This window comes from Drosophila grimshawi, unplaced genomic scaffold (genome assembly GCF_018153295.1).
Source record: "Drosophila grimshawi isolate 15287-2541.00 unplaced genomic scaffold, ASM1815329v1 contig_78, whole genome shotgun sequence".
Taxonomy (NCBI): domain Eukaryota; kingdom Metazoa; phylum Arthropoda; class Insecta; order Diptera; family Drosophilidae; genus Drosophila; species Drosophila grimshawi.
Window position 1 is genome coordinate 154795 of NW_025063616.1, and position 144179 is coordinate 298973.

At 33.5% G+C, this 144179-nt stretch overlaps 12 protein-coding genes and 2 long non-coding RNA genes across 24 annotated transcripts; 6 read left to right on the top strand and 8 right to left on the bottom strand.

Moving 5' to 3' along the window:
- Positions 1-2679: 2679 nt before the first annotated feature.
- LOC6558081 (neurocalcin homolog) lies at positions 2680-20612 on the bottom strand. 3 transcript variants are annotated; one of them, XM_032735511.2, is made up of 6 exons: positions 20585-20612; positions 18897-18927; positions 8257-8356; positions 6087-6205; positions 3396-3584; positions 2680-2923 (listed from the first exon to the last, which is right to left on the bottom strand). In XM_032735511.2, the coding sequence occupies exons 3-6, from the start codon at positions 8324-8326 to the stop codon at positions 2729-2731; spliced, it is 573 nt and encodes a 190-aa protein (XP_032591402.1). In that variant the 5' UTR covers positions 8327-8356; positions 18897-18927; positions 20585-20612; the 3' UTR covers positions 2680-2728. The 3 variants fall into 3 exon arrangements, with proteins under 3 accessions (XP_032591402.1, XP_001985646.1, XP_043071728.1); XM_001985610.3 differs by having other exon boundaries at positions 18893-18927; positions 20585-20608; XM_043215793.1 differs by lacking the exons at positions 18897-18927; positions 20585-20612 and adding an exon at positions 15547-15610.
- LOC6558904 (neuronal calcium sensor 2) lies at positions 10253-20614 on the bottom strand. 4 transcript variants are annotated; one of them, XM_032735528.1, is made up of 6 exons: positions 20585-20614; positions 18893-18927; positions 13674-13802; positions 13457-13600; positions 12431-12559; positions 10253-10474 (listed from the first exon to the last, which is right to left on the bottom strand). In XM_032735528.1, the coding sequence occupies exons 3-6, from the start codon at positions 13782-13784 to the stop codon at positions 10298-10300; spliced, it is 561 nt and encodes a 186-aa protein (XP_032591419.1). In that variant the 5' UTR covers positions 13785-13802; positions 18893-18927; positions 20585-20614; the 3' UTR covers positions 10253-10297. The 4 variants fall into 4 exon arrangements, with proteins under 4 accessions (XP_032591419.1, XP_032591420.1, XP_001985647.1 ...); XM_032735529.1 differs by having other exon boundaries at positions 18897-18927; positions 20585-20611; XM_001985611.2 differs by lacking the exons at positions 18893-18927; positions 20585-20614 and adding an exon at positions 15547-15611.
- Positions 20615-23478: 2864 nt separating this feature from the next.
- Positions 23479-27157, top strand: LOC6558046 (4-aminobutyrate aminotransferase, mitochondrial). Its single transcript, XM_001985612.3, has 5 exons — positions 23479-23637; positions 23736-23854; positions 24630-24801; positions 25520-25682; positions 26144-27157. Exons 1-5 carry the CDS (start codon positions 23568-23570, stop codon positions 27108-27110), a joined length of 1491 nt encoding a protein of 496 aa, XP_001985648.2. The 5' UTR covers positions 23479-23567; the 3' UTR covers positions 27111-27157.
- A 3339-nt stretch (positions 27158-30496) lies between these two features.
- Positions 30497-32830, bottom strand: LOC6558573 (mitochondrial import receptor subunit TOM20 homolog). Its single transcript, XM_001985613.2, has 3 exons — positions 32631-32830; positions 32469-32544; positions 30497-30918 (listed from the first exon to the last, which is right to left on the bottom strand). Exons 1-3 carry the CDS (start codon positions 32758-32760, stop codon positions 30618-30620), a joined length of 507 nt encoding a protein of 168 aa, XP_001985649.1. The 5' UTR covers positions 32761-32830; the 3' UTR covers positions 30497-30617.
- LOC116805131 lies at positions 30914-31664 on the top strand. Its single transcript, XR_004365050.1, has 2 exons — positions 30914-31289; positions 31515-31664. It is a non-coding gene; the product is annotated as an uncharacterized LOC116805131 (long non-coding RNA).
- Positions 32831-32864: 34 nt separating the features above from the next.
- On the bottom strand, positions 32865-35990 carry LOC116805135. The gene is made up of 3 exons (XR_004365052.1): positions 35772-35990; positions 34728-34852; positions 32865-32913 (listed from the first exon to the last, which is right to left on the bottom strand). It is a non-coding gene; the product is annotated as an uncharacterized LOC116805135 (long non-coding RNA).
- Positions 35878-68692, top strand: LOC6558099 (fat-like cadherin-related tumor suppressor homolog). 2 transcript variants are annotated; one of them, XM_032735558.2, is made up of 22 exons: positions 35878-35950; positions 46623-47502; positions 48525-51209; positions 51285-51492; positions 51559-51620; positions 52332-52487; positions 52779-53151; positions 54528-55536; positions 55597-55779; positions 55851-56025; positions 56169-56431; positions 57275-57992; positions 58060-58243; positions 58309-58749; positions 59303-59703; positions 59772-60080; positions 60789-66087; positions 66142-66423; positions 67500-67679; positions 67752-67781; positions 68261-68392; positions 68455-68692. In XM_032735558.2, the coding sequence occupies exons 2-22, from the start codon at positions 46657-46659 to the stop codon at positions 68595-68597; spliced, it is 14079 nt and encodes a 4692-aa protein (XP_032591449.1). In that variant the 5' UTR covers positions 35878-35950; positions 46623-46656; the 3' UTR covers positions 68598-68692. The 2 variants fall into 2 exon arrangements, with proteins under 2 accessions (XP_032591449.1, XP_032591457.1); XM_032735566.2 differs by lacking the exon at positions 67752-67781.
- Positions 68693-69873: 1181 nt separating this feature from the next.
- Positions 69874-75422, bottom strand: LOC6558333 (membrane-bound transcription factor site-1 protease). Its single transcript, XM_001985615.3, has 6 exons — positions 75166-75422; positions 74552-75097; positions 73637-74489; positions 70751-71490; positions 70143-70692; positions 69874-70085 (listed from the first exon to the last, which is right to left on the bottom strand). Exons 1-6 carry the CDS (start codon positions 75373-75375, stop codon positions 69889-69891), a joined length of 3096 nt encoding a protein of 1031 aa, XP_001985651.1. The 5' UTR covers positions 75376-75422; the 3' UTR covers positions 69874-69888.
- A 2003-nt stretch (positions 75423-77425) lies between these two features.
- Positions 77426-84198, top strand: LOC6558035 (opioid-binding protein/cell adhesion molecule). The gene is made up of 8 exons (XM_032743187.2): positions 77426-77481; positions 80078-80153; positions 81590-81928; positions 82008-82277; positions 82676-82773; positions 82843-83145; positions 83205-83375; positions 83891-84198. Exons 1-8 carry the CDS (start codon positions 77479-77481, stop codon positions 84053-84055), a joined length of 1425 nt encoding a protein of 474 aa, XP_032599078.1. The 5' UTR covers positions 77426-77478; the 3' UTR covers positions 84056-84198.
- A 4959-nt stretch (positions 84199-89157) lies between these two features.
- LOC6557720 (IQ and AAA domain-containing protein 1-like) lies at positions 89158-95808 on the bottom strand. Of its 2 annotated transcripts, XM_001985617.2 has the most exons (8): positions 94968-95808; positions 93957-94287; positions 93574-93863; positions 93273-93429; positions 90507-90770; positions 90159-90316; positions 89516-90099; positions 89158-89287 (listed from the first exon to the last, which is right to left on the bottom strand). In XM_001985617.2, the coding sequence occupies exons 1-8, from the start codon at positions 95701-95703 to the stop codon at positions 89195-89197; spliced, it is 2613 nt and encodes an 870-aa protein (XP_001985653.1). In that variant the 5' UTR covers positions 95704-95808; the 3' UTR covers positions 89158-89194. The 2 variants fall into 2 exon arrangements, with proteins under 2 accessions (XP_001985653.1, XP_032599038.1); XM_032743147.1 differs by lacking the exon at positions 89158-89287 and having other exon boundaries at positions 90044-90099; positions 90155-90316.
- Positions 95809-96762: 954 nt separating this feature from the next.
- On the bottom strand, positions 96763-103031 carry LOC6557622. 2 transcript variants are annotated; one of them, XM_001985618.2, is made up of 5 exons: positions 102905-103031; positions 102682-102845; positions 102487-102620; positions 98607-98674; positions 96763-96946 (listed from the first exon to the last, which is right to left on the bottom strand). In XM_001985618.2, the coding sequence occupies exons 1-5, from the start codon at positions 102983-102985 to the stop codon at positions 96830-96832; spliced, it is 564 nt and encodes a 187-aa protein (XP_001985654.1). In that variant the 5' UTR covers positions 102986-103031; the 3' UTR covers positions 96763-96829. The 2 variants fall into 2 exon arrangements, with proteins under 2 accessions (XP_001985654.1, XP_032592980.1); XM_032737089.1 differs by lacking the exon at positions 96763-96946 and adding an exon at positions 97722-97784 and having other exon boundaries at positions 102905-103000.
- Positions 103032-103168: 137 nt separating this feature from the next.
- Positions 103169-106007, top strand: LOC6558549 (GDP-Man:Man(3)GlcNAc(2)-PP-Dol alpha-1,2-mannosyltransferase). Of its 2 annotated transcripts, XM_043215798.1 has the most exons (7): positions 103169-103232; positions 103305-103374; positions 103432-103630; positions 103695-104153; positions 104720-105396; positions 105458-105551; positions 105617-106007. In XM_043215798.1, the coding sequence occupies exons 1-6, from the start codon at positions 103184-103186 to the stop codon at positions 105531-105533; spliced, it is 1530 nt and encodes a 509-aa protein (XP_043071733.1). In that variant the 5' UTR covers positions 103169-103183; the 3' UTR covers positions 105534-105551; positions 105617-106007. The 2 variants fall into 2 exon arrangements, with proteins under 2 accessions (XP_043071733.1, XP_043071732.1); XM_043215797.1 differs by having other exon boundaries at positions 105458-106007.
- Positions 106008-107479: 1472 nt separating this feature from the next.
- Positions 107480-111787, top strand: LOC6557994 (fatty acyl-CoA reductase wat). The gene is made up of 12 exons (XM_032735240.2): positions 107480-107570; positions 107640-107755; positions 107831-107898; positions 107965-108291; positions 109098-109207; positions 109288-109373; positions 109428-109537; positions 109633-109698; positions 109756-110007; positions 111278-111535; positions 111602-111690; positions 111759-111787. The coding sequence occupies exons 1-12, from the start codon at positions 107480-107482 to the stop codon at positions 111764-111766; spliced, it is 1581 nt and encodes a 526-aa protein (XP_032591131.2). The 3' UTR covers positions 111767-111787.
- Positions 111788-116889: 5102 nt separating this feature from the next.
- Positions 116890-138079, bottom strand: LOC6558222 (transcription factor AP-2-epsilon). 2 transcript variants are annotated; one of them, XM_032743204.1, is made up of 8 exons: positions 137593-138079; positions 121891-122121; positions 121648-121812; positions 120198-120405; positions 118919-119108; positions 118357-118621; positions 117631-117798; positions 116890-117054 (listed from the first exon to the last, which is right to left on the bottom strand). In XM_032743204.1, the coding sequence occupies exons 1-8, from the start codon at positions 137647-137649 to the stop codon at positions 116944-116946; spliced, it is 1395 nt and encodes a 464-aa protein (XP_032599095.1). In that variant the 5' UTR covers positions 137650-138079; the 3' UTR covers positions 116890-116943. The 2 variants fall into 2 exon arrangements, with proteins under 2 accessions (XP_032599095.1, XP_043071737.1); XM_043215802.1 differs by lacking the exon at positions 137593-138079 and adding an exon at positions 122909-122953.
- Between the last annotated feature and the right edge of the window lie 6100 nt (positions 138080-144179).

Consider the following 144179-nt stretch of genomic DNA (forward strand, 5'->3'; position numbering starts at 1 on the left):
GTAGACCTATAGCGCCACTGTTGTAATCACGATGTTCGGCGAGTTCGGCGTCTTGTGCTTTAGAGACCGACTGGGGTCGGCATCGAATCATCCTGCACAAGGTATGGGATGGAATTTTCCCATTTTAAAATAATCCACGGTTTCGTAACAAAAATAGTTTATAATTACAAAATAGTGTAATTATTAATTTTGTATGAAAGTTTTGTATTTGAGAATTTGAATTACATTCTAAATAAACAAAAATGACAATTTTAGTGCTCTCTATCTGCTTACTTAATTTTAATTATTTTTTCTCTTAATTTAAATACAACCAAAAATTATTCAATCATCAAATTAAAACTTTGTTTTATGTTATTTGTTATATTTTTAATCGACATTTAAAAGTCGACATTAAATAAATAATACAAAAAAAAACTTTAAATAAATGACGATCAAAAAGTCCCTGAAAAATTTGCATTTCATAAAAATTGAAGCAGGAATACTATCTGGTTAGTATTTATAAGCAAATAACAGCTGCTACTGATACTGATACTGATGTTGTCTGCGTGAACAGCGTTTCATATGATTGACAACACCCCATTATTCCGCTTGAGACTGTTCTGTGTGATTAGTCAATATACGTCAAAGGAAGTTTCAAAAACATTCATATTTAAAAATATAGTCATTCAAATTTTGAAATGATTTGTGATATTTTGTGTTTGTTAATTGTCTAAATGTGAAAAAAGAAATTCGAACTGAATTTCAGGTCGATAAGGGAATTGTGTGCTTTGTGCAGCAAATCAACACAAGCAATATTCATGCTGCTGAGTTGTGTTAGGTTGTTAGGAAAATTTCATTTAAAGCTGATGACAGACAGAATTCCGAAATGACAGAATCTTGTCGACCTTTAGCTCCACTTCGGATTGGTCTAACTAGTACAGGCCAAAAATGGTGCCTGAGGTACCTGCTCCGCCGTACTCCGAAGGAAGCCAGAAGAAAACTGATGCAACACATTAGCACTATTGGGACAGTTCTCAGATCTGATCGAAAGAGGTCTAAGACCAGTGTTGTGCGATGGTAGATGGGATAGAATCATCTCACACTGAGGTAACAGTAGGGAAGAGAACCTTAACGCTTTTCAGCACAACGGCATGCAGGTGAGCTACCGTTTTGAGGAGCCCACCTTTTTTCTGCATAAAAAGAGGAGCGCAGAAGCCGCCGATGCACAGGCTTGTGTCATATTGGACCTTGACGAGCTATACGTGCTAAACGGCAAAGATCGGAATGGCATAGAGACGTTCGATGATAAGTGGGACATTTTCAAATTAAAAATAAATGACGTAGATTTTACCAGCCTTATGCCTTTGAAATCAAGAGCCATTGTCTTGTATGGCATATCGGCAAACAGATGAGCTTCTGATCTTTTCTTTTTACACTAGATGGGGTTTTTGCTCCCCGACGAAGCATAGAGTATTGAGATTACTAATTTGACTTTAACTCAGATACTTTTGCAAATGCCTTGCATTTTTTTCTTGTTTGTTTTTTTTTTATTTTGTATTTGTCTCAAACCAAAAGTCAAATTTGTTCAGGCAGTCTGTCGGAAAGCTTGGAAACACGCACTAAATAATCGTTCACGTTAAAGAGAAATGCTGGATTCATACAGATGGCATATAAGGCTGGTAGGCCTACAGTTTACCAATAAATCAATACATCTCCCATGAGGGATATTCCAATATCAAGTGGCACATAACACATGCTCACAAATAAGACTCTTACTAGGAAGCCATACTTGTCCCCAGACTAGTGGTGTCGTTGCAAAAGATCCCTAGTGAGCACCACTTCTCCAGGTATCTAAAATTTATGGAAATTAAATGATTTTTTCATAAATTATTATTGGCACCGTCTCTCGGATATCTTTATTTATGTTCGCTCAGACAGCAGATCCTGAATGTGCACAAGCACCAGCTGCAACTTAGAAGTCAATTTGCCGATAACAATCGGAGCTGTAGTCCCATGATGCAAGTTGTTCTTCAGTTCTTCAGATCTTGCACATTTGGCACAGCGGGACTCGGCAATGATCTTACACCGATGAATTCGCCTTGGCCGCGATTGATACAGCTACCGACTTACGGCTGCCTCGTCCTCTACTGATGCCACTAGACACACTGTAAAGCCCATTTATATATGTTTCCTTCGACCGCAGTCCGTCAAGCAGGTGCCCTGCTATACCTATAAATTTCAAATTCCGTCAGGGTCTGGTATTTGTGTAAACGTTATTCTGTATACAGGCAATAAAAATGTTGGCGGCTTTGGTTGCATCGCCTTATCACTTTCTGCTTCCAACGATGTGGTTATATATGCTGTACATTGTTCCTGACATATTACAGTAAGAAATAATTGATGCAACTAACATCACAAAATTATGCCTGACACAATTTCAATAATTGAGGCTCTTGGAAGCGATAGACGTCCCTCCACTAATGAGAAATCTGTATCTTATCGTTGAAAGTGTTAAATGAATACTTCATTACCATTTTGTATACACACATTAACCCTAGAATCCTTAATCCATTATTAATTGACTTTTATTGAGATTGAGTTTATTTGTACACATTCGTATACAGAATAAAATAGAAAATCTTAGTCTGTTTTATGTTTTATATTTGCTTAGAGTACATTATTTATGCAAAACAATAATAAATGAATTCACGTTTAAATGTTTATTGCTTGTGTTATATTATTATTTAAACTAATGTGCCTGCGGGTCACACTGTAAAAGCCGCACTATTGAAGGATCACTTTTTGCACCTTCTATAAATTCATCCAGGCTTAACTTTCCGTCCTTGTTTCTATCCATTTGACGAAAAATTTTATCCGTCCTTTTCTCAGGAGTGCTCTCATCTTCTGGCATTTTCATGACCGATCCAACCATTTTATATATTGCCTGAAAATATTTTTCAATGAAATTAATATATACATAAATTATCATCAAATGTATGATTTCCTAAACTAAAAAGTTTAAAAATCGCCGCAACTGATTTCATTTGAACCGTTTTTCATTCTACATTCCATTAATATATCTTTGTATTTACTATACAGAATTTACTGATCATTAGACATTCAACTGACAAAAATTCTAGTCGTGCATACTTTGAGCGTTGCTCTGAACACCTTCTTAAAAAATAATAGAGTAGAAGCGTAGGGTGAGCTTGCGCTGGCATATTTTTTCACATTTTTGACAATTTGCAGGGTGCTGGTAGGCGCGGCAAAATAAAAAATTTCCATTGATCTTTAAATAGCCTACTTTAAAGATCGATAAAGGTTGAAATTTTGTGATATAGATAATACTGATCATGGTATGTTTCAGTGTGCTAATAGTTATGTAATGTATATATGTATATATGAAAGTTATTTACCGTTACGATTTCAAGCATTTCCTGCCTCGATATGTATCCGTTTCCATCTAAGTCGTACATTGAAAACGCCCATTTCAGTTTTTGCTCCAGTTTTCCCCGAGATGTTACACTCAATGCGCATAAAAATTCTCTAAAATCGATCGTTCCATCGCCGTTTGCATCGAATGTTCTAAACACGTGCTCTGCAAACTAAAAAGATATATTATTGCCACTAAATTGAAACATTCTGCATTCGGAATAATATAAAATTTTAGCACAAAATGGGTAATACACTTATAAAGACATCCAAATCCTTTAAAGTGTAAATCTTATTTTTAATCGATGAGCTCTGTCGAAGCTATATGAGCAAGACAAATTTTTTAATGCAGCTCAATAATATTTATTGGATTTATCATAATCTGGTATTGACTTTTATATATATAATTGCAAAGTAGAAAAGAACTTTCTTGATTTTTTAATCCGATTTTATCGCTGGTATACTGCAATACCTTAAAAAAGACACATCGTCAAGTACCATCTCAAACCGGCTTCCATCTGTTCATATTTATATTTTTATCCCTAATTGATAACATGTGATAATCATATATCAGTGTCAAAATGATGTCAAAATATATCAGTCAAAATTTCAATGGGATTACAAGTTAGAAGTAAAATATTGCCATATCCAAATAGTAAGCAGTGTAAACAAACGCAAATAATGTTTACAAAAGTGTTTCAATTTCCAGTTACCCTGTGGCACTTCGGCAAACTAGTGCGCAATCAATCGAAGCCTCAGCGATGGCTGTATGAGATGTCAACGAGTGTCTGCAGGAGCACCGAAAGCACAGTCAGGCAGGCACCAGATTCATCTGTACGGACGAAAACTGCGTGGATTGTCTGGTGGAAAGACTCATCCAGGAACTGGGTCGAACCATGTATAGCATCGGCTTGGTCATGAATGCTCTCAACTCGGTTAACGTGGTGCGGGCCCTGCTGGCCGCCCGTAGGAGCGACGTCAGTGTGCGCATCATCCTCAACAAGCATCCGTCGTACAGTATGGGTGCGGCCATCAGCAGTCTAGTTACGTTGGGGGTCCTGGTGCGAACCGTAACGTCCCGCTCCATTATGCATTACAAATTCTGTGTGAGCGATGACGGCGTGCATGTTGAAGGAATTTGACGAAGTTGGCGCAGCAGTTGTGGCCACCACAGTTCACATTCGGCGGTATGCTGATGAACGGTACCCTCAACTGTACTGCCAACTGGGAGATTATGTTCATCAGCTGGAATCCGAAATTGGTCAACACATTTGAGGCGGAATTCAATCACATGTGGAACACTTTCGATCCCAAGAAATTTCCCAAACCTACTCAAACTTAACTTCTGGTAGCAGCGCACAATTCTTGACTTTTATTCCATTTATTCGATTGATTTTTTTTGATAGTTTAGGTGTTCTAATTCCTAATGTAGTAGCTGCAATTGAAAGTGTAAGTGCAATACTTTCCCTTGTCTCATTTATAAAGGTGACTTTAAATTAATTAATTAATTGAAACACATAAATTATATTGAATTCCACATGCCAGGCAAAAATTAATAAATTTCCATATTCACTTACAAAAATGTTTAAAAAAAATGTGCATCTAGTTTTCATAGGAACTATATGCTATAGTAGGCCGATGTTGAACCTCCAATATGTTACTCGTCACTAGAATCTTACAAGCGATAGTTTATACTGCTGTTCGGATCAGTACAACATCGAGTGCCTGATAGCTTTATGATAACTTGAGATGAATTTGTTTAGTATCACATAGATAGGTGGGCAGACTATACTATAACGAATGACTATATCGACTCGACTGATAAAAAATACATTTATTTATACAACATGTTTAGCTGGTGACTCTGGGTAAAATATCTCAGAAAACCAAAAAATGATAATAATACCATAAAATTGCTCAAAAAATAAAAAAGCCGAACTCAGGAATCCAATGAAAGATTAGTTTGAAAAAAACAGACTTGATTTAATACATATGCTTTGTGAGGTCGGAGAAGTCACCCTCAACGCGTTACAAACTTCACAACAAAACTAAAATATTCTTTACAAATTTTGTTAAAAGATCGCGACGCTAAGCCAGCAAATTATGAAAATCGAATATCTGGTGGCTGTATTTGCATTTTGTGCTTCCATCAGAAAGTATATTATTCCAAATGCTACTGCGAAGCTCTTGTTCGCTGCTGTTTCTCTATGCGAATGTGTGTCATTTAATTTTTTTTAATATATCATAAGCACATAATAATGTGTGCATGTATTTTTCTTTCTTCCGTTTTTTTCGTCGCATTCATTGAAGAATGTGACTTCATGCGGTTTGCCAGATGGAGATATTATAACATCAATACATAGACTGCATTCGATTGTTTCGGGCTCATCTTCGACCTTGTTTCGTTCTATATCAAAGGACGGCCACGGTGGAAAACGTTAACGGAAGGACTCATCGTCAACAGTCGATGGAAGTGGTTTGCTTTCAAGTCTTGAAAATCCATGCTGTAATTGCATTAAATTATCGCTAAAAAAGTTTCATGAACACATGCCGAGAATTGCGTTTTATGTCCCTGTAAACATCAAAACAAATGTACACATACACACGCTCTTCTTTAACGACTTACTTTAATACTGTTTTATTTTCCATTATAAAATATAAAATATGATATTTACCTTACTTGCATCTCCATATGGGAAAAAGTTTCCATAAATCTTTTTAAACTCTTCTACCGACAAGTGACCACTCGGGCAATCTTTTAGAAAGCCTTTATACCATTCTTGAATCTCAGCATCTGCAAAAAAAAGTGAAAAAGAATATACAAATGTAAATAATTAATTTCAAAATAAATATATTGAAAACAAAAAGCATTGATTAAAGTCATTTACGTACATGCATACACGTATTTTCGGATGTTGCATTCGAGTTCAAATTAATAGCCTAATTTGTGGACGAATTTACAATTTTAAACCGAATCGAACATACCGAAATCAACGCAATGCAAAGGATAAAATGTTGTGAAACAAAAATGTTCATTTCTCATAATTCTCTTATCTTTATTATATCATTATATCTATCATATCTTCTTTGCTATATTATATATCAATATAATAAATAATAATATAATTAACAAAGCTATTTGAAAAAAATTAAGACTATGTCTACCTCGGCTAATTTTCTAGAGTTTACCTTATCCATTCAAAATACTGTCTGGCCAGGAAATCCATATCGACACATACATGTACACCAACAACAGCAAGCAAGCAGTCATTTCTGAACAGGATGAATCCCTGGCCAGCAAACTCTATGTATTTCAGCAGTCAATAGCAGCTCTAATCTTAACAGTTGCAGGAATACTATTCAGTATTTAAGATCTGTGGGCTGTACAGATTCGTCAACGACAGAGACTGGCAAAAGAGACCAGATAATGAAGTAACTACGGGTTGGATCATGGAAAGCTTGTAGCATAATACAAAATGGAAGGCTATGCAATCCAGGAAATCTTCTCAGAGGAGGTGTGTTTCTTCTGATCAAGCAGGATCTTTTGCACCATCACCTGCATTATAACTCCAAGTACCGGCTCTGTGGGTGTTACGCATCCGAGGACAGAGGCACGAAATGGTCTGCGCAAAGTTTGGACACTTGCAGACCGTCTTTCTACCCGCACACTCACCGCCGTGCTTGGGCTTTTTTGTTTAGAAAGGTATAGCCAATACTTTTCAGTGCAGAGAACCCTTTATAGGGCTAGGTTCGTCGCCCTTATTTGGGATATAGGCATATTTATAAGGTTGCTTAATATTTGTTTAAACCGATCTTCAGCTCACAGCGAATGTGGACAGCCTCCATACTCTCCCCTCTGAGGAGAGAATTTCTGCACCAATGATCTTAGGGTTGATCGCATCTTTTGCAAGATCTCTAACTCTACACATTCAGAAGAGAAGCCTGGTTGTTGGAGAAAACTATGGATCAATATTCAAACTTCACTTAACACATAAAACTAGCAAAGTGACTCCTCAAAGTCACTGCCCGCAAAAGAGATGCTTCCTGGACCAGGTATCTCTAAGAAACGCTGCCAGCCGTTTGCTCTACGCCCGTTAGAAGAAAAGCAATTGTCGCCGAAAGACACGAAGGCCCTGCTATTCCAAATAGTGTGAAAAGCTGTCAGCTACCCTGAAGAACCGCCGGTTAAGTCTACTGCCAATCTTCGGTAAGATAACACTTCGGAACACTGTGTGCACAGGAAAATCCTTGATTTTCCTTTAGTAAGAAGCTCAATTCACTGGTTTCATTAGCTTTAGACCGCAGGAGCAAGTTTGCTCTTGATGGAGTACTTTGTGGCTATTTACTTGGATATCCAGTAGGTACACGAGCATGGACTTCTCTGCAAGATCAACGGCATGGTCATCGCTCAATTGTTTCATATCTTTAGGAGTTTTCTCGTCGACATGACCTTTCAGTGGAGTGGTTTGTGCCCCTACTTATACAAAATATTCACCCACGACATACCTTTTGTTAATGATAATGTGATCTGCCGCATCACTATTGTATGTAAATTTTGTCAAAATTATGTTAAGCCGATTAAAACACAATCAACTGTGCATATATGTATTTATCACTACATTTCTTGTGACTACAGATTTAATCTGTAAAAATAAAAACACCGATACAATATAATTTGTTTCAATCTATATACAAACATTGGGTTTTTTTTTAACAGCTTCTGAGTTTCATAACAAATCCTGATGAAATTACTATCAACTTATATCCATTAAAACTTAGTTGGAAGTCTTAACGGAAACTTTTCCCAAGCTTCGGAAGTCGTATTTTTAATTATAACATATTTACCTGTAAATTCTGTATTTTGCTTAAGATCTTCCAAAACTTCTGGCTTGAGTTTACTATTTTGCTTGCCCATTTTTTGAAGCTGATTTCATTATAGTGATTTCTGTAAATATTAAATTTATATATTAGCAAAATGGCAAATTCATCTGTTTTATTTAAAATTGTATACATGGTGGATGTCCAAAATTTATAAAAAAATATATATATATATGTGTCAATTATGTCCCTTAGCTATTAGCGGTATCTTAGAGTAGTGCAAATAAATGCAACAAGTTAAAAGGACATATTTGATAGAATTTACAAACAAATCTTAATCTGGTCATATTATTATTATTTGAGAATGTTTCAGTCGACCGCAGACTAGCTCTAAGACAGTGAGAGCTTCCAAGTTTCGCAGATTATTCTAATCTATTTTTCAAATTTTGATTGTAGCGAAGAAAGAACTTGCTTTTTAATAGTTGTAGCCCCGAAATAGTATTCCAAAAGTTTTCTCTCCTTTTTCGTTTTACAGCAGCACTCAGAAGAACTGACCCAGTTTTCTAAAGATAATTGTTTAAGACATTTCTAAGTATCCACGACCAATTTAGAGATTAATATGGACTGCAATAGTTCTTGAAATGTTTCCACTATTCCAGTCCCTTCGGTCAGGAGGATGTTGCATTTGCCACTTCTCCTTATGGTTATGGTAGCAAATAGAAAGTAGTCAGGGAAAACACGGCAGCCCCTGAAATTTACTTAATGTCAGAAATAGACATAACAAACTGATCTCTAAGCTTGACACACTTGTTTCAAGGTTACACTGATGACTTCACCATACACAACACGCAACAAGACTAAAAATGGACAAGAGAAAGGGTTGTCAATCAACTTAGGGGTTTTACATGAGGTTACCAAGAAAACAAAATTACACCAAACCAGACTTCTATTCAGCAATATCAGTCCATTTTACAAGACGTAACTCAGTATCTACAAAATGAGTACTCAGAATACCAAAGAGGACCTTCTGGAACATCCTTGGCGGCAGTATTGAAACCAATCCCGACCTATGTGCATACCAACCTGCAAGTAACATTTCCTCTAGAAAACGCTCCTTCGAACCGTATAAGTAACCTGCAAGACAAGATCTTTCCGACTGAGCTCGAAATCAGCCTCTATAATAGCTTGACTGTGCGTAATTTTTACAGACTGCTTTACTACGAACCATTAGTTATTAACATGGAGAGAAAATAAGCTTGTTTTCATACCAGCTCCTGTATTCAAGAAGCACAATAAGTCACTATTGGACCTGAACCTCTGCAGATTCAATTTTTGACGTAACGATGACTTCGCGTATCTATCTGTTATCGCTGTAAATTTCTTTCTAGTGTAAATCTGGGCTATCTTCAAAGGTACTAACATCGATGCTCTCATTGTAAACTACGCAGTAGCTAGATGGGCACTTTGACTTAACCGTACTTTTACAGATCTAAATTTAGCAAATGGTCAAAAATACTCAATATAGAGTGCAAACAAGACGCACTGAGTCAAAAGGTACAACCTTCAATTTTAAAGATATGAGGTTTTGTATGTATTGAAAATCATTGCATTCCTGCAAATGATTGGACTAGATATAGCTCGATTATTAGGGAGAAACACTCTAGACCAAAGTGGTCAAAGTGCAAATACTTTCACAAATTAATTTGTCTCCGTCAGTGAGTGTTTATCTAGCCGAGTTCAAAATATAAATTTACTACCTCTTATACCCTACACAGTTGAATTACCGAAGGGTGCAGCGCTTTTGTGAATAATTTATTCGTTTAAAATTGAGAATTCGTTTGTGTGCATGTCCTTTTAGTTTGTAATGCTTCTGCACTTAATTCGACAGCATATTTATGTCGACTGTATAAAATAAATAATAAAAAAAATTACAAACAACCAGTGAATGAAACAATTTAAATGATGTTCAATATTTTTATATAATTTTAGTATAAGAAATATAAATTAAATATTTATACATTTCATTACTGATTTCATCAAATACACACATATTATGGGATATAAATATTTAAGGGGCCAGCATTTTAGACAACTCTTCATCCTGCAAACATCCTTTCAAAAATTCATCTTGAGTTAATTGACCATCATTATTTTCATCCATCTTAGCAAATATATTTTTTGCACGCTCCTCTGCAGAGTCAGCAGGACGATTTGATGAGCATGCTCCTAGCATGTCGTAGATTGCCTAAAACGATAGCCATTGTTAGTATAAAATTCAAATTCTACTAAATTTAAATTTCAATTTGCTTAATTTTTTCCCCATTCAGACTTATGTCAACCATTTTGTAAGTATTCATTCTACAATATTTTATTTTCATTACTATAACTCTTTGATACTGAAGACCGATCAATATAAGTGGGTTGGCATCGCTCCCACTGTTTACATTTCATTGCAGATGTTCCGCTATTCGGTAAACTTTGCAAATTGTCAGAGAAATAGTCATTGGGCAAAAAACCATACTAATACATTTCTCTCTTTATTTAAATTTCTTTCCTAGCTGCTAATGTCTCTTCAATTGACTACAACCAGAGAGATTCAATCCGGTATGCAAAAAATATCTAAAAATGTACATTCTTTTGTACAATACTCTGATCCACAAACAATTTTTATGCGAGCACCTACTTTTAGTTAGAGATCGATCGTCGATATACCTCGAAAAGTAAATTTTAAAAAAATGTAACATATATTTCCACAACTTAAAAGTTAGAAGCTAGGCTTGGAAGGTAGGTTATAGCACTACATTATAGGTAACCTTCTTCAAAGATCGGAATTTTGGTCACTAGTCCGGAATTTCTATATGTATAATGGGAACCAATATACTCATTTTTGCTGCCATCTTGGAATCTTACGAAATTTATGACTTAAGCCAGAAAATACTTTATCATGCCACCTAGTCATTTGGTGGCAGCAATTTGCCGATAGGTTTTAAGATGGACATCGCATTGTGTAAGTTAAATGCGGATATCTAAAGGTTTTGCTTGCTGCAGCATGAAAAGGAGTAGGTACTCCACAACTCACTTGAATGTCGAGGAATCAGGTTTAGCAATACACAAAGATCAGGCTCCTGTACATTTGTTGACCCTGATCTTTGTAAAATGCTAAAATCTACTTTGCTTGGTTTTTAGATGTAAAGGTTCTTTAGTAAGCACAATAGGTATCTTCCTAATCTGCGATTTTGCATGTAAGAAAGGTATCTCAAGGGCTGATCATATCGTTGTCAAAAAACATATAAATGGTAGGTATGTATATTGGATTTTAAGGTTTCAATCCAAGAACGGTACATAAATAATTATAGCTCTTATAGTTTTAACTCTTGTGTTGATTGCTATCGAAAATCTTTAATCGCTTGCCAGTTTAATTTCTTTCTATATTTAGATTTAGCATTTCCATCTGCCTACATAGGCAAATTCATGATACTTTGTTTTAATGGGTCCAGGATATAAAGGTAATATTGAAGCAAAGTTTTGATTATGCTAAGGCCAATATTCAGTTTCGTTCTCCCAATAAAGTGGAGAAAAGCAAAATTTAATGTAGAGAGGGAGAGAGAGAGAGTGAGAATCATATTTGATTCAAAGCCGAATGTGCGAACAACTGATCTGTTTTCTTTTGTATTCTAAAATAAATATTTAATAATAAGTTTAGCCCTTTTGTTTATATAATTATAATTTGACATAAATATACCTTGGGGTACATAGGCACTCCATCTATAGGCACCCCATCTGTGTACCCCAAGGATATAAATCGATGGACTTCATTGTTTAGAACACCGAGTGTAAAAAAAATCTTAAAGCCGTACGCCAAAAACAAATAATAGTATTTTGCAAATTCCCGTTCTTCTAAGCATTTCCTCATCAGCCAACAGTCTTTGAAGAGATTCGATCCGCATACCACCTCTGGGTAGCCGTTTTTCTTCTTTCTGGTGTGGATGCAGTGCCTAACGATATTTTACTTGATCGTCTTCTACAACTTACAAAAGTATTATTATTAGGGTAATGGTCTTTAACATAGAACCGCTGGTTGCGAAAGACAAAGAATAAGTGCATGGATAGCAGTATGGGTACTGAAAACTTTCAGCAGGGTTACAAAAATTAAATCCAGCAATATGGCAATTTTTAAATTAACTTTAGATATGGTATATACCTGAACAATTTTAGTCATTTCTTGAATGTCAATAACGCCATTACCATCGACATCATACATTCTAAATGCCCATTTTAGTTTTTCTTCTGGTGTGCCGCTAGAAGTAACATCTATTGCGAGTAAAAATTCCTGCAAAGAATATATATATATATATATAATACAATATACAAGTCAATATATTAAATTGTAATGAATATTTTTGTGTACTCTCATTTGTAACTGATAGAATATGAAATCTCTGATCCCATTTACTTTATAATATATACGAATCAATTATTTAAAGCCGAGCAAATTTAGCCATGTCAGTTCGTCTGCTTATTTATTTTGTTTGCAAGAAAATATCTCATTGATCAATCTATATTCTTGAAAAATAAAGCACATATGTCTATTTGCTATAGACAGTACACAAGTATGTGCATATGTTGGAGTCAGTTCGATCGGACAAATTTATCACGTAAATCCAAAGGAACAATCATTTAAAATTGTAATTAATTTAAAAAAAAATCCTGTTGTTATACACTACGATTATGCACAATTTTGAAAAAATTAACATTCAATTTTGAAACCTATATATATATATATATATATATATTTATATATTTACGCATGACAAAATGTTGTGGTACACAATATTAAAATTTTAAATTATCTTCAAGGACTATCATCGAAAACAGTCAGTGTTGTTTTATTTCTTCTAATGATTTTTTTTTTCAACAAAACAGATGTTTTTATTATTTGTATTGTGATACAAATAATTTAATTGAATAACGAGTTTAAAAGGTAATAAAATGACTTGAAAACAATTTATTTTAGCAAATGATTTATGTATAAGCGTAATAATTAAAATAAAATAAAAATATTAAAACAAAATAAATAATTAGTATAATTAACACTATTATTATTTAACTTTTAATATATAAAATCACAAAATTAATGAATATGAATATGTGTAGTAATAATGAAATCCAAAAATCCAATCCACTGAAATTTTTTGACATATGCAAACGATATTATTAAAGCAATTACCTTAAAGTCAATATAGCCATTTTTGTCCATATCGAATGTACGAAAAACATGGTCACAAAACTCTTCTGCATTTCCAGATGGAAAAAACATTTTATACATGTCAACGAATTTTGCAGGAGTCAAACGTCCATTGGGGCAGTCTTGCTACATAAAATACATACAAACACATATTGTTACAATTGAAATCGTTTTATTTAATAAACTGCGCGAAACTCACCTTAAATCCTTTATACCATTCTTTTATAGTAGCTTCATCATAACGGGTGTGGGTTTTCAAAAACTCCATATCTTCTTTTGTTAGGCGATCTTTACTACTTAAGCACCCCATTGAATATGTAGATTTTCACTTTTAACAATTGATATAAATTTATATTTTATTTATCAATATAAAGAGACTTGTGATTAAACTCGCTATTTATTACGCGTTTTCTCAAGAGTTATTATATGTGATTAAAAGTTCATTCAATATTAATATTTGTTAAAAATATTGCGTTACGATTACGATATGTATTAATTTGTTTTACAGTATTTACATTGCATTTTTATTTCGAGTGCTTTAGAAAGTTTTTTATTAAACTATTACCCCGTAAGTTGTTAACGCTAAGTGAACCAAAGGACTAAAACAGATTGACTGATGCGCATGCGCTAAAATTATCTGTATACAGGCTGATTATTGAGTTACCAATTTTTTTCTGTACACAGTAATAACTTGTTATTTACGACAACAGGGTTGCCAACATGGTATTTTAATTTAAACAGTTTGCGTCTATTTATTATTGTGATTTGTTAAATTTAAACATATTTATATTATTTTTCATTAGTTATTATTCTTGAAAAATTTATAATACAAGTAGAGTAAATAATACTGACGTTAATAAGTTCATCGATGTCTATCGGCAAAATAAAGTACAAAACATATTTAACAAAATTTAACTAATAATCTTAAAAAATTGACTTGTACCAATATTAGTTTTTTATCAAAAATGTTTTCCGACAACTAAGTCGATATTTAATATTCATTTATTTAATTTTATCAAAATCTTTGACACAGCTAAAGCCACATTTTTTAATTTTTCGGCGATGCTAAGAAATATAGTTTTTATATAAGACTCCATTTTTGATAATTTGATAAATAATTGTCAAGTGTTGTACAGCTGATTTGACGGGATTTTGAGATGAGAGCTTCAAAAAAAGTTTACATAGAAGCAGACAGGCCAACTAACGAACTGATATAGATACGGACAGGCTATTGATATTTCACTTCTTTTGCCAAAATTATAACACTGCAGTGAAACAAGACGGTGACAGGGACAGGAGAGTTTATCGATAAAATTAAATTAACTTAATATTAGATTTGCACACAGATTGTTTTAATGAAAGCGATAGGATTGATTATTTACTAGCTTAAGCTCAAATGATAAAAATACTAAAATACTTGATAAGTTTCGTTAAAGTGTGTAAAAAGATTTTAATTTTAGACCAATCGTGCCTGAAATGTTTCAAATAAGTTTGCTTCATTCAAAAATACTCCATCTGGTATTTCCAGGACAAAATTCAGTTTCCACTTATTTTCGCGAGCTTAAATAGTAAGCTCAAGGCCAATCGAATAGTAACAAAAACGATTAAGTCATTCATTTTCTAATTGTTTGTTGGCAAAATATTTATATCATGAAAAATTAATTTATAAAAATAATTAATATCATTTTGGATTGCATTTTCAAACTACACCTAAGTAATGCACGTAATATCAGTAAGCACTGGCAGTAACAATATATTTCCATGCCAAACTAAGTGATATGTAAGGAGCGCATAGTCTCAGATGCAGATTGACGGATGGAAATGGCTATTCAGTTTAAGTGTTCCTTATGGGGTCGGATACCTCCGTTTGCTGTTGCATACATTTGCAGAATCTAATATTATCATTTTGAATGGGTATAGTAAAGACAATGGTCATTATCGGAGATAACATTAGTAAAACCGTCTATTTTGTAATACATATATCAAAGTAAATTTAACAGTATTGTAAGTTCTACTTCACTAAAACAAAAAAAAACACAACATTCTGATTTAGCACCAGAAAATTTACTTACAGGTCAATTCCGGCATAGACATTATTTTAGCAATTTGGCTAACGCAATATATCAGTGAATATTTCATACCAGCAGTCCATCTAGCGACATTTTCCTACCAAAAAAATTATGAAAAATTAAAAGGATTAAATAAATCATTAATAAACCCTGTTTATATGAAAACATAAATAATTTTGCACCCACTGAAAACATATATTTGTACTTTAGCGATTCAATATTAAATACAATTTAATATTAGTACTCGATAGAGACCAGAACATCTTTAAAATAAAACCCTTATGCTCTTATCGATCTTCTTGAGATGCCAAAATTAATAAAGATTAAAGAGCTTTGTTTAATTACATCGGATTTCTATATCATATAAAAATACTTTCAGCTTTAAAGCTATTTTTATGGGATTTTGACTTTAGATAACCAACATTCACAAATGATTACGCCTTGACTTTTTCGTGTCCTTTGTAAACCTTATGATGTCTCGTTTAACGATCCACCTACGATACTTTTCTCTATGTCTTCGACTAAGTTTAAGATTTATTTCTTTCTTTTCTATTTATGAAGTTTTACAAAAATTTGTACAGGCACTTTCATTATAAATATTATATTTTAGCATCAAAGACTGAATCGATATAGATGGACATTAGTTCATCTGTCTGTAAGTATTGTTCACTTCGAAGATTATGAGTTTCACTTTCAAGATAGACTCCTAATTTAGAACTATTCGGAATCTAGGTTTTCATCATCAATACGCATTTATCTTTAAAGTAATAGAGCCAGATGTATAATTTTGTTCACCATTTTTTGCTCTGAACACGTTTAAAATACGTAAAAATGGAGACGTATAAAGCTATAGCAGAAGGAAGCACGACAAACCACATACGGTACATATATTCTTAGTAATCTAGCCAAGTTCGTCTATCCGTCCGTCTGCATGAGCATGCGGATCACAAAGATTTCAATTTGGAATATGAGTTCTTGTATAATGGGCGCAGACCAAGTTTGTTATATTCTATCGATAACTTCTCCCGTTTAGCAACAATCAAAAAGTACAGATTCCCGATAGTAATTACGCCACAGTTTTAAATGTACACTCTTCCAATACAAAGATATGATATTTGATAAGGGCATCTCCAAACCAAAATCTCTCGACTATATCATTTTTACTTACATATTTAAGTTAACCATCTTAAAAAATATTTTTCGCAAATCTTTTAAAAATTAATAAGACAGATTTTTATAAATGTGTGCAAATCTTTATAAAAAGCGGAAGGAAGTATCTTCGACCCTATTAAGTATACATATATATTCCTGATCGGCATTAACAGACGGTCGGTTTAGAAATTTACGTCTGTATGAATGTCGCAATCTGAAAAGGGTAAAAGCTAGCTTTCAAGTTATTGTATACCATATGTGCAATTCAGTTATTTTATTCTATCGATAACTTCTCCAGTTTCCCAAATATTAATTAAGACCCATTACCGTTAGTAATGAAAACTGTACATTTTAAGAATAGGAACACATAAGCATACTATTGCAAACTTCTGACCTTATATAGATTACGATTGATACAGAAGTTGTTGATAAAAATATATTTACTTATTGAAATAGCAAGCACAAAAATCTAGGAGAGCGTGTATTTATTAAAACTTTCTGAAAAATATGTAATTTTTAAGCCCTGATACCGAAGATATAAAAGTATATTGGTGTTGTAAAACTTTTTTTTCGACAACTTTAAAGATAGAGACTTGAAAATTGGATGTTCGAGGAGATAAAATTAGAGTTATATATCTATTAGGATAATAGGTAATCGATAATCGCAAATCGATAACACCACAAATCTACCACAATTTTCAAGTTAGTAACCAAATTTAATTAGTAGATTATTGGCGCTGTTCTTCAAAGACTAGATTCTAAAGATCTAAAATGCTTATATTTTCCACAGTTTCCGAGCTAATCGCTAAATTTGGAAGGTATATTAGTAACCGGTAACACCCTTAATGGATCGAAAAAACCAAAATATATGTAAATCGATCAAACCGTATATCTCACACATTTTGAAGGCAGGAATCACCTTTTTTAAAAGGTATATTAGGCGTAACACAATTAAAAAACCGGACACAATTCAGACCACGTCCAGACATGCTTCCATAATTCGAAAAGGTTGACATATCCCCCAATTCAAGAGATAAAGTTACCAAAAATGGAAGGTTGGTTACTAGGAATCTTCTCTGAAGATAAAGTTAACAAAAATGGAAGGTTGGTTACTAGGAATCTTCTCTGAAGATTAGCCTAGCCCAACCCGCCTCCTTAAAGGCGACGAAAAATGTACAGTTTGATGACTAGTAACACTATATAAGTTATATAGATTTACACTTCGAGATACATATATGATATCGATCGGAAAGACAGACTGACAAAAATTATTATTATCTGATCATGATATCAGAGTATTAAAATCTACAACGGTTGCGATGTATTGTACAAAATCATAAAACAAAACCTAAAACGATCCGTATCACTGTGAAGCCTTTTGATAGCCCTACATTCTCTTTATTAAGCTCAGTGATACCACTAAGATCCGAGTATGAGGATTCTATTTGAACAACGTAATGCTAGTAAAACTATTTGTTTGTGTTAGCCGCTGTGTTATATATTTTTGTTTTTATTATTTATCGCGACACTGTTTTCTCTTCAGACCAATCCGTATTATTTGTCTGTTGTAGTTTGCCACCCCGAATCCGAACAAAGTTCTTTTCGCGAAGAGTGCTCGTTATGTACCTTAACATTACATACGTTTTTACTTACATACAAACTGTATGGCTTTCTCAGCAGTAGCCCTCCTGACCATACCTAAATTTAAATTTATAATTTGATTGTTCATTTTAAAAACCAAATTATTGATTGATTATTAATAATAATAATTAATAATAATAATTTTTTTGTCAGTACATAAAGAATTCAAATATCATATCTTTAAGAACAAACAAGTTTTAAGCCGGAAGAATTGACGACACTACCGAATTCGCTCAGAAAGATTAATTTACTCCGCTGTCATAGTCAAGATAAGAGGTAGAGAGTACAATAGTACTACACTTTTATAAAAGGATCATGACTAATGTAATTTAATGCCTGCATTAAATAGATAAATACAAATATAAATATTTTGGATGTATCAAAGATTACTTTTAAACATACAAAAAAAAATTATTGTATTTTATGGTTTTGGCCGCCAAGCTATATTATGAGGTAATTCAAATTTTATTATTATTTGTTATATATAGTGTTATCTGCGAATTTTATACACACTGGTATGTAAACATTTGAATGTCAAAATGATAGTAGTACTTACTTACACTATATGAGTCTGTTGTGATTTTCAAGCCGCTAGAAGAAACAAACAATATTTAAGTCTTCAACATAATAAAAATATCGGATATATATATATAAAACATCCTTAAGTACAATAACAGTGCAAGTAGGTTAGTTTAGGTTAAGATGGTTGTGAGCAGGGGGAAAAGAACACCCATAGGAACCATGAATCATGATGGGAACACCGAAAGGCACCATGAATTATGACTGAATCTGTTTTGTTGCTAGGAGAATTGTTGGAGATCGAGCCAAGGACTATTTGTTCAACTATTAGTGTTGGTAATAGAGAAAGTGCGTCCGTGATTGCACTCAGGTAACGTGACACTGCTCCTGAAATAGTGGTTAAAAACTAGATGCTCTGAGTAGACCATTCCGCCGAAATGTGAAAATATATATATACTGATTTATCCCAGTCGATATTTGTGTGACGTTTGGAATGGCCGTTATTAACTTTATTCGATCGACTTAAAACCATAACCATAAGAACTAAAAAGCTGTAATTTTCGCAGTAGTAGTAGTTTCACTGAAGAAAGTAAAGTAAACCTCGATTTTTAAAAAATTCTATTTATAAGCTAGAGAGTAGTGCGATGCTAATAATTGTTTGAAAAAAAAGTATCAGCATAAGAAATATCAACCACACACTGACTTGAAAGATATTTTGGCAATTCAAAATGTCTCTGATACAAAATATCATCTTTTGGACGATAGTCCCTATACAGCCATATGACATAGTGGAGCTAATTCAGCCGCCCTTATGGGGTCAAAGATGTCTCATTCAATGAGCGCAACGTCAGCAATTCATTCATCAAAACGATTTGCATAGAGGACAGATAACTAAGGTATCAGAATAAAATATTTATTTCCAATAGAGGAAAACCAAGTCTGAGCAAGACGCCTCTGCCGTGTTCATCTGTTCGTAATCTTATGAGGAATTTGGCAAAGATTGTATCCCAAATCTAAAGCTTGATGCAGCTTTTGCTTTGCTAGAATTCGTTATTGTGTTAAAACAGAACAATCAACTTATAACAATTCCAGCTGATCCTAAGAGAGAAAGTTAAAACATATTATTCACACAAACTCCACATTTATACACATTTCCATACGGTGGAAAGACCGAGATATAGTATAATATATTAACCCCAAGGGCGGTAAACTATCCAAACAGTATGAACTCTACTCATAAACTTCCTTTTAATTCAGTTTTATTGACCCAAGTGCCATGTTTTCATAAAATCTTAAGGTCATTTCTTTAAAGATCGAATTAATTTGAAGCACATATTTATATATAAAATGAATATCAACTAACTTAGAAATTCCGCACATAACTGTGATATTTTATGATTAGTAAAATTTGTTCGGCACGACAGATGATTAACAGTAGAGCCTTTGCTAGATACTAAAAAAGGAACAGCCTTCTCATTCCACATTTAGGAATATGTTACATATATGTAAGTAATTTCTTATATGTATGCACATTTAAATGACTATAAATACTTGAGTGTATCAAAATGCATACATATATGCATATCTACATGCACCATATATATAAATATGTATGTTTATAAATATGCACAAAAACATTCATTTTGGCAAACAAACAAATGTACGCACGATTTAATATTTATTCAGAATGCAAAACCGTAATATACGAACTTTGAAAGCATATTTTTACCTGGAACATTTAACACTATATTTAAGATTGTGACGTTCTCCACAAGTAAACAATTTTATAATTTATTTAACGGCAAAACAATCGCTTGAGCAAAACACAATCAATACAATAATTTTTGGGGTGGCTATTAGAGATGTTGACATTCTATCGATATATCGATAAGTGACAACATAGTAACTATATTTTTGAAAAGTAATCTTGAAATTATTTTGTTCTCTACATCAAACCGACTACAAAGGTATACTACGTTTGCTGCTACCCAAGGTATTTAATAATGATAATACATAATAATAATTCTTAACGAAATCGCAAAACATTTTTTTTTATATTCTCATGTTGATCTAAGTTCTATCAGCAGCTGCCAGCATTTTCTGTGTGCATCAATATGCGAGCGCATTTGTGAGAAAGCGATGGCTTGATAATCGTCGCGAGCATCAATATGTTTTTGTGTGTATGCTGCAGAGCCCCGTTACGATTGTGTACGTATATTTGTATGTATGTATGTATGTATAAATATTCACGTGTTTGGCTGCAGCAGGCACTTGCAGAGCAGCTCGCATTTTGGTGATAAACTTCTTAAAGGCAAATTTCACAATAAAACTAGAATAAATGTACAACTGGGTTCCGCGTATATCGTTGTCGAGCTCACTCGACTACAGCACTCTTAGTTGTTTATCTCCGCCTACAAATGCCACAGCTACATGGAAGTTACCTTATCCCCTTGCTGTTCAAAGCACAAAAACTACCTCCAAAATGTTGAACGCAACATGCATATTGATGTTCCGTTCGCACGATATCACGATATCTAACCCCAAGAAATAAACGACAGTAATGTCAACCACTCTGTCAGCAAAGAAATGTCGCCATATGTACATCCGTCTGGATTCGTAACTTAATGCTGAACCAAGATGGATTGAAGGCTTAGTGTCAATACAATTTGGACAATTGATCGAGACTCGAATGATCCACAGCCAGAATTGGTCTTGACTCCACTCATGGATATCACCAATATTATTTTCGTTTGGAAGAACCATTAAAATTCAGTTGAAGAATAAAATATTTTGGCGTTGTCTTAGACAGAAAGTTTGACGAAACTGTAACTGTAAATACAATCAAGATGGAATGTTCCCCAAAAATAATCTGATGGTTATATGTCATCATTCGACTGATCGTTGTATATAAACCATCTCTCTGGTTGCGATGACTTAACAAAGACTTATGTTTTAAAATATTCAGAAAACCAAACTGCAAGGGTGAACTCTGCATCACAATCTGCCCAATACCGCAGGCAACTTTTCCAACTTGTGGGAAGACACGCTGCCACTTTTACAGCACTGAGAATTCTTATTTCGTCCACAACTTCGACGTGTTAAACAATTTAAGATGTCAAAGTCCGTTAGGTAGCACAAGAGCCAAGCATGTACCAAGTATTTCAGTGGGAGGTTCTTCCTTTCTCTGTCGACAATCGACCTAGTTTAACAGACGGCTTGTTTGCCTTAGGCATATTATAATTTTACTCAATTTACATGTTTATCGATAAGAAACGACTGTGGACTAGCAAGCCGTGGACTACATACCTTATTAGACTGGAGTTAATCTGCTGATAGCACAATTAAAGTCCGAGTTCAAAATATTATTGTATATTTGTACGTTTTAAAAATTTGTATCAATCCTATTCTTGAATATGGATCTTGTATATGGTTCATCAGGAAAACATAGAATTTGTATAAAAACTACTTCTGATATTTGCCACTTACATACTTATCGTAGTAGATTTTAACTAATAAATCTTCCCCTTTCTTGTCATCGTAGTAGCTTTCATTTTGCCTGAATACGCGCTTTAACCAGCGCATGCTTGGTATTCTTGGACCACTTGAATGTCCTGTCAATACTTAACGTCCAAATAACCTCCAAATCGAACATTCTTGAGAAGAGAAGAAAATATTTAGGGGTGCCTTGCATTCTTACAATGTCTTGAGAATATTACCAGTAATGTATCTAAGAGTCGATATTTAAAGAATACAAACAGCAACATACCATCTAAACCTGGTGATCAAAATGGGGAGAAATGTATATGATTAATCGAGTGACATTACCGAGATGTTATCGATTTCTCAGTCAACCGCTGGGCGCCTCAAAAATTTTGAGTCTGTCTGATGCGAAATAAGCTTTATTTCTGCTTGTCAAGCACAGGAATCTATATGAGGCGTTGTTCATTTGTATTTCTTCTCTCTATCTTGTCCAACTTTCCAAAGGTCTAGCTTTGTGGTCACTTATTTCATCAAATGAAGCTGGTCATGGATAACTGGATTTAATTTTCAGTAAGTTTGTTATAAAGAACCGTACTTCTTTATACTTAATTTACACTTCCGTGTAAAAGCAGCAGAAAAGCCAATTTATTTAAATTAATTCGGTTTGCCGAAATAGCATCAAAGCAACAGCTAATCTCGAAATTTCGTCAGGCCCACGAAGAAGTTTAGAGATAACATGAGCTTTCAGTATTATTTTGCTTATGGCTTAAATGTGTCCTGCGATATATGGAAGTAATAGGCATTTATTAAAATGATATTGACCTGTGATTTTTATATTATTTTATCTGCAGCATAGCTTTATTAAACGATTACATACACCTAATATTAATTTGCACATAATTATTTATGTATACAAATTTGTAAATTACTTTACAACTTTTTGAATGAAAATTTAAATTATTAGCATCATTTATATTGAAGGAGTAGGTTTACCAAAATCTTTGAGATTCGTTTTTAATTACATTAACATATAGCTCCTTTGCATCCATTTTTAATTCCATAGCAAAATGTATCTGTCGCAGAACCATGATTTCTACTTCTTTTTTATATATGAGCATGGACATCAAATTGTTATTCAACCTTCGTTGATTTGTATTGAAAAGGTAATAAACACATTTCCCTTGTCTCTCAAATATCAAATTTATTTTCATTTGCAAATAAAAGTTAAAATAATGAGGAGCTTTTGTTTTAACGCCTTACCAAAGGCTCACATATATGTGAGAAATAAATACGGCATATTCGGTAAGTTAAATTCTTAGTTAGGTAAATCCAAATACATGCATCTATACATTTATGTAAATTTGATGCTCCGAATTAAAACTGGCTTTTGTTAATCTTAGGAACCAATTGTATGAAAGCGTATTCTACAAGTTTAGAACCGAAGGAACCACTTGTGCGTACACAGACAATACCCGGTCCAAAATCAGCTGAGCTGAAGGCACAATTGAACGCAGTTCAGGTAAATTTGTATACTTTGCTAAATTCGTAAGTATCGAGGAATATTTCATTAAAATAATGGCAACGTGTGTAAAATGGGAGCCAACCAATCATTGTGTATGATAAACATTAGTAATCCAAATATACAAAGTTAGGAGTTATAACAAATGCAAGCACTTTAGGTCAAGTGTCCAATATTTTTATTGTGTAATTTTAATGACTTAAAATGCAACGCTGAAACTGACTGCACGCCAATTTTATGGCAAAATGTGTGGGTTTTTTCAGCGGTAAGCCAATGGCAAAGCGACTATTTTTGGTGCTACCATTAGAAAAGGTAAAATTGCATGCATTTGGAACACCATCGTTGTTCAACTACGGCTTAAAAAATTAAATAGCCATTTTCATACTAACACGCAGAAGACAGGTAGGAGGAAGTTCCAGAAAATTATTTTCTGTGATGCTTTAGAATTATTTTGCCATAATACAAACTATCTGCAATTTTAGTTGAGTTAAATTTCTTAAGGCAACAATTTTTTAAGTAATCGCTTGTGCGATATATCGTTTAGCTCTGTGCAGACAGATAGAGGAACGATAATAATGTATGGAACACGTTGGAACGTCTTTTTTATGATATAAAGAAAATGCAATTAATATAAACTAATAAATTAAAAATAATTTAAATTTATATGCATTTCTTCTTTTACCTATCGCAATCCCGATTTTCCGTTTAATTTTATCGGTCACAGCTTAAGTTTGAGTAAATATCCATAACGTTATCTTATTTAAATATTTTACAGAGTACTGGAACTGTACAATTTTTTGCCGATTATGAAAAATCTTCAGGAAACTATATTTGTGATGTGGATGGGAATGTTTTACTTGACGTTTATACCCAAATTTCATCAGTTCCGCTGGGTTACAATCATCCTAGGCTCCTTAACGTTTTCAAGGATGATAAAAACTTGAAAAGTAAGTCTTGAAATTTTTTTTTAACTTACTAAACCAAAGAATTATACTAAACTCTCAAGTCATTTCAAGAAATATGGGGAGTTTTTGTGAAATTTTAGCTGATACTGGTGGTATAACACAAACATTTTTATATGTTATAAAAGAAAAGAAATTGCAACTAAATTAATTTCTTAGATAACATATTTATCTATCATATACATCTATCAATGACGGCGCCTCAAAGCGATCAGCAAATAGTCGATATTCTTAGTAATATTAATTAATTATTTATATTTAAGACCATATATTTAATATTTTGTTAGGAAATTATATGCATAAATTTTGTAAATATAAATGTTAACGTTTCATTATTTGCAGTTTATTTATATAAATTTTGAATTCTGAACTCTTACGAAGTTATATTGTTCGACTAACCAGCATTTCAAACAATCGTGCGAGGTCATTGTGGCCATATGCCATCTGGCAGACAAAGTGTCGCCGTTTATTTACTTTGACTTTGAACAAATTTGGGGAGGAATCGTATTTGAATTAACTTGATGGTCAAGTCAGTATAGGCTTCGGCAATTAACTAAGTAATCTACTCTACGGGTCCGAATTTTTAACTTGCGCACGAGTTCACGTAATAAATTTGTAAGCATATGTATATATATATATATTTTTTTTTTTACATATGTATATATTAATTTACAAACCTAACATCTTTTACTTATTTTTTTAGCTCTGATCAATAGACCGGCACTTGGTGTTTTTCCTGGAAAAGAATGGCCCGAAAAGCTAACTTCTATTTTAATGAATATTGCCCCAAAAGGATTGAATAAAATCACGACAATGATGTGTGGCTCATGCTCAAACGAAAATGCTTTTAAGAGCATTTTCATTTGGTATGTATGCTTGAATTCATGCCTAATAATTGTATAGTACTGAATAATCTAAGTTCTAATAAAATGTCATCAAGTCAAACGGAGAATAAGGTAGCAAAAAGGGGACAAATCTCACATAGCTACGTATATCTTTATTGTGCTCAAGCTCAACTGTAGGCCTACCTCACACTAACCTTTCCAATCAATCCCAATCGGACAATTGACCACAAAGTCCTTCCGGACAGTTAAACAGCTACTGTGTGTTTAGGACCCGTCTGAACCGTGCTTTTGACTGATACTTTTACAGTTGGTACTATGTCCCCGCATTTGTTGTGGTCCTGAACTGTGGTTTATCTGCTGTTACTAGATTGTTTTCGTCCGTAGATCCCTGAGGTTTAGATATCCACTTACTAAACTTGTTTATTTTTTGACTATTTATATTTATTTATATATTCTGTATATTAATATTAATTATTTTTCAGGTATCAAAATAAAATGCGAGGAAATACTGAATTTACTGCAGATGAAATGAACTCTTGTATGATCAACATGCCACCAGGCGCCCCGAACCTTAGTATCCTCTCTTTTAAAGGTGCTTTTCACGGCCGCACACTGGGTGCACTCGCGACGACTCACTCAAAATATGTTCATAAAATTGACGTTCCATCTTTCGACTGGCCTATTGCATCGTTTCCCCAATACAAGTATCCATTGGAAGAGAATGTAGCGGAAAATAAAAAAGAAGACGAAAAGTGCTTGAGTGAAGTACAAAGCTTAATCGAGCTTTATAAAAAGAAAGATAGACCAGTGGCTGGAGTCATCATAGAGCCGATACAGAGCGAGGGAGGTGACAATGAAGCCTCGCCTGAATTTTTTAGAGCTTTACAAAATATTTGTAAGAAAAACGGTGCTGCACTTTTGATTGATGAAGTTCAAACTGGAGGAGGAAGTACTGGAAAGTTTTGGTGTCACGAACACTTTAACCTTGAACATTCTCCTGATGTCGTTACGTTTAGTAAAAAATTGCAACTTGGAGGATATTTCCATAGTGATGAATTCGCATCGAAACTACCTTATCGAGTTTTTAACACTTGGATGGGTGACCCAGGAAAAATAATTCTCTTGGAAGAAATATTAAAAGTTATTAAGGATGAGCATCTAATGGCAAATGTTGATGCTGCTGGAAAAGTTTTGAAACAGGGCTTGTTAAGCTTGGAAAATGAGTTCCCCAATCTATTGAATTCCACTCGCGGACGTGGAACATTCTTAGCAGTAAACTGTGCTAACACTAAAGTGAGGGATTCTATAGTCACCTCATTAAGGCAGAACGGTGTTCAAACAGGTGGTTGTGGAGAAATCGCGATTCGCTTCCGCCCAGCTCTAATATTCAAAGAAACCCATGCCAATATCGTTTTGGATCGATTTAGAAATGTTCTGCGACAAATGTAGATTTTTATAATATAAACAAATGTGCTCTGAATAAATATTTTAAACTATCTTTCTCTTCAATTTGTTTAAGTATAAACTTGTTTATTTTTATAGTGGTCCTCTAGTCGTAGTCTCCGTGGACCCTTTTTAGGAAAGTGTTAGACTTTTGATACCGAGTTGATGATATTCGCCTGGAGAAATTGGATTTTCTGTCGGTTTCTGTGGAAATGAGAAACTTTTTGCTGCAGTTACCTAATAATGTTGGTGTTCACTGTTTAGCATCTCTCATGCGAATTGCTGAAAGAGCTGCGGCATATTTCCCACTAATTAAAAAGGGAGTATATGAAGAATGTGTCCCTAAGGCCATGTGCTTTAATGTAGTTATTTTAAATTGTATAATAAGTGCATATGACAACCAAAGTATATCTTGTATATTGCTTACAAATATACATGTTTAAATAAACGATTTTTTTGTACTTATTTTCTCTAATATAATCGTAAGTATTGAGCACGTCTAGAAGCTTACAATTTCTGCAGTATAATTTCTACGTTCGAATACCTTCCTTTTTCTAATGTATCTTGAAAAATATTATCAGAAGATGTCGCCAACCATTATATATATATGTACAGTTTTATTTTTGAAATTATTTTTTGCTTTTTGGCCTTCCTCTGACATATGTACATAAGTATTGGAAAATATTAGAATCCACTGCATTCCTCAGATGATTCTGCGAAATCCTCTTATACCAATGTACTACGAACTAAAACATGGCAATGACCAATGAAAGAGTTTCCTAGTAATTTACCTTCAAAGTTTGGTAACTTTAAGTCTTAAATTGAAGATGTAGTTTTTGAGAATTTTGGGGCTGAAGTTCGAACCATTTTTTTTAATAGTGTTAATATACACGAGTGTATATGTATACTCTATCTCAAATTTCGGAACTATGGTATTCAAATAGCGTGATATATATTGTTTTATCGATTTACACCATCAGATAATCTATTTTTGTCGGAGTCGTAGTTAATATCTCATTTTTTATCGATCTTTAAGGGCAGCAACCGGTAACACACTAACAAAATTTGCTAAATCTAATTTAAAAAGTAAGGTAGTTACACGTATTTCAGATGTTTAGCGGCGGAGTGGGCATGGTCCGATCTTTGAAGGGAGTCGCCAGCAATCTACGCATCAAGTTTGGTGAATATATCTCTTATTTGTGGGAGATATGCGAATTTATCGATTTACACTTTTAAAAATATCGATTTTTGATTATGGAATTATTATTATATCTTCAGTATAAAAATAACCCAGGTACCTTCTCAAAGTGTATTGAGTGGTGGTTATAAGTTTTCCTTTGCCTTCAGGGGTTGAACCCTCTTCCATGGATTTAGTGGGTCTACCCCCGGCAAGGTCTGAAGACGTGTGGGGCTATTGTGATAATATTTTAAACAAGAATTTTTAATTAGCTGCATTCTTTTTAAGTTTCGCTTTGTACGATCAGCGCCTTACTGCGACCGAAGCAATAAATAAATGTTTACTTAACAGGAGACAGTAATCATTTGGCATAGACGATTTGAGGTATATATTACCTGCACCTATGTCTTCCCAAGAGCTTTTAATGTCAACTGTATATTATCGATTTTTTAAACAGGTTACAAATTATTGTATTCCCCTTATAGCACCTTAACCGATTTTTGCGATCTGCGCTTGAATTTCTTTTACACCGCATACCGTCAAAATGTTTGGGAATTCGTATTTTGACTATTTATTTTCTATAATTTTATACCGAAGGTCTCATAGTATATTGATTTTGTGCAATGTCCGCCAGGCTGTCTGTTCGTCCGTATGAACGCAACTTTTTTCGACACCCTTGGAGATAAAGACTTGAACCTTGGAACATATAGTGGTTTGTGCATGCGTCAGACAAAGTGTAAAAGTTGGAGCGCTACGTCCACTAGGGGGCTAGGAAATCGATAAAATTGACAAAGCCACATATCTCCCACAATTATAAGCCTACAGTCAACAAATATTGCTGTCAATATTGTAAGCTATATTCTTGGTAGCCACCTTTAAGTGCAGATAATACTTTTTTTGGTCTGGCCCTTACCTGCGCCCATAATCGCTAAGCCGATATTTCGGAAAGTGTAGGTCGGTAAACCCGCATATCTCTCACAATTTTAAAGATAGAGTGACCAAACTTGGAAGCTAACTTGCTGGTAGCATCCCCAAAGGGTCGGTATATCTATTTTTAGACCACGCACACTCCTGGCTCCCCCAGAAAGATATAAAAAATTGGATGGCCACACCCACTCCGCCTCCCCAAACCGATACACCTCTTTGTGTAAATCGATAAAACTATACATCTCTCACAATTTGCAAGCTAGTCACCAAATTTGAATGGTATATTTCTGGTAACACCCTTAAAGAACCCGTAAAAAAACCACTCCCACTTCTGCCCCCAAATTTCTAAAAGCCCAAATTTAAGAGCTACTCAACTTGGTAGAAAGGTTAGAAAACACTTCCATCAATTTTTTCGGCCACACACACTCCCGCCCCTAAAATTCACAATATCTACCGAAATTTGGAAGGCAAGCTTGTACGGTATTTCTTCGCTACACCACCTAGAGGTGAAATTACTTATGGGATCACAGTATTTCCTGACTACCTGCATAATTATTTACCCGACAGCAATGTTCTCTCTTATTTGTTAGTTATAAAGTTGGGAAAAGGGTTGAAGTATATTCATTTTGGTAGTCAAGTAGTTTTATTACAAATTTACCTACTTTTCAATAGAGGCTATGAAAACAGTGATTGATAGAGCGATAGATGACCTCAAAAGCATCCTCAAAATAGGCATTTTCATTCTGAAAAATATTGCATGATAGACAAGGGTACATTTGAAGCACCCGAATTAATTAAGTTAAAGACTACGCTTTTTTCCTTATTTTTTTTTTGTTTCTATGAAAGCTATGGAATGGATTACACTGATGCTGATAATCTTTTGCCAAAAAGTTCGACATTTATAAGCTTCGTGAAAATTAATTTTGTTCGGGATATCAACCAATTTTTCATATACAATATAAGAGATAATACCCGATCGCTTCTATCTATGTCCTGATTGCACACATAATTGTGGGGTCGCAGGCGCCTTCTTTAACAGGTTACACACTTCACGACAAAATTGTCGTATCACAACTCATTAACAGCAACACTAATAAGAGCAATAACATTAAGTAGTTCGTAAGAGTAATAAAGATGAGACGAACAACTGAATAAGAGTTACGGGCCGATCTAATGCGAATTAGATGCGCATTAATAAATACCCATTTTATTGACTGTGAGTTAGAAGGACACAATTTCTGAATCATGATTCAAATCTGAAAACAGGATCAACTGATTGCATTACTAATTGGTTAAGATTCGAAAATAGTATTTATGCAATACTTATGCATCGAACTTTATTAAATTATAGGATTAAGCCCTTAACTACTTTTTGTTCAAATATATATGCCAGGCTCTTTTTTAAAAATTTATTCTAGGTCATCGATAGCTGCCGAGCTTTCCAAAATGTTTGGCGTGCTATCAACTTGGCCCGGACGTGATCCCTGACCAGCCAATCCATCGCTTGATTCTGTAGCCCGATTGCCGAATTCTTGCATTTTTATAATTAACATGGCGAACACCTGAGCCGGTAACGACGATTGTAGCACTTGCAGCAGACGTGCTGGTTGTCCGCAAACGACAATTGCATTTGCTAAATGCTCCACACCACTTTCGAAATCGCCGCGAGCTATCAAGGTTTCGCCTAGCTGAATTTCTTGAAGGAAATATCTGTAACGAAATAAATGTATTCAGGAATTTCTGTTAGATTTATAATTAAATTAGGGCTTTTAAAGAAATCTCATGCATACCATAAAATTCAATATTTTACGCCGTACATTTCCATGCAAAAATCGCTTGAACATTGAGTGGTTGATGATGAGACTTCTATATATCAATATTACCTACTGATACGATTATAAATTGTAGGCCTGGCGGTAGAACTAAACTGTGATATTCGACAAAGTACACAGATTACCCGCCAAAGTATTTAATCTTAAGCAATTGAATATACCAGACATTCATTGCGGTGTTTGGAAAAAAAAACTAACTCCAGAATGCGGCGAGTATATTTTACTAACCATTTTCTAAAATTGGAATTGGTGAGTTTAGGGCAAATTTTAGAACAAAAAAAAAGATTTATTTATATATACATCAATCGTTCTCGTAGCAATTACTCTTACAGAGTTCTTTAGGATATAACTTAGGAGATGATTCTATCTGTTTGGTATCTTGGTACAGACAAGTTTGAACTTTTATTTTCTAAGTATTTTAAGACGCTTGTATTTCTATTATTATTATTATTTTTCTATCTTTATTTATCCTAGGGATGCATGTTTTGAGCTCCAAAGCGAAGAAACTCTCAACCCAACAAAGATTCTTGTATGCTATAAGCTCAGAAGCGGGCACAATAGATCCAGCAGGTCGCAGTGCATATATTCCAAGAACAATAATAATAAAATCTTAATTTATTCAGTTTTATACCCATCTATCCTATTGTCAGCCTATTTGATCACATGTAAATGTCCTGCTCACATCTAAATTTTATTATGATTAATAATAACTGAGTGATTGTCAAGAAGAATTTCGAACAACTTAGACAAGAATATCGAACAACTTAGACAAATGTTGCCATCTTCTTGTCAACTCTAATAATAACAATGAAAATAATAGTTCCTGGCAACCCAATAAAACTGCGAATAAATATGTAAATATTCAAACCAAAGTTAAAGTTAATACGATTTTAGATTAGTTCATATACTAAAGTCAGATTGTTGATATTATTTAGTTCAATATGAAAATAATCTGTGATTCTTATCCGATATTAATAAAATTTTAAAGAGCAATATCATATTGGGGTTTAAAATCTCTAACTCTAATAGTCTCTGAGATCAGTTTGTTTAGACAGACAGATTAAGAGACATAATGTCACATCAATTCAAAAGAACACGTCCTGATTATAATTAGCGGAACATTATGGGTACGGGGGATTTTTTTTTATTTGTTTTCAAAAAACAAAAGGCTTCTGCCATGCCAAACATGTAGATGCAAATGCACATGTACTCGTTTATATATGTACATATGTACAAATGTACATATGTATTAATGTTCAGTCGTTATATTATATTGGAAGCAATTGCTCTTGAGAATCCGTGTTGCGCACACAATACACATACACGCATACAATTACACACACATGTATTGTATACACATACAAACACATGTGGATGAGCTCATGCACGTGCATCCTTTATTATGTAATATGTGCGTTCAATATTTACCTTTCGATAGCTTCGTGGTCATTTAAGTTCGGCATTCCTTGCTTGGCTGATCCAGTTTTACGGTTGCGCCGGCGTCCTATATTTACATTATTAAATACACAGTATATGTAATATATGCAATTAACAAAACAAAGTGAATGTTTTGCTATACAATTAACTTACGCTCGCGAACCTTTTTCTTGTAGTCTGGCTCATTCCGACGTTTACTATCAAAATAAATGCAATATCCTATAAACAATGTGCCAGCCAGCCCCGCTGCAATTCCAATTGCAGTTTTGTTTATCTCAATCATATTTCGCAGCAACTTTTTCAACTCATGAACACGCAAGTGCTGCCTGCCTATCGATGTCACCAACGATATTGTCAACAACTTTGCATTTAATAGAAATATCGATACTTCCGATAGGTAAAAAATTTGTCCACATATTCGATTTTATACTGCGCTCTATTAGAAACGTCGAAATCGGAACATAATATTACAATTGGAGAAATAAGCTGATTGTGATATATAAATAAAGAGATATGATAATAAATAATAATGATAATAAAATCAATATGAAATCAGTTTTGAATTTGAAGTTTTATTCTAATTATAAATTGGCGTAATTAAATTTAAATGCAGGGTTTCTTACCTAAAGTATATCGAAAAGCAAATAAATTTTTTATTAAGGTGTACATTGTGTAAAGAGGGGTGGCAGGTAGGAGACTTGGCTCGATTATTGAAAATGCTGACTCCACCACAAAGAGTAAATGAGCTGATTATTAAAAAAAAAATGTCGAAGATATGAGATTGGGGGCTATAGATACTCTCTTTAAAATGTTGATAGATATATGATAATATCGCTCTAATCTATTACCCAATTCAAATAATTTTTCTAACACGGAAATAGACGAGTAAATATTCAAATTACAAGTCTCTAATTTCAGCGGAGTCGAACAAAGTTGTGTCCATTCTGACGGACGGATAGCATAACAGACATTACACCCCATTACGAATGCGTAATGTAAAAAAACCATAAGTACTATATATTTTGGAAATGTAGTAATAAATACATATTCAAAATACACAAAGCTTACTACATATACAATTTTATGACTTATTTTAGGATAACACAGTGTATATACATAATATGCGATCAACCATTTGTTGGATGTGTGGATGTTGACTGGCATTCTGTGAAAAATTAAGTTCTATCTTACTTAATCCAAAGCGTTTCTGGCTTGATCAGATTGCCTCTCAGCGCAGATTTACAAAATATATATCTCATATATCATCATCACTCTATCAATGTATCAAGATAATAAAAATGCCTAACCAATATATTATGCTGTTTTCTTCTGGGTTAGAACTTCACCCTCCTATAAATATCATCCGAGACTCGATCGAGTTTTGCACTTCCAAATCGTGTTATAGCCGGCGTGACTTCTTCAAAAATGCAAGAAAGCAGTGCATCGTGCCATTTAAGTTAATAATTATTCTTTCTTATGACATTTTTAAAATTTAACCAGCAGCATGAGTCTCGTCTGGGAGCTGTTCTCCGAGGCCTTCGCCGAGTAGTCGAAATAAGATCAAGATCAATTATTTTATGCTTATGGTTATGGAAGATGTCCGAGAGAAAATACTAGAAACAGTGAATAAGAAACGTATTTATTGATGCCAACTAAATTGAAATAATTATATTGAACAGAGGACTCACACCCGGCATCCGTTTAAAAATATCCTTGCACTCAAATTATTCGAATTATATTTAAAATCAGAGGAATAAGTACTCCACGTTATTCAAACTGATGGATTCATTTACCAATACATTTTTAATTAAATTCATATGGTGGAATGACTTATCAGGTAACCGTCGTATATTAATTCGGGTAAGCCAACGACTTCTCAAGCAACCCTTGTTTATGCATAAGGTTAAGGGCTTATACGAAAATGATACGTCCTGTGGAATGATATAAATGAGAGCTAGAGGTAGTGTGTGAGCAGAATAGACCACTGAAAGAATGTTACTTTGAAACTGAAATTTATTGCGCCAGAACAGACGTGTGTGTGTTGATCACTGTGCGGAAAAAGTGTAAGCTAAAGAATCGTACGGATATCGAATAACAGTGATCACGTACGAAAAGGTACTTATGCTAAAAAGTGAAAAAATCCAAATTTTGTAATGGGTATTTAGTAAGGTATATATATATATATATTTATTTATATAATTAGCTTACATTTGTAAGTTTTTTTTTATCAAGAAAACCATTATACGTTACCTTGCTGATCATAAACGAAACTCGACTAGCTGTTTATACAATTCACACAGACTAATCCATCTGTCAATCGGCTGCTGTCGAACATTTTGCAAGCGGTATAGCATTTTTTTTTGTGTAGCTGAAAACTAAAACAAAAATTATGTTATTGCTGCTAATTGGTTTATTTATCTACTACAATTTTCTTAAGTTTTTTAGTATATATATTACAAAAATATTTGCGCATAGGAACAGATTTGCACAAATTCGACAAGAAAATTGGCGAAAATTCCACAAGAGTGCTGTTATGTCGGAGCACCTGCCAGATGCCCTGCCAGAGAGACATGGCAACGCTCCCGCCGGAGCCCGTTTCTTCATGTGTAAGCACATAAACTGGGATTTCTGGCAACATTGCGGCGAACAAATTTAAATGAACCGCCTGAGGCGCCAATTTGTCTGCATCAGAAAATACATCATCAAATAAGAAAGTGCTTGTGTTTTGAAACTTGGCTAAATGGCTCCTCAGGTACATTACATACAGCTCTCATAAACTGACAATTTCTCTACAATGAAACTTGACTAACGGTTAACCCATATTTAACATAACTAATATTTCCCAATGCTTAGGTGATTAATGGGAAATAAAATTCATCAAATTTTTAATTTCGTGAATACAATGGGAACCCGTCTTATACACATCACACAATATTTATAGCAGTATATTATGCTACTGATTCTATGTGTAAAAGGCAAAATCAGAAAAATTGAAATGACTAATAAAAATAATTTTACCTGATGCCAAGAATTAATTTAAATTATAATTTATTCGATTTAATTTCAAAAAGACTTAATTGAACTTAGTGGAATATAATCCAAAAGCACAAAAAATTCATTATCGTTTCTAATTCGAGCTAAAAGTTATCCGCAAACGAGTCGCATACAAGACAACACAATACCGGTTTTGTTGTTTCGCACACAAATAACTCGGTTTGATGTTGCAAGCTGTAGTTGTTATGTTGTAAATAAACATATGAAGCTGTTAGCACAATGTTAAGCTACATTACATACCCACTTTACTGCTCTCTGGGTTACATTGCGCACATAGCACAGAGTTCGGATTTGGGACTGATAATGTTTGTCGATGTTCGAGCGTTGAGCAAGAAACTCGCAGTTACAACCTCTGGCGCAGTTCATCCGTTCGGTCGCAGGCCGCGGACGCATTTAAAGAAATTCAACGAATTTTGAGTGTACGTACATAAAAAAGGCTTTGATTTTAATTGTCATTAAAGCGATGTGTTTTTCGTTGTGGCTTCGGTGAAATAGAAAAAATAATAACAAAAATTACAGAAGTATGGCTTAAATGCAAATACATGCATACAACACACAACACTCACGCATACTAATGGACGCACACACACATGCACACAAGCACACACACTATCTAACTTTGTGAAGCAAACTAATTTAAAATAATAATTTCAAGTGTGATTTTGTATTTCAATGAACAACTTCAGATGTTGTTTGTGTGTGCGTGTAAGGTGTGTGCGTGTTTTAAGTAAACAATTTACAATTTTGTAGGCTCGATTAAAATATGGACTACATACACACACACAAAACCCTCACAGACACACACACACTGCATGTGGCTTACATTTTTGTTGTGTGTGGGTTAAAAGTGTGTTTGTAAATGCTTAACATGTATTTGTTGTATTTTATGCACTTGCTGACATTGATCGAGTTGTTCTAAATACCTCCAAATTGTAAATGTGCCTAAAAATATGTATTTTGCGATTTTTGTTACAACTTTTGTCATAAAACATAGCCCATACTTTTGAATATGTGGCAACGCCGTGATCGTAAGTGTGCTGAAAATAATCGATAGGTGGCGATCTACCTACCTACCTACATTAAAGTCGTTCGCGATAAAGTGGCATCATTGTTTACTCATCACTCACACACGCATGCATACATAGATGCGTGTGAGTGTATGTGAATATAGATAAATAGTTTTAACCGGTTAATATGAATAAATACCAATTGTCCAAGAATGGAATGAAAATATGCAGCGCAATGCAAAGTGATTTGTGAATCAATCTTCGTGTGAAAAGTATCTAAAATCATTACTCTTGAACCCCCACTACCCCCCCCCCCCACAAAAAAAAAAAACCGGGTTAAATTAGAATACGACAAAAGAAATTTGTCAAAAGGAAACAAATTAAGACGCACATATACAAATACAAATACACCGATGCGCGTTTTAAATGTGTGCATTGCATTATGTTATAATAGTTAAAATCACCAGTTAATGAAAATGCATAAATGTTAAAATTTTGTATCAGCAGCAACATACATACATGTATATGTGCTTGATGTTATCTCATTTAACATTTCTCATTACACGTGCCTCATTACCAATTTAAAGTGGAACTGGGTGTAAAAAGCAGCAAGTGATTCATGTTTCAGGGTGACAAAGACTTATTATTAATGGATTAAAGCTAACCACAAAAAAAAACCGTGCAAGACAAACGAAAGCCTGCAGCATTTTGGTCGATTCCAATTAAAAACGTGGTTTGCTTTTAATAAATAATAAATAAATAGAAATAATAAATAAAATAGTCCGTTTATATTCAGCGTCATATTTAAAATTGAAATTAATGAATACGTCTTCAGATTTCTTGGTTACGAAAAATATATATTTTTGAGTGCAACTGTGCTGATTGCCTTACTGGTGCCCAAGACACAACTTTAATGCTAACTGAATTTCCCTTGCAACAGCTTCCTAAAATAAACATATGTTGTTATATATATATTTGCGGATCATTCTCGCATCCCACAAGATTGACATTTATATATTTGATTAAGTATAATAGTTGCAAGATGTCTTTAAGTTACACCTGATAATTGTTTTTGCTTATTTGCCGCCAAATTTAAAGAGAAAGGAAGGAAGGAAATATTTGATCGAGAATTTATCCGATATGTGGTCTGCTTCTATCTGCTTATCTGCCGTTCATTTATTTAAAATATAGATGAAATAAAATTACTGATACTTTTGTTGCATGGATTGGGGAAACCGAAAAAAATCCAATCAGATTAAAAAATAGTTAGTATTAATTAGTTAAGCACCAAGGACTGTGAATTGTTTAAATAATAAGTCTATTATAATCATTATAAAGTTCTCGAAAAGGTTCATGCAATGAATAATTTGTTGTACAGCGATTAAGAGAAAGTGGGAAGAAGTAACGAAACGGTCTAGAAGGAACAAACAAAAATGTGTCCTGTGTCCCAAATGCTGAAAATTCGCCAGCAATCTCTGTTCGTTAATCGGCCTATATTTTAATAAATTGCCATACTTTTGACGCCAATGGTTAGTCATCAGATTATTCAGAAAATATATTTCTAAAATGTATGGTTGTGGCTTTCTAAAACTATGGTTTGCATTGTTAAATTTCAGGGTGGATGTTGTTGTGTTGTTTTGCATTTGTGTACTTTAAATGATTCTTATATTAGCGTTTTTGTTGTATTATTAATAAACATTAGTATTTTTAGACTTCACATATAAACACATATTTTACACAGTTTATAAAATGAATATTCTTAACTTTAAAGAACTTACTTTTTTATGGAGATTCAAACCCTTGGTTTGCGATTTTAATAACTTCACACTGAGCTACCGGCTTCTGAGGCAGACGACAGCTAAACACTAAATTGCATTATTATTTTCGGAATTTTAGAAAGGACTTTTTCCTAAAAATTAGGGTTTGTATTTCTTCATTGTAGAAATATATTTGTTAGCAATAATGGTAATAAAAATCAATATATAATATTTTCAGGATTGTCGATTTACGGCAAACCCTTCTAATTTATAGACGTTTTATTAAAGTTATTTATATTTAGAAACTATTTAATGGCGATTTACTAAAATGTAGAACGATTTTTTTTTGAGTGCGTGGAGTCTATGCCTACCAAGGAAAATTGCGGTCTACCATACATCTGGTGCCTCTTCCCAACTTGACTTTTCCAGATACGATTGATATGGGTAATCGTATGCATTCCATCAAAGCTCTGTTAGATCTGATTTTATTTTAATATTAATAAATACTTGCTAAAATTAATATATAATGTATAATGAACAGCAAATTCTAACACATTTTCAAAATTTACAAACTTTATTAATATAAACATAACTATTTTCCTAAAACTTTGTTTATGTGTGTTAACTGAAAAAACACGAAAAATGCGACAAAAACTTTTTGTCTCCAGTTTGCCATTATGGCCTTGTAGAGTGTATTTTAATTTTTAGTACAGACCACTATTATCGCTAAGCAGACAATGCAACCCCGCAAAAATTTCGACGCGTCTCAGCTTGGGCTCGCTGAGTTCCACGGTCTCTGAAAACCTGATGCATTTTTTTTTTTGTAGATTTGACTCTCTATGTGTTGTCTGCTTAGTGCTAGTATATAAATGCCATAAGAACAATCGACCAAAGGATAGGTTTTAATATAATGATAGGCGGACACATACAAGTCAGTAAATAACTATGCTCACAGCCAGATTCGATCAAAATAAAACATTTAAATAAATTTCTTTTAAACAAAAACATAATTTTTAAAAGTCCGGAGATGTCAGCAGGCTATCTCCAGTTTCACTCTTGTTTTCAGCTTCACAGTGAGAAGAAACTGGTGCCTCAATTTTAAAGCTAACTTTTTAAGTCATGGAATATATCGACCATAAGAACTTTCGGTTCTTAAATTAAGAACTTTTTTATTGTGGTTTTTTCACAGTCCATCGTCGAAAATCCATAGACTTCTGGGATATATTTTCGATACTTTCTGTGCCGTGTTTTGGTCAATTGTCGTGAAGCTATTTTCTTTGTTCGTTTATTAGATTTGTTCATTTTGTTATCTATGCTCGTTTGTTTCATTAAGTCTGTTAAAGCCTTAGCTCCAAGTTATTTAAGATTGTGCATATTAAGCAAATTAATATGTTGTAATATTTTTTCGTAAGTATTTGTGTCTTTATTTGCTTATCTCCTCTGACGATTTTCTTTGCATTCACTTATTTGCTCTATTTGTTTATTTGTGTTGGTTGTCAAAAAAATTGTTCATTTAAGCTAGCTACATGTGGCAAATGAATTTACAAAATTGTGGTTAAGCATCTTGGGAGTGATTTTGACTCATGCAGCGAGTTGTCAAGTCAACATAAATTTTCCATTTAACTCTAAATATTTAAATGTATTATTGTCCCTCCATCATTTTCTACAGTCAAGGCAACTCCCCTTAGTCTAGATGTTATCATTGTTTGCCCATTAATTAAATAATTGTTGAACCTACTCCTCTTTGCAAACGCTGACCTATCAGAGTGACTAACAAGGTATCAATAATATTACAAATCGCTTGCACCAAAAGCTATTCTTAATGTTATTGAAAGTGTTTGGGTCAGTCTTTGGTATCTTACATAGCTAGTAAATATTCTGCAAGCGTTATTAATTCTAAATTTATTTTTAAAACGAATGACCAAATTAGCCCTTACGTATACTCTTCCAGCTTGTAGTTCTGTTATAGTATTAATCCACCATAAAGCTTTTTCGCAGCTTAAAATTCTTGTCTAGTAAATACCATTTTGTGTTTTGTCATCTGAATTAACCTCTTTGTAATTTGATAACGAAGGTATCATAATATATTGGTTTTGTGCAAAGTCCGTCATGCTGTTTGTATGTGTGACCGCCAGTATAAAAAATTGGATGGCCACACCCACTCCGTCTCCCCAAACCGATACACCTCTTTGTGTAAATTGAAAAAAACTATACATCTCTATACATCTCATCACAATTTGAAAGCTAGAGTCACCAAATTTGAAAAGTATATTGCTAGTAATACCCTTCAAAAATCCGGAAGAATTGTCGACCACGCCCACTCCTGCCCCCATAATTTCCAAAAGCCCATATCTCCCGTAATTTAAGAGCTACAGTTACCAAACTTGGAAAAGAATTTACTACAAAACTTCCATACATTTTTTCGGCCACAACCCGACTGCAATTCTCTCTTGTTTTATTGAATTTTAATTGAATTTCGCCAATAAATGCGACGATGCAACAAATGGAGGAATAATTTTGAAATTAAATACCAGAAATTGTATAATTTGTTGTATTTTGAAGTTAAAAAGCATAAATATTAAATTTTATATTTCAATTAATTTATTCTATACTTTTTGTATTTTTCTGAATTATATTAGTCGACATTAAATAAATAAATATATTGAACTAGCCCATATTTCCAAATTAGATTCAGAGACTGACCTGACTGGAACACCTGTTTAACTTACTCATTACTCATGATATTAAAAACAAACAAGCTTGCTTTTCCTAAGTTTCTGTATTTTCAACGTCTCCATTATAATATCTTTATTAGGGATATATGTGTAGACAATAGAGCCATTCTTAGCAGATTACACTATTAAATTCTAAAAAAAATCACATCACAATGGACACGTAAATTGAACTTTGAATGCTCTCCAGAAAAATAGTCACAAGTCAAGTTTAGACACAAGTCAAGTAAATGCAGTCCGGGCATTACCCTCATAAATACTCGAGATTGATTGTTGACAAGTCACTTACTTTAAGGGCTCTCACAGAAGGACTGTTAAAATAAATTAGTATTAAAAAGACAAATTTTCACTTTTCACAGATCCAAATTAAGACTCTCATCTGAACTGTAACTTTCCGCTATGTAAATCGTGCTTTAGCAAATTTAGTAACAAAAAATGCGTAGTATGACTTGTAGTTGTAAACTGTCACTAGTAACGAACACTATTACTCATAAAACTCTTAACATTAAACAACTCATTGACATAATTAATTCAATTTCATGCAAACACATTTTAAACTTGAACACCACTCCCACTAGCTAACATTGCTTATTTCAATTCAGTTTTTAGAAGTGATTTCACATACTGTTTCTAGAAGACCTCTCGCTCGACCTCTTACTGTCTAACCAATTGTAACACTGTCCAGTCAGTTACGCTTAAGTAACATTAACTTCCATCCATCCAAATTAAAACGCCACGAAAGCGTTTTATATTTACATTGTAAATTTAGCGCAATCAATTTTAATGTCATATAAAACAACAAAAAAACATTTTCCTTAATGGCAGCTATTCAGAAACCCTTGTTTTATAAATTCTCGACAAAACACTCTTTAATTCATATTTACATAATTTTTTTCCTATAACATTCGATATCCTTACTTTTATTTTTCGTCTTTCCTTTTTAACTTTTGTAAATTGCTAACACCTAACATTTATTTTTTGGCCCACATATTTTAAATACTTTGTAATTTTTGAGTAAAAAAGCATAATGGTTTTGTGAAAAAATATATAAATGGCAGTAGGAAGCATGTCTGACTACATAAAGTATATATGATCGTGATCTACAGTCGAGTCGATATAGATATGTCAAATCAAGTTTATATAATTTTATTAAAAACTTCTGGGTGTCTCAAGTATCGATAAATATCGATTTCTGAATGCGAATGCATATGTGTGTATTCTGTAGCGCCCTGTTATCTAAGATTGCGTGCAGATATAAACAGCAATGAAAAATATAACATTACTCTGACAAGAAATGTTTTCAAAGGTGTATTTTTAAATTTGTAAGTTTAAGAAATTTATGAATACGTTTGTAGAAGTGGAGTATTCTTAAAAAAAAGTGAGATAAAAGAAATGAACACAAAAAATAATAACACCACTTTTCAAATGCGTGCGTATAATTATGAAAATTGGAAATAAAGTAAAACTTCTTTACTTGCTGCTAATTGTCTATTAAAGTAAACAATTGTAGTTTAGTATTTAGTTGCGTTCCTTTAATTAGCAATAACGAATGTGCATAAAATACTCTTTAAATATTGGATTGACCAATATTGATGTTCTTTTGCAAACTTCATGTGCTTGAAAGAGGAAATGTAGGCTTCCAAATTAAGTTCTCTGAGAAAAAAGCGAACTATTTGCACTATTGCAGTTTTTTTTTTTAGCTCAGTTGCAGTCTTAAAACGATTGCTTTGCTCTTGCGAATCAAATTTTGGCATAAACCTATGTCCAGATATAGTTAATGGCGTTTCCTATGTTATTACTCGAGCACTTAATCAATCGACCAACTTCTCTATAGAATTTATCATCCAATATCGTTTTTTTTAATGATTTCGGGCCTTTACGTACTGAAGTGATTTCCACTACCCATTGTATTGATAATATTCGATTTATATATACAAATTGAACTATCGAAAGGATAATTAATAAAACTAATGAGAAAAAGTCTAAGTCAAATATCTTAAGAACATGGTCTCTATAAACGTTAATCTCCAAAATTTAACGATATATATCAAGAATGCTTAAGTGGTGTTATTATTTTTTCGCTTCCTTTAAGCAGATTTCGCTTCAAATGAAAAAAAAATATTGAAAGAATTTCATGAGCAGTACTACTTCAAATTTATAAGGAGAAACACTATATTAAAAATCAATATTTGAAAAAGTCGCTACACTAATTGTTTGTTTTTTGATTCGAGAAAACGTGTCTTAGTGGTCCTATTATTAGGTTCGGAACTGTATATATTTATGCACGCGTTTGTAAATAAAAACATGCGCAGCTAAGTGTGTAAAACCTTTCAAGTGAAATATGGCAATAAAACTAGAAAACTAGAATTTAACAAGTGGATTCACGGTATCACTGTAGAAAATATAACTTTGAAATTTCAAGAAGATGGCTTCCCTTTTTAATATAGCTTGCGAAGACGATTCCGAATCCACACTGAATGTTATTCCATCAATTATGGGCATATGTAACTAATAATAAATGGTGAAAGACCTTTTATGCTACCCTATTTGAAATCTAGCTCTTGATGATTTCGATTTAATTACGGCAGAGCAGCTTAATAGTCCTTCAGAAAGTCGGTTGTTTATTTTATACTTTATTTTGTTTAAAAAATGTACAATGCATTGAAGGAGACGTCTTCGACCCCATATCACAAATGTTGATTAATCAGATAGAAGCTTTACCTAAAAAGTATTAAAAGAAATATTTATAAGTTCTTTTTAATTTATTTGTCTTTAAATTTACTTTTAAATGAAAAGTTCGCTTAAAAAAATTATAAAATATGTTAGACTATAAGCAAAAAGACATATTTCAAGCTTGGAACTAAGATTACATCACTACAAGGCAAGTGCTACTGTTCTTTCTTAGAAGGGTCATAGAAGGGTCGATCCTTAACGAACTTGCAATACAATACAAATAAATACCAGTGAGAACAAACCCGACGGAGAAATATTTTGATACCAATAAGTCATATCATTTGATAAGAGGCGCCACAAAACATGGTGGGTGTAGCCAAGAAATACCGGACTGATAATCTGTAAGCTAGCTCTTAAGTTGTGGAATATATAGATTTCTGCCGTTTTTTTGGGCGGGGGTGAGAGTGGTCCAACATTTGTTTTTAGCATTTGAAGTGTTGGTGTTACTAGCAATATACCTTTCCAATTAGGTACTCTAGTTTTCAAATAGTGCGAATTATATAATTTGATCAACTTACACTTTTAGATATATCGGGTTTTTTGACACGAAGTAAGCATTAACATGTATTGATTAGCCGATCAGCAATGTACCTTCCTGGCTGTATTTTTAAATTTAGGGTGGGCGTTGCCGATAATCTTTGAGAGACATTGCCAACAATCTACTAACCGTATTTAATATATTTAAAATTGTGAGAGATATATATTATGTTCCAAGCTTCAAATCTCTAGCCTTAAGTGTGGACGGACAATCATCATGACGGGCATTGCACAAAACCAATATAGTCTTGTATCTTCGGTATCAGAGTATAAAAGAAGATATGGGTCAATAACAAATCAATTTGCAAAACTCAAAAAACAGTGTGATCCACTAAGTTCTGTAGTGCTACTTCAGCGGATTCGAGTGATTGTGATTGTGAACTAGTGTTTTCACTCCCAACTGGGATAATTGTCGGTGGTTTTGCTTCTGGCAACATCAATTTACAAAATATTCGTGCGTTTCGTATAGAGTACATCGAAAAACTGTGCTGGTTTATCAGGTGAATATTTAACTACATGGTCAGAGTGGGGCTTCAAGAAATTTTTATCTTTTTCGCCAAAATTCTAGTAAGAGTTTAGTTAACTCTTAACAAAGCATTGCGCTTTCCCGCATTTTACAACATACCAATTTGGCTATTTTCCTTCTGACTACATGTTTTTTATTTAAAACTGTACTCAAAGCCAGAAAATTGTATATGAACCGTACTATAATCAGCTGTAGTCTCGAACGTACATAAGAAATAAAAAGTTCAACAAATACATATTTTGATACGAGAGGAATTCAACGCCTTTCGATGGTCAAGTCCTGTCACTTTGCTTTTTAAAATGATAAAACTACAGAAAAACAAGCTGCAGCTGGTAGAAGAAGAACTGGCTTCAGGTCCACTTGTTCGTTTATATTTTTGCGTAACATCTTTGACTTTAATATGATAAAACACAACTGTTTGTTTTCTTTAAAATATGAGTTTCTTGCAAACTGCGTCAAAGTTTTTAAAATGTTTAACATAATTAAGATGTGTTAGATCTTAAAAATAATGTATACCGAGGATTTAATTAATATTTTGGCGTTTTTCGAACCTCTCATTACTTATTTGAGATAGGTCAGAATAAGAAGGAATGTATTATAATAATTTTAGTAGTAATTAAGAATGCAAACCTTGGTTGATGTTATTTTGAAGCAAATATGACTATTTATTTATTATTACGCAAAAAAAAAACGAACAATTTTTTAGCTTGTATTAAAATTGTCTTGTAAATTGTGAAGATTAATTCTTGTATGAAAAACTGTTTGCTTATCGAAACATCTGAACAAACAAGAACATTATTAACATCAGACCACTGATTTTTTTAAATTAAGTTTAAGTGTGAGCACGTAGACTCCAATCTGCCAGAGTATGTAATCGTCGGCGTGCCTCAGATTGACGTTTTTTGTTTTTTAATGAAATTATGTTTTTATTGCTCTTAAGGGGAATCTTAATCAGCTCAAATTAAGCAATATTTTTGTTATACGAATTATCAATGGTAAAACATATTTCATGTCCCAAAGGTGGTTTGATTGAAATTACATTTTTTATACAATGAATCCTTTGAAATTGAGTAAAGAGGTTATAATGGTTTTGTCCAAATGTATTCAATAGGCAGAAGGAAGCATCTCCGACCACATAAAATAAATATTTCTTACAAGAGCTGGAATATGGGTTCTCGTGTACCACACGGAGATCAAGTTTGCTTTATTTTATTGATAACTGTCTCCGTTTCTCGAATAACGATACATATCGATTTCCGATAGCAATAAAAGCCATGATTTTAAAGGCAGAGGATTTTAATTATAATTTAATATAATTATATCCATTGACATCGACATATTAATATTCAATTTTACCAAGATCGGATAAGACACACTCAAGTTATAGTCGAATATCTATTGTATATCGACTCGGCTGTTGATGCTGATCAAGAATATATATACCTCATGGGGTCGGAGAAGCTGCCTTCTGCCTCTTACATACATTTGCACAATACATTTAGCCATTTTCAATATAAAATTGAATAATAATAATAATTTGTACATAAAAATATGAGTTATTACGTCATTTGAAAAAATATATTTGCCCTTCAAGACAAAATTATTTATTGAATTGCTCTGACTTCATAAATACTTTGGTCTTATATAGCTCCCATATTAATGAATCGCTCGAAAATGATGTAAAATACTTTTTATTTTATTTATTAGGATATGCAGACCACTAATAAAGTGTCGATTAATCACCGATCTAGGATGTTGAAACTTTTTAATTTAATTAATTATTATTGCTTTATTTTTAGGAAGGAATACCATGTGGACAACAGCTAATAGCTAATGTTTAATATGCATTTAAATAAATATGCCCAAACTGTTAAAAGAAAAAAAGTTTATTTACTTCAGTGGACTTCAATAATAAGTTGTATTTGCCTAATTCAACCTGCGCTGTCAACCGACGATGGAAATAGAGCGGCTCTTTCACATCATAGGACAATTTTGGATAACAAGCCGGACTTTAGCCACCAAGTCTACAATGTTACAATACCTGAAAACAGTCTTGGAAAAACATACGCTAAAGGAGTACTACACGAAGATTTGGCCGGAATTTCGATAAATTCAAATTACAATATCACATACAGAATAATAAGTGGCGACAAAGATAAGCTTTTTAAAGCTGAGGAAAGACTTGTGGGAAACTTTGCCTTTCTAAACATTCGAACGCGAACTAGTAATGTTGTTTTAAATAGAGAAAAAACTGACGAATACATTCTAAAAATACGAGCTCATATTAATCACTCTCATGGCAAAAACATCTCTAGATATGAAACGGAAACAACGATTCATGTACAAGTTTTGGATCGAAATGACTTAAGTCCATTATTTTACCCAACTGAATATGCGGTAACTGTTCCTGAGGACACCCCAAAACATCACAGTATTCTAAAAGTTATTGCAGATGACGCTGACTTAGGTGTAAATGGTGAAATTTATTATAGTTTTTTAATCGACAGCGAAAGTTTCGCAGTTCATCCCACTACTGGCGATATTACCATTCTGAAACAGCTTAATTACGCAGAGAATTCGCACTACGAGCTTACGGTTTTAGCTAATGACAGGGGCTGTGCTATTCACCAGCAGAATCACCAGGCCAGCAAAGCGAAGGTGTCAATAACTGTAAAACAGGTAATTATCATAAATTCGACTATAAATCTTAAAACTAAGAAATTGCCAAACACAATTTTTATATAGGCGCAATTATGAAGACATACAGTCCAAACGTCAACTGTTTTACTAATTCCCCGGGCATGGGCACCTATATATTCATAATATATATCTATTGATATCTCGATTCGTTCGTGAATACTTAAATTTGACTTACCGAAATTTAACTCCCGCTTACTTTTCTTATATTTACTTTGGAAGGTAAAACGTGCATACACAGAAGTACACACATTTATGTATATATATATATATATATATATATATACGCAAACGTAACGGGGTAACGGGGGACTGCAGAATTCACACAAAGACATATTGGCGCTTGCGTCGATTATCATGACATCTCTTTCTCACACACGCGCTCGCATATTTATGCATACAGAAAATGGTTGAGGCAGCTGATAGAAATGAGATCAATATGATAATATATTTTCGACAATAATTTGGGTCTTTCGTATCCGATCTCGATGAAATTTGGGCAGTTGATCAATAATATGCATATGCACATTATATATTTATTAGAAGATCCTGCCTTTAAAATTGTAGCATTTATAGCTATCGAAAATTTAAGTGTATCGATAATCGAAAAACACAGGCAGTCGATAAAATAAAGCAAACTTGATCTGCGCCTGGCATACGAGAATCTATTTTCCAAATTTGAAGTCTCTAACTGTTATTGTCTCTGAGATCTGCGTGTTTATACAGACAGACGGACGGACAGACGAACATGGCTACATAGACTCGGTTGTTGACCCTGATAAAGAATATATATACTTTATGGGGTCGGAGATACTTCCATTTTGACTGTTACATACATTTGCACAAAACCATTATACCCTTTTTACCGATTTTTAATTGGTTCAGGGTATAGATATGCTCACTGCGGCTATCACTGGTTGCATTCATTTAATTAGAAATTGGACTAAACTTATATATTCATCTTATCTTACTATTATCATATTCATATTCGTACATATTTTTAGGTAAACTTAAATGCACCCGAAATTTATGCAAAAACTTTTTCGAGTGTGATACCAAATTCCGGTGCTCTGATTTACGGCATAGTAAAGATAAACGATAAAGACATTGGAAAAAATGGAGAGATAAGAAAATTGGAAATAACTGACGGAAACCCAGATGGTACATTTCAATTACTTCCCGCAGAGGCAAAGGATGAGTATTACATTGAACTAAATAAGTTTGCGAGTTTAAATGAACAGCAATTTGCTTATAACCTAACTCTACGAGCTGAAGACTTTGGCATACCCTCCAGATCTACTTTTAAAACAGTAACGATACACATACTTCCGGAAATCAAAAATGTTCCCATATTTACACAAGAAATTTACGAAGTTTCGATTCCGGAAACGGCGCCGGTTAACATGCCAGTTATAAGACTTAAAGTGAGCGATCCTGATTTGGGAAAATATGCCTTGGTATATTTAGAAGTTGTCGGTGGAAATGAAGGCGGCGAGTTCCGTATAAACCCCGATTCTGGAATGTTGTACACACAAAAGCGTCTCGATGCCGAAACAAAATCTAGTTACACATTGACTGTGTCTGCCATTGATCAAGCGGACGTTGGATCAAGGAAACAATCGTCTGCCAAAGTAAAAATTACTGTAGAAGATATGAACGATAATGACCCCATTTTTGAGAACATAAATAGAATTATATATATAAATGAGAATGAATTAGCTGGCTCAATTGTTACAAAGCTGACAGCAAAGGATAAAGATTCTGGTGAAAATGCATACATATCTTATAGTATAGCAAATCTAAATGAAGTTCCATTTGAGATTGACCACTTTTCTGGAGTTATCAAAACCACTAACCTAATTGATTATGAAACTATGCGAAGAAACTACACCCTCCTCGTACGTGCATCAGATTGGGGACTGCCATACAGAAGACAAACTGAAATTGCAATAGATATTATTGTACAAAATATTAATGACAATAGACCACAATTCGAGAGAGTTAACTGTTATGGTAAAGTAATCAAGTCCGCATCAATTGGATCTGAAGTTTTTACTATTTCCGCTATTGATCTTGACGTTGGAGATGAAATATCATATCGATCAATATCTGGAAATGAGGATGGTTGCTTTAATTTAGATTCAACCACCGGAACTATCTCTATTGGCTGCAATTTATTGGACGTTGGCATTGACGATCGAATAATAAGAGTAATTTCTACAGATGGGACACATTTTTCAGATGAGTTAAGTATCAATGTACATCTTGGTCTGGATCACTTAACGGAGCAGGGCAATATTTTGCACGGTTATGGATCGTTCGAATGTCGAGAAACTGGTGTGGCTAGAAGACTCGCAGAAACATTAGCACTAGCCGAAAAGAACAACGTAAGAAATGTGTCGTACTCTGAAGTAAACAACTTGGCATTGACACCAAGCAGATATGGGCAAAACATTCATAGACCTGAACTTTTAAATTTTCCCCAAGAGCTTACGTTGAATGAAAGTATTCAATTGGGTACAACGGTAGCTGTGATCGAAGCTAGAGACCGAGACTTGGGATATAATGGAAAACTAGTGTTTGCAATTGCTGATGGAGATTTTGATTCGGTATTTCGCATTGACCCAGACAGTGGCGAACTGCAGATTATTGGCTACTTAGATAGAGAACGCCTTAGTGAATATATTTTAAATATAACTGTCTATGACCTTGGTCATCCGGCGAAATCGGATTCTAAAATTTTGCCCATCACAATAACAGATGCAAACGATAATCCACCTGTTTTACAAAAATCGCTAGCAACACTTCGTCTCACAGAAAATGCTCCGAAAGGAAGTATCGTTTATTGTGCACATGCAACGGATGCAGACGTGGGAATTAATGCGGAAATCACATATAGCCTATCTGTTGAATTTAAAGAATTTACTATAAATAAAACTACAGGCTGCATTGTGCTTAGTAAATCATTGGATCGAGAGCACAAAGATAAATACGAATTACATATAGTTGTAAAAGATCGTGGATCTCCAGTTTTATCAACAGAAGCAATTGTATATATATTAGTTGATGATGTAAACGACAATGCCCCAATATTCGGAGTGCAGGAGTATATGTTCAAAGTTCGTGAAGATGTCCCTCGTGGAACTGTGGTAGCGGTCATCGAAGCAATTGATAAAGATCTTGCCCAAAATGCTGAAATCCTTTTCTCACTCAAAGAGGATACACAGGAAAAGAATCTGTTTAAAATTGATAAACACTCTGGTGCTATACGAACAGAAGGTTATTTAGATTATGAAAACCGTCAAGTACATAATCTTGTGATCAGCGCTATTGACTGTGGAATTCCATCATTAACTGCCGACATGCCCATAGTAATTGAAATTATTGATGTGAACGAAAATCGATTTGCTCCAGAGTTTGAAGACTTTGTTTTTGAAGGTAAGATAAGAGAGAACATGCCAAAAGGCACTTTGGTCATGAAGATCGCCGCTCGGGATATGGACGGCATGGATCTGAATTCAAAAATATCGTATTCAATCACTGGTGGAGATGGGCTTGGAATATTTTCTGTTAATGATCAGGGTTCCATTCATTCCTTAACTCAACTCGACGCGGAATCTAAGAATTTTTACTGGCTAACATTATGCGCTCAGGATAACGCTATAGTGCCATTTAGCAATTGTGTAAAGGTAAGATGTTTAAAATCGTACAATCCTAACATATTTAACAACAAGTAAATCAATTGTTTTTTGTTTTTTCCTTAGGTTTACATTGAAGTTGAGAACGAAAACGACAACATACCATTAACAACCAAACCAGTATATTATGTTAATGTAACTGAAGGTAGCTCTGGAAAAAATGAAATAATCCAACTGAAGGCAGTAGACCCTGACATCGATCCCTCTCAAAAGATTACATACAGTATTATTTCTGGAAATTTGGTTGGATATTTCGACATAGACCCTAATACAGGTTAGCACAAATTCTTAAAAAAAAGTGTATAATTAAATTGCTTATTTAAAACCCAAATTTATTTAGGTGTTCTAAAAACGACAGAACGGAAACTTGACAGAGAAAATCAAGCAGAACATATTTTAGAGGTAAGTTGTTCTTTGAAAAGAAACAAAACAACAATACCTCTTCTGCATATATTTTAATATTCTTTTGATTTTTTTTCTGATTATTCACGCATAAGCTAAGACAAATTTTAAGTGAATAATTGAGCATCCATCAAATTTCTAATTCATATGTGAACGGCAATATCTTGAATTAATTTACAGTAAGAGTTCTCTATCCAAGAGACATCGACTGGGAGATACTTAATACTCTGAAATGAAGTGCCCTAGTCATATTGGTTATGATCTAGGTAGAAGCGCGTGAGACACTCTCATCAAAATTATCTTCTTGTTCGTAAACAATATTAAATATTAAAGTTATGACATTGTCTTTAAATACACGAAATATCTGTAAATATTACTATGTGTTTAATATAAAAGAGTAGAAGTCGAACTTTTGAAATACGGTCAATTTTGTGCTATTTTTATTCTACGTGATTCTTTTGGGCAAAACTTGCTGTAACCATTTTTTAAACATTTAAGAAAAACTACGTCCACGTTATTATTGTTGTTTCAAAAGACAAAAGCTAAAATGTAAACGCTCACGGACATAATTTTTAAAAATGCGTTCAATTAACTTGACGTCCACCTCAATGACTTAATTCTCTCTTATGTTGACTTAAACTACTCATCCAGATGTGCAAAGGAATATTTAATCGTATTAGTAATTTATTCACTGTACTTTAATCATTTCAGGTTTCTATATCTGATAACGGATCGCCTATATTGACGTCTACTACACGCGTTGTAGTGTCAGTATTAGATATAAACGATAATAGTCCCGTCTTTGATCAACGTGTTTACAAAGTTCAAGTCCCTTCTACGACATATATCAACGAATCTATATTTCAGGTACGTACACATTGCTTAACCATGAAACACAAATATATTTAAGAACACTCAAGTTTAATTGCTTGAGTAATTACTATGCTAAAAGATCTATGTTCAAAGTTCTTTGGTCTAAGGAACCGAATAATTTTAGTGTTTTGTAAAAAGAAAACTATATATTTTCACTCACCAAATTTCAAAAACTGAAAACTTTACCTCAGAAAGGACATAAATGATAATAAGTTATTGGCCTTAGTCGCATTTGCAAAATGTTATGTGAGAAACATTTTTTAAATGGATAATATCATTTTTCAGGTTCACGCAATTGACAACGATGATGGTGAAAATGGTAGAATAACATATTCAATAAAATCTGGAAAGAAAAAAAATAAATTTCGTATCGACAGTTATAGCGGTCATATTTTTAGTACAAAACCATTAGAACCTGATTCCGAATTTGAAATCAATGTTAAGGCCGAAGACAATGGAATCCCCAAAAGAAGTCAAACTACTCTAGTTCATTTTGGTGTCATTCCTGTATCTCCAAATTCTCCAAACGCACCTTCAATTATGAATAAATCAATAAATAATATAGTAGATTTGACGGAAAATGATAAGCCCGGTTTCTTAGTGACTCAAATTCTGGCAGTTGATGAAGATAACGATCAGCTATGGTTCAATATAAGTGGTAAGTGCATTCATTATTTTATTTATTTGTGTAACTATTTACAGCTGTTTGAGTGATTGGAGAGATCTCCGCATAAGCGCGATGGACTGAAATCAAGTTTATGTAAAGAGCCCTCTGTGTTATTTATAATATAACCACTTCCAGTTGTTGTTTAATTGCTTTATATACCGTTCCCGATTTTCCTTAAAATTGAATAATAGCTTTTGTAGAAATAAAAATACTTTATATATACATATATGTATATATGTATATTGGTTACCATTTTATTATTATCGAGTCTATTGAATGAGTTTTCCTGGTTTCAAGCTTCTGATCATAGCTGTTCAGAATGCCAATAAAATTTTTTCACATATTCAGAAATTCGACATCTCTTGTTTTGTCGTAGCTAACAATGAGTATTTTACTTTGTCAAATACACTGAGATTTCTGCATTTACTTTGCACTCCCCTTCAGCGTTTTTATCTGCCTGCTTCAATTTATGGAGCCTGGCCCGAGTCAATATAAACTTAGGAATATCAGGTATGACTTTAAGATGAGTCATAAAAGCGCATACACAACGAAAAAGGCTTGCAAATGTATTGATTGCTGCTTGCCGTTTAAAGTTGATGTCAATATTCGTTATTTAGTTATTTATCTTGGAGTATCGGTACGTAGACACTCACTCAAATATTTATGTATACCGAATTTATTAAACGGTTGGACAATACATGATCGTAGCAGCTAATGATTTTACACGCACATAGTCTACAGCAAACGTTATCATCTTTTTTTTCTGCTTTTTCGGACGTCTTGTTGCTAACTTATGTTATAAAAGTTTTAAGCATTTACTTGTTAGGCTGCCCTTAGGGCAAAAGCTCGTTAGTTAGTTGCAATATTTTCACTCTGGAAAATTATGTTTCATGTACGTGCCAAAAAGAATGACACATCTCCGACTCAATTCTATTCTAGATCAAAAAGATCAATTTTTAAATTTTAAATATATGTTGAAGGTACAAAATTTGTTACATTGGGGGGTCTGTTTCATCGATGATCAGTAGCCCTAAATATAGTAGAGTAAATTTCAGTTCTCCAAAGTTAGGCGATAGGCTTGCGGGAGCTTCAATGAAAATTATAACTATATATGTGTTATATTAAATTACAAATTTGTATACCTTGTATCCAATAAAAACGGATAAGCAGTGTATGAAGAAGTTTCCCATCCCATAAGGTGTGTATAATCTTGTTCAACACCAGCAGCTGAGTCGCTATACTCATGTTCGTTCGTCTGTAAACATAAAATATATTTACATCCTTCACTCTATTGAACAGCATAAAAATGTTTTTTTTTTTTTAACAATTGCTTAGACCTTTAAAAAAAAAATTTTTTTTTCTTATAGGTGGAAATGAAGAAAACCATTTTTATATTGGGAGAGATTCCGGAAATGTGCTGCTTTCGAAATATTTGGATTACGAGACAGTGACATCTTATAATCTAACTATTAGTGTAACTGATGGTTCAAATATAGTGTACACGTGGCTATTCATTCAAGTTGTCGATACAAATGACAATGCTCCACAATTTACGAAAGAGATATACCATGTAAATATTTCTGAGAACATTGATGAAGAATCTGTTATTATGCAACTACATGCCACTGATAGGGATGAAGATAAAAAGCTATTTTACCATCTACATGCTACACAAGATCCATCATCCTTAACACTGTTTCGTATTGATTCTATAAGTGGTAACGTGATAGTCACCCAGAAGCTGGATTTTGAAAAGACATCGCAGCATATACTAATTGCTTTTGTTAAAGATCAAGGAACACCAGGAAAGAGGAATTACGCAAAAATAATAGTCAATGTACATGATCACAATGATCATTATCCAGAGTTCACAAGAAAAATTATTCAAAGTAAAGCACCCGAAAGTGCAGCGATTGGTTCGAAACTTGTTCAGGTTACAGCCATTGACCGAGATAGTGGCCAAAATGCTGAAATACATTACTCGATAATTACCGGTAACGTGGGCAGTATGTTTGAAATCGATCCCAAATTTGGAATTGTATACTTGGCTGCCTCTTTGGACATCAATAAAATGCAGGAGTACATGTTGCAAATAAAAGCTGTGGACCTTGGTCATCCGCCATTATCGTCTCAAGTGCCTGTGCATATCATTGTCACTATGTCGGATAACGATCCTCCTAAGTTTTTTAACAACTTTGTTTCACTGGAAATGTTCGAAAATTTGGGCATTGGATCATTTGTAACACAAGTTGAAGCTCGATCGTCTTCATCAGTTTTCTTCGATATCATCGCTGGCAATGTCAATGAAAGCTTTCGGATTAATCCGTCTACTGGGGTTATTGTTATCAACTCCAATGTCGATTATGAAATAAACAGGTAATTAAAAGATATAATATATATTAAAACAATTGCGACTCAAAAGAATTCACATTTCAGAATGTTTAATCTAACAATCAAGGGAACTAACATGGCATCTGCGTTTTCCCATCAAAATGTGATAGTGCACGTGTTGGACGTAAATGACAATGTACCGAAATTTCTCCAAACTGAATATATCGGAACTCTTTCAGAGTCCGCCAACTTGGGCTCTTATGTACAAAAAGTTGATGAAAAAAAACGGTACGGTCACATTTTCTTGATGTTATATTTTGCCTGTTATATTTTGTATGTAAATTTTCTCTATATTTTAGTCATTTAACTGTAAACGCATTTGACGCAGACGTTGGATTAAACGGAATGTTGCAATACAAAATCCTTGATGATTTGGCGAAAAATGTTTTTAAAATTGATTCCACAACAGGGGCGATTGAAATTTTACGCAGCTTGGATTATGAAAAGAAGTCAAATTATTCATTTTTTGTGACGGTAATATCTTGAAATTGGAACATTTAATATCTAAATAATCTGCTTTTATTGTGGCACAGTTTGTTTAATGACTGCACAGTTTTTCATTTATTTCATTATTAAAAAAAGCTAATGATGCATTATTTTGAATTTTACTTTTATAGGTTAGTGACATGGGTAAACCAAGCTTACATTCGACTACAAAAGCTCACGTAGTAATCCTCGTCACCAATGTAAATGATTGCCCACCAGTATTTAAGGATAGAGATCTTAACGTCACTTTGTTTCTACCAACGTTTGAAAATGTATTTGTTGCTCATATTGGTGCAATTGATGCAGATAACGATGTCATTCGTTATGATATTGTTGACGGAAACAACCCAGAATGCTTTGAAATACATCCACTAACTGGCGTTTTAACGACAAGGTAATTTTATTTTTCAACAATATTCTTGCAGATGAAATGGTAATTTTTCTAAGCAAATTAGATTATTAGGAAAATGGCAAGCTATATCGATATAGAAAATTCTGTTCCCAATTGTCATTTTTGTTTGTCTGACTAAATGATCGTGTTAATATCTAAAGTACTAGAGCAGTTGACAATAATTTTACTGGGTGAAACACCTTGATATCCACCGATAAATTCGATTATATAATCATATCATATGCTCAATAAAAATGGAAGGAAAATATGTTAGAAAGTTATGAAACTGACAAGAGAAAACAGCATATCCGTTGACATACATTTTATATTGTTTCAATGGTGCATTGTTCATCATTAAGGTGATCAAATGGGATCTAATGCGACTAAAAGTTGTGAGCATACATTTTGAACACTGAAGTTCCAATAGCAGGTACGGCCAGACAGAAACAGCATAACGGACATTGCACTAAACCATACATTCTTTAGTATCCTGGTAGTTTGGGAAAAATGAAATTATTTAGGTCCAAGGCTTCAAGGCTTAGGCCAAGACTTCTTAAACTTTTGAAACAATTTTAACTTTTTTTTTTAATAAGAGTATTTGGGAATAAGAGTGCGAATGAAGTTTCATAGAAATTATTAACACATCTCATATCATATCAACTATTGCAAACAAAATGAAACATCGATAGTTCGATCATGATATTTATGTTATGATTGATGCAAAAACTTGAATATTAAAAAAGTGAAGTAAATGAAGAGGAATTGATAATTTTTTTTTCAAAAATTTGTTTTTGCAACTTTAAATTGTTAAGATTTATTATTGTAATTGTTTTTCTTTTATTTTAGAAATGCCGAATTCTTAAACAGTGAATATAATTTGCACGTCCGCGCCTCGGATGGATTGTACTCTACCATTCTACTCGTAAATATCCATATTGAGGCAATAGTGAATTCAAATTTCGTATTTCAAAAAAAAATATACGAGTTTTCTGCTTTCGAAAATACAACAAAAGTTACGACAATAGGATTGATAAATGTCATTGGTAATGCATTGAATGAAAATGTGGAATATAGAATTCTGAATCCAACAGAAATGTTTACAATTGGAATAACTTCTGGAGCTATTAAAACTACTGGCATAATCTTTGACCGCGAAACACAAGATATGTATAAGCTCTACTTTGAAGCAAAGTCAACCGTATTTAGTGGAGACAACATTAGTACTCGTAGAGCACTTACTTCAGTGTATATTTCTGTGCTAGACATAAATGATAATTGTCCAATGTTTGTCAACATGCCGTATTACGCTTCTGTATCTGTTGGCTTCACGAAAGGAACCATTATATTGAAGGTGAAAGCAATAGACTTGGACAGTGCAGAGAATGGAGAAGTTCGGTATGAACTGAAAAAGGGAAACGGTGAACTTTTTAAAATAGATAGAAAGACTGGCGAGCTGTCAATCAAACAAACAATTGAAGGCCATAACCGCAAATACGATTTAACAGTTGCAGCATGCGATGGTGCTGTAATTTCATGCTGTACCGAAGTTCCGGTTCAAATAAAGGTATTCACAATGGTTTATATTTAAAATAGGCGAAATCGAATTAATTGTTGTTTATTTTATTATCTAGGTGATTGATCGTTCAATGCCAGTATTTGAAAAACAGTTTTATTCTGTGAGCGTGAAGGAAGACGTTGAAATGTATTCTGCCCTGTTTATATCTATCCAAGCCGAGAGTCCATTGAAAAGGAAACTGATTTATACAATATCAAGTGATGATTCAGAACAATATTTTGAAATTGATTATAGAACAGGTAAAATATATTTGATAACCTCTATGTGTTAAATATGATAAGCTTATTATTATGTATATTTGCAGGGTCCTTGTGTGTGGTAAACGAACTAGACTATGAGGAGAAAAATGCCCACGAGATATCAATCCGTGCTACTGATAGCATTTCAGGCATTTACGCAGATGTTTTGTTATCCATTACAGTAATTGATGTAAACGATTGTTATCCAGAAATTGAAAGTGATAATTACAATATTACCTTACCGGAAAATACGCCATTTGGATCACAAATATTACAAATAAACGCAACTGATTTAGATTCTGGTGCAAATGGAAAATTATCATATTTCATTGAATCCATTGATGGTCGCAATGATTCCGATACTTTTTACATTGATGTTAGTGAAGGCTCCTTGTATCTAAAAACACCGTTGGACTATGAGCTAAAGCGTTATCACCACGTTGTTGTGCACGTTAAAGACCATGGCTCTACGCCACTAACTTCGAAATGCAATGTCTTTATTACAGGTAAATCACATTACATTTATTAACAGGTTAAAAAATGTATTATTTATTTTCTGCTTATGAAAATGAAGTAGCTTAAAACTTGAATTTTTTTCAACCGAAATTTCGCTAATTTGTAATCCATGTATACGAATAGTTTTGGCGGATTCGCTAAAATATCCATAATTTGTTGATTATTTGTCGATATACCTCAAGGAATATATTCCCTAGACATTAAAACTTAAGAGCGGCTGTAGTTCTAGAAGCTTGAAACTGATGTTTACCTAAAAGCTTACCCCTGAATTGAGGAACTCATTAATCAACAACCCATCCTAGCAGATGCATGCCAGTTGCCCCAGGCATATCCCGTCTTTGATACATCTTTCATATAAACAGGTTGTTACTCACTCGGCTGAGAGATGAATGTCAATTTATAATTCAAAGCAATATATTTGTGCTCAATATTGTAATATTATATTTAAGAAAATACATGATATATATTTAATAGGCTTTTCATTATGGTATTTATAGAGAATAGTTACAATATGTTACTTATAAATGATTGTTTTAATTGCAGTTAAAGATCTCAATGATAACTCACCGCAATTTATCGAGCCATCTTTCAATACAAAGTTATCAGTAGCAGCGACTCGAGGTCAATTTGTTGCATTGCCTAGGGCTTTCGACAATGATACATCCGACATTGATTTTTTGCAATACCAAATTGTTGACGGAAACGATTTACAAACGTACAGCATCGAAAAGCAAACTGGAGTTATTTCACTTCAAAATATGTTGAATTTCACCGACAAACCTAATACAATTTTAAATATATCTATTTCTGATGGAGTTCACACAAGCTTTGCACGGTTAAAAATTACATTAGTTCCAGAAAATGTACACAGTCCGCAGTTTGAGAACATAGTTTATAAGGCAACGATAATGGAAAACCTGGCGCATGGACATGAAGTAATCACTGTACGTATATTTTAGGGTGCGAATACGAAGCTTTCGCGATTTCTGTTAACGAAAAATTTGTCTTACAGGTTAAAGCAGTTGACGATGATTTTGGTCAGTATGCCAGTCTCTACTACGAAATTGTATCTGAGGAAATGAAGCAGTATTTTGAAATCAACCGTAATACTGGTTTAATTACATCGAAAGTATCATTTGATCGAGAAATTAAAGATGAGTACGTGCTACAATTAAAGGCAATTGATGGCGGAAGTAAATTTGGTTTTGCTTCATTAAGAGTGACTATTGAAGATGCTAATGATAATAGCCCACATTTCTTTTTAAAAGAGTACAGAATGGTAGTAAGCTCTTCTAATAATCCCAATGAAACCATATTGACCGTAAGTATTATGTACCTACTATATTTGTATTTACACATTTGTTTAAAAAGCGCCTAGGTGGTAAACTTAATACTCCCAATTCTTTCAAAAACTATTTTTGTGAGACTTCTCTTTAAATAATAGTAGTTACAAGGGGTATAAGAATATTGAGCAAATCTGCGTAACATAAATTATATTAAATTAAATCTTCAGCCACATTTTTTATCATAATATTTTATGTCTGTCTATTAGCTGGTGTAAGTAAGCAAGTCGATCTTAGAGACTCCATTTTGAAATATGAGTTCTGTTAATCGATAGCTTCTATTCCTTCAAAATGTATACAAATAAATTTGCCAACTTTATTTTTTTTCCTTTGTTTGCATGTTGTTGTTGTTGAGCTTATACACGTGTTTTTTTCTTTACTTCCATACTCCAAAGTACATGTTCAGTCAACTACTGAAACTATTAGGTATTATTGAGAAATTAGAATAGGAAAGATTCATTAATCTTTAATCTGTTCTTGGCCAACATTAAACAGCACAACAAGTTGACAAATCAAGGCTAATTAAAGTAGCATTCGAACTAGTTCACAAAGGAATATACATAAAGAAAAACATGGCAATTGAAATTTCTTTAATTTTCTCATAGATTTTTTTTTTTTAATATTATGCGATAAAAAAAATATTTTTATTTACGTTTATGTGACTAACCGTTTTTAATATATTTTAGGTTAATGCTATGGATAAAGACTTGAATGCAAATGGCGTTGTAAAATATACTATTGTGCCGCACTCAATGGAACCCAATTTACGAAACAAAATTCATTTGAATGAAAGTAATGGTGACATCGTTCTCATAAGTGATCCAAAACATTTTGAAAAAGGCGTTTTTCAATTTTTTATTCGAGCCTTTGATTCAGGAGAGACATCATTGCATACCGACATTCCAGTGACTCTTGAAATAGTAGATTCTGATGTAATAATTCCAACTTTTGAAAAAAAGGACATCAATCTCAAAGTTATAGAGTCTACATCTCCGGGAACGGTGTTAACAAAACTACATGTGTATGGAAATTATTCGTTAAAATTGTCAATTTCTGAAGAGAGCTCAATTTTTGCTATATCTGAAAATGGAGAATTGATTCTGATGCAAACTTTGGATCGTGAACAAAATGACTCACATTATTTAGTTATCGTGGCCGAAACCGCTACCCTACCTGTTCTTTTTGCATATGCTGAAGTATACATACATGTTACAGATGAAAACGATAATTACCCGAAATTTGATAATACAATTTACAGTTGTGAGGTAGCGGAAAATACAGAAAAAGTCGCATCTATACTTAAAGTAACGGCAACTGATGCAGACACAGGATCGAATGGTGATGTACGTTACTACTTTGATGAGGAATCAAATGGTATACGAAGTATTTTTGACATCGACATATATACCGGCTGGATCACCCTTTTGTCATCCTTAGATCGAGAAGTGCAATCAGAATATAATTTAAAAGTAATTGCCACTGACAATGGTCACCCCAAACATGACTCAAAAGTTCCAGTGTCTATTAAAATTATCGACTACAACGATAACGGGCCGCAATTCAAGTTACCCATGGATCACATTTACATTTCAGAAACAGCGCTTCCAGGCACTGTATTAGTAAATTTGTTGCTTATAGACCCGGACATAGAAAAGCAAACTTTGGACTATTACATAATTTCTGGAGATAGACAGTCTCAATTTCAAATTGGCAAAACAGGAGAATTGTTTATATCAAGACCTCTGGATCGAGAGGAAGTATCATTTTACAACCTGAGCATCTTAGCCACTGATGGAAAGTTCACAACGGAGTCGAATGTTCACGTGCACATAAAAGATGTAAATGATAATATGCCATACTGCTTAAAGCCTCGTTACCACATCACAGTCGATGAATCTACACCAATTGGGTCAACCATAGTTGAAGTTAAAGCAATAGATTTAGATTCCAGCGATTTTAAGCTACGTTATTACATGTCCGGAAAGGGGTCCGATGACTTTGTTATTGGTAAGGACAGTGGAGTATTAAAAGTAGCAAAGACTCTTGACCGAGAAAAAATCGCAAAATATAAATTATATGCTCACGTTCAGGATGGCAAAGAATTCATAAGAGAGTGTGTTTCTGAAATAATCATTACCGTAAATGATATCAATGACAATGCGCCAATTTTCTCTCTGACCAATTATCGAGTAAGCATACAAGAAGATGCTCAACTGCAAACACTGGTGACAAAGGTACACGCTACTGATAAAGATTTTGGTATGAATCGAAAAATCAAGTACTCTTTAACAGGAACAAATAGTGATTATTTTGGAATTTCCAAATCTACCGGAATTATAAAATTAGAAAAAAACCTTGACCGTGAAACAATTTCGTTATATAATTTCACAGTTAAAGTGGAAGATTTTGGTAAACCAATTTTGTCTTCAGTTGCAAATATTGTTATTAATATTTTGGATATAAACGACAATCCACCAGAATTCAGCTTACGACAATACAAAAGTCACATGTATGAAAATGTCACACGAGGGTCTGAAGTTTGTAAAATTCATGCTACATCCAAAGACATTGGCGTAAATGCTGAAATTTTATATTATATAATTAGTGGCAATGAACAACAAAAATTTAATATTAATTCAAGTACAGGCGTATTATGGGTAAATGGAACAGTTGACTATGAAAAATCAAAATTTTATTTTCTCACCGTTCAAGCCATTGACGGAGGCAGTCCGCCATTTAGCAACATTGCTTATGTAAATATAACTATAGAGGATGTTAATGACAACACGCCAACATTTACGCAAAATATTTATCGAACCAGTGTGCGGGAAGATATTTCAGTCAATCTTCCAATAATAGATGTGAAAGCCACAGATGAGGACTCTAACCTGAATGGAATTATCAAATATAACATCGTCAAGGGTGATAGCTTGAGTCAATTTCGGATAAATCACAGCAATGGAACAATAAGCTTAGCAAGGCCACTTGATCGCGAAACAATTTCGGACTATGTATTGGAAGTGCAAGCCTGTGATTTTGGGATTCCCGAGCGATGCAATAGTGTACAAGTCAATATTTGTATTCTGGATGCAAATGATAACGCTCCAATATTCTCGCAGACAAATTATAGCATAGTTTTACAAGAGAATCGACCATTGGGCTATGTTTTCATCAAATTTGATGTGTCTGATGCGGATGAAGAGCCGAATTCTACTCCCTATACGTACGATATACGTTCTGGAAATGAGGGTGGGCTTTTTCGGTTGGAGCAAGATGGTTCTCTTAGCACCGCATCCCGATTCAATCACAAATTGCGAGATGAATTTATAATTCAAATACGAGTATTTGATAATGGAACGCCCCCACAATACTCGGATACTTGGGTAACGATAAAAATAATTGAGGAAAGTCAATACCCTCCTATTTTAACACCCTTAGATATTACTGTTAACTCATTTGAAGATGAATTTGCTTCAGCATTCCTGGGAAAAGTTTATGCGTCTGACCAAGATCAATATGATGAACTTACATTTAGTCTGGCTACAACGATTGAAGAAACTTATGAAACTTCAAAATTATTTAGAATCACGAATAAATCAGGGGAAATATATTCAATTTCCAACCTTGATATAGGTTTGTATAAGCTAAATGTGTCCGTGACTGATGGAAAGTTTACCGTCTATACCACTGTTAAAATCAATGTTGAACTTATATCGACGAATATGGTCAGAGAAGCCACAGTAATCAGATTCAGTAAAATAGCAGCATCCGATTTTCTGTTGAGTCACAGGAAGGGATTCATTCGTGCCATACGAAATGTGATGAGATGTCGGCAAAAAGATGTGATTCTTATATCGTTACAAGTGCAAGTTCCAAACTCGCTGGAAAAACGAGTAAAGCGTTCAACGGATTTAAATTTAAATGTTGTTTTTGCCGTGCGCAAACAACAAATAATACCAAGTTCTGATGAATTTTTTAGTAGTGACGAGATTCGTTTATCCGTTATCAGTAAGGAACTTGAAATTGAAAACGATACTAACCTGATCATTGAAGAAATATTTTCAAGTTATTGTCAAAACAAAGTAAACACTTGTGTTCATGGAGTCTGCAAGCAATTTATAAGTCTCGAACAAAACAATATAACGACGATATACACAGATGTGATAAGTTTCGCTGCGCCCTCGTATAGTTTGATTAACAAATGTGTTTGCAAGCCTGGATTTGATGGAAAAGACTGTAATGAAACAGTAAATGCGTGCTCTTCCGAACCGTGTCCACCTCAGAGAAATTGTCTGCCATCAGAATCTGAAACTAGATATCAATGTGTGTGCCCAAAGGGATACTCAGGCTCATTCTGCGAAATAAAATCTTCAAAGTGTGTGAATGGATCATGTGATGCATTTTCATCAACTGCAGTCTCATTTGGCGGCAAAAGTTATGCCCATTACAAAATCAATAAAGCAAAGGCCAAAAATATTTTGGAAAATCAATTTGCCTACTCTCTACAAATAAGGACAGTGCAACAAAGCGGTACCCTCTTATATGCGAGCGGAAAAGTTGACTACAATGTGTTGGAACTTGTCAACGGAGCTGTAAAATACAAATTTGATTTGGGATCAGGAGAAGGTGTTGTAAGCGTATCAAGCATTTATATTTCGGACGGCGCGTGGCATACGATCACCTTGGAACGCACTCTTAACAGTGCCAAATTAACTGTAGATCATAAGCATGTTTCCCAAGGCAGTGCTCCTGGAGTCAATGGCATATTAAATATTCAATCAAATGATATCTTCGTTGGAGCTGAAGTTCGTCCACATCCATCGATTATTGGCTATGAAGATATTCAACGTGGCTTTATTGGGTGCATGGCGAACATTAAAATTGCTCTGGAGCCCTTACCTCTATACATTTCTGGAGGTAGTACAATTGCCGCATTGAAAAGATTTACAAATGTAGAGTTTAAATGTGATCCCGCAAACGTTCTTGTGAATTTGGGAGTTTGCGGTACGCAACCATGCCTAAATAGTGGCATTTGTATGGATATGGGAAATAATATTTTCAAGTGCATTTGCCACGCGCGTTTTTCTGGTGAACTGTGTGAAATTGACTTAGACCCTTGTTCGTCAGCGCCGTGTTTATTTGGAGGCCGCTGTGATAATCATGAACCAAATAATTATACATGCAATTGCCCGATACATTTGTCTGGAAGAAGATGTGAATATGGAAAATTTTGTACCCCAAATCCTTGCAAAAATGGCGGAATATGTGAAGAAGGCGACGGAGTGTCACATTGCATGTGCCGAGGTTTTACCGGAGCAAATTGTGAAATCGACGTGAATGAATGCGAAAATCAACCTTGCGGAAATGGGGCAACTTGTATAAATGAGGCTGGGAGCTTTCGATGCATATGTCCTTCATTTCTTACTGGCGCAAGCTGTGGAGACCCTCTATATTCAAATTCAATTAGTACAAAATTGAAAAACTTTTCAATGGAGCACATTAGTGGCATAATATCGGGAATAGCAATTGTACTCATTATCATCATAATATTACTTTGTTGTTTTGCTTTTAAAAGAAAGTCATCTATAAGCACTAGAAATCGAAATGAAAAATTCAAAAATAAACATTCAGTCAAGCAAGCAAATCTAAACTCCCTGCTTGATAAGGATAATCTTTGCAAATCGAATGCTAAAATAAGCAATTTGGAAATAAGCCAACGACCAATAAGCTATTCGCCGCCAATAAACGATAGCCTATTTATAAGTAACACAACCTTTGTAAATAATCTGGATATTTTACGAAGTTACGGGTCCGCTGGTGATGACCTGGAAAATATACCTTTCGAGTATCAAAAAGTTAATCGAACTAACCAACATGTTAATATAAATGCAAGCAATCTGATCGATGGAGACAATGGAGGACATAAGCAGGAGTGGTGTGAACAGATGCATTTGAAAACCTTCAATGAGAATAAGCTAAATAACGGTTAGTAGAAAGTCAAAATAAAATACAATAACAAATAACAATATCAATTTTCAGAGCGAAGAATAGACTATGGCTTTCCAATTAACCGCCTCTCAAGCGGAAAACTAATTCAGGTTGCAATGCCTAACGTGTGTCATTCTACATCAAATGCAAATTTTGTTGATTCTTCCGTGGGCAACGGTCAATATCACTGGGACTGTTCAGATTGGGTACGCAAGAGCCAGAACCCATTGCCGGATATAACAGAAGTTCCTGGTGCAGAAATCGCTGACTCATCGAGCTTCCATAGTAATGATAGTAACGAGTCTAAATCTAAGCGGAAATATTTAGTTCATGGTAAGTTTAAGTTCATGTAATCAATATATTTATAGTATAAAATATATACTCAATAGTCAATTATTTTATGAATATGTCACAAATCACACTTACAATTTTTGCACCACGTAAATCTATTTTCAATTCTCGTCTTAATTCCTTGGCTTTGAACGATTCTTTTATTTTAATTTGTGTATTTAAGATAGTATTACACCATTAAAAGGTATTGTTCCCAATCATTATGTTCAAAGTTTGCTTGCATTTTCGATTTGGAAGTGTATACGATTTTTCACATCTTTTCTAATCGTTCCTTTAAGTTCAAAGCAAGCGTTAATTAAGCTAATATGGGTGTATTTCAGTCAATTTTTTTATTTTTTTTTAGTCTGTCAGTTTTATGGCCAGATATATGTATATATATATATATATATATATATATATATATATATTTTTTTTTTTTATAAAATAAAATAAAAATAAAATGTGTCGATCACATTATTTTTATTTAATTCTTTAATTGCCAATAATGTTTTTAATAAAGTATACAAGTTATTTTGGTCTTAAGTGTAGGTGAGATCTTATTTAGTACTATGACCCGGGGAAACGGAATGCAGTATATAGCGAATTTGCTGAGGAAAAATAATATTTGATCCTCCATGATAGTCAAATTAAGATCACTGATTCACTCGCTGACAATGATTAGGTACAGGGACATTTTAACTCGTAGACCCAATTAACTCGCTGATGAGGACATAGATAATATTTGGAACGATTGTTTGCTGTAGTCAGTAGCTGCCAGGTTTCGAACTATCGGTCGAAAGATGCAAAATTTATAAAAATCTCGTTCTGCTTTGCACTGATAGACTTCGGTTTGCAAGGGTACGTAATCTTTGGGGAGACTAAGAAAGCCGAATTTTTTCTAGCACATTTTCAAAGGTTTTTGAAGGCTGCTTTCCAAAGTGTGCCAATCGACATAACTTGACTGCCGAGAAGTCTGACTTCTCAAGATCTAAATTATGTTTTCACTCTAAGTACACATATAAATATTTATTTATTTGTATTTGAATTTAAGCAAATTGATTTATTTTGTTTCGTCGTAGTGGAAGATATCGATCCAACTAGAGATATAGTTGCTCTAAATGAAGACATGGTATTTGAATATGTGGATTCTGAGATAGAAAGTTGTATTCAACCATTTATGCCGAATTTAAACAATGAATCCCGTTCAAGACTAAGTTCTTTTAATAAAAGCGAGAATGAAGACTACAAACTAAATACAGGTAATATTATACTTAATTTAGTAAATAAATTGTATTAAAATTAATAAAACGTACTTACTTTCATGCATTCAGTGCCTTTCCAATCAAAATCAAATCGATTACGTAAGTTTGTTTGGGCTGAAGAAATATCGGTTCATTCAATTATTGCATTCTTTTTTTTCGTAAAATATCATGAGACACAACACATTCGGCCAACCCAACCCGAATGCATTAATTTTGTTTTAAATCAGTTTTGTTGACTATTGAGACTTGCCTTTCAATATCGCTTTGACGAATTCGATAGATTCCACTCACACATATTAAAAAAAAAACCGGCATCAAAAGTCTTGTTAATGTTAAAACTTATATTTTTTTACTTAACGAAGATAATAAGTTATTTTAAAAACTATATTGATAATTTTATAATGAAATATGCGTGTCCCTAAATTAAGTTTCACATAATGCAATCAAAAGGTATTTCGTTGTGAACTTAAAAAATCTTTAGTAAAATACCTCATGGTAATAACTTAATTAAATTTAATTTAGGTCCCATTACATTTTACTATGGTTTGGTTTTTAATTTGCAAAATTTCAATTAACAGGCAAAGTATATTTACGACATCCTGATTCATATTTACCGACGATACATACTCCTAGTGACACGGAGGCGGAAAGCTCTAATACCGAAGCCCCAATGCTGAAAAAAGACTTATCAAGTAGAAGAGCAATAAGCGGTAATACTTTATATATTTTTATTTGATCTATTTACAGTTTTTTTTCACACATTTTATTACAGGAAATTCGGAGGAAATATATCTGTTTCCATATGCAGCTGGAAAAACTGGTTCAGACAGCAATATCTCTGTTCGACTTTGTGAAATTGAAGATTCAGAATTAGAAGACTTTCTTCCGCTTCAAGGGAAATATAGTAGTGAATGACATATTAATTGTATAAAATCATAGATCTTAACTTCGGCCATGACTCTGTTTCTTTTTCTACTGATTTTATATAAAATAAAACTAATTAAGTATAATTATATTTTTAATATTAATACGGTATTTTTGTATGATAATATAGCTGAAGGGTTGGTCGACAAGTGTCAGAAATTGCTAAAAGGTGGGTAGCATTACAAGGCCAGTTATAGTCAGGAATAGTTGGATTGCAATCATTGAATATGAGCTTTCAACGAAAAAGTCAGTGGTAAAGAGTTAAGGATCGGTAAATAACGGCATAGGGATCGGTAAATAATGATGTCCAGTCAAACCAAAAGATTGTGCGACTCATCACTCTGAGCGAGGAAAAGATAAATGAGTTTAATCGATAAATACTCCAAGAAAAAGCAATATCACTTCCTCGACTAAAGTGTTCCACACCAAACCATCGAGAAAGAAACTATAACAAATTCTAGCGGTTCTGCCTGGTCAGCGGCCAACCTCCAATGGAAATCGAGGCAAGCTGTAGTTGAACTTACAAAAAAAAAAATTTGAAACTAAAAATGAATAATAACATTTAAGATAAAATAATATTTAAGATATCTTACATATATGCACATATAAAGGCTTGCAAACGTCGACGCATACTTCTGTTTGAGTAATTGGTGTGTTTAGCGGTGAAATTAGCACATTCAAAGCCTTTTTAGCCCTAAGGAGATGAACCAATGGTAGCAGCCACGGCTGCGAGGCTCAATCGCGATCCTAATCAAACTGCAACATTTTTTATATGATATTGAAGTAAATACCGATGCAGTGTGACGCCTTTTGCCTTTTTCATTACAAAAATTATGTTTCTAGAAGCATATGTAAATTGCATTTTGCATAAAATCTCTCGATTCAAAATAAATTATTAATCTGTATGCTTCAAAATATAGTTGAAGGCCTTTTTTTTAATTTAGAGATCACGATTTTTTTTCTTATCGCGAATTTATATATTTTATTGGTTTTCGCTATCAAAATCGTAGTATTAAAACAGATTCTTTTTATACCGGTTTAGTGGCTGTCATTTCCTGGCGCATACTCGTTGCTGTGTGTGGTAGACCAAATGTTACGGGTTCTGGGGCAAGAAAATTGATAACGCACCGAAAAAAATCAATATCGAAATCGGGCAATATTTTGTCCACACCCATAGAGTTACCTGGAATTTGCTTTCTTGATGTCTGATGACTGATTTATATTACTGTTACATAATTTAATAACTCTACATGAAATTATCACAGCGGGTTTAAATTTGATTTTATTTAATAGAATGAAATACAAATTTGCCTTTTACAAATAATAGGAAAACAATGAGAACAGTTAAAGTGAGTGTTATCATAAATAAAACTGATATTTGTATATTAAAGTCAAATTGGTCAGCAATTTGTTTGTCATTATTTAATGTAATTTTTCCAAGCTCAGAATTTATATTAGCAATAACATTATATTGATTCCCTGAAATAAAATAAAGTATTTTTACTAGTTGTTAAAATAATGTGCTTTTAACGTTACCTGCTGTTGAATCAAGTTCAAGTTCTATCTTTTTGGTCATATTATATGTTGTTCCCACCATCCATTCGAGTTCTTCGCAACGTAATATTGGATTCTTAATATATCTGATCACTTTTGAAAATTTTTTTAAGTTACTACTGGATATCCTCATTGGTAACGGCTTTCGGTTAGTTTCTTTAAATTCCGAAATTCCATTCAAATTTTCTAATAACATCGATTTGTGAGAATTCATCGCAAAATCTAAAATAGTTGTTAAAAGCCAGTAGCAAGCTTTATCCATATGGGAAGAGTCTAAGCAGTTCGAGTCTCCATAGACAGCAATGCGACCCTCTGTTAATTTTTCACTTTTATCATTAAGTAATATCCGATTCTTTAAAATTGTATGATCAAACGGCATTTCAAACATTTTGCTGTCATCGTCAGCAACTGGAGTATTCCTTACAAATTTTTCTTTTGTAGACAGTCGAGAACTTAGATCAGTTTGAAATAATCCCATTATTGGTACATGATGCTTCGAATCCGCATTCGTCGATTTTCCATTCGTAATAATCTAAAGTTTGAAAGTTTTAAAAGTACGATCAATTTGATAAAAAGATATAATTATTTACCGATTCTCCTTGATCAAGTAAATTGGTCCCAATCACCACATCATCTTCATTATTTGGAAATGACACGAGCGTTGTACCACTTGCATAATACATTGCATGGTCTCCTAATTTAAAGTGTCCCTCTCCAACAAAATCTCCAAAGGAAATTCTAAATGGTTTCAAAAGATCGTTCAAAGCTGGAATGTTTGCTCCACCAGTATCAGGTATCCACCATTGTCTGCTGTTCTCATCAAAAAATTTAATGTGTCTCATGACTGTTGTGTTATACCAATCAGCAAATACAATTACACTTAAACCCTTTTCATAGACATAATGTTCTAGACTCATAATTTCTTCGTCGAAAAATTCTTCTTCGGGATCAACAATTAATAATACCCCATACTCAAGCGGATTGAAGCAGGTGTACGGTTCTCTTAGAACATCAATATAATATCCAGCGTTTCTTAAATGTACATACGTGTCTCGGAAATTTGTATGAATGTGATCTGCTCTCCAATCGAGAGGATCTGTTTTAATTTTTAAATTGTCACGTGGAATATAGCCAGGTGGATATCTCAAACTATGAAATTGATCCCACAAAATTCTCTTATGTCGGGGAGGCTTTGGCGTAATTTTTATTGTAAGGGGTAAGGCTACTTCACTTTGATGTGATTTGTTAGTACCTAATGGGAGACTTTCTATCACTAATACTAAACGTCCTTTGGATATGCCTTCGTAGTTCTGTCCTTCCCTATTTACAGCTGTGAGTAAAATAAATAACAATTTCCTTTAATTAGACTTTATCAAATATATTATATTTTCTTATTTGTCAAACTTAAAATCTAAATACATACTTAACTAAAAATTTTTGTTTTAATATTTAAACAAGAGAGTAATAAAAGCTGATAACAGGTAACAAAGAACCGGACACACCCACCCATGTCAAGAACTTTGCTTTTCAAATTGAGGTAGATATAAACTAGTAACATTGCTTCGAAGTTTGGTAACTGTTGAATTGGTAGCTCTTGAATTACGAAAGATATGGGATTTTGGAAATTTTTGGTGCAGGAGTTGTCGTGGCTCACAAAATTATTAGAGATGTCTCCTAGATATCTTCCTTCCAAGTTTGGTAACTGTAACTATTAAATAGCGTGAGATATAGGCTTTTATCTTTTGTTTATTTTGTGGGCGGGGGTGGGCATGGTCCAAAATATTTGTTCCTAATGTTTGAAGGGTGTTACTAGCAATATACCTTTTAGATTTAGCGACTCCAGCTTTCAAATTGTGTGAGATATATGAGATATATATCGGCTTAGAAAGGCGGAGTGGGCGTGCCCATCCAATTTTTATCGATCTTTTAAGCAAGTTACAAGTAACATACTTTTAAAATTTGATGACTCTAGCTTACAAATTGTGGGCGATACGAACATTTCAGAATTCTAGGACCGAGGTTCCTTTATATGCCGATCTTCGGAGGAGGTTACCAACAAGTTACCTCCTAAGTTTTGTCACTCTATTTTCAAAATTGTGAGGGATATGCCGGTTTATCGATTTACACTTTCCGAAATATCGGCATTGCCGATTATGGCCGGAGGTGTGGGCGTTGCCATAACACTTTTTATCGGTTCTTAAAGGCATACCTACCTAATTTGACGGCTCTAACTCAAGAACAGCGGAAGATATACCTATTTAAAACGTTTAAGGGCGAGGGCGGAGGTGGGCGTGGCATATGCCGATCTTTGAAGAACATCGCCAACAACCTACCAACCAAATTTTGTGGCTTTAGCCTTAAAATTGTGATATGTGACTATCAATTTGCAAATATAGATTTGTTCGATTTCCTAGCCCCCTGGTGGACGTAGCACTCCAATTTTAACACTTTATCTGACGCGGGCACAGACCAGTATGTGTTCCAAGTACCTTGTTCATACCTGATGCCTTCGATATCAAAGTATAAAAAGAAAGGGCGATTGAGGGCGGCCAAAAGTATGTATATATGTATATACCCAATTTAAGCAGTTAAAGAATCAAAAACAGAACACTTCTCCTAGGACGAAAAAAACATTTTTTGGAACTAATTTTTTTTTTAATCTCACGCGACTGCAGTATTTTTGCTCATTTTCATAGATGTAAATTCAGTGAATATGTATTTTATAATTTTTCGGGGAATTTACTATTGAACTTAAAAATTACATTTTCACCTATCAAATAATTTTAAGAGATACGTGTTTTGCAGTTGATAACATGTGGAAAATAACCTTCTTACGGGAGTGCGTTCAGACCGATCTTCTGAACGACGTCAAAATGGCTTAGCTAATCTTAAGTCACAAGATTCTAGATTCAAGGGTATCATAAGATTGCGTTTTTATTGGCAATCCTACGAACAGCATGTTCAAAAATTATAGAAAAACATGGCAACTCTCTTATTTTGGGTGAGATTAAATCATATTTATATAAGGGCAATAAAAATAGTTATTTTAGGCACGTCGAAGATTACAAACCCCTGTAGATCGGAGCTAATTTTAAATATTATTATATTTTCGTAAATGATATATACATGTTTGTAGTTGTTTTGCAACTGAGAAAATATTTTTGACATACATATTCTTTTTTCCTGTTAATAAGTACAAAAAAATATATAAATAAATTAAAAAAAACAAACATTATAGGAACGATTTAAAATATTTTCAAATTAATGTCGCTTTCCGCTTTATATGAAAATTTAGGTTTTACTATTAAAAGCGGTTGCTCTAAATTGCCTGTTTTAAAAACGGATAAGTTTCAGCGCTTACAGAGCACTAAAACATAGGCTTTTAAAGAGAAAGAAATACGAGCACGGCTAATTAATTTATTTATACGAGTATATAAAAAGTAATAGTAGAAAGCTGTTGTTGTTGCTATCCTTACCAATATAGACTGACATCCAGCCGGTCCATGGCCAAACCAATTCTGAATACGATGTTGAAATTTTGAGGAAATGCCCATAGTTATGTAGATCTGGAATCCATTTTGGTCGACCAATTACTTTTCCGGCTACAGAAATCCCATTGAGAATCGTAACATTCACGATTGCGGACGTGCTTCCGTAGAATAACGGTTGACTGCTGTATGGCCACATGTAATTCGATGTAAAATCAAGTGATGATGGAATAAGACTAATTTTTGGCTTGTATGATAATAACAACTGCATACTTTTCAACAAATTAAGTTTTCCCTGTCCCTGCTCGAATATGTTATAATTTGCTAGCTTTTCCGCCCCTTCAATAAGAACCTGCTTTAAGGATGATGGATTAACTAAATCTATTTTATGCGACGCACCACTTCTCAGTAGAGCTGCCACTCCAGCAACAACTGGTGACGAGACTGATGTTCCTGACAGGCGTCTGCACCCCGTACGTACGTCACTCCCCTCCACCTGACTGCCATAAGTGACAATGTCTAGTCCTGTTCTTCCATAGCCTAATGGGAGTTCCCAGGTCGTCATACCTCTAGAACTGAATCTGGCAATTTTGTCATCAAAGTTAATGCTACCTACACCGATGACATCGCTTTGATCACCAGGATTATTAAGAGTACCATATATGGGGCCATCATTCCCAGCAGACGAAACCATAATAATATTATTAGCCGATAATTCTAGAACCTTATCTACAAACGGTAAATCCATAAAATCTGGGCCACCAATACTTAAATTAATAATGTTCACTTTCTTGTATATAGCATAATTAAAAGCATCTAAAAACCAGGAAGTATAGGAGACCTGTAGTTTAAACGCATTAGATAGTTTTCAGTGGATAAACATAAGAATTCTGAGACCATTACCTGGGAGTTTGTGAAAACTTTATAAATGTGCAATTCGGCGTCAGGTGCCAATCCGAGGCACTCTTTTGAGGAGGCTATAACTCCTGCAACAAAAGTTCCGTGACTAACTCCATCATCCAATGACTTTTCATTGGTCCAATTTGTTCGCTCTTTGACATTGCGAAAGTGTGGGTGATTTTGAGTCAAGCCAGTATCAAAAATGGCAACGTTAACACCTTTCCCAGTAATTCCAAGCTTCCAAAGAACGTCAGCATGCAGAGATGATGAAACATGCTGCGAGTGAACACCCTTTAAGTGATTGTCCCGAGCAACGCCTTGGGGATGCCGAATATTATAAGTGAAACTCTCAGTATCATTATAGTTCCAGGACAAGAATCTCTGTACATAGCGCTGAGGGACAACTGATTTGACAGCAGGATGAGCCTTGACTGTGATTAGAATATGTTCAATTAAAGTGCCGTTTGCCTCTGAAATATGCAAAATGTCGAAATCACTCGGATGAAAACTAGCTAAGTTGTGGCGCGACACAATTGACCAGTTCAATACCTAAAAACAATATATGTATATTAGAAAATAAGAAACTTGAATATACAAACTAATATATATATGCTCACATTTTCTTTTAGCAGCCTTGCTTCAATAAAAGATTTCCTAACATCCGAAAAGTATTTCGAATAAAATTTAACAATGAACTCTTTAGGAACGTTTTTCACCTGATAACTAATTTGTTCGAAAGTCGATGATTTTGCCTGCTCTAAAGTACATTCAGCAACAAGAAAGGCAAATACTGCAGTAATAACCAAAATAAATGTAAATGCACTCATTTATTTGTTAAATATGCCATAAATGAAAGTAAGCAATTTATGTATGTACACAGCAATGTTTGTTGATAACAAACCACACATGTATGTCAAAGAAGCGTATAAAAATACCAAAAAATTGTATGACAATTTTGGGTCAATGGAATGGAACATTTTTTTTTGTCATATGTGTTGAGTTCAGTTAATTCGTATTTCTTAGGAACCACGTTAATGCTTGCTTAATTTGCAAAATCAACTCAAGGACACGACTCAAAGATTAAACATTAAAGCCGGTTATGACAGACTGCGGATTACTATAATATCAATGTAAGATCAGCTCATAACAGGTGGTAAAGAGAGTATTCTTTATCTTCTTCGATCCGTTCTTTAAAGGGGGAAATAATTATAGAGTTTGGCGAACAAAATGTTAACCCATGTCAAAAATGTTCTGTTCAAACGTGTGTTTAGAATGCTTTAGTAAAAGCGTAGTACACTTTTTTCATTAATTAAATATTTGGTCAACCTGCAATGTCACATCAGAAAGCCGGTTGTTAAGATTTTATGAGGCAATCGTCTGTGCGGCTTTTGTTAATGCTGCCTAGAAGAATTTTTACAAGTAAGAAACTTGTCAATAGTCTATTGATGGATTTCTAGTCAAGAACTATCATTGATGCAGTTCGGTCCGAGTGTACAGAAAGATGGGCTAGCTTCCATCTTGGTTACAGCGTCAGCCACTTCACCCAGTAGATATCTACCTGCTTATCTGAAAATATATACATAGCCATCTTCTAATCTGTTCAAGATTGCCCCAGTTCACACAATGGGAAGGTTTGAAAATGGGGAAGTGAGTTTGTACTAAATGTCTCGCCTTCTTTTCATCATTTTCCATAATGGAGTTGTGTGATTTTTTGAGGCAAGTTGTGGTAGTTGATACAGAAATTGAGAAAGTGCGATCATTTACTCTTCTGCAGTCGATCCCACCTACTGCTACTCTATCTGACAGGCGATGGACATTGGGTGAGCCTTGCATGCTGACTTTCCGAGCTTGTCACTGTGATCTTGAAGTCCGGCCAGGACTAAGTCCTTCATCAACTTAAATTGTCGATGTTGACTTCGATCGCCGCCTTTCGCTCTGTCATTCTCTTCATCTACCTTCTTGATTGACCTAAGTAGATGAACAGTTTTCTGATTTACGGCCAGGATCACCAGATTTTTGACCTTTGTCTCATTACACCTTATCACTGTTCATACAATTGGGAGTATGTCCTTATTCTGATCTTGATGTAGACCAATAGGCTCGATATCGTCTTAACAGCTGTGCGAATCTCATTACCTACTTCGCTCGACACTCCACAATGATTAGGGTTGTGTGCTTAAAACTAAAGATGATTTTCTAACCCTCCCGCAATTCTATAATCATCTTGGTCTTCACAGTGCTGAGTCAACCTTTTGACTGAAATCTGCCGCATGATATCTGGATTTTCTATACTTTGAGCCTTCTCGGCTGTGCCTATAATGTAATGTAATGATCTGCGTTCGCTGCTCGACACATCTAGGACTCAGGACCCGAAGACCAGCTGTGCAGCATGGGACCTAAGCTCACAGATTTTTATGTCATAAGTTCCATGTGTTGTCTGCGAGTGCTACTACTATATAGTCTCTGGAGTCTCAAGATTGTCGATTATTTAAGTATTTAGTTATGTTGCTTGTGAGTTTTTGGTGCCCACAATGGTTTTTTTTTTATTTTCTACCAAATTTGCACCATCTAACTCGCCATTGTGATGCATATATGTATTATAACTTGCTGTAGGGTATTTATTAAGTCGAGTACTGTGGAAATGGGCATTTTAAGTTGTTGCAATACCACCGAGTAGTCAAGAACTCAAATCATTCGTGTAAAGCTTTTTCATAGCTTTATAGGTAAAAACGCTTAAAAGCTGGGCCTGCGCATTGGGTCTGAAAATGTTAAGGATAAATACAATTATACTTGTCAGCCAGAAACTTTAGTCTATTTTATAACTGATAAAGATTGTTGTTTACTTTTTATTGAAAATTTAATTAAAATTGTGTGCAAAAGAAAAGCTGAACATTTGTTAATGGGAAAATAGAATTCGGAAGAATTTTAAAATGGTAAGTCTAATTAGTATCCCTCGAATTTGCTTCAAAAAGGTTCAAGCATGTATGTACATATAATAATGTATATATATGCATATACCTACATAACCATTATCCAAAAAACTTTACATTAATACAAATTTAATTTTCGTATGAGTGTATTTATAACTATATTTACGCTATTTCATACTACCCAGATATATATTTCTGAATTTATCTACATATGTATGTACATCTTTTACTCATATACACATATATACAAATGTTCACAGGTAATTTAAATGTGTACATACATAAATATATATGTATAATTTTTTTTTTCTTATGTATGAACGTAGGTAATTTTGTATATTTAAAAGTACATTCATTCGAAAATTGTATATATGTACATGTGTATGTATGTATGTTCGTTTTGGGCAATGTATACATTAAATCATTTTCTAGTATACTGCTACAATAATCCTATTAATTTTTTGTTTTAACTGTCGGTGCATATACGTATTATTTATTTATTGTATGTATTATTGTGAGACGTTAACTGCCAAGTGAACATATGTATTTTTGCATGCATATACAGAAATATTTTGTTGCAAAGGCTCACACATATGTTTCTATATGCATGAAAAAAGACGAGCTGATGCAGTTATGCGAAGTTTGGCTTTATGTAAGCGAATGTGTGTGCAGACACAAATGTATATCCACATTATAGACTTGAGCTCCTTTTGCACATAGCTACAACGTGATTTACAATAGAGATGTGTAAATGTAATGTAATGTGTCTAATAGCATATCACTTCTGTTTACAAACAAATAACAATTTTAAATCATTGCGCTTGAAGTTATGTGTAAAAGAGAATTCGTGCCGCCTGTAAAGCGTGTGTAGCAAATGCGTTAGAATAAAAACATTCAACAATGATAAAAAAAATTATATTTAAAAGCTGTTGTTCACAATACTATACTTCAGACACTAGAGCTTTTTCTGTAAGCCAATATCCTACAGGAACACAAACATAACTGAAAAGCTTTATATACATTAAGGGTATTGCCTTGATTCTTTTTAAAATTTAAGCAATTTTAACATTTATTGTATGGATCTTGTCAACTTTTTAAATCTGCCATCTTGTTTGTGGTATCCTTTCATCGAGCTTGATACTACTAGCATACTCTTTCCACCTAGCTCATCTTTAAATCTTAATATTTTTCACATTTAAAAAAATGTATTTTTTTTTTGTCATATTCAGATAGTTTTTTCAAAAGTAAATAAACAAACTGCTGTGCACGTATGGAAAGTCCACTTGAGATAAAACAAAAATGGGCTTTACAAAACTTGATCTTAAGATATTTTAAACAAAAATAGATGCTAAAGAACGAATTGATATTTTTCTACACTTAATGTGCGCCGTCATACTATTTGCAGTGAGTGCACTCGGACTACTTGTAATATGTGAATAGTTTTTTTAAAGTATAAATTTGTGGCTTTTGTGATTTTCTTCAAATATTGGGGGTTTACTTTAGCTTTGAGTCGGTCCTCGGTACTAGGATCAAAATTCGCATATATTGATACAAAAAGGCTTTGTGTGGAAGCGGGTGATTATTGCGATTGTGACTGCGACCTTTGACGTGAAATGTCTGGATGTCTGGTGTCACTAAAAGGTTAAGGGAGCCCGATTTTCTTCATATAACTACAGTTCTTATAAGAATTCGATCTTAGCAATGCTAGATTTTTTTATGGGACTGCTGAATTCGTTTATATAATGATATCAAGGGAGCCTACGCAATTTTAAAGTGTTTGGATAGGTGCCCCTGCATTTACTAATCAAATATAGTTATATGTAGCAAGGCGTAAAACACGATACATGCAAAACAAATTGTTTAAAACGTATTGATTAGATGCTATGCATACAAATAAGCAGAACTAGATGAGGAATATTAATCAAACAAAATAAAAATGTTGTTCTGTATTAGTAGGTTTGAATGGATTCAACAGTTTCATCTGGTGCCAAAATCATGTGACAAAACGGGTCAATAGGTCTTTCTGAACGCGTAATGTAGACAATAATACTTTCCTAGCGTCAATTCGAAGGCGATGACGCAGTATTCCTGATAGAAGTGCTTTTGGGACTTGACAATTTAAGTTTATGAGTTCTTTCTGTTACCATACTGAGCACAATTATTATTTAAACTAAGCGTTTACTAGGTTTCGTTAATCGTAATAAAACCAAGATCTATTCACCACCCAACATCCAAAGTCCTTACAATTTTTAAGTACTGGTCTTTTCTTCTGTCCCTTCAGTATAAAACCTGCCAAGATTTTATTAGTTCAGTAGCAATTTTTTCTCTTGCCTTTTTTGGCCATAGCTGGGATACCAAGCTATGTTTGCCTTCGTATCACAGTAGGCTTCTCCTATCTCCAGTTTTGTGTTCCTGTATAACCATATATTTTGAAGATTTGTGAACTTTATATAGTTTACATTGAAATAAATTAATAAATCATGTCAATCGAAATCATTGCCATTTGAACTCCATTGAGTCTCTATCATTTTGCTTCGGATTGATATTGAAGACACATAGGAATTTACTAATAAAATTCGTTGTGTTTTTTTTATTGCAGTTAACAAAGTTTTGCCAACAAAGGCCCACGCGGCAATTACCTACTTATATTGTGGTTCTTACTTTATTGTTTAGAGGTGAGTATACAAAACATGTCTCAATATTAAAAACATATGAAAATATAAATTGATAGGTGTAGTATATAACCAATTATGGTTACTGATCTCTGTGTCATAACCGGTGAAAATGGGTAAACCTAACATTCTTGATTTAGACATTATAGATTCTATAGCGGGAATCGGCAGCGCCGGCTGAGAAGCCGGTACATCACCATGGTGTACTTACACAAGGTGGTCTCATCTGTTCTATTTTAGTACCAAACCATGTGAGAGATAAATTATAATTCCGAAAAAGACAAAAAACCGGCTAGCGAAGAAGGTTTTCAATTATGGTTACTTTATTTGCTGTGAGACACAGTCTCCAAAATCGTGATTTTATGCAGAAACTTAAGTTGTTCCTTAGCTCCTGCACAAACTTACCAACAAAACATTGCCAAGCATAAAAAGCAGCAACAACAATATTTATTTTCTCCTAAAAGTCCATATTTAATTTATTTTTTTGTTCAAGAATATCATATTCAACTAGTAGTTTTCAGCTTGAGCTTTATGCTGAGAGCGTTTTTTTAGTTTTTTAGTTTTACTCGACCATTGATGACACACAAGGATGACTCATACTGAAAGAATCTAAAAAATATAAATTTTGATGGGAGCGTTTTTTGAAATGAGTAAATGTTAACAGATGCACAGAACTAATCATTTATTCAGAAATTAAAATAAAAATTACGTGCTCTGCAACATAATAAGCAAATTGAAACAAAATTGCAAGAAAAAAATATATGGCCTCAATTTCGAGTATTTCTTAGTCATTTCTCACCTTTTGGACCAAACTCATCTAGAGAAAAAGCTCCCACGGCAAATACACAATAATACTAAAGCTTGCTTATCGGTGAATTGTCCGAGAAAGCCAACAACAGCGTTTTAGAATCCGAAGAATTCATTGAAGATTCACCAGAACATGGAAAGGTTTAGAATCTAATTTTTGTAGTTCAAATATGTTAAGCCTAAGTTAATGATTAATAAATTAAAATGAGCGGAAATTTAAAAATAAAATTTTAAAAATGTTTGTAAATTTTTAAAATTTTTCTTTTGGCAACTTTGTATTAGCCCCCATTTTTTAATCCAGAAAATGTTCTCTCGCATGTCTAAGCTGACGTTTCCGTTACTTGCTCTATAGCAATGACTTGGAAATTGAACGAAATCTCGCTTTTCCATTTTCCCAATTCGAAAATTAAAAATATATCATGAAAATTAATGATGACCCAGATAATGAAAATAGATGGAATTAAAACTCACTGCCTTAACTTCAAAAAGTTGGAGAGTTTTTATAAAACTTCCTATCTTTGATATTTGAGTTTTCATAAATTGTTTTTAGCACGTCCACGCTTATAGTAAAGAAAGCGTTTTTTAAATTGTCTGGAATTAAATGAAACATTTTTAAATACATTTCTTTACAGTGTCTTTTTCAGGTGGATCGTTTATATTACCGGAGAACGAAGCTCCCACCACTGCACCTAAATTTTTATCAAGGGGTCACCTATACAAAGTTATAGTTGGCGAAACTATTGAATTGCCATGTAAAGTGCAAAATCTTGGATCATTTGTGTTACTATGGAGAAAAGGTTCTTCAGTTCTTACTGCTGGTCATTTAAAAATTTCAAGAGATCAAAGGTTTAAAATTGGTAGCGACTACAATCTACAGATTAACGGCGTTAAGACTCAAGATGCTGGTGATTACATTTGTCAACTTGGGGATCAAGAAAATCGTGATCAAGTCCATACAGTTGAAATATTAGGTATTTTATAATATTATATTTAAGCTCTAGTCAAACCAAAAATAATTCATAAAATAAATAATTATTAATATTTATTCAGTACCACCAACATTGAGGGCCCTTCCTCATAATGGTCAAGTAACGGCACGAAAGGGGAGCACAGTTACATTGGAGTGTAAGGCGTCAGGAAATCCAGTGCCCACAATATACTGGTTTAAAAAGGACGTTTATTCTGGCCCAACGCATTTATCAGATAGTTCAACATTGATATTAGAAAACGTGGACAGACATCATGCTGGTACATATCAGTGTTCAGCTGACAACGGTGTTAAAGAGCGTGTATCAATGGATATACAGCTGACGATTTTGTGTAAGTTTCACATTTTAAAGAACCTCAATCTATATATACCTGTTCAATATTTGATATGCTTGAGTATGTTTGGAAAGTAAATACTAATAACAACTTTCTAATGTATTTGCCTATTACGATGTTTATTTTTTCTTATAAAAACAACTTATCCGCTATATACCTATCAATAAATTTCCTTGCTGAAGCAAAATAATTTGGTTTTCAGTTGTATTCTGAATTTTCATTAGACACAGATTTAATATTGATTGGTTGCACAATTTTCGGATTTTCCAAATGAGAATTTTTACTTACGTAACTTATTTATATTTATACATTTTTTTTACTATATATTCGCTCTAAGGCCTGTATACAAGTATTTTTGCTTTATTCAAACAATGTTATATACATTTTTACTAAAGCCCCACCAGAAATAACGGTTGAAAAAGCTTGGGTGCATGCTGCCGAAGGATATGATATAGAGCTTGTTTGTGTGGTTCATGGCGATGTGAATTCAGAAGTAAGTTTGTCCAAATAGATTGTATTAAGAAAATAATTGTTAATTACATTGTAAATGTCTATTGTTTAGATGTTGTGGTATCAGAACTCTTTCCTTTTGGATCCAACTGATCGGCGCTCAATGTATCCTCATGATGATAGATACAGTCTAATTATTCGAAACTTTCAACAAACCGATTTTGGGAATTATAGTTGTGTCGCCGATAATGCCCTTGGGCGGACAAAGAAATACATTGAAGTCTCTGGACGTCCGGGACCAGCTGATTTTATTTCACCAGCCTTAAGTGGCTTTCTAGATCACTACAACTTAACGTGGACAATAGAGTCTATACCGCCATTAGATGAAATTAAACTTTTGTATCGTAGGCTTTTGGTAATATTTAAAAAATAATTTTCCCATTCGAAATATAACTATTGCATATATAATTTCAGATGAATGAAACATACCAGCATCCTGGTAAATGGCATGAATATCATATTAAGCCAATCCCGATTCGGACTGACGGCACACATTATTTAATGTCCTATGTAGTACGAAATTTAGAGCATAATGCAGTCTACGAAGCAATTGTGCAAGCTAAAAATAAATACGGGTGGAATGAGGTTAGTATACAAGCTGTCTATTTCTGAATTTAACTAATTTATATCTGTAAAACCAATCACTAATAGTAAAAAGTGTGTGTGTATGCGATAGTGTGTAACAGTCTGCAATCATTTTTTGTACGCATTGGTGAATAATTTACAAAACCGAATATTCCTGGAATACCTTTAAAAAGTACCTCTGATCCTTTGTGAGCATTTTTTATTAGGATCAAAAAGAAAAATTCACTGAACTAACTTTCAGATGCATAAAGATATACAGAAGATGTTAATTTGCTATAACTTATGTTCAATATTTCAACAGCATTCGAAAGTTGATATACTATATAGAGAAACAATCCGTAAGTTTTTTTTAAGTATATAGTGAAATTTAGATGTCGGCAGATTGTCTCCGGTCTGCATATTACATTTCGGCATACTTAAGAAAAACGTTGGTTCTTGTTAAATAAATAACCAACTTGTTAAAAATGCATTGCGTAATTGCGAAATACTTTTAATATAAATATATTCTTCTATAGATAAGCGACATTCACCAGTTTTATACTCGAAATCATGATCTTCTGCTCGACATTGATATGGAATACAAAATGGGAATTTCTAGTTGCAATCGGCTATCAATGACAATGGATGCAATTATCTTACCCTATATTATATTGATATTGACGTTCATAATCAGTATTTAAGAAATGTTTAATTATTGGCAAAAATAAGTTCAAAGGTGCCTTACTACGTATTTAGAATATGTACATATTTATAAAATTGAGTAGATATTAAAAATTCTGTTTATACATTGTTAGAGCATAAATGAACCCTAAGTTACTTTATTTTATATAAAGAAGGTCATAAATCACAAAATAGATTTATAAAATTATGTACATATAATCATTACGCCATTTATATTAAATAATTTTGTCCCAACTGAATCATCTTATATTCTTTGATCTAGTAAAGTACTAAAGCATATGATGTTTGTAACTACAAGAGAATAAACCTTCTAATGTTATTAAATGCCCTGAATGTAAATGTATAAAAATAAAAATAAAATAATTTAGTAGTAGATTTGTAGTAGACTTTGCTTGTAATACAAGACAAGATTATAATCATTATCTAATTGTGCCCAGAGGCATTAATTTATGCTAGAAAAAAAGTACACATACACAATAGGCTAGACCTGTTGATCACCACGGGGAGATCGCACCTAGACCAAAATGGTCCTTGGGTCGTGTTGGATTCAAATTAGCACAAAAAAAATAAGAAAAATACTTGAAGACACAAGAAAATCATTTTAATTATAAGAAAAATCTACAAAAATTTAATAGTATTTATCACTACAAAGAATGAGAAAGTGGGTGTCATTATCAACATTATTAATAATATGGAAACAGATTTAATGTAAATTTATTCTACTTATATGGCATACATTACATTTCATCATGTCAAGCAAAACTTTCAGACTTCGGAGCACCCCCAAATGATTAAGCATGATTTTTTTTTAAATCGCAATTAGAAATTGAAAATGAGATCACTCCTTTTTTATTTATTGATTAGAACTTTGTTTTTTTTTTTTGCATTGCTACTAGACATATTTGAAATCATTAATGTTTTATATTATTAAATATGACTTTAACAGCATTGAAAAGTTCAACTTATTGCATTAGGATTCAAGCAATAATTCACTGGGCATTGTATAAAATTTCGATACCAATCTCACGCCTCAAAAATTGATTTTATGTATGCAGTAAAACTTATAACTGTAATCAGATGAATGTCTAATTTTATTTTGATTGTACAAATTTTATTCATACAATTATGTCAAGCAATTATTAACGTTGCTATTACAAATACGAAATAAGGTCTGACATGAAAAATAAAATAATTAAAATATATTTAGATATAAGCATTCAGTGCAGTATACTTGTTAAAGATAAAAATAAATAGGACAAAAACAATATCTAAAATTAAGCCGAAAACCATATGTTTTAGGTCTTTTGTATGGTGTGTATTAAAAAAGTAATGGAAATTGTGTAGCTTAGCGTGTCCCTGAAAAGTGCATTATTAATTCGTATATCTGACGTTGAAATCCCATACACCCGTAAAAACTTAATAGAGTTAACATGGAACTGATTTATTAGTCACAATTGCCAAGCAACGAACAATTGGAATGGCCCTAATACTAAAACTCGCAATAGTACAAAATTCCGATTCATTTCTTAATTTATTCACACATGATACATTAACATATAGCACATTAATAATTAAACAATTGGAATATTTTTAATATTGACGTTGGCTTTGCGCTATGGTTGAAATGTAAATTAGTATTTGTTTATTTATGTATTTAAAACCTTATAAGCGTACAAAATTATCAACACATTTCACTTACCAAAATTCTAATATTTTAACTCAGCTACCACATCATATTAAATTTTGTGCGATTTACGTATAGTATGTCTGTATCCGCCGTGGGAAAGTTAAAATGGCCCTAAAACTATAAAACTGCACATATTAAAGAAAAAAATCATAATGTATTTGTGATGAAATAACAAGCATAACTGAAAAGTGCAAAGCGAACAGGTATCATTTATTTGTTTAAATATTAATTGGCTTGTGCGAATTTAAAATTTTTAAATATCTTGGTTTAACATTCTATTGGTCTGAATCATCTATCTGTTAAACCGAAAGCTCTACTAAACAATTTAAAAAAAATATGTATGTAAAACTTACCTATTAGCGTTAATACACTTGTATTATAACTTTGTCACAACTTCATTTTTGATCAGTGCGGCAAGCTGAGTTGATATAGATATTACCATTTGACCATCTATGCTAATTTATGCCGAAAGTTTTGTTAACATGACCCCAAGTTACGAGGGCTCATTACAATCGGGAAAAAACTATCAACACTACCGAAATCGGCTAAAAATCAAGTTCTTGTTCTTCGAACCTTGTAACATCTTAGGCGAAGTCATAATAAAATGTAAAAAGAGTATAATAAAAAATAAATAGTGAACTAAAGTATGATTCTACTAAATAATATAATAATTCGAATAATGAATATATATGGTAACAATAAAAAACACATTCAGATAAATAAGCTTAATCCAATAAATAAACGCATAAATAGAGTGGAGAGATGCGTCACATTTTTAATTGTCGAAAATCACATGAAAAATGGTTCAACATCAAATTTGTCATGCTATAAGAACCAACCACTTAAGGAATAGTTTTGATAAAATAAATAAAAAATGTCCAATCCCAAATAAACAGAGTGAGGAGAGGAAAATGATTAGGCATAGTAAAAAGAAATGTGCAGATTAAAATAATTATGTACATAACTATAAGCATATTTTATGTCCTGTTTCATTTGGCATTTATTGCATGGCTCAATATTACATACATTTTAATTTAATTTTTTACCTACCAGAGGTAACTGGGTTTGTATGTGTATATATATGAAAATGTATATATTTATTGCATGCAAGTAAACATATATAAGAAGTATATACTAACATCATCTAACAAATGAGAACGGTGTAACCGACTGAAGAAATACTCTGATTCCAATGTAATTCCAGTTGATAACAGGTGGTAAAGAAACTTCTTGACTGGTTGGGGCTGGGCGGCATTATGTTTAATAGCAGAGTTAGATTTTCGTAGCTCATCAAACAAGGTAATTAATATTTTGGGGCCTATAAAATTATGCCGTACAAATTTGTAAATCGAAATTAAAGTTTTTTAGCATGATTATTTTAAAACCGTTGGACATTTCTTATTATGTGACAATTTGATTTGTCAACTATATCTAGCCACCCAACCATAACCCACTTATGTAGATACTTGATTTTATTATCACATCTAAAAAAAAACGAAGTTAAACCGCCGAATCTTTATTACATAAGTTTATGATCAGTAATGAATATGTTCTTGATTCATTTCACAATATCTGTTACTTCAAATCATATGTTAAACCTGGTTTTCTCGAACTTTGCATAAGTGAACATATTTCAAGTACTTTCCATTTATAATAAATAATTTAATGTTCGGAATATACTTACTTACTTAAATGGCCATTACAACCTGTTATTGGTTTTGCATGCATCGAGAATTACTCGTAGGAGCCAGCATAGTCTATCTAACAATCTAACCAAATATCTAAAGCCAAATACATACATGAATGCACTGTTTGATTGCGATGAGAGCAATTATAAGAAGTTTATGTATGACTGCGGCCAGCACTCACATTAAAAAGGTTCTTTGTAGAAACCTTATAATATACAATATTTTAATACAGTTTTATTAGTCTTAAGAAAAATAAATTTAAAAAACAGTTGTGGTTAAATATACTTGGCTTTTATTGAAATGTTATCGACAAGTCCATCAATCTAAATTAGCCCTTTTTACCATATTATAAATATATTTAAGTATCTTTTCTTCACTATAATGTGAACTATTCGTTGAACCATATGCAAAAATTTAATTTCCCTGAATAAAAATATTTTTAAAGTTATTATTGTATTATATAAGTTGCACTTTCTTATAAAAATGACTTTGACTTTATGTTTCCTTTTATTATGTTTAACTATTGTATCGTATTAAAATGAAAACCACAGAATAATCAGAACAGTTATAAGTAAATTTAACACCCGATCGCTATTCAATACGCAAATAAACATTTTAAGCAATGTCTAAATAATTCATCAATTCCTTAGATTTAAGGCACAAAAAATAAATGTACTTACACTAGCAATTAAATAGCCAAAAAACACATTTAATACCATTAAATAAAAAAAGATAGAATAATGTCGATGTAAATGTTTGATAAATAAAAATCATATCATTTTAATAAGTAAAAATCACTTTGTGGTATCTGGTAATACAAACAAATATAAAAAACCAACTTTTTAGAAATTTATGAGGACGTGTCTCACTATGTCAATATTTACCAAATTAGGAATTGGAAACTCAGATCTTGCAGAATGTTCTTAAAATGTTTGAGTTTTTGGGTCTTGTCTCTCAATTTCTTGTTTCCTCTTTTTTTAAGTAGAGCAGAATTTACTCGGGGAAATATTGGTGCCAAAAGTTGCAATTTACTGTTTGCGCTTGCCCAAATACTTGGAATAGATTTTCCATCAACTGACAAACATTGTGCGTTGGAAAATAACTGAAGCGAAGAGTTTATAATATAAAATGTTTCCCTTGCAATCTTGTGACTGCAAAATATTCTGACCTAACTCTTGACAAAACATTAGCTAATTTGTTGAAGCATACAAAAAAGCCTGTGCTCTACAAACAATATTGAAGTATGTCTGGACATACGGCACAGCAACTCAGCTACAAAAGCTTACAAAACTTCTCGGCGTTCAGTGGAATATCCATAACCAGGTCATTCACTGTCTTGGCAGCAGCCGCCACATTTCTTGCGTAGAGTTTTATGACAAAAGTATGTCAAACAGTCTTCTGGATAACAGACTCCTCAACAGAAGAAATAAAAATCTTCAACACCTGAATGTTACCTTTAGGATAATAGATACAATCTAAAATTTTGAGAGCACAGTTTTCTTCGAATACCCAATTATTTCTTATCCATATATACACACGTTAAATTTTATTTTGTGTACTTAAATATTCGCTTATTGTTCTCTTTGGACACATAGGCTGCCATGGGTACCAATACATTCTCACGATTTCTTTTACTAAATGTGAGATGGTTGCCTTATTTAATTTTATTTATTTATTCAATAAAATAAAATTAGTTTAAAATATTATAATTGTTTAAATTGTATGGTTTCATATATTAATTGCGAAAATTCTATAAGTTTTATTTATTTTTTTTTAGCTGCCTTCAAGGCCATACTGTTTCTTATTTTCTGGAATTTATCTGATCTTCCAAACCATTTATTCATTTTCTCCACAATCTAGAAAATTTAAAGACATACATGCAATTAAAAGGTAGAATTTAGAAATTCATTGAAGCAAATTAAAGCAAGTTACAATTATTTTCCGAAAGTTCTCGTCAAGGAGATACTGGAAGCTAATGCTTATTGATTTTGGGTAATAGGAATGGGCAATAAGAATGGTAAGTATGACTGTCTGTTAGAGCCAAAGTTCAAATAGGGTATGAAGCTCGACCAATATATATTTACCTTTTGTTCGAGTGGGAACTTTGGCGGATCTCTTACAGTCAAAAAATATTCCAAAAACTCCCTTGGGTCTAAGGCCTCAGATCTAAGCCGCATTTTTCTTTCCACATTTAATGTGTCGGCTATATTGTTAGCTATGTCACCAGAGTTATACGCTTGTAAAGTTTTCGCAAGTGCTGAGTATGTATAGCTTTCTAAATCATCAGGCGCATTTTCTGTCATCAGTTCTAACCAAAGCAGCAGGCTAGTACCATAATCGCATTTCGAAATAAGCATAATTTTTTGAAAAGCTTTTTTGAGAGGGGGTTTGGCAGCCCACGGCATGTTACTTGTGCCGAGAAGCACAATTTTGTCAGTCTTCTTGATTGGCCTTAAGATTTTCTTAAGAATATGCGGACCGAGGAGTGTTGGCTTGATAGGCTTTTGATCAGGCGGAACTTTTTTAAAAAAGACGCGGTGAGCTTCTTCAATGAACAATATAGTTGGTTGAAATGCCTTTGCTACTTTCATAACGATGTGTAAAAACATATTTAGGTCGTCAGCGTACTTATAAACTTTTTCTGGACTAATATTTATAAAAATAGCATCTGTAATCACATAAATGTAAAAGAGTACAATTTGCATCAATAAGGTTATATATACATGCCCAATTCAGATGCAATTATATTGCACAGCAATTTTTTTCCACTGTTTAGTGGTCCAACAAGCAAAATTGACTTTGGCTTCGGTATATCGAACTCACTCATTCCCAACATACTCTCCTGTATAACCATTTTGATATCTCCCTTTGCAGGGCCAACAGTGCTGAAATAAAAATTAATTTATATATAATTGAAATTAGAGATTGCATAAATCAATACCTCTAAGTTTGAAATGGGTTGGATGAGAAATAACAATAACAACAATAAATCTCTTCTCGAGGTAACAATCTCTATTGATTTTACTTGGTTTCTTTCTCAAATTGTCTGTATGTGCTTAAGAAAGTAATACTTACGTTAAGTTGTTGTCATCTCTAGTGTCATCTGCCAAAAAATTAAAGTCAGCTATGAATTCATCAAAGTTTTTATGAGAAACTTCTTCAATAACGGTCGCATCTTTAAGTTCATGATATAATGAACTGAGAGTTCTGTCTTCTGTGGGGTCAACCGGTTTTTTCTTCTTCTTCGTTTTCTTCGGCTTAGCCCTTTTTACGTTTTTGGGCTTATAAGGGACCTTCTGATCTATAGCCAAAGCATTTCTCAGTAATTCATATTCAACCCTACCAATCAAAAAAAAAAAATAAATAAATAAATAATAATATAATATATATAAAATAATATTTTTATCCGCCGTTAGTGAAACTATAAATACTACTGTCTTACTTAGTAATGTTCGTTTTAATTAAACAAAAAAAGAGAAAAGTTTCACTGTTTTTCTTAAAGATTCCCGAATGGGAACTCGCACATAACCATACATATGCGGTTTGACAAAATGGTGGCGTGTATACAAAATCTGAAATATTTTTCACCGTATGTTAAAAGACTGGATGCCATTTTGGGTTGTCGAGGAATTCTGCGTTCTGTAGGCAGAAAACTGGACAAATATATGAAATATATAAATATGAATATACCCCAGTTTGTAAAATGGAGCAGAAACTTAAAATTACGAATAATGACTGACAGCGTAAATCGTTCGATTTGCTGGTCATTGCATAAAATGTGAGTATGTATATGAAGGAAATTAATTTACATACTTATCTGAGATGCCTTATCTTTTATAATCAAATAAATTGACAAATTAATTAATTTAATTATATTAGTTTTTCCATTTTATGCTACTCAGCGCTTGCATACAAAATAGCTTAATTTTAAAGGATAACAATTATTTTGTATAACTTTTATTTGAATGAATGAGCAAAAATACCGACTGAGCTATAATATATATTTGTCCGATGCTCATACATTTTTTTAGTTATAAGCAAGAAGTCTGCTTACCATTCGTTATTGCCTGTTATTACTCGACTGGAAAGCTCTGAGTTATCTTTTAAATTTTATTTGTTGCACCATTAGATTAGGTTAGGTTAAGCGGTTGTCTGGTTGACACACACAGGCCATACTTGACCCGTTGTGATACCGTATTCGGATCTGATCTGCTTATATTCTCTTCCTTGATTTTGAGCTTAGAGGTAGCCATAGGCATATATATACTTTCCTTATCTGTAAGGAGTGGTAATAGTGTGCCTTTCCACTTGCCTTCGATGTGTTGGTGTTTCCTGGCCAGGCACCCATATTATGCTGACAACATGCTGCTTGGGCATGCGATGTCAAGGATGGAATGGTGACCCTAAGATGCAGAGTTCAGCCATGCGCTAAACTTTGTTAAGTTGCTTTTGAGTGGTTTGCTTTTTTGAGCAAGACCACCATACAATATCCCCATATAAAAGGATTGGTCTAATAATGGATGTATGTAGCCATCGGACAATTTTTGGAGACATACCCCATTTGAGTCCAACAGCTTTCCTGCACGTGTATAGAGAGGCCGTTGCCTTCTTTACTCTTGCCTGGGTATTAAGTTTCCAGTCTAATTTCCTGTCCACTGTCAGCCCCATGAAGTTGGCGCTGTTACTGAATGTGAGAGTTATGGTTTTTAGTCTGAAGGGACAAGAGGAGGAACTTTATAGTTTCTTGTGAAAATAATAAGTTCCATTTCTTGGGATTTACGCCTAGCATGGTGATACTTTTCTGTGAAAATAATCGCAAAATCATTCGCATACGCGACATTGTGACAGCCGCCTCCCTCCATGTCCCGTCGCAGTCTATTTACTGCAATGTTCCATAAGAGGGGAGACAGGCCGCCCCTCTTCAAAGGTAGCTCAGAGCAAGCTGATAAGTGTATTTTAAGGAGGATATCCAGAGATACTGCTGTATCATCGCCGTTGCTAACATTATAGAGCAGAAATGCGGGTTCTTATTTTACCTTCGGTTTACTATGAGCTTCTGTTTGTCGGTACCTTGCCCGCAAACATTGCCTCCAAATACCCAAGGTTCTTGGATTATTGCTACTCCGCTACTAGACAGGTGAAGCATTAGAGTAACGGATGCTGCTTGACAGTGGTGGAAGTTTATTTGCAGACATCTCTAGATTCTACCCACAATTCCGTCTTCTTGCTATGTGTATAACCTGGCTCCACGTCGTCGTCGGGTGCTTCGATCTCCGGAGAGGGATCCTGTAGAATCTTCATAGGCCGTTGCATCCGTCTTGGGTTGCATCTTTGCAACATGGACCGGCTTAACACAGCCAGAATACAGATGCGTGTCCGAGGCCTGCTCGGAACATCTCTCCAGTCGACAGTGATTGCTTGGCTACAGGGCAGACCTCGCCAACCCCCGCAAAGGCTGCTTTGTAAAGACGCACAGAGCGGGCGTCTACACGTACAATAACTTTCCTGGTATCTTGGCACCAGCCAACATCTTCACATGTCCAGGTTCCTTGGTGAGCCTCTCGAAGCAGCGCACAGCTAGCGCTTCTTCCACGCAGTGTACCATTACGTATCAATAAGTTACCGTCCACCTACTCAACCGTAATTTTTGTACTTTACGTACCAGAAGCGGAATCTAAATTCGTTTCAAAAATTGGCACACTGATCTAATTATTTCAATCTTACCAACGTTTATCACTTAGAAACTGTTACAAACATTATAAAACTTTACATTAGTCATAAATATGCCTACAAGGTATAAAAAATAAGTGTGGTAGTTTTTATTTAAGCATTAATACCTACCGCATATATTCATCAACCAACTGCCGCAATTCTTGATGTATTGTAACTAACTGTTCTTCGGTAACCCAACTTTTAATCGGGTCGTGATTCTTGTTTAGATATTCATCAATATTTCTCCAATCAATAGAAAATTTCTTAACCGTAGCTTCTATTTGTGCTGTCAACAATTTAAATAAGGTACAGTTAGGATATCAAGCAGTAGAAAGAAAGACTATGGAATATGTTGTACCCAACCCTAACATACATTCGCAAACATACTTATGTATACATAAATGTTATATATTACTTATGCTTGGCATACCAATTGGTTTGCTGGATTCGAGTACATAGCCAACATCAATTATTCCGGCGTCTTTTAATTTTTTTCTTCGTTTAGCGTCCGCTATTTTCTTTTTTTTTATTTTCTCCCTTATTTTCCTTTTTTCCGCTCTCTTCTTATCAAGTAATTTTTTCTTTTCCTCTTTTGTCATTGGTTTCTTATTAATTGTTTCTTGAAATTCCAATGGTGTCATTGTTTCATCAAGGACAACTAAAACTGTACCCTTTTTAATAGGATCCGGATAGGGGTGGAAATTCAGCGTTTTAGTGTAACTGTTAATTAGAGAACAACATGTACAACATGTATTAAGCCATAATTTTACTTATATTATGCATATCTAAAGTATTATATTTGTATGCACTTACAATTCTTCAAACCAACCTCGAATATGATCGGAAATATCTTCCATCATCCATGGAGTTCGCATTTGAAGCAAACGTGTTCGCTCATCCATAATAAGTTTTGCAAATTCTTCGTCAAGCTGCTCTTTCTTTTTCTCATTCTTATACATCTCGAGAACCGAGTTTTCAAACTGATTTGGCCTTTTTAATTTCCGTAGCTTTTTAGTGCCTAACATTTCTTTTTTAAATTGTTGCTTTATTCTATTAATCTTTTTTGCTTTGTAGTCTCTCCAACATGATTGAATTATACTCGCCGCTTCGTTTCGTAATTCGTAAACTCTCCGCATTTCATATTCTGAAATATAAATGATACAATTTTTTAACTTGCAAAGATTCCTTTACAATTCTAAAAAATAATGAAAAATGAGTTTCACAAAAGAGCGTTAATTCAAAAACTGTTTAAAATCAATATACGATTGTAAAAACAAAACAACAACTATATTCACCGTTTGGGAAAAACTGTATTATGTATCTCCAACAGCGAACATGAAAAGCCGGGAAGACCGACTGCAGTGAAGTTTCTAAGCGCAAATGCCTAATCGGCAACTTGACAAACATCCTTCTTGTTTCCTTGACGTTAGTCTTTACCTACTTACTATTGGCAACATTTTAGCTTTCGTGCGAATTAATTTTCAAAGTTTTTTTTTTTTTTTTTGAATGAACAACATAAAAATAAATATAATAAACATTATATATACACAAAAAAAACGTTTGGATACAACTTGTTATTTCGAAACTGATCAGTTACAAACAAAATTTCCAAGCTCTACATAATACTTCATTAAATGCATCAATTTTTTGAAACATTCACTCCTCTTTGGATGTTAAAATGTATCGGCAAAATCTAAATTTTCGGCACATGTTTACTAATTATAGAAAACTTAACAGACAGGTGGAAAATCACTTGCCAGAGCGAAGCCGTGAAATAGTAATAATGATAGCCAAAATAGAGTAGAGAAGCTCAACAATATTTACCGTCATGAGCGTCTTCTATATTTTCATCCCGTCTTCTTAAATCATTACAAGACACGTCGGATTTTATAAAGTCTGCGGTAAATATAGTCCTTTTAACGGGAATGCTCATAGCTTGATTTGGCTTAAAAGTAAATCTATAGTGTATTTTTTTCCTCTGATGGACTTCCAGGAACTTCTTCTTATCGTATTTTAGGTTTGACTTATATACACGAGCTCGTCGAGCTCTCTCATGTGCCTGAATAAGTTCTATTGCTTCGGTAACTTTACTCCAGCTTTTTGCATCCATTTCTTCCTTTTCTTCATTATTCATATACAACTTGTTTTCCGTTAATATGTTCTGAATGTCTAACGGACGACGGTATAGAAATTGCGGCGACCTCCATATCATTAGATCACGAGGTGTCAGTTTTCTGGAAATTAATACTTTGTCAATGTAAATATATTCGCTCAACTCAATTTCTTTTAATTCATCTTTGAGTAGCACCAACTGTTGTGTGGCATTGTCAATGAGAGTTTTAACCACTTGTCGCTTCTGCACTTGAAATGTGTTGAAGTAAATGAAACTTAATTTATTGACAAGTTCCACATATAACACATAGAGCTCGGAAAATATTTTAAATGATATTGCTTTTTCTTCAGGTGGATTAATTAACTTTAAACGATTTTGTTTTTTTATCAGTTGACCGATATCTTTTGTGGCAGCTATCCAGCACTTATAATTTAAATCAAAAGACATTCTAAAGCCGTTTTCTTTTCACTAACATATACCAAAATATATATTGTGTTATTTGAATTTTAAATACTTAACTTTTAGATAGTCTAAGCACGGCACAATTGATCTGATACTTATGAACAGCAATTTTAACTTATGCTAAGAATCAAAATAAGTAATTGGGTATGAAGCCGGCACATTTTATGAAGAGATTGCGATTAATCAACTATATAAATGTATGATTCTTGATTTTAAATAGCAGGTTATTTCACGTATTGTATTATATTGTATGCTAAGTAGAGTTAGCCAAGGTCGCTGACAGTTGAGAACGATTGTAGCAGCGATGGTACTGAAAGGCATCCTTGGCAACCAAACTGATCTCCTTCTCCAAACATGGCCGGAAGGCACCGCATACTTAGTAGTGGTAATGATGGGTCGAGGGAGCTTTTAGACGAACGCCTCGGTAACATTAACCGACTTTAAAATAATGTGTGACGTGATTAAGCTCAAAGTCAAGGTGCTCAGCTCTTCAGAGTCTGGTTAAGATCATGTTAGAAGGGACGCCGGCATGGTACAGGAAATAGTCGATGAGCTTAAGCACGGCCAGAAATTTCTACATGAACGATTTTGGTATGTTCACTGTACGTATTCTTGATAAGTGATTAGGCAAACGGATCTGCCAGCAGTCAGACTGAAAACCAAAATATTTTTAAATTTGACGCTGGCCTCAGCGTCTTTACATAATCAGAAGCATAACAATAATAATTGAAATATAATACTTATTATTGTTAACGAGAAGTGAAATATTAATATCAATGTTACCTTCATGCGGTCATAATATCACTCTTCATTGAGTAGATACGAGTCCTTTCGCTCAATCCATTCATATTCTCCGCAGATCGTAGATTATTTCGTTTCTGCGCGAAATATTTATATATGATCTCTGAGTTGACTAAATTAATGAAATAAACACATTATAGTATGTATGATTTATACTTACAGTGTAGTAGGGACCGCTAAAAACGGAGTTTGTTAATCAAAACCAATTTCTATTCTTTTTATTGCGAATACATTTTGTGGTGGTTTATGAAAATATCAGTTTATATTTGTGTGTAAATAATCGAACTACGCCAGTATCAAATGATGGTTCTTAATAATTATATTTATGTATATGGGATGGGATATGAAAGGGAACAACAACAGCGTCTCTGTGATCAATTTGTATTCCTAATACTGCAGATTGAGATTTATGAATAAACATTTTCATCTGAAAGGTAAGAAATAAGTAATTAGTGTTCAGTACTGAAACAAACAAAACAAGAGTGAACGTTGCAGTCGGGCGTAACCGACTGCGAAATTCTTTGATACCATAAGTTATTCCATCGGATAACAAGTAACAAGGAACAGGGTGGGTGTAGCCAAGAAGTACTGTCCAAGTTTGCCTTTCAAATCGCGGTAAATATAATCTGGTAACGGTCCTTCGAAGTTTGGTAACTGTAGCTCTTAAATTATGGGAGAAATGGGATTCTGGACATTTTGGGGGCCACTCCCGCCCCTGTACTCAGTGTTACTGATAAAATTACTAGAGAAGTCTTCCTTCCAAGTTTGGTAAATTTAGCTATTGAATTGCTGGAGATATAGGTTTCTGGGAATTTTTTAAGAGTGGGCGCGGCAAAAAAAAATTTTGAGTACGATCTTAGAAATCTAGCTTCCAAGTTTGGTAGATTTCTAAGATTCTGTAGCTCTTAAATTAGATATAGGCTTTTATCTTTTGTATATTTTGTGGGCGGGGGTGGGCATGGTCCAAAAGTTTTTACCGAATTTTTGAAGGGTGTCATTAGCAATATACCTTTCAGATTTGGTGACTGCAGCTTTAAAATTGCTTGAGATATATGGTCTTATCGATTTACCCTAACAGGTGTATCGGTTTAGGGAGGCATAGTGGGCGTGGCCATCCAATTTTGTATCGATCTCGTAGAGATCGTAGGGAGTTACCAGTAACATACTTTAAAAATTTTGGTGAATCTAGCTTACAAATTGTGGAAGATATGAGCATTTCAGATTTCTAGGGCCGAATTTCCTGGGGCGGCGTTTGTTGGCGTGGTCTGAAAATTGGAAGAGGTTACCAGCAAGTTACCTTCCAAGTTTGATTAATCTATCTTACAAATGTTCGGAGATATGCGAATTTTTCGATTTACACTTTGCGAAATATCGGCATTGATGATTATGGGAGCAGGTGTGGGCATGGCCATAAAAATTTGTTATCGGTAGTAACATACCTACCTAATTTGAAAAATGGAAGTTATAGCCATTTACAATTTTTATTGGCGAGGGGACGGCGGAGGTGTGCGTGTTCCTTGAAGGACATAGCTAACAACTTACCAAACAAATTTAGTGGAATTAGCCTTAAAGTTGTAGGAGTTATGTGCCTTTACTGGTTTCGTAGCCCCCTGGTGGACGTAGCACTCCAATTTTTACACTTTGTCTAACGCGGGCACAGACCAGTATGTGCTTCAAGTTTCAAGTCTCTATCTCTAAGGGTGTCGAAAAAAGTGGCATTCATACAGACGGACAGATGGACAGACAGCATGGCGGACATTGCACAAAATCAATATACTATAATACCCTCTTTTTCAAAGTATTAAAATGTAGTGAATGCGACAATATTGCAAATAATCATTTTCAAAGAGTAATATTATAAACATACTCATTTAAATCACATAAAATAATTAGTACATTACATATTAATTTGATTATACATTTATAGTCATATTAATAATAAGTTAATTTCCTCACATTCATATCATTTCAATTTTATTGAACATTACGCTAATTTAAAGTCTCTAGCGTCTTAAAAACAATGAACAACACATAAATTATTTTTTTTTAAAGGAATGTAAAAAGTAATAATAAAGAAATGTACTGACCTGAGCTGTATCATCCGGATTAATACATTTCGATAGGTAAGACTGGTTCGGAACATCTTTTAATAGACCTAAAATACAAATATTCATGAAAACTATTATACAAAACTTATTTTTTCACAATGAAATGTTTTAAATTGTATTATATGACGTTCAGACTTGTCACAAAATAAATAAAAATAATAAACATTAGTAAAACCAATTGCAGATGCGGAATTAATTATTTGTGTTCTATAATTTTCAGATGATCGATAGGAAAACATATTATTACACGCAAGTATTGGAATGCTCCATAGCTGCGCGGAATCCTTCACTAAGCTCAAAATAACTCGACTATGGTATAAGTAATAAAATGATATTGCTGTGACCGCTTGTATTTTTGCTGTGCTGTGTCCAGTTTGTGATTTTAATTGATTTTATTTAGTGTATTTTAATTGATTAAAATAATTTAATAACTTTATTATTTGCCTGTGCTAGTGTTTTGATAATTTTTCTGCAAATGTTTTTTTTATTGGGGATTTTTCAGTAATTTTTCCGATTAACAACTCATAAAAATCTTTATACGTAGAAAAAAAGCTATTTCCATTTATACATCGCACGCTCGATAGCGGTGTATTGTTGTTGTTATAGAGGTTTTTGTGTGCGCTACTTTACTCTCGCGCTCTCGATTTTCGAGTGCTCTTTCAACTGTGCTTGAACGTGTTGTTGTTTTGGCTGTTAAAATTTGTTGTCTATCTTCGTATAGACTAAGCTTGGTGTTGTTGTTTCTTGTTTCAGCTTGCTGTGCGTTATTAGTTTTTGTTATTTTCTCTGTGCAGTGCCGAGTCTTTGTGTAGTTATCTACTTTTCGTGCATATTAGTTTTTTCATTTAAGATGTCTTCGTGTTATTTAAAAGCTGCAAAGTGCCAGGGTGACCCAAAAGCCGATTTCATCTGTTGTTGTTTGTGTGTCAATTTAGTTCACGTAAAGTGTGCTGATTTCACGTAACTCGTAAAGGATGTAATCGGCTATCTGTTGGGGTTAAAGTGGTGTTACGAACGATGCCGCGAAGCGAAGTCGGATTTTATGAGGCAAAGTAGACGGGGCTTTCACGATCTTCGTAAATCTTTCAGTAGAATCAGTGATGATTATAATCCAGACAGACTCAATTGCAGACTCAATTTAATAGTGTAAAACTATTGAATAAGACTTTACTTTGCCTGTTGATAAATATTCTCTCCCAGCTATTTGCAAGGAGTTCTCTATTATTCCATAAAAAGGGCTTAGTCTGATGTAAAAAACTATAGGGGTATTTTCTAATTTTTCGCAATACCATAAAGCATTTGAGAAAATAGTAACAACTCAGCTGCAACACGTATGTAGGTCTATTATTTCAACTTTCCAGAATAGTTTTTGTAGGTCTACTACCACTAAGATTCATGAATTTACTTCCCTTCTGATCAAAGGATTTCAGAATGAAATGCAAATTGATGTCGTTTATACAGGACTTTGATTCTGTTAATCATTGTCTCCTGCTTCCTAAACTAAATGTTTTCTTCTTACTTTCGTACCTGGATTTCTGATTATCTGAGTAACAGATCTCAAAAAGTAGCATTCAAAACATTACATGCTAAGCAGCCACCAGTACCAGTGCTTTTTAAATTCTCCCTTTTATTATATTGTTTTCTAACGTACTGTTTGCTGATGATGTCAAGTTGTACCTGACATACATATAACGATATGTCCTCTCAATGCTTACAGCGGGCGGACTCTCCTTTCTGTCATGGTGCAAATTGAATTTGCTCCATTTGAAATGCTCTAACTGTAAGGTCATGTCAAAGGAAGCTATAGACTGCCTAGAAAGGCTCAAAGTTAGCCCTAGCAATATAAACATATATATTGACAGTCAAGCAGCAATTAAATCCATTAGCTCGATATCTTCCAATTCGATATCAGTAACAAGCTGTCGCAAACCTCTACACGAGATGGCTAAACAGCATGTTATTAGCCTGATATGGGTTCCTGGTCACCAGGACATTGAAGGCAACTGTCAAGCCGATGAGCTAGCTAGGAAAGGTACTATACTACCACTCCTCGCGGAAAAGGAAGGTATAAGTATGCATCTAGCTACCTGTAAGCTCAACATCAAGAAGGAGTACAGGCGCAGGCGCATCAACTCCAAGCGCAGCCAAGAGCTGTGCAGTCTAAGTCGGACCAACTGTTCTGCAGTGATCCGGGCTCTAACTGGGCACTGGCTGGTCGGCATTCATGCCAACAGACTCCAGGTGCCATACAATGACTTTTGCAGAAGCTGCAAAGACGAGGAAGAAGTGGAATCTCCGGAATATTTTTTCTGCCTCTGCCCAGACCGGCCAAGATAACGAAGTTCATCAACGCATCTGGCTGGTCAAATGTTTGGCTGTTAGAATGCTTTGGAGGCACGACTGCAGGAGGAAACCCCCCTGGATCCCATTCGGTACCACAACGGGCCAAATATGGCCTAAGTGTGTCAGCCCATTGGGCCGATATAACCTCATGTGGTCAGGTCATGTCATTTTACCGTATCATAGGTTTACTTCTTGATCATAAGTTAAAATTCGAAGATCATATTAAATTCACTGTTAACAAAGCCTTTCAAGTTCTTTGTTTTATTAAGCGTTGGTCAAAGGAATATGGAATATGGATCTTGTGTGAGGTCTCCGCAATATTGGATTCTGTGTAGAAGAGTTTCTTACATTTCGCTATGACTCCATACACCGATATACTGTTCCTTATTAGCCTCCCCTCCTTAACTAATCATCGTGATATGCTATGAGTTATATTTGTAGTTAAGTTAGTGAAATGTGAAATTGATTTAGTTGCGTTGATGAGCCAAATTAATTTTTCTGTCCTCTCTCGACGGTCTCATTACTTATTCCCCTTTTCTCTTAATCATTGTACTAATAATTATTCCTTGGATGAACTGTTTCGAGCACTCCAGAGTACAGAGAACTTCATTTCTATAATTAAGAAATTCATTTTAAGCGTCCTATCCCATGATAAATAAATATTGATTGATAAATATTGGTGTGATTGGGTTTTCCTCAATTCATGTAGCAAAAGTTAACCATTTTGCATTTTATTAACCCAAGAAATCTTATAATTTTCATTTTTTTTAAATTTAAATTTAATTTTATATCTATTTTAATTCAATGTATATTTTGTGTGTCGATTGACTTAAGTTGACATTAAATAAATAAATAAATAGGCAGTAGCATGATATCACTAATCAGACAATACAACTTTAACCTTTTTCATATTTGCATTATACAATGTGATTAGGCACTGATTTGAAAAAAAATGCCAATTTGAAATTAGATTGCTTCCCACGAATTCATAAAATATGTTTTATTAAGAATTTAATTAGTCTGCGCTCACGCCACTGATCAAAAGCTGAACTACTGTGCTCTGCAAAATGATATATCGCAGGCCCAAAAAATATATAAAATCGACAGGCATCCTGCGCACGAAAAGACAAGGCACTCTGTCCTTGCTGATCCATTAGGAGCTAGTTGATATACATACATAATGCGAAGAAATCTTTAATATACTAGAGATGTCGCAGTCACACACACTAAGCCTGTAAAATTTTCGACGCGTCGCCCTCGAGAATTGAACCCACGGTCACAGATATTTATGCAGCAGGCTTTTAGTCGATTTGATGCTTCCTGGCAAGATACAACTTAGCATAGAACTCAAATGAATAGAAATTCATTTCATTCAACCAAGTGATTCTGCTAAATCTGACACAAATCTATTAGCAGCTGCTTGAGAGGTCTCCAATAAATTATCAGTATACTTGCAAAATATATATGATATACGTGTACACATACATTTATATATATAAGTATTTCAGTTACCAACCTTTAAGAACAACGCCAGGATGTTGAATGTTGTTCCACTGCTGTTGCAAACGCTGTGAGTACAATTTAATTCGATCTGTGTACTCCTGATGCTCCAAGGTGTGCGACTCCAATGCACCAACATTGATCATGTTGCTAAATTTTAAATGCAAAGGAGATATAGAAATATGTGTCCAAACTTTTTCGGCTTACATACATTGCAGTGTTCTGGACTAATCTGGAGAGCGCATTTTGGTCGTCTTTCTTTGGCAGCGACTGTGAATAATCATTGCTCAAATCAGCCGAATTACTTCGTCTCAATGCTGGACTTTGATTAACTGAATCAGCAAGCAGATGAGTCCTTTCGCTTGGTTCAATGCCCTAAAGCAGACACAAGTGTGTAAATATTGATGTAGATGGATATATGTGTACATGCTCACTTGACTGCTGAGGTCGTCCGTGCAATTCCAGCAACTGCAGATTGACGCTAAGCACTCAAAAATTGAACGAACGTAATCCATATTTACTTTGTTAATATTACATTTATATATTCCAGTGTTGGACAAAATATCAAATTATCAGTAGGGACATTCCCAACAATCGGTTAAAATATTCAATGTGTTTACTGCCATGTAAAAGATAATTTTGCTAATAGCAAATCGGATTGTTGTAATAACATTTTAATTAAAGCACAATGTGAAGTTGAACGAAGACATGCGATGAATATATATTCCCAACTATCGCATGAAAATATCGATAGTTGTTCAGGTCAAATACAAATTCACAAATATCTCTTATACAAAAATATTTATCGATATATCATATGTGTATTTTGCGCAGCCCTATGTAAAGAACATATCTTCAAATATAGCGAGAGATTATCAACAAACAACAAGATGATTGCTCTCATGTAAGAATTGTAAAATGAAACCTAAACTGTTAATTTAAGAAGCTCACTTTGCATTAGGTTTTGGCTTCTAATTTGGCTGCTTATCATAACCGCAACTATTTTCATTTGCCTTCGCCAATGGATCCAACACAACAAGAAGATAATACAAGGCACCCAATCGAAAAAAGACCGATTGTATGTTGGCATTTTCCATCCATATTGCAATGCGGGTGGCGGAGGGGAGCGTGTCTTATGGTGTGCGGTGAGAGCGTTGCAGGCACGGACATACAAACAGGAACACTCATTCAATTTCAATAACAAAGTTTATTGTTTCGTTTCAGAATAAGTATGATAACATTAAGATTGTTATTTACACGGGAGACATTGATTCGACGCCAAGTTCTATTTTGCAAAAGGCGAAGAATGTTTTCAACATCTCCCTCGAAGTTGACAAAATTACCTTTGTGTTTCTGAACCAACGCCATTGGGTTGAAGCGAGAAAATATCCACACTTCACTTTGCTGTGCCAGAGTCTGGGCTCAATCGTCTTGGGCTTGGAGGCTGTCTGCAAATTTCCTCCAGATATTTTCATTGATACCATGGGATACTCCTTTACATTCCCCGTTTTTCGATATCTAGCCGGCTCCAGAGTTGGGTGTTACGTTCATTATCCTGTGATAAGCACGGATATGCTTAAGAAAGTGCAATATCGCCAATCATCATTCAACAACAAGGCATATGTTGCGCGTAATCCTTTCCTCACATGGTTAAAGCTTTCATACTACCGTCTGTTTTCAAAGGTGAGTCAATTTTTATGCATGGTTTCATAACACCTTTTTATGTAAACTTTAATTCCCTATGATTCACTGATTTCGGAATTGCTTCTATTTTACTTGCTTATGACGTGGAATGATCAACAGAACTGATAAGAAAATTATTTGCGCTTGTGGGTTAATTACTTCAATTATGTCTTCCATCAATGTATAGTTGAAATTGTTTTTTTTTTTTAATTTCAAAGGGTTATTTTAAGTTTGTAACCTTAAGAAACTTCTTAATATGTTTTTAGAAGTGAAAGATGTGAAATAATGGGAAAGAAGGAATTTTTTTTAATTGTATTCACCATTTTTAACTTATTTATACTTTCAAAATAAAAAAAACTAAATTTTATAACAAAAGAAGAATATTAAGGAAAAAACAATATTTCAAAAATTAAAATTTTAAAAATTTTTCAAGAACGAATGGTTTGTTTTACAATTTTAAGGAAACAATTTTTGTCTGTGATATTCATTCGGTTATTTTGTGTTTACACTAAAAGATAAAAATAAATTAAAGTCGACGCGAATTAAACAATTATTCTCTCTTTTAGACGTATAAATGGGTAACCCGCTGCTCAGAAACTATTATGGTGAATTCAACATGGACCGAAAACAATATTGTAGACTTGCTGAATGACCCATTGAAAATTCATAGAGTGTATCCGCCGTGTGAAACGAAACATCTAACAAGTCTCGAGCATACTGGAAAAGATGACGAGATCCTGATCGTATCTGTCGGACAGTTTCGTCCCGAAAAGAATCATCCTCTGCAATTACAAGTGTTGTATGAGCTGAGAACGTTGTTAGCTAGAGATGAGGCTCTGTGGAATCGAATAAAACTTCTTATAGTAGGATCTTGCCGACATGAGGAGGATTACGAAAGGTTACGTAACATGCAGGACCTCGCAAAGCATTTATCACTTGAAAACTCAATAGAGTTTAGAGTAAATGTTACGTATGACGAACTATTAAAGATTTTTCAACAAGCTAAAATTGGCATACACACGATGTGGAATGAACACTTTGGAATTGGAATCGTTGAATGTATGGCAGCTGGGCTTATAATGATTGCTCACAGGTCTGGAGGTCCTCTACTTGATATTATTGAGACTTCTGAAGGTTCCCAAAATGGGTTTCTTGCAACAGACGCTGTTGAATATGCAGCCAGCATATTAAACATTATATTAAATTCTGCAGAAGCAAACAAAAACATTGTTAGTTCAGCAAGGTTCGTAACTTGTAATTTAATTACAAAGGATAAACTCAAGACTGATTTTTCTACATTTCAGGTCATCTGTTGAGAGATTTTCAGAAAAAGAATTCGACGAGCAGTTCATACGTGCACTTTCCCCGCTTTTTGTTTAGCCTTTAACAAATGAAAATGTAGGAAATAATTAACTTATTGCTGAATAAATTACAATGTTCTTATATATAAAAGTCCTTCATAGTATAAAAGAAATATTAAATGTCAAGAACACTTCTTCCAGTTAACTAAACAAAATAGAGAGCTCACGATCATACTGGCCACGACGCGATCGCAAGCAAAGTTTCAACATCCTACATTTGAAAGGATCTACGGGACATGATTTCTTTAGAAGCTGTGAGGACGAAGGGGAGACCGAAGGCTTCCAGCATCACCTTTGTGACGGTCCGGTACTTAATTAGAAATTGACCCGCCGAAAAAGCTGAATTCCTACAAAGAGCGACTAATCAATTTCCTGGCTATCTCCGCACCTAAAAACCGTTAAATCATGTGGCCGCCTAGCAGCCAATATATTTTTTTCATATTGTCATATATTTCCAGTTTTAAAGTAAATGTATATTACTTATATAAATTAAGTCCATTTTGGCTTTTATATTTATTGTTTTTAAATATATGTTTGGTTAGAGCGGAGGGTGCTGCATGAAAAAATGAAAGCTTTGAAAGGCATGCATTTTTTTTAACTTTATGCTTTGCTTCTCTGATTAATAAAATCCAATTAATTTTTTAAACGCTACGCAAGTTAATTTAAATAAAATAATATAAACTACTGAAGAAACGTTAAATTCAGTTTCTTTTATTTTGAGATGTTATATAATACTATATACTGTATACACTGGTCTATTTCTGACTTGAATAATCGACCGAGCCATGGTCGGGACTGAATTACTGTTTTTTTAAAAACTGCGTATTTTCTTGCAGGTTGGAAAATTTGTGAACTTTGAGTACAAGTAGTACCCAATTTAACTGTTAGTTTTAAATATCTGATGATGATGCATTTCACAAAACGCTTCCCTGGAAATTTTTTTTGTCGCTATTTTTCGCCTGCTCTACATTGTACAACGATAAGAAAGATTTGCAACCGCATGTCTTCAATGTTGTACGCGAGACGATCTTGCGAAAACTTGATAGCGAAATTGAAATACATTGAGGGTATTCAGACAAATATGAAGTAAAGTCATTCGTTGAATAAAATATTTCAGACTATAAAATTTGTTTAATCCTGGCTGTTTGAAATCATGTATTTTAGTTTCAAAGGTAAGTGCAGAAGATTAGTACATAATCTATGTTCCCAATTATAATTTTGGGAATTAAAATGATTTATTGGGAATAAATATTAAACAAATCAAGTAAATATGTTTTTTTTTTTTCTAAAAAATATTTACTTCATGACCATTGTACTATGCAATGATTTCCGATGGTGCAGTTCAATATCAGGTTTTTCGAATTATTAAGTGAAAGTGATTAAGTAAAGAGAGTGTATGTGAGTATCCGAATTCATCAGAGACACTTTGAATTTAGAAATTCGCACTCTTAATAATTTTGTTGTGGTTATATTGTGTTAATTAGACTTACAAACTCTATACGTGCATAAATTCGAAATCATTATGTAACAAATTATATAACGCTTTTAGTAACCACTTTGATACTACTTAAATTGCCAAATATATATGAATACACAAAAATATTAATAGGTTTTTTTTAACAAAAATCGTTTGGAGTTTTTGGCAAATCTTATAAGTGTTATACCTCATTTGTAAGAGTATAGAAAAGTTTACTACAACACTAAAGACGAAAATTCGAGACCTGAACATAAAAAACAGTTGACGTTGTAAACGTAGTAAAGAGTTGCAACACTTGCTAAGTGAAGGTTGGTTTATCCTAAAGTACATATAATATATTTATGTACAGATGAATATATAAATAAAAATACTGCTTGATCAGAAAATACCTATTAAGAAAATTATTGTGCTTGAAAGCGTCGTTTTAAGTTCATAATTATACTTCTCCATCTTTTAATGGCAAACAAACAATAAAGAAAATGGACAAAATGAACCGTGACAACGATGAATCACATATACGACAATTTTTTGATGGATCGAACATATTTATAACAGGAGGCACCGGATTTTTGGGAAAGAGTAAGAAAATTTTTTGTAACGATTTTTTTTCGTAACTATTTCTTAAATAATCAATGGTTTATTTATCAGTTCTTATAAGCAAACTACTTACCTCGTGCACTGGCATTAAGAAAATATATTTGCTTGTGCGCCATAAAAAAAACAAGAGCGTAGAAACACGAGTGGATGAAATATTCGATGATCCGGTAAATATTCGCGTTTATAGTTTTATTATAATTAATAAGAGAAAGTGTAATTGTTTCAAACATATCAATTTGCAGGTTTTTGAAACACTCAAAAGAACTTCAGTGAAATATAGCTCTCGCATTAAAGGCATTTATGGCGATTGGTATACACAAAAGTTATCCGAAAAGAAAATTAAATTATACATATATTATTTATTTATCATTAACAGTCTACAACCTGGCTTGGGGCTAAGCTTAAATGATCGGAAAATGTTAACAGACTGTGTCCACATTGTCTTTCATATGGCTGCTACTGTGAGGTTTGACGAAAAACTAAAAACCGCCATTAAAATAAACGTTGACGCTGCATTTGATGTTATAAATCTCTGCAAGGAAATGAAAAATCTCAAAAGTGTTGTTCATATATCCACGGCTTATACACATTGCCCTCGAAAAACTATTGAAGAAAAATTATATCAGACGTTAAGCGACGCTAAAAGCCTTATGCTAATGGCGGAGTGCATTCCCGAGAAGTTGTTAGAGCATGTGACATCCAAGTAATTATATTAATTAATTCATTATTATTAATTAACTATTATTAATATTAATTTTTTATAAAAAGAACATGATTATCCCTAGCTACAAATAGACATTCCTGTCCATCAACATATTTAATGTAAATTTTGCTTATATATATATATATGCATATATATATATATATATGTATATATATATATATATATAAACAAGAGAGAATGTTGCAGTCGGGCGTAACCGACTGCGAAATAATTCGAAACTATGCGTAATAAAAGCTAATAACAGGTAGTTAAGAACAGGGTGGGTGTAGCCAAGAAGTACTGTCCAAGTTTGCCTTTCAAATTGCGGTAGATATAAGCTAGTAAAGTTCCTTCGAAGTTTGGAACCGTAGCTCTTAAATTATAGGAGATATGGGATTTTGAACAATTTTGGGGCGGGAGTGGGCGTGGCTGAAAAAATTATTAGAGAAGGTTCCTTGTAATCTTCCTTCCAAGATTTATAACTTTAGCGCTTAAATTACGGGAGATATATGCTTTTGAAAGTTTCGTAAACAGGAGTGGGCGTTTTAAAAAAATATTTTGGAATACGATCTTAGTAATTTACATTCCAAGCTAGGTAACTGTAACTCTTAAATTGCGGGAGATAGGCTTTATCGTTATTAGGATCGGGAATGGACGTGGTCCAAAATGTTTTTCTGGACTTTTGAAGGGTGTTACTAGCAATATACAGAAGTAATCTACTCTATTAGTAGTACTTAATGCCGATGCAAGTCTAGCTTATAGAGTGTAACACTGAATGGTATTTTTATTACTTTGTGTATTTACAGGTTATTGGGACAATGGCCGAATACATATACCTTTACAAAAGCAGTAGCTGAGGACGTTATTCGAATTAGTAGCGACCGTCTTCCCGTCGGTGTATTCCGACCTGGCATTGGTAAGGTTTCACTTCACCTGAAAACTAGGTATCAAGTGGGAGGCAGGTTTGTGAAGTAGCATCCCATTAATTATACGCAGTGATTTCGACATACCAAGATCCAGTGTGCGGATGGATAGATAACTTTTACGGACCAACCGGAGCGATAGCTGGAGCAGGCACTGGGGTATTTGTTATCAAAAAATAACTACAATCAAGAATCACTTACTAAATATTTTAGGTCCTACGAACTTTGCGCTGCAATCCGAAAGCAATTGCAAATATGGTTCCAGTTGACTTATGTGTAAACAGTATGATAGCTGCTTCCTGGGATATTTATGAGAGACAAAAGTAAGTTTTTTTTTTATAACTTCTAAGAATAAGCCGCGCACACCAAGCACACTTGGGTAAGACCGAAAGTCGAGAAAAATGTACGCCCGACATTGAGATGGATTGCCTAAGATGACCGCGATCTATTATAATACTATTAAATTGGTGGAGCTCTCTGTGGGGTCGGTGCTATTGGATTTTAAAAGAAATTATAGATGTGATAATATTTCTCATTGCAGTCCAATAAAGACAACTGGAAATATACCCGTTTATAATTTTTGTACAACGAGCGATAATCAATTAACTTGGGGTGAATTTACTACAAAAACCGCAAAATATGGCTTAATGTATCCATCTTTGAAGGCAATTTGGTACCTGTGTTATTCAAATACTACAAACAAGGCAGTCCACATGCTTTCAATTTGTTTTCTGCATTATTTGCCTGCACTGGTATTCGACATTCTTTGTTTGTGCTTTGGGAAAAAACCTCGGTAAGTATGAATTTTGAAAATGTTATATGCTTTCATATAAATATAAAATGAAAATCACAATCATCAATCAAAATTTGCCCTGCACAGATTTTTTTACCTTAAAATATTATTATAGTTATTATTTCTATTCTTAAGAAAGCTCAAGTTTTACTGAATTTTGTATTTTTTATTTATATACATGTATATGGTTTGGAATATAGAGATTGATCATTTCTTTCTTTTTCTTTCTTTATGTTTTGAACCTAATTTTATTTTACTTATTTATTAAGTGATGTAAGTGTAAGGTCATGTCATTTTATCGTATCGCTCCTCATGTTGATATTTACACGCTGGATGTGATGCTACTTGATCATAAGTTAAAACTCGATAGTCAATTATATTCATCGTCAACAAGGCCATTCAAGTTCTGCGTTTTATTAAGTGTTGATCAAAGAAATTTAATGACCTTCAAACGACCAGGATACTTTTCACTTCTCTTGTACGTCCAATTCTACAATATGGATCTTGTGTGTAGTCTCCGCAATATCACATTCATCAAAGTCTCCGCAATATCTTATAATCCAAAGTTGGATTCTGTGCAGAAGAGTTTATTTCTTTTTGCTCTTCGCCGCCAGTCATAACTGGGGTGTTTTGCCTCCATACACCAAAAGACTCCTCCTTATTAACCTTCCCTTCTTAACTAATCGTAGTGTTATGCTAGGTGTTATTTTTGTAGTTAAATTACTATAAAATTAAATAAATATTAAATGGCCAAATAAATGTTTATGTTCCTTCTAGACTGCCTCGTTACTTCTTCCCACTTTCTCTTAATTGTACTACTAATTATTCCTAGCATGAACAGTTTCGAGTAATCTGTAAAGACTACAACAGACTCTATCATGTAATCAATTCAGAGTCTTCCATTTCTATCATTAAGAACGTAAAACACTATTTCGCATGCACTTGTTGTGGGGCTTAACTAATTCATACTAATTTTTTTTGCCTGATTGCGTTTTTTTCTGGGTTTTTCTTAATTTACAACAAATTTTGAACCATTTTGCATTTAAATACCTCTACAAATCTTATAAATATTTCTTATTTTTTAAGTTTGTTTAAAATTAAATTAAATTCATTTTCTTTACTTTTTGTTTTTTTTTGTGTCGACTGACTTTAATCGACATTAGATAAATAAATAAGTAAAACAAAATTATAGCTACCTTTTGGTTCGGTTTGATAGAGTGCTCTATAAGTCATTGTTATCATTATTATCATTACTTTTTTGCAATTACAGACTTCTAAATACTTATAAAAAGGTTCATAAATTTATGAATGTTATCGCATACTTTTCATTGCGAGACTGGGACTTTAAAATTGATAATGTTCAAAACCTTTGGAGCAGAATGACAAATTTTGACCGGCACACATTTTTCTTTGATATGAACCAATTAGACTGGGATTTTTTTCTGCAACAATATTTCCGTGGAATTCGCCAGTACTTATTAAATGATCCATTGGACACTATACCAGAAGCGATGGTTAGATGGAATCGGTAAATATATCTCTTTTTCGAACACTATGATAGATGGCATTAATCAGCAGTCATTTTTATTCTCAGATTATATTGGTTGCATCAGAGTCTTAAAGTGACAATTTTAATTATAACCCTTTACATACTTTGTGCTTTTTTCATGAACTTAAGTAAAGGTTAGCATGAAAAACAATCTTATGTGTTTTAAAGACAAACTATTTAAAATTATTTTCTCTTTTAACAGCTATATGATACCCAAATCGAAGATAAGGACCAATGTAAAAAAAAAAACTAGTTCTGCCACATGTGGCGATTATTTAAATGGAAATAGTATGGATTTGAATAACACAATAAAGCTTTTACGTTTAACTATAACAATTAATTTGCAGCTTTTAGTCACCGTAATACTTAAAACTGTTAAATCAATTAAATGGCATCAATTATTAAATTTTAAATTGGTTATTTTAAAAAAATTTAGTTTGATTTAAATTTAAAATTATAGAAAAGATCTGTACCTGTTCGCACCGATCCACGCGTGCTCATATAAAGCTGAGTTTTTAATTTACTCGCGAAGTTATCGCACCTATATCAAGTGAAATAATGTCCTGCGTTCGCTCCTCGACACGTGAGGCCTGCAAAATTTTCGACGCGTTGCCTTCTGGGCAGAATAGGGCCTACGGGCACAGACGAAGCATGATACAGGTCTGTTTTATGATAAAAGTTAAAAGTACCTCAAAACTGTTTTAAGGCATTGCCCTAGTTCCTGATTATTATTATTGGTGTATCAAGTCAATTAAATTTTTCATGATGGAAGTAGTGTATTAACTGGATTATCATTTTCTTAAAACATTTTTAATATAGACTGTTTGTGTTTTTTGTTATCTTGTCTTTGGATTTTCGTTGTGAGAATCTAATTCTTCTTGAATTGATTTCTTTCACTGATCTTAATCATTTCGATTTTTAGCTTCTTTGTAAGAGAGTTCATTACGCATTTTTCTAATAATCTATAAGATAATTTAGATCGAGCATTTATTCTATCACTTCGTCTTATGTCTTTAATCTCAATATTTTCATCTAAGTGAAAGCATTCATAACTGGGTTGACAGTGTCAAGATTTGTGGAATTTTCTCTAGGCGGTATTGGATTATCCGATTTTTTATTAACAGACTCATTATTTTAAGTTTCTTTAATTAAGAAATCAGATTATTCATTTTCTTTGTTTGCATAGGACAATTCATCTTATTGTCCTACAACTTTATTTTGCAATCAAGAATCGTTTACCTATTGGTGCTCAGAGACTTCGTATTTAGAATTTATCATATTGGGTTCATCCACAACATCTTTAGCTGACAAAAATTTCTCCAATTCCATAATCCACAATTTGAAACCATTTATCTCATACACTTAATAGATTTTTAATCGAATTTTCGTTTTCTTATTTTATTAAGAACATATATCGTCGATCCAAATATCTTTAGATATTTTAATATAGGCTTTTTATTATACCACATTTCATATGCTGTTTAAAAAACCTCAACCCAAATTTGCTTATTCAATTTCGCTCCATAAATCTGTTGTCTGTTACTGTTTTGATCATACGCTTAGGATACACTATTTAATTGTGGAGTGTGTGGAATCTTTATATGATAGCTGATACCTTTTTCTAAACAAAATTCGCGCATCTAATTAGATACATATTCTTTTCCATTGTCTATATACAGATCCGCTTTTTGCAATAAAATCTATTAATGTAGAAAATACATCGTGGTTGTAATAATAATAATGTTTCTTATTGTCAATTTTAGTAGTAATCTTTCTTAACATGACCCTGTTTATCAACAGTTTAGTTTTGACTTAAATTAATTTTAATTATTTATTGTAATATTACCCTTTTGATCTTTTTTCGAAATTACTTTAAAGCAAATCGGACGACATCTGAGTATGAAACCGATGGGATGGAAAACAAAAATTATACATACGTACAACTACTGATTACTGATAAAAATCACTTACCGATAACAATAAAAATCTTAATTTAAGAGATATGTCTTTCTATTATTATATCATCAAGATCGGCGAAACGAAAAAATAGCGTATACATACATACATCGTCTATGTAATATTTATATAAAATGAGGGTAAGCACTCTTCAGTGAGTTTGAATTTCTAAGACGTGTTCTCGAGCATTCTATTACTCAAAAATACCAAAATGACGTATTAATGGATATCATCTCGATCATCGTCTGCAGTCTACAATCGAGCCAAGTATAGCCATGTTCATCTGTGCAAACTTGTCTAATTTAATCAAACCTTCAAAATCAAGATTGTTCTTTTAAGAGAAAAGAAACAAAAAATTGATATGAACTGTTTTGTACCAATTTTTCTTTAAATAATAAATAAAAACAAGCGTTAAAGTAGTTAGAAGAATGTTACAAAATGTCAATATCGTACTAATATATCAATTATTAAATTTATATGTGATTTAGATTCAGGTGAGCTGCGACCTGCAAGAGTATTTAATATTCGTCGTGTGTTCGGGGATTGGTGACTAATAATTCATTATGCACGGCTAACAATTTTGCTGATCAAGTTTGTTTCATTTGGACGATATAAATCAAATTGTGACACATGTTTTTCTCTTGAAGATTGTAAAAGAGTTGGGTATGTTATTATAGGTAGAGAATATTTAACTTTTTGGGTACTCCCCAGATCCCACAAAATAATGATGATCAAACAAAAAGAAACAGAAGATATGTGTACAAATATATGATAAGGTATCTCCTAATCAATCGCTTCGAATCTACATTTGAGCAAATAGAAATATGTATTACAGCACCAGGGGCAGATAATTTTTAATGCAAAAAGTTTGCGTATGATTTCTTCAAGTACTCAAAGAACTTATTGGGAGTGGCAACGATTCCTATTGCTCAATATGAATATTTTGAATAACGCGAAATCAAGGTTAGTCAAAAATTTAATAGGTTATTATTGTTGGTCATTTTCAATAACTTAATTGAAATATATTCACAAGCAAATGATGATAAGCAAGAGTGGGATCATTTAATGTGCAATGTCAATTTGGTAATGGTATCCAATGTGGGGAACGACCGCTATATATTTGACGGCAAGTCAATAATAATTAGTATTAATTTAATAAATAAAAAACAAATGTATATATCAGCCTAGTCCGCTCGATCCTGTGTTAGCTGTTTTTAAATCTTTTAAATCTCTCGTCAAAACTTATTTGAGAAGTTCCCTTTGCTTTATCATTCCATTTTCATCTGTTTGTCATACCCTCACCTCACCCTCATTTACATTTCATATTAAACTAGACTATTTAATTCACCCTTTGTCATATCTTTACATCAACAATATTCTTACCTAATAAGTTTACATTTTGAATAACTAATACCCTGTTGGCCAACATTAAGTTCTTTTACACATATATTATATTTATATATATATACTTTGATACCAAAGGTATCAATCGTATATTGGTTTTGTGCAATGTCCATTTGTCCGTCTGTATGAACGCAACTTTTCTCGACACCCTTACAGATAGAGACTTGAGACTTGGAACACATACTGGTCTGTGCCTGCGTCAGACAAAAAGTAACACTTGGAGTGCTACGTCCTTCAGGGGGCTAGGAAATCGATAAAATCGATTAATCCGCAAATCGATAAGGCCACATATCTCCCACAATTTTAGGCGACAGTCACCAAATTTGGTTGGTAGGTTGCTGGCGATGTCCTTCAAAGATTGGCATATGCCACGCCCACCTCCGCCGACTCCACGCTCCTCGCCAATAAAAATTTTAAATGGCTATATCTTCCGCAGTTTTTGAGCAAGAGCTGTCAAATTAGGTAGGTATGTTACTGGTAGCCGCCTTTAAGAACCTCACATACGCCCATAATCGTCAATGCCGATATTTGGGAAAGTGTAAATTGATAAGCACGCAAACCTCCCACAATTTTAAATATAGAGTGACCAAACTTGGAAGGTAAGTTACTGACCAGACCACGCCCACACCCGGCGGCCCCAGGAACTTCGGTCATAGAAATCTGAAATGTGCATATCTTCCAAAATGTTAAAAGTTTTCTACTGGTAACTCGCCTAAGAGGTCGATAAACAATGGGATGGCCACGCAAACTCCGCCTTCCTAAACCGATACACCTGTTAAGTGTAAATCGATAAGACCATATATCTGAAACATTTTTAAAGCTAGAGTCATCGAATCTGAAAGGTATATTGCTAGTAACACCCTTAAGAAATCCGGAAAAACCACTTTGGACCTCGCTCACCCCCGCCCACAAAATATACAAAAGATAAAAGCCTATATCTCCCGCAATTTAAGAGCTACACGTACCAAATATGGAAGGAAAATTACCAAAAACCATCTCTAATCATTTTTTCGGCCACGCCCCCAAAATTTCCAAAATCCCATATCTTCCGTAATTTAATAGCTACAGTTACCAAACTTCGAAGGAACGTTACAATTTGAAAGGCAAACTTGGACAGTACTTCTTGGCTACTGTTCTGTTCTTTATAACATGTTATCCGCTGAAAAAATGTATGGTATCAAAGTATTTCGATATCGGCTACGCGCGACTATAACGTTCTCTCTTGCTTAATCGTGATATTGACCAAATAAAAAGTATATTAACTGCAAGCAGTGAAATGTTTAATTATAATAACAATCGTAATAATAATATGTTCAAAATTATTTCATCAGGTACTTAAGAAAACACTTTGCTGCTGGTATTTTAAAATAAGTGGTTGCTTAACTTTACAAGATGTGTGATTAAAAAACATTACGGACTTAAGACAGTAGTGCTATTTTTTTTCGTATATAGAACCGTTTTCCTAAAAGCTGTATTTTGGAAATCAAAAGTCGAACGCAGTTGAAATCAAAGGCTTATATTTATTATACACATGTGCATCTAACACTTGAAGATGATTGGAAACAACTAACTTATTATATATACAGAAGCAATGCAAAAAAAAAGGGACATAGCTTAAGTGTGTCCAAATTTCAAGTATTAATTGTCGCCATGTTGTTAGTAAAAATGTTCATGAGGAATTTAGACTGTTTTAAAAACATATTTTATTTCTTTGTATAAGGTTAAAATATTTTAATAGTAGATTACTTAAAAAATAAAACCCGGATATTTGTATTTAAAGTGTTGTAAAACCCTTGGTGACTTTTGACGGAAACACGTTAATTCACTTTTCTAATTTAAAAAAATCATAATACATTATGTATTCACATATTTATTTAATATGTATTTTAAAATTACGGTTTTCAATAATTTACACTAAACTAAATAAATTTACAATAATTTATTACTTATTAGAATAGATATTGTACCTAATTTTGTATTAAAATTTTTTTTAAAATACGATTTGCGTTTTGTTGCAGTATAGTCTATCATTTTTTATCGTTGTCAAGTTTATTTTTATCCAGAGATGATGATACCATTCCGCCTCCATTAGAAGGGTACAATTTTTCCAAATAATTTAGTGATTCGTTAAGAAACGTCTGTAAATGGAAAATGTTTAGTTTTTCATCTTTATAAAAAGTCAAAACGTTGCGGTCGAAAGTTTCCCACTGCTAAATACATTTGCTCAAAGCAAGTTAGTTTTGGACTTGTTATATTTTTTTAATGAAAACTTTGCCGAATAAAGGCAGAGACTTGGCCCGTTCTGGGGTTCAGGCTGGTGCGTCAAACTAGAAACTAGTCAGAGCCAAACAAAACATCTCGGAAAGAAGCGAAGAAGTGATTTTTATATTTGAAGATATTTAATACGGCATTTGGTGCTTAAATATAGAAAAGCCTAATCGGAAAAACTGTGAGTCTAATGAAAGCGATTAATATTATTCCCAATGCACATTATCTCTTGATTTAGGCTGATTTGCATCCTTATGAAGCTAGACGGGTAAAGCGCCTCAAGGAATCGCATGAAACAGAATCAAATATCTTACCAATATTTCTGCCGCTGGTAAACACGAGAATACAAAATTTTTGTCATCTTGAAACAAGATTAGTGATTACGATCAGACGGACAGGCCAAAGACAGACTTTCACCAAACTCAATATACACTTTTAATAATTACCTGAAAAGCATGGAGCACAGCTATTATTGCAGGTGAGCCGAATCCATGCGTTATCAACGAAAAGTGAGTTAAGTGCCGCTGCATTGAAGGCTCTAATAAATGCTGTGACCTTGTTCCGAAATGCGTGGTTCGATCTTGACTAAGAATTTGCATCAGCTCTTTTGTAATCTAGAAAATAATGTTAAGGAAATCGATGAGCTATGTTTTGCGCTAATTATAATTACAAAGGCTATTTTAAGACCGTGCATCTTCTTTGCAGACAGTATATGAAAAAACGTGTGCCGATTAAAAGTGTATTAAATCATTTTAAGGCTTATACTCAACATAAAAGGTTAAGTGTGAGTGTTGTTAAGCACGCTACTTAAATCAGTGCAACACAATTTTTTTGACGCAACTTAAAAAAAACCAACAAAATTGAGATCATTTATTCAATTACCAAAGCGGAAAATTATAAATTATAAATTTGAATCATTAATTTTAAGAATTAATTTCATAAATAAAACCTCAGTCTAAATGATTACATAAGAAATTGCAAGATGGACTGAACTATTTTTTACCGACACAAAGTCTTTTGTCTGTAGGTACAGATGAAGATTAACTCATTTCATTTATGTAGAACATTACACAAATTTGTTAGTAGTATTTAAGGCTAGATGGTGTGCATATTATGAAATCGTATACTAAATGCAATAGGGAGCTAAGCGATGCTCCATCGAAAAAACTTACCTGTTGAGAGTGAAGAATAATCTCTTTCCGCCGATACGAATCCTGGGGTTCCGTTTGATGGCGCACAATATATTCTGCCAGTTGCCTAGCTGGAAACTCAGTTTCGCAAACAAAATGAAAGTCTTTGGCCAAGTGCGTTGCTTCACCCTCGACTAAAGATGTTAGCAGTGTTACGTTTGCAGCTTTTCGCCGTCCGGCTGGTAAGTTTAGTCCTATCTTCTCGAGCTTTTCTCTTAGTAGCCGGCCTCCATTTTTGCTCTTTGCCCTATTTTGGAAGGCATATTGTTTTTAATTTAAGTTTATAAGCTGTCTGCCATAAGCTTACGTTTGCTTATTTAATTATTGATAATCAACACGCAAAAAAGGATAAGGTAAGCAAATGTCAACATATTGCCTATTTAGTTATTAATATTTCTAGTTATCAATATTACAGACATTAGATTGTTGAAGTAGATAAACGAACAAGCTATTGTCATTGGGCCTAACTTAAAAATTTAAATTCAACAGCATATATTTTATTTTAATTATTAATCAATCTTAAGCTTAATCTATGAAAACTCACCTTCTTAGAACACCACCCAGTAAAGATGCATTCAAGCACTCGGGCGGCGACAATCTACGCTGGACTTCCGCAATTGTAACCTTATACTTTGAAGTACTTGATAAAAGACTGAGTCTGCCAGGGACTGCACAAAATACTTCACTTGGCGATCCTGAACCTATGCTTCCAGCGTCCTTCCCACTTTTCATGCCTGTGAAGAAATCATGCCATTTACATTCAACTAACAATATGTATTTACAGTATAGTTTTGTATATTATAAAAATATACATAGTGTTTGTAAAGAAATTTTTGTTCTTTGTGTGAATATTTTGAAATTGAAAAGTGTGAAAACAGCGTGCGTGGATCATTTTACAATAATCCTGCCAATTAGAGGAGCCAGCTTCAATTTCATCACATACATTCAGGGGTTGATGCGCATTGTTATATACCCATGTTTGTGGTACCGCCTTAAACTCTCCGCCTATTTATTAATTTACAGCGAGGATCTACTGCACTTGGAACTAAGAATACACATACATATACAAGCATTATTTGTGAATGTGGTTCTCGTAAAAATTTCAATTTTATGTACTCATTTTACTTTACAGCTTAAAGGTGAGGTAATTAAGAATGTTACTGAATGTATAACGCACCTCAGCCATGATTTGAATATAATATTATTGTTATATAAATGTTAATTTAATTCAATAATTTATTAATTTTTAATTTATATTATATCTAGGGATATATTGAATTATTTTAAAGTGTCGCAATATATATATAATTTGCAACGGATTCGAGTCTGATGATTATATTAAATTATGTTGGCATAGCCATTAAAAGCAAAAATTATAAAACAATAAAAGTTATTTTAAAAACAAAGATTTTTAAAATATTTTCATTTCAATATTGCAAAAAGATCCATATGTCCTTTCACAAAATCTACTATAAATACCTAGTTTAGTTATTTGACTTCTTATTCTACTATGTCCTGTCTGTAGATCGGTGAGTATCCTAAGCCTATTCTTCCCCATGGTTATTACTTGCTTAAATCGTTTATGATTATAGCCACCCTAAGGAAATCTGGCTTGTCGGAGTCCTTGTGTATCTGCCCAAGTCCGTTGTCGCCTCTGTCTTTCTTCGTTTCTAAGCTCCAGTCATATCATATATATACCCCAGATTTTAGATAACCTACCTATTTGTATAGAAAATAACTTCTTTATAAAAAGAAGAAATGGACTACAAATGAATTTGTGTGTACTAGTAATGTTATAATGCAAGTCATAAATTTAAACTTACTTTTTATCAGAGGTAAATCTGACATAAAAGCCACATTATCATCCAAAGCAGGAGCTTGGACGTCATCAACAGCATTCTGCAACGCTTGATGCAATGCTAGAGATTCATGTTCATGTCCAAGTCTGGTGCCGTGAGCTGCTCCTGCAGATATTGCACTGCCGTAATCACTTCTTCTTTCCGTGTATGGAAACCCATGGGATAGTTGAGTCTGTGCAACGAAATAAAATAAGTTAATGTTGCAAAAAACGTATATATTAAACGTACAAGCAAACAGGCCTAATAGATCAAAATTCCCGCCTATTTTCGGCGTAGATATAATTTATACCTACCTAAAATATAGATATATATATATTTCAAAAACAGGCAAAAATGTGTTTACTGGAGAGAAAAACTAAATTGAATGCAAAACAAAAAATGGTCCCAGGCTTGATATAGAAGAAATACTAATCCTACAACTTTTACTAGCTTTAACATTTTATCGGTGTAGGGTGTTACTATTACTAGTCAAGCTTTCAATATTTCCTGTGATTGCAAATTGTAACTATCAAATAATTAAAATTCTTATATTTCTTCAATTATGGGCAGAGCATAGCCTTAACAAAATCTGGGGTTGAAGCAGGCGAAAGCCGAACCAATCCAAATGTTTAGGCAATCATGTATTTGTACGGCTTTCATGCATGAATGCGTGTGTGCGTATATGTGTGTCAGTGTATATATATTAGTGTGTGTGTGTGTGTGTGTATGTATGCGCACAAGCGCTACAGGGGATACGCCTTTTTAACCGTCAACATCGAAAATGCCCCAGCTGTGGTTGCACAGAAGCACTGTTCGTAAAGTACAGGCGAAAGTTTACGAGTATCCTGCTAAATATAACGCATACATGAGAACGTACTACGCACATACACACATATATAGATGTATGTATGTAAACCCTTTTTTCTTTTGGGTGAGGAATTTTCGTTGCTATTTACAAGATGTTTCAGCGAAATCCCAAGAAAATTTGTTAAATACTTCATAGCATTTTTTGTGTTTCATAATGCACTTGAATGGAATTCAAAATGCCATAACTTTGCCAATAGTTGTAAGAGTGGGAATCTCAACTGCCAACCCTATAGTATATTATTTTATAAGCAGAGTTCAGTCAGCTTTGTAAAATGCTTAAGTAAAAAAAAAAAAACAAACAAACAATATCAAAAATATGCGTAAGTAATCCTTTTGGAGACGAATATTAAATACACTTACAGATCATTGACAAAGTAAACACTTATTATCCCCGTTAGATAGTAGCAAAAAAGTTAATAGCATATGTAAAACAAAATTCGGTGAGTTGGGTTAAGATATCTGTAAAGATATATCTATCCCCCAGTCAATAATAACGACCAGAGGCAGTTAGTCCATTCCTTATGGACAGTATTTTCCGTTATGTTCTCTAATTATACTAAATACTTACAACATGGCCTTGCAAATCGTCCCTATGAGTTCTATGAATGCCCAGTTGATCCTGCGTGGATCTGAGGCCTGCCAACTGATTGTAGTGATGAAGAGGGGCATGGTGCAGTGAAGATAACGGTTGGCCGTAGGGATCCGTTCCCAAGTATTCGAGCGGACCATGGTTCTGAAAATAACCAGAAATCTAAACTATTTTGGAAATGATACGTCCAACTGGTGTGGCATCACATTATGGACCACTTACCTGTTGCTGGGGAGGGCTTTGAGCTGAGTGGTGAAATGGTGGCGGAAAGTATGGAGGCTGAAAATCAGACTGCAGTGATTGATGATGCATGGTGGCCGTCGACCCATGGGTGCCGCTATGTCCACTGTGTCCGGAGGTTGGGCCACCCCTGCCCGAGTGGCCTCCCGAATGTGTTGTATAAGCCGGGCTACTACTAGAAAGACCCAAGCTACCATGGCCACTAAGGCGTTCCTGTAATTCAAACAGTTAATTAAAATGTACAATTAAAATACATTTATATTTAATTTAATATATAATTTAGAAGTCAATACAAGTGAGAAAACCTTTGTAAGCGATTAAAGGTGCAATGATGGTGTTCTAAATACGAACTTCCATGGCAATATCTATACTATATTTTGATGTCACAAATATTTACACATTTCTAGCCAGAATGACAGTACGACCATTAATCAATTATGAAATCAGATTTTATCCGCTCTAAACATAAATTCTGGTTTGTTTAAATCATTTTAGCTCAGTCCACAAATACATATATATTTCTGTTATGTTTAAGATACGCATTTTTCATAAACATACAAAAATTCAAAAGTCGTTGTTCCACGTTTTACCAACAACGATCTTTTGTTGCTGATTATAAATTTAAACTTAAATTTATATAATGTTGCATTAATATTATATTGAATAATTTGCACTTCCGACTCCATTACAAATTTCATATCACCAACCCAATACGGGTTATCGGATTATTTAATTGCCTTAATGACACACAATGACATTTGAGTGGGTATATGACAAATTCTTAACAATTTATTTTGACTGTAGGAATCGGTTGCGTATCGATGAAGTTCAACATGTCAGTTTCTAGCGATGCTTTGAAATCTTATTCTATTCTTCAAAGTTATAAATCTCTTTGGTTGTGTTCTAACAATAAGTATTTAACCGACACTATCAGGCAGATTGCCGACGGGCTTCTCGTAAAAGCCGTAAATTCGGAAGACTCTTAGAAGTCGTTACTCACTTGAATTTCAATGACAGCAGGCATATCCACATAGGATAAAGTCATGTTATCATATTGTAACTAAAGCCTTAATTTGTATATACATATTTTGCTCTTATTTGCCAATATGAACGAATAAATCACTCAATCACACAATATATGTATATGTATATATTTATATATATATTTATATTTTATCAATCACAGAAACTTTTTCTTAGATATTCAAATATTACAACTTTTGTATTATACATTTGTTTGATTCGAATACGATATTCTTTGTCCGTTGTATGAAGCTCTTAACAATATTTTTCGTAAGTACGCCAACGGTGGATTAACTCAGAAAACAAATTCAACCCGACGGCGACGACAACGACAACGACGACAGCTACGACAGCGACAGCAGTCCGTGGAAGCCAAAAACGAAATGAAAACTGGTCGCGACCGTGTACCGACAGGGCAGCAGCAGCAGCAACATCAACAGCGGCAACAGCAGCAATAGCAGCGGCAGCACCACCGCCAGCCACGGCAACAGCAACAGCAAAAGAAACAGCAGCCGCATTAGACCAACGCTCGACGCCAGCGACGCGTCTCGTCGAAACGCCCGTCATAGGCGTACAATGTTTTTGCATTCGCCAGCCAGAACCAAGTATAAGAAAATAAATATGTAGTGTTCGTGTACAATTTACACACGTATGTACAAAGCCAGCAAGTAAGAATGCTCTTGCCGACAAACAGATACCCTGCAAAGCCAATGGCTGTCCTTCTTTCATTCAACGCCAAAATTTTGAAAACGTACCTTCCACATTAACAGTATAAATTGAATAAAATAAATTGCGAAATTATATATACACTTCTCTACAGCTGTACAAAAAAAGAAACATTCCATGTACACATAGTATATGTATGCTAGAAGGGAATATAAATATCACATTTGCAGCCCCTAGCTTATATGTACATATTATTGACGGATATAGACGTATTTTGCTCAAAAGTAGTTATCAATGAAATGAAGAAATCTGCATTCAAAATTTTACATTTTATACTCATATTGTCTCTGAGATCGATGGGAAAGACAGATGGACTACCCGGCTATTAATGCTTATCATATCAGGCCAAAAAGCAAGTTTTTCAGGGGAAATATATATTTTTTAATCTTGGAAGAATTTCTGTCGTTTACGATATAATTTAAAGTGAGATATTTTTGAAGAAAAATGGTGCTCAGGGGCTCGACATATACCCATTGGTGATTTAAATCTATTGTTATCCCTACATTCTTTGCTTTTACATACTTTTGCACAACTTAGTTATCCACTTTTACTTGTAATTAAGCAAATTAATTATTTGGGTAAGTAGTGCTTTGTTTTATAAATTGATTCAATTGACAATCATTTCCTTGATATACTTTACAGCTGTGAACCCACTAAACTAGGATTTTGAAATGTTATGGGTTGAATTAATAATCTGTGAAAACTGTATATACATTTATAATTGCTCTTTGTCGACCAAGTTTTCTGAAGGTTTTCTTACTATTTTATTTGCTAGAACATCAGGTTTTTAGCTTGTAAGCTTGTAAGACTTGTAGGTTTTAAGACTTGTTTGCAATCGCGAGCATCAATATTTGTTTCAAACATAAGAATGTTCCAAATTAATTATGGGAGTTTTTTAGCTGCTCAAAATATAAAAAAAAATCAATTATATTTTTTTCTTTTTATATTGGATATTTACAAATAACGTAATACGTTCTTTTTATTTGGACTATCCGAATATCTGTTTGTCATGGCAGACCATTAAAGGAAACAGACTTTAGTGCAAAGGTCGGAATTTGGGTAAAACAGTTGAATGAAACTTTTCATTTCATCCGATGAGACTCAAATTTATTTTCACTTCAATAATTTAATTTAATTTTAAAGTTTAATCACATCAATTAAAGCAGTTCGCGCTTTAGAAAGACTAAAAACTTACACGCCGGGCGGAAAAGAATTGAGTACATCTGAAGCCGAGGAATGTCAACTAATGGGTCTTTTTGATAGAATCATTCACCAAAATGGGCACCACATGGAGCAAGTGAGCCACAAGTTTATTCTCTTTTCTTACACTTAATCCATCGCAACGCTATGTCAAACACTTTTGGTCCTTGGAATAAGTACGGGTCAAGGGATTTCTTATTTGGCAGCTTGTTCCATTGTCGAAACTTCAAGTTTTTGGATACACGCTGTTCTTAAATGCGAACAAATATACCAAACATATTAAGTAGAACTTTCAGTTCAAAAATTAAATTTCCTATAAGAAACGGCATTGTTGAAATTTGTGTATGTGCATATTAATAATTTTGAAAAGCACCAAAGACCAGGTCATGCAAAGGGTTGATCGCTAAGCTTGTGTCATACACTCTTACAGACCTACAAGTCTAGGTGTGTGTGTGTGTGTGTGTGATTGAGTGCACAGTTTGTATGTATATGTATGTGTGCTTAAATACACACACAAAAATACAGCACACTGACTTTGGAAAAGTGTTGTTAAGAGCAGTGGGCCGTGAATGGCTTCTGATATAGAAAGCCATTGTTACATCCTGTTTCGCATATCCTTAGAAAATACCGGATGTGAAAAGATTTAAATGATATTGTGAATAAGCCATAATATAAGTAAACTGCAAAGACCGCTAATGTCGTGTTATTCATAACTGCTATTGTTGGTTTTACAAATTTGTACAAAATGATGGTACATATTAGGTAAGAGGTAATTACGGTTAGCCTAGTCTGGTTTGTGGTAATTATATTGAATAATCCCTAGATGACCAGAAGATATATTAATCATTACGATATCATAAAATAATAGCTAGGTAGTTAGTGCACAGTGTAAATATGTTGAGTTTGTTCGAATTTAATTTTTGATTTCAATTTATTTTCTTAAGACCTTGTCATCTAGTAAAATGTAATGTTCTTCAGTGTAGTTAGGGGGAAGATGCAGAATTAATTTAAACATGTATGACATATTCTTTTTATAAATAATAATAATACGCCGAGTAACACAGCTAAAACAGTAAGTTATCAATGTTTTCTTTAACACACAGTAATTTTTTATGTCCAAAAACCTTATCCGTTTTTGCTATGTCTTTTATGTCTGTTCTTAAACTTTTTTTTCTCAATTTATTAAAAAATGATTTGCTCTACCCAATTTTGTTATAATTTTCATTTTTTAATTTATATATATATGCTCTTAAAATAAAATATGCTAATAAAGGACACCAGGGCATTGGGAAAATTGTTATCATAAATAAATTTGTATTCAATTTAATATCAATCTAAATCTAAATCACACATAAAACATTTTCGGATGTTAAAAAAAAAAGCTTATATACAAATAATTAGGTGTAGCAAGCGATAAGGAATCGATAAGGTCATATGAATAAACACGCTTGCCAACGGCAATTTATATGTATGTATATACAACATTGTTTTAGTCAATTTCGCATTGATTAGTGAGTATCTGTGTATGCTACTATTTATACCCAATAAAAATAAAAAAGAAAACGATGCGCCCGTTAGAATCGAATGTTTTAATAGTGATAAACACACATATATACAAGCATACATATATACAAATATATTCAGTGTATAGGGCCAGCGCGAACGTGGCAATTGCGATCTGGACACGACTTTATTGTGGTTTTATAAATTAAAATAATTTTGATTGATTACTTTGGATTATCTTGTCATTTGCCAGCATCAAATAGAATATTTAACGATACTGATAAACCGGTTTGCGTTTGTTTTGTATGAATTTCGGCTCTTGGTTTTTTTACTCAAAAGATTTCATGCAGACTCACGGAAAAATGTGCGTTAGCGCTTGATCAAAACCAAAGCTAGACCCAGACTCCAATTTACTCCGTAATATCTGCTACCAAGAAAAAATGACTTAAGACAACTTTTGCTGCCAAAAGTGGCAACGAAGACACAGTGTATACTACTCGCTGAGGTCTTCAAATTATATACATTTTAAATTGCTGGTTATTTAAAATATTTAGACTCCACATCGTTCTCCACCTTCGCTCTCTAATAGAGAACCGCTTATTCATATTCATACAGTACTATTTAACATAGCATATTTCATATCGCACTATTTAACATAGCATATTTCATATAAAAAATACGTAAAAATATCTATGATAGATTGTCCCATCAGTGTGCAGTATTTATTTTTGTGACTAATACAATCATATGTAAGGAAACTAGCCATCTTTGGTATTCCTGTTTAATAGTAATAACAATAATAATAATAATATTAATAATAGTAATATAATAATAATAATATTGATATAATAATAACAATATGAATATAATAATAATAATAATATTATTAATAGTAATAATATTCATTTAAAATGCTCATGGCAATATGATTTGCTCTATTCTATTTTAAGAAGTTCTTAAGCAAATTTACTAATTGAAATATGTTTGCTGGACATGTGTATGTGTGTATGGATAATCCCATTAAACAGGTACCCTAACGAATGGCCCTTACATAATTTATACATTCATACACACATATGTACAAATTTAAGTATGCTTACGTAGCCAAAGCACACGCGCACAGGCTGCAAGATGATCGCTGTATCCGATTGCTGGGCTTCCTCTTCCCTAAGTTTCCGATTGATTGACAAACGGAGAAACGAACTAATGGTTCGGCTCGTGGTGCTGATTAAGAATAAATATCTTTTGGAAAATGGGATGGGACATATCTTGATTTGCATATTACACATTCAGATTCAAAGGTTAGATATAAGACTTATCAATGTTTGACCTAATACTACTTACATAATTATTTATATTTATTAGTTTTTTATTTTCGCTATGTAGAGCACTCAATTCACAACACAACACACAAACACACACACATCATTTTAAGATTGAATCGAGTATGCAAAATTCGGTTCTTGTTGTTAGATTCTTCTTGGTTCAGTGGTATTGAGAGTATTATGTTTTCAATCACATGAGTTTTTGAATTGTGCACTATTGTCCGTCGTGAATATGCTGAAATTTGAAATTTACACTGGTGGTCAATACTCCCATACCGTAATTCAAGATATAAATAAATAAATTATAAAGGTTGGAATGGTTGACGGGCTGGTTTTCGAAGGCACAGGTAGACAGTTGGAAGCTGTTGAACAGGTCGAAATAGTTTCACCTCCACCTCAAATGTGTGCAGAACGAAACAAAAACACACACACGCACACACACACACACATACAGACAAATGCGCACTACACATGGTATTCTAATGAAATGCTATCCACTCGTCAATGATCAATTGTCATTAAAAGAGCTTTGACTCCAAATTCTGCCTTTTCCATTACTCAGCCAAAGCGCCAAGCATTCGGCTGTGGATTATTATTGACAGTGCAAAACATATACATTCATAATCAATATACATTGGTTATGTCCATATAACTACCATCCTAATTCCCGACATCGAACGAGACCATTGTTACATTGAGCTGCCTTATCAGAAAATATAAATTAAAGCTGCCTTTAAATTTTGTAGTCAAATAGGAAAGAAATTTGCCGAAGTCAAATATACAAAGTAGTACAGAAAAGCTGAACAGGAATATCTTAGATGTGCGGGGAAATGACTTACAAATAGAGTTTTTAAGCTCCTTCAACACGCTTTAAGGGTTTTGCCATATCTACATCAATCCACCCACAGATTTCAAAAATCCAGAACTCTTCAATTTTGGCGTTTCACTCTTAGTCACTAACCAAATAAACCAAATCCTTAAGGCTCTTCTTGGCCCGTTTGTCGCCTGCAAAAAAAAATGTTAGCGTTGTCTAATGCTTACAGAACAAGGGTATCAGACATATTGAAGCATTTTCAACATCATAATGTTCCTAAATTTTCGATCATCACCTTTTTTTTTATAATTTTCATATATGCAGAAGTTGTTAAACAACCCACAAAACATCAATAAATCAAATTTTAAAATATATTGCATATATTAAAAAATAATATATATATAAATAAATATGTATATATGATTTTGATACAATATACATTAAAATTAAAATAAAACGGAAAATGTTACTATCTAGTTACAGACGGATAAAGCTATATCGGCACTATTTTTCATTCTAATCAAGTTTATATATTTTCGGGCACTTCGCTGCACACTGTACGACAAAATTAGAATACCCTTCAGTTTTGTGGTTGCTTTGGGGTAGGCTGTAAAGTGTACATTGCCATTTAGGCAGAAAGTCAATTAACCAGACAGTCAACACAAGCAGTAATACATTTTATATATGATTTAAAAATACCTAGCATTGCTTTAAAGCGCCCTCTTATAAATTAAATTTTCATGTCCCTTATTGTGGCGCCCTCTTGCCTCAATCTAATTAAACATTATTCAACTGTATAGAAAGTAGCTGTGCTACGTTTTTTAGCCACTCGAACAACAGATGGCGCAATATGTCTCGCCAACCACTTCTAAGGGCAATGTAATTTTGTAACTTTAGATCAATTTTAATACATTGGACTGTACATAGTATGTTTAAGTGTAGAAAGCGCGAACGAAGTTAACAGGGGTCGATACAAAATAGAAAACAGGTTCATAAAAATTTAAATTGGACCGAATTTAAACATACAATAAATATTCGCTAATTATTTGAAACTGAAAAAATATTTTAAATTGAATGACTCCAGTAAATAACGTCGACAGTTCAGGCAGACTTCAAAATATTTAAGTCAACAATGATTTTGCTGTAGAATATAATTGGTATACAGCATATATGTAGTTATACATAGACGCCATCTATAGTTTAAATTATTTTTCTCTTGCAGAAAAAACGACCAGCTGGTCGTTTAATGCCATTGCCACTGTCATCAAGATTGTGGCGCTATCCAATCAGATATTTGTGTCTGCAAAATATTTTAACGAGTACTAATTTTGCGTAAAAGATATAAAATACGTATAGCCTCAATCCATCGCCTTAAAAATTAATTCATATTTACTTTACTCAGGTTATTCAAATTACGTTTAACTATATCGATATTTTTTATTTTGTTGATGATTGTAATGACAGTAATTACTAGTTTATTGTTAAATATATAATACAATTACTTCGTGTAGATAAAAATTGATATTGGTACTGAATAAGCGACATATTTTATATTTCAATTTTGTTGACTGGCCCTGAATGTTTTTTTTTAACCACGACTTTCCAACAGGACTTGGATTTTCCAAAACTTCTTCATTGTTGACAATCAAAACCGTCAAGTAATCTTCAAATTATTAAAACTCTAGATGGCGCTTAGGTGCAAAAAAAAACTATCCAATAGAAACTTCGACACTAACTGAAACCAACAGCTTATTAGAATTCATATGTGAATCGCCATGAAATGCAAAATGCATTTGACAATTTAGTTGCTGAATACAACCTATTTGCTCGGATTAACATTAAAAAGATAATTTCAGAAATAATTGTTTCTTTTTGTTGAAAAATGAAAGCCACAGTTTTTAATATTCATATTTCCAAAATATACATAATACATATAGTTCAATAATGTACCAGCAAAGTTTGTTTTCATATTAAAGGCATGTTTTTAAGGACGAATATATACATATATGTAACATAAACATTACATATTCATTAAAAATACGATCTGACGAGTACTTTTAGAACTTCTCAATACATATAAATTATCCTTTAAGATCAGTATTTATGGTTCTTGGAACATATCAGAATCGATCGGATTGGACATTTATTTGATCGAAACAATCATTGGAAACATGAGTTTTTGTATAAAAACATTATAGATTGGCAATATATCTGGACTTCAAGGGCTAATCATTCTTATTTTAAATGTAATTAGTTCTACCAATTATTCAATTATTTTCCTTACTGCAATTAATCCACACATACATTTATAAGTGCGGGAGCACTGATTAGATTCAAAAGAAGTCATAAGGAACAAAATTTCGTCTATCCACATTCCACGCCAATGACGTAACAATTTGGAGTAGTTAAACAGTAGCCATGGCCACAAATTGGCGACCGTCTGTTGTCTGTTGGCTGTTGTGTGTTGTGTGTTGCCGTTATTACTAAAATTACTACATCAAATCGTTCCACTTAACCAAAAATGTTCCAGGTCTCCACTGTTCGCGTATGCTTTTGCCCAATTTTTCGGCTGCTGGCAGGCCTATATTTTCAAACTGCCAATTAGGCAATGTACATATATATGCACAAAGTATTCTCTAATATTTAGCGAGCTGATGTTTTGAGCAAATTTATATTCCGAATGCACTGATCACATCACCAATGCTCATTTCAGTGTTTTTAATTTGGTTAGTGGTGAACAATTTCAAAATCAAATTTGGAGTTCTGTATTCATATACTACCAGGTTTATTCTTAAAAAAAAATTAATATCGTTTTATATATATTTTGACTCCAAGTTCTCAAATGGAAGCATACTTCTTTATTGTAGGTAAAAATTAGTGAGCATATTTAAATAAGACCGCAGATTTGTATCAATAAATAAATTAAGCGCCAAATCTTTATTATTTTGATTATAAGATCGTACGTCCAAAGTCGTCGAGATATGGTATAATAAAATTCCTTAATTTATTTATGTGAAAGGTCATGCTAAAATAGGAGGGGTAGAACTAACACTCAAAAAAAACGCAATACAAATAAGTGTCAGGAAATCACTAAAATCGATTTTCGCAAATCGGACAGTAAAATTTTCTAGCTAGAGTATCGTAATTTGGTTAGCATCTTTTTGGCACTGCACCCAAAATTCGATAAGCAAATTGATAACACTACATGTCTTCCACAGTTTTGAAGCTAAGTCAAGAAACTTGAAACTTATATTGTTGGTGGCGTCCTTCTTTCCTGCCGCCTGCCTTTACCTGGGACAATCTGTTGGTTGTCTGTCTTAAAACTAAAATCAGCAAAAATTGTAAAACTACAAATAAGGCTTCACCGTTTAAATACCATTGTTGTCAGTCAGCAGCCTTTAACAGAAGAGTAAATCAAATATCTTGTAGGGCAATAAAATTCTTTCAACAATACCGTTGCAATAACTTTTGAGTTACTAAAAGTTTTATTTTTAATTTTAATTCTTATTACTCTTAGAGTTGAAATGCTATAGCTTGCACCATTGCAGTAAAATATTGAAATTTGCAGTGTTGTAGCAATTTAAATTTCGCAGAATTAAAACCTATAGCTCTACTCAAACATATATATATTTTCCATAGGCAATAGGGCAACAAATGTTTATCAATGCCGGATGTAATTTGAATATGAAGGAGACGTCCGGTACAACTATGTACCTGTGCATATGTAGATGCAAAAGCATCAAGTTGAATCTGCCGGATGGGCTAAAAGCGATTTCGGCTATAAATTAAATGAATTCAAGAGGAAGCGCGCTCAAACTCTAAATATTATATTCGTAACAACAATGAAAATACGTGGAGAACGATAATCGATTTTTGTTTATTACGCTCTCGCTTCTCCTTGCCTCTGTTGCTGTTGGTGTTGCTGTTCCTGTTGCTGACTGCATACGTACTCACTTCATTCTACCAATGTCTTCTCGGTAGGCTTCGCCCTCTTGCCCTCTTTCACTCCCACTCTCGTGACGAGGCCGACATCTGCTTTTTAATGAAGTAGTAAAACTCATTCATAAATGTATTCAACCGGGATGTACACACAACGCTCAACGCTCAACGCTCGACGCACAACGCTGGATCAAGTGAAAATGGAGAGAGAGACGAGACATGGGCATGGACTGTGGACCGTGGACTGTGGACTGTGGCTTGTGCTCTAGCAGGTTTATGACGAATAGCAGAATAAGAATTTATTTGCAAGGCAACCACAGTCAGCCAGTCATCCAGGTAGACTTGGGCAGACAGCAGACAACAGACAAGACCGGCTTAAGTAAAAAAAATAACTGCGATCTGCATTCAGTCGCCAGTGCAAAGCTGCACTCGGTTCTCCTTGGTTAGTCTCCTTGGTTGGGTCTGGCGTATTCCAAAACAGGCCGATTTCTTCTTTGCCACGAGCCTAACACACGCCGCAGTTTCGACACTTGCTATCGTCCGGAGTTCGCGTCCTCGTTGCGAAAATTTACATTTATCTTGCATTTCAATTTCATTTTGAGTGGACTTTTTAATTTCCTCTTTGCAAATGAAATCAATTTTGATGCGATGCTTGAAAGGAGCACTTACATATCCACAATGATATCTAATCGTTCTTTTGGATACTATTGTGGTATGTATTTATTTAATGTGTGTCAGCATATCGGACAACACAGTCTTATCTGCATCAAATTTAATTTATTTGTGTTATTAGTTTTGCATTTTACACAGTTAAATACACAGTTAAGCAGTCATCTAGAATAAAACTTGCTACCTACTTGTAATAGATTATCCATTAATTTATAGTATATTTTGTAATTAACTTATTTCTAAACTGTTCGCAATGGATATCTACATATGTAAAATGAACTAATGAATACAGTTAAAATTACAATCAAAAGATATAACCACAACACTTTATAGATATTAACATAGACAGTCTAGCAAAAAATATATTTAAGAATTGTTTTAAATCAAAATGGAAGTCACAAGAGAAAACGTACAATCATTTTGAGTGTTTGCTTAAAATAGAAGTCAAAATTATTTTAATGACTTTCCAAATTCAGACAGATTTTTGCAAAATTTGGTGGAGCTATTGACGAGATCTTGGGAACTAATTTTCTATTAAAGTGTTGCCAATTGAGAATTACAATTTCAAAAGGCTTTAAATTTTAAATATGGAAAACAATTTGACATATGTAAATGATTTCACAGAAACCTGATTTATTCAGAATACGTATGTTTAGAAAATCTGAAAAAATCATGAAATCGATACTGGTATAAAAGTCCCACATTTTTTTTAACACAGATCTAAACCTTTCTTATATATTAATATAACAATTTTATAAGTCTTGAGTAATACTTTAAGTCTTTAATCTAATTTTGTAGTTAACAGAGTGCAAATAAAATATATGCTTTTGCGTCATTCTCCCATTTTATAAACTATCGAGATACAACTTTAATCATACGGCTCCAAGGGAGTCGTCTGGAATAGCCGTCTAAAAATTATTTATTGAATAAAAACCTTTATTGCTTATAAAGATATCAAACTTTAACGAATGTTGTATTCAGTAAAAAGTATGAAAATTTGAGTACTTTATCATAGTTAGTTTTCCTTTTTATTTATAATCAAATTGAGTAGCCTATCCTAAATTAATATTTTATATTTAATTTTTTTCTTATATTTTTAATTTTAATTTAACCATTCATTTTAATTTAAAGACATTAATATTTACTTTAATGAATTTAATTTATTCATTGAACTTTTTATTTAAATTTAAATCTCTTATAGTCTAATTATGGTCTATTTTATTGTGTATTTGAAATATGCAAAAAAATGTTTGGCAGGTCAACTAAGTTTCGCTTAAACAATTAATGTCAACCGAAGGATAATTTTAGAATGTGAACTTTTATTGTTAATTCAAGGAATTTGATTAAACAAATCAAATTTATCTCAATGTTCGGCGGTCTAGACCAAATCGACTGTTAATTCTAAATATACACGATATAATGACATCTTTTTCTTTCTATTACATATGCATAATTTTGAACATTTCACTTTTTGTGGTTGGTATATTACATTATTTGGGGTAGTATATTAAGAATTGAAGAGCAAATATTAGAAATTCGTAACAAAGATCTCTGGTATTCAAGAAACTCACCGCAGAATCGCCACAGCTATTGGTTAATAGTTGTTTGGGCGTGCTATGATGAAGTTGGTAAATGTTCATGTGTATGTATATATATATATATATATATATATATATTATATATATATGCATACATATGCAATTAAGTACCTAGCAAAGCAAACTGTTATGGGAACGAAACCTAAAATGCCAGCACTTTTTATCAGTATGCTGCAGTTTTGCAAATATAAAACCGCACGCAAATTGGGCGCTACGTTGAGTTTTGTTGTGCTTCAATCTCATAAATTATTTTGGCAACGCATCACGCGAGAAACTTATACCTGATTTAGCGCAGCCAGTCTGCAGAAAGACTAACTAAGGCAGATAACGCTAACACATTCGGCATACCCATTTCAACGGCTATGCCAAAATGATTTTTGTGGGCGATGACTTTTGCACAGCCTCTTTGTTGTGTTTTTGTTTTGATCTTTGGCCCTTGCCCCGTCATTTTACCCTATATTTTTTAGCTGGGATCAAAAAGTTCTTGGAATGCCGATAAACCATATAATTTTACTAATTGAACGGGGGTGGATAAATGTAGCCAATGCAAGAGCTCCAGACGCACGAATAAAATGTTTCTGCTCCATGTCATACTATCAACTTAAGAACGTTGCAGACAGAAGCTCGGTATGCTTAGATACCCTATTTTCATTTCCCCATTAAATGAAACGTAGTAACTACAGCATTCAAATTATGGGGAACATGAATATTTTTTCTGATTAGAGGAGGCAAAAGTAAACGTGGCATACTATATTAATGTTGATTTCTCTCGCTTATGTACAAGCATGCGTATCAAATTTGCCCAAGGGTAGCTGAAAAACTCTACGTAAATGCATTCGATCATACTCCGAAGAAAAACACACTTTAGCAAGAAGATAAATAAATTCTTTAATATTTATTTAGGATATATTATCACAGAAAAAGTAGGCAAAGAACATATGACTTGGACACACAATGAGAAATTTCTTAATGTCTCTAAATTGCATCATCGAAACATTGGAAAAAGCTAAATATGTACATTTTTTTTTAGCAATATATAGGTTCTCATGCAATTCTTAATTCATAAAAGTATTAGAATGAGTTTGCACGGGCAAATAATATTTGTAATTCAAAGAAAGGCTTGGCAACAAAACAAATCGGCCTCACTGACTCCCTCGTGATATGGTGGTTTGGGATTGCTCTTAGAGCTTAACTAACCTCAAATACGATCACAAATAATCAAATTACGATATCTACTGTAACCAGTAAATTCAATTTATAATATAATAATAGCTGAAAACCGTTGGAAAAGAGCCGTTCAACATTTGAAAATTGTTATCAAACGAATGTTATCTTGGATGACTGTCACCAGTAATTTACCGTTAAAATGTTGGCGGTCAATTTTGAATCAATCTTCAGAGGGGTTTAGAAATCTTCACTCGAAATTGTGACACATAAAGTATCCGAAATATGTCGAGGCTCCAGCGCACTGGGTACAAGTATATATTTGTTGAAAACGTTGCACACATACTTGCAAGTGAATAGACGGATAGTCAGCTAGCCTGACATTGCGTATTTTCTTGGTAGACTTTGTTAATCAAGTAATAGTGGCCGAGATGTCTTGCATTATTAACTTAAATTGTAAGTTACGTACCAATGAATTTATGTCATTCATTACTGGTCCCCATCTGACAAACAGATAGTCATAATGTATAATCTATAATCTATTGATTATTCAAATAATAATTTTTTTTATATATTTATATTTTATATTAGAAAAGCTATTTTTAAAAATTATGCATTAAATGTGATATTAAAATATGCGAACATTTTTTTATTCTTTTAACCATGCACAGAAATTGATAAAATATACATAATAATAATCGGTTTCACAACAAATTAAATGAAGAATTCATATTAATTACAGTCAGTTCGTGACGTCGTAAATTTACATGTACTTAACTACGCAACATTTCATTTTATTGTATAAACGGAAAAGAAATTGTTCGGCCCGTCTCGAAATTATATGTTCACGTTCATCCCAATCCTACTAGAAATTTAAGTATCCAATGTATTTTCGAATGGGAATAATATAGAATTAAAATAGATCGATTTAGATTAGATATATCAGATTTAGTATATAAAGATTATTTATATCACAACTTTTTAAACATTATATATAAGTTAATGTTTGGTCATCATGGCTCAGCGAATTTAAAAAGTAATACCATCATTAAAAAAAAAAACTATTATTTGTACACGACTTGTCCCGATCCCATCTTACTCTGCAATGTTTTATCTCAAGTATGACATTTTGCGGCGGACTTTTTTATAACGAACCTTAAAAATTAGTTTGAATCCAATCGGTGAAGTGGATTGTCCGATGAATGTGAAACACCTTTCCATTAAAATCTGGCATTGGACTTTAAGAATAAATACAAAAGTTTTCATACAAAAGTTTTCTGATACTACTAAAAGACTGCCCTGTCTTGTGGGGAACACAAAATTCCAGCCCTAAGTGCGCCTCATTATTATTATAAAGTGGGCTTTGGCTGATCTGCTAAAATGTATGGTAATCAATCTGCTCAGATCACAGACATGGTTCACTTGAAGTTGTATGGTAATTACACTGAATGCTTGCGTGCACGAAATTCTTATGTCAATCAGAGATCACACAACCCTATTGGCTCTTGTTGTGCAATTTCAAATTTTGCGTATTTCGTACAGAAACCATGAACCTGATACTGGCTGACAGATAATTGGCCAGTGTGTACGTTGCCTAGATTCCCATCCAGGTCTCACGAATTGATAGCTAGTTGACACAAGTGCGTTTACCGTATACGGATACCGATACGGATTGTGATGGCAAATGTGTTTACTAAAATTTCGTAAAATTCAATAATCTTACCATCATAAATTTTTGATCCTCAAATTGATGGTCATTGGTCCGGTGTAAGATATGCATTTTTGTTGGTGTTGGATTGTTGGATTCGTAGTATTGATTACATAGAGTGCGTTGATTAAATAGCAATTCTTCGATCGTTGGGCGGTAAGGATTTCACTGTCACTAACTCGAACGCTTCGTTCACTTAAAATGCATAACAGGTACAAATGCACAGTAGATAGATTATTTTTTTGGCACTGATTAAGGCAACTATAAGTCATATGAGTATATGCTTATATAAATGTAAATTGGTAGTAAGTGAATATATTATACAACTATGAAATGTGTATGTATCCATCCGAATGTATCACTTATCCGAAATAGAAGTGATGGCAATTACAGGTGCACGGAGTATACGAGAGTGGCACTTAATGCTGGATGCTTAAAATCACAAAACACGTAATTAAACTCGAGCTGTTTGGAATCGTAAGAAATTTCGAAAATACAGCATAATATACAGTTGATTTAACGAAAACCCGCAAATAAACTTCTGCCTTTGCGCAGCCACTGACGGTAGTTCTCGACTGAACTAAATTTTCTGGTTGGACGTAAAAACCTTCAGGGGATGTATGGCGATGCTGACGATGCTGCTGCTGTTTGAATACAGATGTGTTTCATACATACATACACACCCATATACACAAACACACACACACACACACAAAGACTGAGCATACACATAACACACACCTACAAGTATATGTGCGTAAAAACCTATAAAATCCCCATCACCGCTTTGTGAAACGCACACTTTTCGTTATACACACATACACATACACATTAAGGCGCTGACCCTCCCCGGAGCGGGTTTTTCAAAACGCTATTCACACTCTCTTATACAAGAGAGAAGACTAAGAGAGTGTTGTGCGGACAGAAGAGAAATGTGCATGCTGCAAACCGGTTGAGAACCAAACCCCTGAAAGCTGATTCGCCTTGGATTTTTCCGTCGTGTAAAACAGAATGGTTGTTTGAACCAGAAACCCAAAACTTAATCGAAACTATTTTTAAATGACCGTAACTTTCAAATAAGATCATATTCTTATTTTAAATCAGTATTACGAATAAGATAAGCTTAAAAAGATGATTATAAGATTTCTTAAATGGGTCATAAAATGAAGAGTCATTATGAATATGTATTTGTATATTATTCAATATATACGTTATCAAACATAAACAAATAATGCTAAAATTAGTTTTGTTACCTATGCTTCTGTTGTATTCGTAGCTGTATGTTATATCGAAAATAATATTCATTTTTTAAAATGTTAAAAATTGTCTGGTGGACTTGTAATTTAAGTCATTCTCTAAGAGAATTCGAAACTGGAGCTGCTGTAGCGAAGAGCGACCAAAAGTACATAAGAGAGGGCCGGCTGTAAAAATCTTTACCGCCACCAATACCACTTAGGATATGTATGTATGAATTTGTTCGTGACTGTTTGCTGGCCCCGTCGTGTTCAAGTTAAAACGCGCAACAGCATCAGCTACAGCTACAGCCATTTATATTTTCAGAAACCACGCCCCTCAAGCTGACTACTAGACAATGGGCCGAACCCAGAGGCTGCGTCAGCGGCATCGCCGTTGCGTCGGCAGCGCAGCCTCTGCACATGTGCACATAAATACTACATACTACATACTCGTAGATACAAACACATACATGCACAAACATCAATACATATGTATGAAGACATGTGTTTAAGTGGATATGTGTATATAAACGCATGGGCTTAACTCTCTCTGTGTGTGTGTGTGTGAGTGTGTGTGTTTTGTGTATTGTATCAGTAAATGAGTATATAAGCGTAGTGGTTGCCAAATACATACACACACACACACTCATACGCAGATATGTATGTATTTATGGAAAGCTGGGGTTGCCAACACACTTTGTCCTCAGGGGTGTAACTTATGCTACTGGGAAAAACTCGGCATTGGACGCTTGTTTTGCCAGTGGTTAGTGCCCTACCATTTTTGCCCCAGGGTTTATTTTGCACAGCATCACAGAGTGATTATATTAAAAATGATGAGAGTGGGGAACTATGTACAAATGTATGTATGCTTGTGTGTACATATACAAATGTGTAATATTCAATGTATAATATAATACAAAATGTGTGTGTGTGTGTGTGTATGTGTATGTACTTACACATTTAGATGTAGATACTTAAAGTTGACTGGGGCACCGAAGACAAAATACCCTTGAACTAAACTTTTTCTACAGAAGATACATTAATAAATGCCTAGTAAGCAATCCTGAACTTAAATAGTTATTTTAAGTGTTACCTCTTTAAATTACAAGGATTTTCGAGAAAACTTGACTTTTGAATTATTGATTCGATCCGCTAATAACACACTCTACGAATGTTTTTTTTAAAACTTTAGAGACAACTATGGCTTATTACTTTAAATAAGACATTTGTCTCTGTTCATATATGTATATATTTATATGAACACGAAAATATCCAATCTTTATATGTAAATTCAAAATATTTAAGTCACGTAATTGAATAATTTTTGAAGAACGATTTTATCAGTTAAGTATTAGTGAATTCAAAACTTACTCTATATAAAGGTTACTTGAGCTAGTAAATGAATTGTCTTTTACTATAATAATTGGAGAAAGTTAAATAAACATGGTCTGCCCATGATATGCGAAAACTTACATTTCGTACTGATATCGGAAGGTGATCGAGAATATATAGAATTTATGTTATTATATATATATATATATATTAACACACTTTTGGCCAACTTAGTAATTCACGAAAATGTACATTTTGAACTTGTCGTTTTAAGAGAATTTTAAATTTATTACAAAAAGAATATACAAAAATACAAAAAATGATAAAAACCAAACTAAAGAAATTGAACAGCAAAAAAATGATTTAAAAAGTATCGTAAATAAATTCGACATGCAATCGAAATTTCCGTCTTTATTTTGAGTAACTGGACACTATTAATTTTGTAAAGATGTTTTTTTTTAAATATTGTTGTTTGTAAATTTGTGTGTTCACGTTAAGTAGAATTTTATGTAACTTTTGAACATCTAATTGTATTCAGCTGCGCTATGCTAGACATCCTGTAATATATAATCTTAGGTATTCAAATATTTAGTCGTGCATTTTTAGCTGGGAAATAAATAAATCCTGAATAAACTTTAAGGTAATAATCGTTAAGATAACGCAACTTCTAGTTAGTAATTCAGCAAGTTGGCCGAACAATTTTACCAGCAGGGGAAAGAAGATGTCATATAGGATTTAAATAGATTTAAATAGTTGAACTACTTGAATATGTAAATATTCATGCATTAATATTAACTTATAAATGCTTGATCAATACGACGAAATACGAGGACAAACTATTATTTGAAATACTGTTTTGTTTTACAAATTATTTTGAACAAATGTACATAAAAACTATATTCCAACAACTATTTCCATTAGATCTGGTTTCAGATTAGTAGAAATACAGTCGACCCAACAGAGTATATTAATAAAATTACCGAAGAGAGCCACTTACCAATAATGTGTGCACTTTATGGAATTGTAATGAAGTAAATTTCATTTATTTCTTTGAATTGCTAAGCGATATTTATGTTTCGGAAATTGAAGTATTTCATTGCATGTTTGGCAGAAGCCTTTAACCTACTTTAATGTTCGCACAGCAAAGAAATAATTATAGGAGACATGAGCTTGCATGACTACATGTGTATACATATGTATTTACGGATGTATGTATGTATTTGTATTAAAGTTACGCGCATTTGTGCCGCACCGCGAGCAGATAAAGGAGCATTTACAATCACTACCACGAACGACAGCAGCCACAACAGCAGTCATGAACATCCTGCGGCGTTCACGAGTTGGACCCGGGGCCCTGTATTTTAGCCTCATCCTAAATTGGGTGCTCAGGCTCAATAGACGGAGCTGCCAGGCCGCACACTGGTACAAATCTCAGCTCTAGCCCATGTGTTCCGTGTCCATGGAAGGCTGCCATTTTCAACTAGCTGTCAGTTTAACATCAGAACACAGCCAACAGCAACAAAAAAATGCATAAGTACATACAATGCATATACATTGATAAATATATGGATAAATATATATTGATTTCCATATGTACAAAATGGTTAGACATCTATACATAATCGATTCGATATATATATATATATATATATATATATATGTATATATTTTTTTTTTAAATACATACAAGTGTATATGTAATGGACAAAGGAAAGTGACTGTGGACGTCGGACCAGTGTGCTGTGCATCACGATTTCTGCGGTTCGGCAGCAAAGACTGAAAATCAATATTGTTTTGTAAAGCGAGCAGGGCATCTGGTATCGCGAGTCCAAATCGTAACAAAAAATGGCGGCTTGATCATCGATCGTTCGCCTGCCGCGGCCACAAATGAGCAACCGTAGTCATAAATCGTGCCGTTGCAATGAAGCCGCCTAAGAGGAGGAGGGTCGAATACGGTGCGGCAGCGCTGCAATTGGATAATGCACCTGAGCACCCGTTTCGTGCCTCGCTATTTACTGCTGCCTGCTCTGTGCTCTGAGCTCTGTGGTAGAGTCACAGGGACAAGTAAGACACATACAAGTACGTATGTGTGTACTTATGTATATACTTATATGTGTGTACAATTGCAACCACGAGTTCCTGTGCATATGTACATAATTTCATACTTTTCAATGAACAGTCGTAGGTGCATGTGCTTAAATACATACACATCTGCATATACAAAGAAAGAATTTGCTAGCGTGTTGCGACTCACGATTTTTACAATTGGTGCTTTCAATACCTTTATTAACTTTTGGAATGGCAAAATTTGTTTCACTTAAATTAGTTGGCGTGTAATGACGAATTATACGAAAATACTATCATCTTAAGAACAACGATAAGGCAACTGAAACTGTTCGGCGTAGCTGAAATCAACGAATTATGACAACTTTTCTAACTATACGCTGACAACTCTTCAGTCTGACTGGGCTTTCCCCAATTTAAATACCCGTAGAAATATATATACATATTTTTTTAATTCAAACATTACATTTTATTTTATTAATGTTCAATTTTTCTCTGAGCCGACATTAAATAAATAAACTGTTTCTATATTCCGAATTTTTGTATATTTTCCAGGAGTTTCGGGCACGGTGCAAAGTGAAAATCATGAAAATTTATATTAAGCACGACATCCAAGATAGTAATTGCTATCGTCTAGGTAATAGGACTCATAGACATTTTTTAAGCAGTTACAAAGAAATTAATGTGTTACCATATTTGCCATCATAATCTATATAAATTCTTAATATGGACGACTAATCGAATCGCTATAGCTATGTCCATTTGCCTGTTTCTATTCAAACTAGTCTCTCACTGAGAGACTCTCAGACTTGAAGATATCTTGATGAATCTTAATGTATATATCGAATATGTATGGACCACTACATTTATACAACCTTCCTATAACTTGCATTATATTTTAATTGCTGTTATTCTTCGTTCCTCGTCACATCAATGATTTTAACCTTTCAATTGGATGATTAATGTTTCCAACATAATTGCAACCTAAAAAAGGTTACAGCGCTTTGAAGGAGACGTCTCCAACTCCATAAAGATTATATAGTCCTGATCAGCATTACTATCTGAGTTGATATACCCATTTCCATCTGGGATATTCTGACCAGACTCAGAAAATATGCGAGATATTCGTAATATTTGGCAAAATTAGAAATATCATTTTCGGACCACTTTATAATATTGCTGCCATGGGATCAATCATTCGAAAAATGAGTTTTAAGTTTCTTGATACAATAAAACTGCCGTGAAACAGCAAACATAATAGTAAAATTTGCTAATAAACAAAAACATTATGATATATCCAATTCCGAACATAAATCAGATTTCAGCAGATCAACATCGGTATGCAAGGATATTTTATCTTCGGCGTGTCTAAGAAAGACGATCTTTCCTGTTTTAATTTTCAATATTTTAGCAAACTCATCAATTAAAAGCCATTTCATCTTAGTTTTCTTACAATACCAGCCGATTATTCAACAAATAAAAATGTTGTATATGCCCAAAAATGTTGAAGACTTTAGCTATCAAACCCTTGAAATTTGTTCAATGTTTATAGTTAAATAAATGTTTTAATTCTGGAATTCATTAAATTGTGAAATATTCCTTATATTTTAAATTATTTATATAAGTAATTATATTATATCCTTCAATGTTTAACATGTGCATGGATTTTATGAACCAAGCAATAACACTCATATAGTTGCAAATGCATTTAAGAATAAAACACAAACCAGCAAGCATTTTTCTAAAGATACAAATTTTTCGTTCATTATGGAGAAGATGTAAGAAAAGCAGATTAATGTATGCAAATGATTAAAATATTATTGTGTTTTTGTGACTTTAGTGTTTGTGGATTTCCGTAGTTTGGAGCAGAGTCAAAAATATATCTTATTAAAATGGCATGAAGTAAAATATTTACACGCCATATGGCATTATCTTAGCAGTATAGAAGAAGTGCAGAGAGAGTCATGCAAA

Coding starts and splice junctions, on each gene's coding strand:
- LOC6558081 (XM_032735511.2), bottom strand. CDS start 8,326: ATGGGCAAGCAAAATAGTAAACTCAAGCCAGAAGTTTTGGAAGATCTT. Junction 6,206..8,256: donor GCAAAATACAGAATTTACAG/GTAAATATGTTA, acceptor TTTTTTTTGCAG/ATGCTGAGATTCAAGAATGG. Junction 2,924..3,395: donor AAATGCTTGAAATCGTAACG/GTAAATAACTTT, acceptor AAATATTTTCAG/GCAATATATAAAATGGTTGG.
- LOC6558904 (XM_032735528.1), bottom strand. CDS start 13,784: ATGGGGTGCTTAAGTAGTAAAGATCGCCTAACAAAAGAAGATATGGAG. Junction 13,601..13,673: donor AATGGTATAAAGGATTTAAG/GTGAGTTTCGCG, acceptor TATTTTATGTAG/CAAGACTGCCCCAATGGACG. Junction 10,475..12,430: donor AAATGACTAAAATTGTTCAG/GTATATACCATA, acceptor CTATCGTTTTAG/GCAATCTACGACATGCTAGG.
- LOC6558046 (XM_001985612.3), top strand. CDS start 23,568: ATGAGGAGCTTTTGTTTTAACGCCTTACCAAAGGCTCACATATATGTG. Junction 23,855..24,629: donor CACAATTGAACGCAGTTCAG/GTAAATTTGTAT, acceptor AATATTTTACAG/AGTACTGGAACTGTACAATT. Junction 25,683..26,143: donor TTTAAGAGCATTTTCATTTG/GTATGTATGCTT, acceptor ATTATTTTTCAG/GTATCAAAATAAAATGCGAG.
- LOC6558573 (XM_001985613.2), bottom strand. CDS start 32,760: ATGATTGAGATAAACAAAACTGCAATTGGAATTGCAGCGGGGCTGGCT. Junction 32,545..32,630: donor CAAGAAAAAGGTTCGCGAGC/GTAAGTTAATTG, acceptor ATGTAAATATAG/GACGCCGGCGCAACCGTAAA. Junction 30,919..32,468: donor GACCACGAAGCTATCGAAAG/GTAAATATTGAA, acceptor ATTTCGTTACAG/ATATTTCCTTCAAGAAATTC.
- LOC6558099 (XM_032735558.2), top strand. CDS start 46,657: ATGTTTAATATGCATTTAAATAAATATGCCCAAACTGTTAAAAGAAAA. Junction 56,026..56,168: donor ATTATTCATTTTTTGTGACG/GTAATATCTTGA, acceptor TTACTTTTATAG/GTTAGTGACATGGGTAAACC. Junction 58,244..58,308: donor TGAAATTGATTATAGAACAG/GTAAAATATATT, acceptor GTATATTTGCAG/GGTCCTTGTGTGTGGTAAAC.
- LOC6558333 (XM_001985615.3), bottom strand. CDS start 75,375: ATGAGTGCATTTACATTTATTTTGGTTATTACTGCAGTATTTGCCTTT. Junction 74,490..74,551: donor AAGTTTTCACAAACTCCCAG/GTAATGGTCTCA, acceptor TTTAAACTACAG/GTCTCCTATACTTCCTGGTT. Junction 70,086..70,142: donor TGAACTTGATTCAACAGCAG/GTAACGTTAAAA, acceptor ATTTTATTTCAG/GGAATCAATATAATGTTATT.
- LOC6558035 (XM_032743187.2), top strand. Junction 80,154..81,589: donor TCTTACTTTATTGTTTAGAG/GTGAGTATACAA, acceptor ATTTCTTTACAG/TGTCTTTTTCAGGTGGATCG. Junction 81,929..82,007: donor CCATACAGTTGAAATATTAG/GTATTTTATAAT, acceptor ATATTTATTCAG/TACCACCAACATTGAGGGCC.
- LOC6557720 (XM_001985617.2), bottom strand. CDS start 95,703: ATGTCTTTTGATTTAAATTATAAGTGCTGGATAGCTGCCACAAAAGAT. Junction 93,864..93,956: donor CGAGGTTGGTTTGAAGAATT/GTAAGTGCATAC, acceptor TCTAATTAACAG/TTACACTAAAACGCTGAATT. Junction 89,288..89,515: donor AGTTCCCACTCGAACAAAAG/GTAAATATATAT, acceptor TAAATTTTCTAG/ATTGTGGAGAAAATGAATAA.
- LOC6557622 (XM_001985618.2), bottom strand. CDS start 102,985: ATGGATTACGTTCGTTCAATTTTTGAGTGCTTAGCGTCAATCTGCAGT. Junction 98,675..102,486: donor TCCTGGCGTTGTTCTTAAAG/GTTGGTAACTGA, acceptor TTTGTATTTTAG/GTCTATTAAAAGATGTTCCG. Junction 96,947..98,606: donor ATCCGGATGATACAGCTCAG/GTCAGTACATTT, acceptor CTTACCTTTCAG/ATGAAAATGTTTATTCATAA.
- LOC6558549 (XM_043215797.1), top strand. CDS start 103,184: ATGAATATATATTCCCAACTATCGCATGAAAATATCGATAGTTGTTCA. Junction 103,375..103,431: donor AACAAGATGATTGCTCTCAT/GTAAGAATTGTA, acceptor ACTTTGCATTAG/GTTTTGGCTTCTAATTTGGC. Junction 104,154..104,719: donor ACTACCGTCTGTTTTCAAAG/GTGAGTCAATTT, acceptor TCTCTCTTTTAG/ACGTATAAATGGGTAACCCG.
- LOC6557994 (XM_032735240.2), top strand. CDS start 107,480: ATGAACCGTGACAACGATGAATCACATATACGACAATTTTTTGATGGA. Junction 108,292..109,097: donor TTAGAGCATGTGACATCCAA/GTAATTATATTA, acceptor GTGTATTTACAG/GTTATTGGGACAATGGCCGA. Junction 109,208..109,287: donor TGTATTCCGACCTGGCATTG/GTAAGGTTTCAC, acceptor AATTATACGCAG/TGATTTCGACATACCAAGAT.
- LOC6558222 (XM_032743204.1), bottom strand. CDS start 137,649: ATGCATATCTTACACCGGACCAATGACCATCAATTTGAGGATCAAAAA. Junction 120,406..121,647: donor ACGATTTGCAAGGCCATGTT/GTAAGTATTTAG, acceptor TTCGTTGCACAG/ACTCAACTATCCCATGGGTT. Junction 119,109..120,197: donor AGATTTACCTCTGATAAAAA/GTAAGTTTAAAT, acceptor ATTTCTTCACAG/GCATGAAAAGTGGGAAGGAC.